The sequence below is a fragment of the Cygnus olor genome, chromosome 2 (assembly GCF_009769625.2).
Source record: "Cygnus olor isolate bCygOlo1 chromosome 2, bCygOlo1.pri.v2, whole genome shotgun sequence".
NCBI lineage: Eukaryota > Metazoa > Chordata > Aves > Anseriformes > Anatidae > Cygnus > Cygnus olor.
This window is the reverse complement of record NC_049170.1, coordinates 121,181,760-121,292,357: the sequence shown is the minus strand read 5'-3', so window position 1 is coordinate 121,292,357 and position 110,598 is coordinate 121,181,760. Positions and strand designations below refer to the sequence as shown.

The 110,598-nt window shown below is 39.5% G+C and overlaps 3 protein-coding genes and 2 long non-coding RNA genes across 10 annotated transcripts; 2 read left to right on the top strand and 3 right to left on the bottom strand.

Moving 5' to 3' along the window:
* Positions 1-30,674: 30,674 nt before the first annotated feature.
* LOC121064342 lies at positions 30,675-34,159 on the bottom strand. Of its 3 annotated transcripts, none has more exons than XR_005816464.1 (5): positions 34,017-34,159; positions 33,627-33,756; positions 33,248-33,332; positions 32,851-32,925; positions 30,675-30,833 (listed from the first exon to the last, which is right to left on the bottom strand). It is a non-coding gene; the product is annotated as an uncharacterized LOC121064342 (long non-coding RNA). The 3 variants fall into 3 exon arrangements; XR_005816465.1 differs by having other exon boundaries at positions 33,248-33,321; XR_005816463.1 differs by lacking the exon at positions 33,248-33,332.
* On the top strand, positions 34,062-72,086 carry NSMAF (neutral sphingomyelinase activation associated factor). Of its 2 annotated transcripts, XM_040545640.1 has the most exons (31): positions 34,062-34,533; positions 44,027-44,116; positions 44,214-44,292; positions 44,385-44,452; positions 44,540-44,576; positions 47,433-47,483; positions 49,893-49,964; positions 50,345-50,392; positions 50,491-50,543; positions 51,038-51,167; positions 52,149-52,220; positions 53,075-53,183; positions 55,055-55,231; positions 56,087-56,166; positions 57,545-57,635; positions 57,729-57,792; positions 57,922-57,973; positions 58,927-59,047; positions 59,341-59,472; positions 60,993-61,035; positions 61,436-61,593; positions 63,078-63,186; positions 64,544-64,602; positions 65,253-65,320; positions 67,022-67,089; positions 67,319-67,442; positions 68,176-68,259; positions 69,350-69,500; positions 69,936-70,038; positions 70,659-70,768; positions 71,740-72,086. In XM_040545640.1, exons 1-31 carry the CDS (start codon positions 34,481-34,483, stop codon positions 71,832-71,834), a joined length of 2,751 nt encoding a protein of 916 aa, XP_040401574.1. In that variant the 5' UTR covers positions 34,062-34,480; the 3' UTR covers positions 71,835-72,086. The 2 variants fall into 2 exon arrangements, 1 of the variants encoding a protein (XP_040401574.1); XR_005816462.1 differs by lacking the exons at positions 69,350-69,500; positions 71,740-72,086 and having other exon boundaries at positions 70,659-70,770.
* Positions 63,197-72,713, bottom strand: LOC121064343. Its single transcript, XR_005816466.1, has 3 exons — positions 72,703-72,713; positions 71,378-71,380; positions 63,197-63,535 (listed from the first exon to the last, which is right to left on the bottom strand). It is a non-coding gene; the product is annotated as an uncharacterized LOC121064343 (long non-coding RNA).
* Positions 72,714-74,911: 2,198 nt separating this feature from the next.
* LOC121064341 (syndecan binding protein) lies at positions 74,912-88,742 on the bottom strand. Of its 3 annotated transcripts, none has more exons than XM_040545641.1 (9): positions 88,364-88,742; positions 84,558-84,623; positions 82,968-83,046; positions 80,358-80,467; positions 79,876-80,034; positions 78,365-78,540; positions 76,984-77,155; positions 76,500-76,591; positions 74,912-75,621 (listed from the first exon to the last, which is right to left on the bottom strand). In XM_040545641.1, exons 2-9 carry the CDS (start codon positions 84,606-84,608, stop codon positions 75,567-75,569), a joined length of 894 nt encoding a protein of 297 aa, XP_040401575.1. In that variant the 5' UTR covers positions 84,609-84,623; positions 88,364-88,742; the 3' UTR covers positions 74,912-75,566. The 3 variants fall into 3 exon arrangements, with proteins under 3 accessions (XP_040401575.1, XP_040401576.1, XP_040401578.1); XM_040545642.1 differs by lacking the exon at positions 88,364-88,742 and adding an exon at positions 87,615-87,780; XM_040545644.1 differs by lacking the exon at positions 88,364-88,742 and adding an exon at positions 86,607-86,669.
* Positions 88,743-102,913: 14,171 nt separating this feature from the next.
* Positions 102,914-109,511, top strand: LOC121065816 (cytochrome P450 7A1). The gene is made up of 6 exons (XM_040548906.1): positions 102,914-103,163; positions 104,424-104,664; positions 105,321-105,931; positions 107,358-107,488; positions 108,382-108,557; positions 109,212-109,511. Exons 1-6 carry the CDS (start codon positions 103,084-103,086, stop codon positions 109,509-109,511), a joined length of 1,539 nt encoding a protein of 512 aa, XP_040404840.1. The 5' UTR covers positions 102,914-103,083.
* The last annotated feature ends 1,087 nt before the right edge of the window (positions 109,512-110,598 follow it).

Below are 110,598 nucleotides of genomic sequence, written 5' to 3'. Positions count from 1 at the left end.
GGCTGCAGAGAAAACAGTAACACAGTGTTGCAGAGACAGTCAGATTCATGCCAAATGAAGAGGAAATATAATTTTCCAACTCTTAAGATCACTGTTTACAGCCCAAGGATCACATCAGCACCAGGGCCCACTGCCACACACTAGGCACTTGTACTGAGCTGAGCTGTTTCTCCACAATTTACTGACTCCCTTTGCATAGAGCGACTAATTCAAGTGACATTACACATGACTGTCTGAAAAAGAAGTTTTGCTTACATTGAGCAGCACATCCCTTCCTCTTCCCCACTCGCCTGTCCCACAGTTTTTGTCATCTGCAAACCTGATCAGAAATGGTAGAAGCACGAAGTGGTTCTAGATCCACTCTCAGTAAAACGAAATACCTCTGCCCAACACTTACCCACGTTTGCAATGACTGGTTATTGAGTTTTCTATGAGCTAGATGTGCCATGTTACTTTTTATCATCCCAACTGCTGTACAGAACCCAACACTTCTAAAAGCCAAGCTCCATTACGTTCATCATCCAGCTTTACTGAAAAATCCCATTGGTTGGCTGGACAGGATCTGTTTTCCATTTGTGCGTGTGAATTGCCTTTAACCTTATTAGTATTATATTAACACTTTAAGGGAACCATAGCGCTGAATTATATTAGCACTTCACTTTGTTTTTTCTGTGTCACCTGTTTATTATTTGAATGGGAAGAGATTGAGAGCCCCATAGTTACCCAACTTTTTCATTTAACCTATTAAAATACAATGGTAACTTAAACAACAAGAAACAAAAGTCTAACAGAATTTCTTTGGTGCTCCAAGACTGACTAAATTTCAGCCTCAATGTTCATTGAGTTCCTTTGCCAGCTCTTTTAAAACTCATGGGTACAGGATGTCCCAATTGCTGACTTTAAAGTATCTGTTTCCACATCTGTTCTGCAACAGATTCTTACAACATTCTGTTACAACTGGGTAGTGCATATTTGACATTGACATATTCTACATTATATACTGTACTCACATACAAATTGAAATGTTTATTGTATGCTTCACTTTTTTTTTTTTTTACAATACTATTGGACTGACATCACATACAATTTTGTATTAATAAACTTCAAAAAATCATACTATTCTCTGTTTTTCTGCCATCGTAAAAATTCTTCTTTATGATTAATATTTATTACTAGCAATTTCCCCTTTCTTCCAGTAAATAAATGGATATTTCTAATACTCTAAGTAAGCTTTGTTTGAGTGAGTTAGGTTTTCCTTTTTTTTTTGCTTGGGAAATGTGGCTTTTGATCTACTTCATACAATGTTTATAAACATTTGGAATTAATCATTCATATTAATCATTCACTACAACTGTTTTTACAAATTTTTGAAAATTACTTAGCTTCATATATCTGGCTTCATAAAAATGCACATTTACACAATTGTGCAATATAAGGAATAGGCACCATGAGTCTATAGGGATTGGGATCGGTTTACTGGAGACCTTAAGATGAAGAGAATTTGGAGGGAGTCATGCAGACAAATAGAAGTATCTTATGTTCAATGTGACAAAACCAACCAACATAAACAAACAAACAGTGGAGCCAGTGCAGCTATGCAAGAGGTATGAATATTTGAAATAGTGTGTCAAGAAAGCAATTTCTGCAGTCTAATTAGCTATTAGTTGATTCGAACTAGCTTCAGTGACAGAAGCTGATGGCCTCTTCAGAACTAAAAATGAGCTTTGGGAAAAATTCTCCAAAACAACTTCTAACCTAGCACAAACACTGACTCTGTCATTACATCACCACACCATTAGTGTAGGAGTCTGTAGAGAACACAATAGGGTTATCTCATCACCTTTTGTGGTGACCAAACGGTAGGATACACACACTATAAGGGATTAAAACTTCTTTGTGCTGTAAACTTTGCTTGATGACTGACACCTGCTCATAGATGTTCCCAGATGCCATATGCTGAACCTGCTTTGATAGGGGCGTTGGACCCGATAATCTCTCAGGGTCCCTTCCAACCCCTACAATTCTGAGATTCCTTTTTTTTTTTTTTTTTTTTTTTTTCTTTAAAGCTCTCAGAACAGCAATTTTTGATCACAGCATTTGTTTGGATTTACAGCTATACTACCATTTTCAGTTTACTGTTGTTCTCTGGTTTACTCAGTCAGTTACTCAGTAAGGCATGATAGTTGCCAAGCTTTATTACCATCATGATGTGTAGAGCAACAGGGGAATAAACAGCCCAAGAATCCAAATGAAGAAGAATTTCTTTGCAACACAATATATATGATAACAGATCTTTTTAAATGATATATTTTGCATTTTAGACGTGAAGAAAAAGGGTTGGCTCAAGATCAAGGTAATCAAGGCACTGCATAAGCAGAATGGATGAAGAGTTTCCCAAACTGGAGTAAGAATTGATCAGTATGGGCAATTCACCAGTTCTCTAATTGTCAGGCTAACATTGTAAGAGCATTTTATATGCAACCAAAATAGGTTCATTGATTTCAGTTGAATGTATACTCTTTCACTTAGCTGGGGATCTGAACCATTGTCCCTGCAAATGGAAGTACTCATGAGCATAATAACAATGACATTATTCATCAATGATATGTTTTATAGCTCTTCTTGTGCTGTTTATTTGACTTTGCTTAGTCCAATTTTAATCATTTAACTTGTGGTTTTCATAGTGGAATGATGTCTATAGGCAAATATTTTTTTTCTAGGTTATATAACTGTCCTGCAATCTGTTTGACATCAAAAGAAGAGTTGTTTTTTTCCTTTGTGCTACTCAAAGCGTAGAAATGAAATTATTTCTATTGCTTGTTACTGTTTTCAATGTTTATTTAGTCTAACATCTGCAGCTGGGCAGATGTTTGTTTTTTCCTGTGTTTTTGTGAAGAAAGGAACGCATTTTCCTTTTTTATTTTAATTTTATTTTTGTTATGAGAGAAAGCAGCAAAATTGTCAATGCTTTTAAGATGTACACAAAGGAACCACCTCTTATGTGCACATATATACATGCATTTGCATATACCTGTGTACTTACATATGCATACACATGAATATGTATATATCATATTTATCACCATATTTATGTATATGCATGTATGTATATAGCACAGAATCACAGAAGGATTGAAGTGGGAAGGGACCTCTGGAAGCCGTCTGTTTCAACCTCCTGCTCAAGCAGGGCCACCCAGAGCAGGTTGCCCAGGACTGTGCCCAAGCAGCTTCTGAGGATCTCCAAGGAGGAGACTCCACAGCCTCTCCGGGCAACCTGTGCCAGTGCTCCATCACCTGCAGAGTGAATATATATGTATTATATATGTATACATTAACATGTGTATGTCTGAATGTGAATATATAACATATACAGTAAATATATAAATGTATATATGTATACTCATCATCCTTACTAATGTGTTAAAACTTTCCATGACAACAAGCAAAGTAACAAGCAGGTTCTTCTTCATATACATACTTTGGGATCTATAGCTGGCACCATGGATTCCATATCCATGTGCAAACACTATATCATATTAAAAGCAGTGATAAAAAATCATAAGTGAAACCTGTAATAAAAATATTTTGTTCATTGGATTCAAGGTTGTTATGCTTTTTAGGACCAGAGGAAGTCATAATTTTGCATCTCAGTGGCCCCTGGCCTATGGACCTTAAATATGATCTCTCTTTCTACAAGATAGGAGAGCATAGCAGAGAGATATTCAGAATCCAACTGGGCACAGTTTTGGACAACCTGCTCTAGCTGACTCTGCTTGATCTTTGGGCTAGATGATTTCCAGCAGTACCTCCCAAATGCAGCTATCTTGTGGTTCTATGGCATCACTTTTTTTGCCTGATTAGAAAAATATATATATATATATATATATATATATATATGTTAGCCAGATTTTAGGGGATTTCTATCAGTGTCGAGCTCCAGACAGCCACCAGGAGGGATGAGACAGAATAGAACTCTGAGTGAATGAAGGTCTAGAAAAGAGTCAGAGAATGAGGAAAAGAAAAAAAAAAAGTATATTAGTTGTTTTTTTTTAAATTTATTTTTAATCTAACATAGACTCCAACTACTAAACATGAGAAGAGCAGACAAGGGAGAAAATACAACATGAAAAACTTGAGGTACTCTTGAAATATAACATAAACTCCTAGCTGTTTGGAGGAGTATTGAACCTTATAAATCTTGATTTATCCTCCAAGATACACTTTTCCAAACAGCTGAAGATCCTTGACCTCCTTTTTCCAAGGACTAGACTTGATGATAAAATTATTACTTGGATTTGTTTTGTTCAAACAATATAGCAAACAGAAAAAATGAACAGCACTATGCTAGCCCAAAATCAAAATGGACAACACAGCAGAGCCTATTTTTTCAGTGCCTAAGATCTGCAGAGTTCTAAACATACTTTCTTTTACACCCAAAGCACTGCTGACTGTTTGCATTGTGCCAGAGATTGCTGATGTATCTGAGCCACGCACTCACAGCAGTCCATCTCCTTATTCTGCATGGGACTGGTGTGTCCTTGCTTTAAAGCTGGACAGCTAAGCTAGGGATATTTAATTTAATTTACTAGTATTGTCATTACTCAGCCATAGGACCAATAGGCTATAGTTTTATTAATTGTCACACGCACTTTTTACTGACATTTAGGCCCAGGCTTACACGGTACAGCTTGAACTTATATTCATGGATGCTCCCATTAACCTCACAGTGGTGCAGGGCTAGATGCCAATGAGACAGGCAAATGAAGAGCACAGAGTGCTGAAGGTCCTATGAAACCTTAAAAATGGGCTGAGGGTTCTGCAAAGAGCACGTGTGAGCTCCATTGACTTTATTCAAAGAGTGGTGGAATGGAAGTACAAACAATCAATCCCAAGAACACTGACGATCACATTTTGGCAATGAGATTTGGTTCACACTGTGAAAGAAATTAGAGGGGAGCACATCAAAGAATGAGGAGACAAGAAGCCTATTTGCTGAGATATGCAAATGCAGGAAAGAAGCTCTGGTAGCTGTTCAGAGCTGTTTAGAGCTGTTCAGAGTGCAGATCAGGCTGGAAAAATGAAGATCATAGGACAACAAACAGTATTCCTCTCTCAGCTTGATGCAGGTGCATTACTCTCTTAATTGCTCATGGAAGGAAAGAGACCCTGCACTGAGCCTTGGGGTGTGGTGGTTTTACCTCTCTGGGCAGCTGAACTCCACCACAACCGCTCTCTCACTCCCCCTCCTTAGAAGAAGAGGGGAAGAAGAAAGTATTCTGGAAAGGAAAAAAAAACAACTCATGGGTTGAGATAAGGATAATTTAATTAAAAGGAAAAGGAAGAAAGGAAGAGGGGAAAGGAAAAAAAAAAAAAAGAAAAAAAAAAAAAAAAGCAAAGGCCGTGCAGAAACACAGAGAGAAGAAAGAATTTACTCTCAACGTCCCATCAATGAGTGATGTTTGGCCACGTCCCTGAAGCAGGGCCTCAATACACGTGGGGGTTGTTCAGGAGGACAGACGTTTTCATAACAAGAGTCCTCCCCTTCCTTTCTCCTTCCCCTTTCCCACCTTTTATTGCTGACTGTGACACCACATGGTATAGAATACCCCTTTGGTCGGTTTAGGTCAGCTGCCCTGGTGATGTCTCCTCCCCACCTCTTTCCCACCCCCAGGCTGCTGGCTCTTGAGCAGGGTTGGAGGGTGTCTTGGTGCTGTGCCAGCAGTGCCAGCAGTAGACACAACACTGGTGTGATACCAATGCTGTTCTAGCTCCAAGTGCAGAACACAGCACTGTATGGGCTGCTGCAGGGAGAGTTAACTCCATCCCAGCCAGACCCAGTACACAGGGTAACAGTAAAATTTCTGAAATGAAAGCTGTAATAATTGTAATGACCTATGGGGATGGACCTGAAGGAGGTGCTGATGGCAGCAGGGAGCCCTGCAAGGAGGAAGGGCTGGTTCAAGCCCACCACCCACCAGAGGCAACAGCATTGTCTGCAACAGTGTGAGAGGAGGACTGTGGTGAAAAAAGTGCCGATTATCCATCAGTGATTACAAAACCTTTTAACAGGCTTGGGGTCCTGGGCCCATGTCTGTGAGACCTGTTTGACAGTTTCAGATTGTGCAGGACTTCCCTATGGTCCCTGTTGCTGAATGGGATTACCATACAGTCCTAAAGTCTGGACTTATCTCTTCAGTATTCATTTACATACTTAACTTCGGATTGATTGCAGACCTGACATATTTTTGAATAGGACTGCTCTTGCATTAATGTAAGGTAGTGGTTCTGATAGTGCTTATAAAGCTTGTTATTTTATACGCTTGTCATCAACTCATTCATTAGGTTTTTATGTATTCTTTTACGGTTTTAACTTACAAAATGAGCACTGAAATGCAGTGGTATTAATATAAAACTATCACATGCACCCACTGTTTCTCTATTCCAAAATATGAGAAGAGGTTATACGGTGTAATTAATGGAAGTTAAATGAAGAACAAATTCAAGGAAATATTATTTCATGCAAACTATGAGATTTACAGCCCCAAGAGACCTTTTGAGTGAACTGGTGAGTTGAGTGATTGGATTTTTTAAAGATCTAAATAATTATGTGACCATTAGCATTTATAATTATGCAAAGATAATTAAGTATAATGAAACCTCATGCTTCTTGGTATAAATGGATTACTTATAGAAGACAGGAAGGAATGTGTTTTAGGAAATCATCATTTCCCAACTGGCCAGGTGTATTTTGGTTTTGTTGTGCAGAATCTCTTCTTTTTTTTTTTTTTTTTTTTAACTTTTCCAATCAGACAACAAACACATCTGTAGGCAGAATGACAGATTGAGTGGGGTAGCCATCTATTTTGCTCTAGAATATGCTATCTCCTTACCAGTTGAAGATAACAAAGTTTCACTGTCTATTTGTGAAACTCTCCATAAGTGTTCAAAATTGACTGTTCAAAATTGTCTATTCAAAATTGGCACTGAGGAAATTCTATTTGGAGATATGTCAGTAACCTTATCTGCGATATCACCTTCTTGTTGCTCTTTCACTACCATGATTTTCATTGATGGACACTGTAGTCTCAGAAGCCAGATATGTTTTTCAAAGGAAATGTCATCGGTCTAATAGAGGGCAGGCTTTTTGGCAGAAGACAAAAAGTTGTTGTATGAATATTTTTAACCTAGACAAGACTTAAAAGGTGGGTTTTATTTTGTTTTGTTTTGTTTTCTAAAAATAATTGTTAATCACATATATGTCACTGTTGTTTACAGAGTCAGGCATCTGTCTTAATGTATTGCACAGCCCGGTTCTTATTTATTCATTCATTTTAAATAAGACAGTTACAACAATTTGGCGGTGAATATCTCTGCTTACAAGCTGTATGCCTGTTTTATATAACCCTGCATCTTGCATAGATGTTTACAGTAGTGCAATGTGAATGTGGTTTGATTGAAATATTAGTCTATTCTGTCTGTGTTTGGCATTTGGTTTCACATTATGGGGTCACAAGGAAAAAATTTGGTGTAGCCAAGGTATTTCTTGCCCATTTTGTCCATTAGGTAATAAGCAATGCTATTTTACACAAGTTGAGGTACACATCTATAGCTATCTGTTGTTCTGAAAGAGTCTGTATTTAAACTACTGAAGATAAGATTAAAAATTAGCTGGAAGTCAATAGACAAAGCATATACTGCTGTTTCAAACAAAGACTTTCTTTGTTACCAAGTTGTGCAATACCTTAGGATGTTGCTTTTCCTAACTTTAAAATAATGATAGCAGCATTCATTTCAATTGGTCTGGAGCTGCAAAGATTTATAATGCTCCTTGAAACCTGGCTATCAAATGCTTAAAGTGTAAAGTTTGGTATTTCAGAACTGTGGACGCTTGTAGAAATGGTTAAAAAAAAAAAAAAAAAAAAAAAAACACCTCATTGTAGTAACAATATAACGCAAATGAACTTTGCTGCAAGATTTGTGTTACTCTATATAAAAATGTTGGGAAACAGTAGAAATGCGGAAGTATTTATTTCTCTGTTTACATTTCTATTAAAAACAAGCATCAGGTAGTAGGATGTCATGATTTTGGCTGGGACAGAGTTAATTTTCTTGATAGAGGCTTGCTTTGGATTTTTGATGAAAATAGTGGTGATAACACACCAATGGTTTTCTTGCAGAGCAGCGCTTACACAGCACCAAGGACTTTTCAGTTTCTTGTGCTGCCCTGACAATGAGTAGGCTAGGGGTGCGCAAGGAGCTGGGAGGGGACACAAACAGACTGACCAAAGACACATCCCATACAATATGACATCATGCTCTGCATTAAAATCTGGGGTAAGGAGGAAGGAAGGAAAGGATGTGAGGAGGGATGGTGTTTCTCTTCCCAAGAAACTGTTATGCCTGATGAGCCCTGCTCCTTGTCTTGGGAATCTGGAGAGGTCCTAGTTGACTCAAAGTTATCAAATGTTGTTCCAATTTTCTAGAAGGGCAAGAAAGAGGACCTTGGTAATTACAGGCCTGTCAGTCTCAATTCAGTGCCTGGTAAAATTATGGAGAAAATTACTCTGGGAGTTATTGAAAAACACCTGAAAGACAATACAGTCATTGGTTACAGCCAACATGGGTTCATGAGGGGATAGTCCTGCGTAATGAACTTAATTTTGTTTTATGATGAGGTCACTCACCTAGTTGACCAAGGGAAGCCAGTTGATGTAATCTTTTTGGATTTCAGAAAATCTTTCAACATTGTTTCTCACAGTATCCTTCTGGACAAAATGTCCAGCATTCAGCTAGATAAATACATAATACAATGGGTGAACAACTGGCTGATGGGCCAGGCTCAAAGGGTTCTAGTAAATGGGGTTACATCAGGCTGGCATCCAGTCACTAGTTGGGTTCTGTAGGCCACCATTTTAGGGCCAGTTCTTTTTAATATTTTCATAAATGACTTGGATGCAGGACTTGAAAGTGTACTAAGTAAGTTTGCAGATGACATTAATCTGGGAGGACCTGCTGACCCCATTGAGGGTAGGGAGTCCTTGCAGACAGATCTTGACAAATTAGGGAGCTTGCAGACCAACTGCATGAAGTTCAACAAGAGCAAGTGCTGGATTCTGCACCTGGGACAGGACAACCCCAGCTATACATACAGACTGGGAGACGAGAGGCTGGAGAACAGCCCTGTGGAAAGAGATCTGGGGGTTCTGGTCAATGATGAGTTTAATAAATTCAAGCCAGCAGTGTGCCCTGGCAGCGAAAAGGGCCATCTGTACCCTGGGATGTATCAGGCATGGCATTGCTAGCCAGTCGAGGGAACAGATTGTCCCGCTCTGCTCTGCACTGGTGCAGCCTCGTCCTGAGTAGTGTGTGCAGTTTTGGGCACCACAGTGTAAGAAGAACATAAAACTATTTAGAGAGCATCCAAAGGAGGGCTTTGAAAATGGTGAAGTGTCTAGAGGGCAAGATGTGAGTAGTGGCTGAGGCCCCTTTGTTTGTTCAGCCCAGAGCAGAGCAGGCTGAGGGGAGGCCTCATGGCGGCCTGCAGCTCCCTCACGAGGGGAGCGGAGGGGCAGGCGCAGAGCTCTGCTCTCTGGGGACAGTGACAGAACCTGAGGGAACGGCATGGAGCTGGGACAGGGGAGGGTCAGGCTGGATATTAGGAAAAGGTTCTGCACCCAGAGGGTGGTCGGGCACTGGGACAGGCTCCCCAGGGCAGGGGTCACAGCACTGAGCTGCTAGAGTTCAAGAAGCGTTTGGACAACGCTCTCAGACATGTGGTCTGATTTTTGGGTGGTCCTGCAGAGTTGGACTTGATGATCCTTGTGGGTTCCTTTCAACTTGGGATATTCTATGATCCCATGATTCTTTCCTGGAAGTGGCTGAAAACCTGCCTGCCATTGGGAAGTAGCAAATTAATTCCTTGTTTTGCTTTGCTTGTGAGCGCAGCTTTTGCTTTAGTTCACAAACTGCCTTTATCTCAACCCATAAATTCTCACACTTTTACCTTCTGATTCTCTCCCCCATCCCACCTGAGGAAACTAAGCCAGCGGCTGTGTGGTAATTAGCTGCCTGGCGGGTTAAAACACAACATGGGAAAAATGAAGAATGTAAGTAGAAAATAAGCGTTTTGTTAACCGCAATCTTTTGGACATCAGTGTAGGATCTACCATCAGGAAGGAGGATGGGAGGTAATATTAGCATCTTCTGTCAGAATGAGACAAGCATCCTTTTTTGGGGACGTGAAAAAAGAAGAAAACCCCACAACCTTCATTCAAAGAGGTAACACATTCCTTCTGTATTTTAGTTTAGAAGTATGCCCTGAGATACGCTATAGTGTAGACAGTTCAATTTGTTTTTTTTCTTTATAATATAAGCTGAATGCAAGTGCTGTCTGCACCTGCAGCCAAGTACAAGAAGCTATAGAATTATAAATATTTATTCAACATTAATTAGAATAAATAAACCTTTCCTATATGAAATTAAAAATTGAAGTTATGGTGAAGTTAAGGTGTGTAAGCAGGTAAGGTTTTGGAAATGATCTAAATTCTATAGGAAACAAAATACTGGCAGTTCTCAAGACGTATGTACCTGTACTGCAAATGCTCTGTCTCCACCAGCCTTCCATATATTCTGGTGACTGTTTCTGCCAATGAACCAAATATCTCCATCCATAGCAATGGAAGATGCACTGTGCAGAAAAGGCGGTCAGATTCTTTTCTGAATGTTCTGTATAACACATCATTATAAAATTCACTAGTTGAAGTTTCTGCTTATTTTTTTTTTCAATCAGAGACTGACATGGAACACATTGTTATACATTGCATATACATGTATATATATGTATGAGCATAACACACTGTTCTAAGAGACGAAAGGAAAAATTACATTATGATGTCAAAAGTCCCTGATATGGACAATCACAGTAGTTTATTCCTCTAATTGGAGCTAAGGTACCAGTAACTGAACAGGCTGCCCATTTCCCTTGCACCAACAGTAGAAAACCATGGCTCAGATTTCACCTTCCACGTGCTCTTCAGGAGCTGCTGTTATCCAGTGAATATCCTGCAGCTCTGTTAGAGTCTCAAGCAAGTGATCCCTTGCCCAGACTGCGGCCTGAAGAAAGGTTCACTGAAATCAAATTGCTGTCATACGCGTAATGATGGCATCAACTTTTGAGGGTCTTGTTTAGGCTCTGAGAACATTCCTATCTTTATCTGTCTGCCTACCCATCTGTCACACTTACACGATTCATATTGCTATAGTACCTATATCTTTGTAACCTGAGAAAACACTCAGCTGTAATTTCTAGGTACTATTGAAGAAAAAAGAATGTGCAGCCATTTCAATAGGTTTCAATAGATCAATGGTGCCAGAGCAGCCGATGGATGAGAACTGATTGAGATGAACTACCCTTATTCCTAAGGAAAAAAAAAATAATCTGTTATTCTGCAGCCATAAATCAGTGTTTTCTGGTTCCCCTAACTTCCCATGGAAGTTTCAGAAATGTAGCATACAACTGAAGTATCAGCACACAGGATCTTTCAAGACTCATTTCTTGTTAAGCTGCCTCAGCTTCAGCCTGCCAACCAAGTCAGCCCAGCTTGGGTTATATTTCATTCACTTTTCCAAAATCCACTACTGCTGAGTCCTGGATTATCCCTGTCTAAAAATTCAGTCCCCTGTGTCTGAAGGTGAAATTTGGTTTAGCAGTGGGAAGGTGTTAACACAACTGCATTGTGGAGATTAAAGTTACAGCAAAGCATCAAAAGAACCAGAAATATCCAGCACATTCAAGATGTCTATTTTTGATGAAATCCTCAAGAAAGTAATAAGAGAATAGAGTTTTACAGTAGGTCAGTTATTAATTTTTCTTGGAACAACAACAAGACCTTGGCATGAAAAAACGTCTGCAATATATATAATTTTTTACTTTTGATTTAATAAGAAGTTGCATATACCAATTAACTTTCTTTGCTCAAACTACATATTTATTGTTTCACCTGTTTTGAACTAGGAACTTTGATCTCATTAATAAAAGGTTAGAAACAGTGTCTAGTTTCATCACAGTTCCCATAAGTATCTCTGTGTAGGTGCTGAAAAATGAGTGTGTGTTAACCTAGCAGCAGTATTCATCATGATTCACAACTCATGCCCCTCCCATGTCAAGAGCTTTATAAGTACCTGTACAAATACTGGAGTGAGAAAGAGTATAGGAGCTCTTGCTTTTCTGAGATCTGGTCTTCAGGGGACACAATTGCCATGTTTGCACCTGTGAGCAGTTGAGATGCTCCTGGTTGTACCTGCCATGGGAGTTAGAGCTGCAGAAGTTGGTAGGACTGGCCTCTTCCTGGCCAGCCCCTCCAAGAGAATGGCAATCATGCCAAAAAACTGTTGTGCCTACCTTGCATGTCTAAAATATGCTGGCTCTTGTGGTGTGACAGCACAGCAATGAGTCCCACAAAGTCCCACAGAGCAAGAGCTCATTTCAGACAAGAGTATAGCTGTCATATCTCATGAACTGTGATCTCTCTTGTTCTGCTAACATGTCCTGCACTGCTACTCAGCTACATCTGCGTCTGCTCAGCCTTCTGCCAATACTAGTTCTCATACAGCTTGCTTATACTTTTACCACGTTAACAACAATGTTAAGCATTTTTAGTACATATTGCTGCTCCCGATGAGCTAGTGTTTATGAAGCCCCACTTTACCAATGGTGATTCTGTAAGCATTTCTGAGGGAGTCTGAAAATCTTTTAAAGAACCGCTGGCTCCATCGCCTTTCTAATCATTTGAAGCAATACCATTTAAAACCCAATTGCTGAAAACAAAAACATCAGAAGAATGTACTGTATGTAAATGGATATAGTGCTGCAAAAAGTAGTGAAAAACTGATAGAAAAGATATGATTTAATAGGGGATTGCCAGCTATGATGCTGTTATGCTAATCTTTAATCCATACAGGTAAAGCAGAACAAAAAGTTCGTATCTACAAACTACAGACTGCTTAGCTCACATTGGCCGCACTTAGGGTAGAAGTTCGTGCTGTGAAATTGCCACCTCCACAATTTAATCTGTCAGATCTACATGAGGTAGATTGGAGAGGCACAGATCATGAATCAACTGCTAGACAACTGCCCAAACAAAAGGCTGTGCAAAGTGAAGTGGACTTGCTCATCTAAGGTTTCAGACACACATTTTGTTGATATCTAAACTTTATCAGTCTATGAACATGCACTCATTTGGTTTGAAAATTTTCCCATCTGACCTCAAAGGTTTCACATTAATGCATCAGTTATTGTAAAAAATCAAAGCAGCAAAGTAAAAAAAACAAAACAAAAAAAAACCAAAACAAAACAAAAAAACTTTTCCCTAGCTTGCTCTCAGAGCTATCGCTGCTGCTTCAGACACAGCAACAAAACAAACTAAGATGTGTTTAGAACCACTGAATTAAAATCTTCAGTATGTGCACTCAAGTATGGGTAGTAGTCATGCATGTGCATAATCATGTTAAAACTGCAAACCCATAAGCCTAAGTTCAGACTCAAATCACAGTTCTCTGAAATGACTCTGACAACACAGGGAAGAGCTTTTCCTGAGTAGCGTCTAGCTACTTTTAGCTTTTCTACATCATATCCTCATATACTGTGTTGGTGGATGAAGAAGAGAAATATGATTAAGGTATTTCAAGCCTGACATGAATATTTTTCCAGTGTAGAAGGTTTTGATAATGTACGCTTGTGAACTGAATTTGGAATTTGCTTTGCTTCTGTAATTGGGCTTCGAATGCCAGCAGAAGAATCAAGGCCTGAGAAGCAAACTAAAAATATATTTCAAGGGAATGCACACATCTGTGGCACAGTAAAACTATTAGGCTACCGAATGCCTGTTTTGAATTATATCAAGTTACCTGAAGACCATATGGCAAATGGAAATTTTTAAAGTTACCATTTACTGCCTTGTACAATATCATGAAAGATTTTTTGTTACTTTAGCTAAACCTATATATGTAAACTCATATGCTTTCAACATTTTGTAATCAATAACTGAAGGCCAAGTGCAACCTGCTACAAATGCATAATCTGCAGAGCATAGAGCCGTCTTCCAGTGGAGAAGCGTGTCTGCATTTTTAAGAAGGGAGTGAATAAAGGAACAGTCCATAGACAGTGTCATTGATTCTTCTCAGATTCATCGGGGGAACCAGGACTAAGAATCTTAAAATTAGAAGCTGAAATGTGGACTCAGTTGTCTAACCTTAGGAACCAATATTTGAAAGCATTGTCCTCTTTGTCCTTCCCTAAAAGGCCAGTGTTTTAACAAGGTGTACTTTCCCTGTGCACTTTCCCATGTACATCCCACGCTGTATGTGGGTTGCAGATGAAGAGAGCAGGCAGCAGTCCTAAGAATGGCTTTCTCGCCATGTGGCAGGTGATATTTGACAAAATGTCAGAAAATATTTTATAATTTTCTGTGTACATTTCCACATATATGGGCATCAATTAGCTAAATTATCACTCAAACCATTTGCTTAGGATAGATAGTGAGCCTTTGCCTTAGTCTTTACGTTGCCAGAATGTGACTGTCTCTGTACTGATATCAACACCATTTCCCAGATTTGCATTGTGGGACAAGACCCATGCCCTCTGGATTCCCAAATCCTAAGAAAATTTTGTCTTTTTAGATTAGTATGCCTATTGCAATAGAAACTAAATTAAAGTTTGCATCATATCTGAAGGCCATTCTGGATATGTGTTTCTCAATGCTGGGATGTTTTGGATTTTTCCTGGGTTTGTTGTATTTTCCAGCTATCCTTGAAGTACTGGTGTATGTTGGTTTTTGTTTGTTTTTGGTTTTGTTTTGTTTTGCTTTTGTTGTGAATCTTGAGCTGTTTGTCTCAAGAACTTTTACTCTCGGTAACTGCACATGAATGTGTTGTTTTAGCACACATATCAGCACTAATACACATTTAAGGCAACAGGAATTGTGTGAGTGTAGCTGAGTAAAGGGTACCTGGACTTAAATATCCTTGTATGCAATGTTTTCTAAAACAGCCACTGAAAGTCCATTGGGAGTTTCAAAAACTCCCACTTGCAAGATGTTTTTCCTGTTTGTCTGTCTTCTACAAGAGAGAAAAAACACCAGTCTCTAAGAGCTACCACTTAGTTTATTATTCATTTTCTACTTCAAACCAGAGAGAAAAGAGAGTCTTCTCTAGATCAAAAAGGTTGCATTATGCATTCTGTCCAATAAAAGATGGGACTTTATTATTGCCGTGTCATGGTTTGTTAGATGTAGTATAGCATATTAATGAGTTGTACCTATCTAAAAATGGAAGACCTTATTTTTTTTCTTTTTTTTTTTTTTTTTTTTTTTTTAAGGACTTTATTGAAAAGAACTCCTTGATGAAAAACACTTGCCAGACTGATTTGTATTTGGATATTTTATTTTTTACATCCTCACATTAATGTGCTTATCTAAAGCATGCATTGGAAAGATAAAGACCTCTTTTATACTTGTACTGGCTACATTGCGAGAGATGGTATTTCAGTTCACAGGAACAAGTTACTCTGCAGCACAACATTTATTATTTGATCCTGCTAGTGTAGCTGCTGGTGAATATGACTATTCTGCTAAATAACACCTGTTCAGGGACCATTATCTGGCCCTGAAGCAAAGTGTCCTGGCTTGGTCCTGTCTACACTACTACAACCACTTGTCCTTTAGGTCTCCTTTAGGTACCCCTGAGGCTCTCAGATATGATTGTTGCTGCATGCATGTGTGCTCAAAATGTTCATAATAATACAAAAGTGCATTCTAGCTTACCAAAACAGTGTTTTTGCAGCTTGAAAATAAAATCATGATTGCATGCCTTGGGTTTGATATGCTGACATGTTTGAGGGTAGAAAGGCTGCTAGTACAGTTTTGGAGGGCAGAGAATGGTGGAGGGAGCCAAGCCTTGTCATTCTTATTCATACTGCCTTTTTGGGAATGGTTGTTAATGCCTCCAAACCTCAAATCTGAATCCAACACTTGTGGCAGCGCATGCTAGTTGGCACAGGACAAAATCATGCCATCAGGCTACTTACTAATTGAGCAGCACGGATGACCACAGTATGAGTTTCCTCCGTGATTCCTGTTATTTAGCAGTGTAGATGCGTGCTGAACACTTCCATGGCTTCCAGTGGTTAAAGAGAGCAGGATTCAGGTGTATATTTATATAAGTATGCATATCCTGTTTGGTTTTCTACCTGACACCATGAAATTTGATTTAACTATTCCTAATTTGCACTGCTGACTGAATAGTCAAAGCTCCCATTTTGTCATGCTTAGCCCAGATAACTGAAAAAAACACCTCTTTTTTTTTTTTTTTTTCGCATTGAGTTATGGGGTTGTGTGTGGCATCATAGACATGTCCAATCTGTGATCCATGGCCTGGCAGGTCAGTTTGTCTTACCTGTATAATGTTTCCAGAAATATACTTGTTAGAGAACCATCACACCTGTTTGCCTTGGCCAGACCCCATGGCCTCTCCTGTGAGTCTGCAGAGGACGGGGCTCCCTTGGCAGACAGAGAAGACGTCAAGACAGAGAGGATTGGCATTGCTGAGGTACTGCAGTCAACACACACAACGCTATTTGTACTTCTTTGGAAAAGACTAAGTCTTTCCCAAATTGCATACATTATTCAGGACTGGAATTAAGAGACTAAAAGAAAGATGAACAGTTAGCAAATGGGAAAAAAGTCATCACTACTGTTACCACACTTAATTTCTGTAGAAAGACGGCTAAATTAAGTCTGACTTCTTGAGCAGCTCTTCATGCATGCAGCTCTTAATTTGGGATGAAGGAATGCACTTTGTGTGAACTCCATAGCCTTCTTTATTTTAATTATTACTTTTTTTTTTTTCTTTTTGACGTTTCTATTAACTTTTCTCCTGAATTCACAACACGCTTCTGTTTCTTTCATGGAACAATGTGAGCACTTTCCAGTGGCCAAAAATAATATGTCTAAATTCCAGTGGATTTCAACAAAAGACTGCACAGACCCATGGATAAAGTGTCTGCCTTAAATTTCAAAGCACAGTGTTCAGATTTTGTAGATGCTTGTAGGTTTTGTGTTGTTTTTTTTTGTTTGTTTGTTTGTTTTTTAACAGGCCTGATTCTCAGTTTGTGTAAATCAGCAGAACTCCACTGATGCTAAGGGACTAACTATGCCAAGTTAGTATTTGGCTTCACAGCTTTTTTTTCTCTTTGTATCGTATTTAGTCTCCAGTATTCACCCACTAATCATTTGAAGTCTAAGACTAAGCACTTTTTTCTTTTATTGTAAGTAAAACTGTAGTTCAAGAATTTGTGAATATGAGTAGGCTCTATGAGGGGAAGGTTGTGGCATAAAGGAATATTAGAGCTGGACTTTCCCCATTTAGACTTCTACTGAAGTCAATTGAAATGTTGAGAGTAGAAAGTGAACAAAAGCATATGGACATATTCACTTTGGTCTCTGTAAAGAAGAAGACACAACAATTTCCTTCCCTCCTTTAAATTCAGACACAAGGCTGTTTGGAATTAGAAGGCAACAGCAATGTGAGTTTTGCCACCAGTCTCAATGTATGTCCCTGAAGAGTAGTCTTGAGACCACATCATACTCCCAGATCTGCCTGTTCCCTATCTATTGACACTCGTGGGTTGCTTTCACTGCTGATCCTTTTTGCCATTCACATGCTTGGACTTAATGATTAAGTAAGTCCTTGTATTTAATGCTTGCATATAATGATCCACAAGCAACCAATTATTATGCGTGGCCCTGTATATTCTGGGGAGCCATTGGTAGGGCCATACTACCAGGTTTGCTGGTTGGGTGAACCACAAAAATAGATCTTGTTAGGGCTGTCCCTCAAGCTTCAGTATAGTCCCATCCAGTGAGGCCAAGGTTTTATCCTTAATTTGATTATGAAGCTCATACATGCACATTCTCCACCTAGGTAGGCCTATAACTAACTTTGTTCACAATGAAGTGTTACTTCAGAAGAAACATCTGCCAGGTGCATAAATCTTAACATATCTGAGTGCACATAATTATGGGAGCAAGAGCTGAAGCCAGCAGAGCTGTATTACCTGCCCTGTTAGGTGGCTAACGGCTGATGAGTGCTGACAAGTAGTGGAGTGAGTGGAGACAAAGAGTCTCCTTAGGAGTCTCCAGGAGTGTTTCTAGTTGAGCTGTCGTCATCTCAGCATTTTATCCATTTATGCATTTCATCTGTAGTCAGGTAGAAATGTAATGCAGATTTTTTTGAGTAAGTATCACAGGGTTCCATGAAGACACAGAGGAGCAGGAAGGGCAGCGGTGCCCGTGACACCTGGGCAGCATATCCACTCAGTCTCTCTATGTCCATCCTCCCAGAAGTCCCTCCAATAGCCCTCTAAGTGAATGTTAGGTTTTTGATTCAAATGTTAATGGATTTATTGATTTTGTGATTGTTTTGAAAACCCTTTAGAAACATAAAAATAAAGAAATGAATAAATTTATGCTGTACAATCAAACAGTTTTAGAAAGTGATCACTGTGCAGAAATATAAAGGAGAGGGTGGTTTCTGAGTTGCCATGAAAAGTTATTCATTCTGGGTACAACCATAATCAAAACTCGACATGTAATTAAAATGGTGATCATTTTTTACCGTGGCTGTAAAAAATTAGGTTTTGTGTTATGTGATTCCAGCACACTTACGGGAAGCATGAGATAAAGATGTGTAACAGTGGAAAACCTATATGACAATGTGTGGTATTGAAAAGAGGATTTCTTGAATTCTCCTCATTTCTCTCCTTTGTTCCTCTGTCAGGGTGGTTGTGAGTTTGAATTTAGTCTTAGTATTCTATTCTTATATTTATCATATAAAACCTAGACCTGCATCTAAAAACTAGAACTGCATCTATTATTTTTGAAAAGATAATCATACATATTTCCATATTTCCATATGTATTTCCAAACACAGTTTGACTGGTACTATATAGAACAGTGTCATTTTTCACATGGCTTATATTAGCTTAGCTCACATTTATCCAACTTCATGAAGAGATTCAGTTTGTTGTAGTTGGATTAAATTTAGTGAGTGCATAATCAAATAGCCATGAAACAAGGTATTTTAAGCCAAGAAATCCAAATTTGTGCTCATTTACCTCCTGTGGAAATCTAGGTGCTTTCATGAATAGAAGAGAGAGCAGAAATTGGCTTTGCATATTGTGGAAATCAGTCCACTGCTTTGGCCAATCCCTTTCCTCTAACTTAACATGGTTAAGGACACATGAGATTATAAATTCAACCAAAATTCTGGCAATGGATTCACTGGCTGGCACCTTGCAAATTACCACTTAACAGAAGCCATGGCAAAGTTCACAACCCCCCAGCAAGCACCATGCTTCTTGATCATTGCAGAATCATTGGGAAAAGGAAAGCGAGAGTATATGACAGTGAAGTCCCTCAGAGCCCTCTCTCTACAGCAGTTGGACAGTGACAACGCAAAAAACCTGCAAATCAATGCTCCAGTGCTCCAGAAGTGGTGGTGAAGTCATGGAGGTTTTTCTCCCCTTGGGATGAGTACCATACAAGTCCCCCATACTGCAAGTGGACACAACAGGTTAATAAAAGAAGAACGGAAACAAGTAAAAAATGCTCTATCTGTAAGTCCAAAAATTATCAAAAGAAAAAAAAAAATCGCCTTTAAATACAATGACCACATTTCCTTCCCCTTAAGCTAGATGCATGTGACGTCATGGGACTTCCCAAATTCAGCTCTATGAAAGCCCCTCTGTACAAGTGCTGCTCAGCCAGTCACTGCTGCTCTTTCAGAAGGGCTGTTGAAAAGGCGGAGGGAGAGTGGTTGCAATCGGCAGCGTCATTTCTAGAGCTGCCTGGGAATTTTATGCCGTGGCTTGTTGTCTTTCATTAAGGCCTATTTATGGGAAAGGATTGAATGTAATCTCCATTTGAAAAAGAAAAAAATCCACCCCCACCCCCACCCCCCACCCCATTTATTTTAACTTGCTGTAATATCCTGCTTTAGATTTCCAAAATAAAAGATTGCCTTTGGAGGTTGTAAAAAGTCTTTCAAAACCTTTGGAGGTTTTGAAATCCAAGTGACTTCCTGTTTAAGTTAAAAACATCCAGAGAAAGAGCATTATCATAACAAACTACTTTCTTTGATCCAACCAAAGCATTTTTGATTCCTGGTCTGTTAAAAATTTTCAAAAATTTTATTTTTTCTCCCTTTGTATGAGAAGAAAATACTTTTAAAGCTTAAAACGTCTATCAATCAAATAAAAATGTTCCCTTACTGCTGTAGTCGCATCCTAAAAAGTCCTGAAAAAGGCTCCATTTAGCTGAGATTTCTCTCAGATTTCTAAGTACAAATAAAGAGAATACAGCCATTGTGCTGGACAGTCCATGAGGAGTTGTCTTTACTGGGAGGCACAGCAGGCTACAATCCCATCTTTAGCCATCAATCACACCAGCAGCTCCCTGTATGAGGACTGAGATCATCCATGCCAAGCTCTCCCCCCTTCACCTCTGCATTCACGCAGTTAACCCTGACATTTAGCCCTGAAATATTAGCCATTTCCCTGTGGACACTGAGATATGTAAAGGGCCAGGACGTCTGTGTGCTCTCTGCCTAATGCAGGTGGCTATAAACAACCTGCTGGCTGTGCGCTCTGGAGGAAACTACTGCTCAAGGTCTACGGATATGTCCATCAGGTTTGATGCTGGAAGGCTTGGTTTGGTCTTCAGTGTGTTATATTGGAAAAGGGACTTTTTTTCTGCTCAGAAATGCTATGTATTCCATTACTTTGTGGTATTTGTAGTATGTCATGAACTTTAGCAAGACAGAAGGAACACAGTAAGCCAGATTTCGCAACTGTTTCTTGGTTTTACGTTTGTTTATTTTTAATCTCTTTTATGTCTGAAATCTGTCCGGAACAAAACAAAGCACTTTCATCAGGCCAAGCCTTAAAAAAAATACACTGGCACAGAAATATTCTTATGCTGTTGGCGATTAATATGTATACTGTGTTCGTTTAGTGCCATCAAGTGACCAAAAATGTGAAACAGCACTTCTGTTTCGTAGGGTGGTGTTTTTTTTTGTTTTGTTTTGTTTTGTTTTTTTATAAGGAAAGCTGACCTGTTCTCCTTTCAATATAGGTACAGGGAATAGTTTCACAAGGTTTTGATGTGTTACTTCTAGGGCTTTTCTCATAAGAATCTAAAAGTTAGCTTCAAAATTTCTTCCATACATTGACATATCAAATCCTCCTCTGTTTTCTCAGTTTAAAAGGTTTGAAGAACTTCTGGCTGAAATCTTTGCTGCATGTACTTCAATAGGAGGTCTCAGCCATTTCAAAAGTCTTGATAATTTTTTATCCCATGGTGATATCCTGAGTTTCTGATACTGGCTTTTTTAATTCACAGAATCACAGAATTGTAGGGGTTGGAAGGGACCTCGAAAGATCATCGGGTCCAACCCCCCTGCCAAAGCAGGTTCCTTAGAGCAGGCTGCCCAGGTGGGCGTCCAGACGGGCCTTGAATATCTCCAGAGAAGAAGACTGCACAACCTCCCTGGGCAGCCTGTTCCAGTGCTCCATCACCCTCACTGTGAAGAAGTTCTTTCGCATGTTGGTGCGGAACTTCCTGTGCTCTATCTTGTGGCCATTACCCCTTGTCCTATCCCCACAAACCACTGAAAAGAGGTTGGCCAAATCCCTCTGTCTCCCACACCTCAGGTATTTATACACATTGATGAGATCTCCTCTCAGTCTTCTTTTCTCCAGGCTGAACAGACCCAGGTCTCGCAGCCTTTCTTCATAGGGAAGATGCTCCAGGCCCCGTATCATCTTTGTGGCCCTCCGCTGGACTCTTTCCAGGAGATCCCTGTCTTTTTTGTACCAGGGAGCCCAGAACTGGACACAGTACTCCAGGTGGGGCCTGACCAGGGCAGAGTAGAGGCGGAGGATCACCTTCCTTGACCTGCTGGCCACGCTTCTTTTAATGCACGCCAGGATCCCATTGGCCTTCTTGGCCACCAGGGCACACTGCTGGCTCATGGTCAAAATTGAGGATATCATAAACTTGGTGTATAAATCCTTATTCTGAAATGCAGTAGCTAGTTCTGTCAGAAACAAGAACCCTAAGTGGATTGAAGTGGATATAGCTAGGAAAATGGTTAGGTTTTAGTATGTCCACTTATTATATGAATGACCATTGCATAAACAAGCATATGTAATGTAAACTTCCAAGAAAACATTTCTACAACTTATTTTTCCAGATTCTATTTATATAAATATACCTGTAAATCAACTTCTTAGTGATCATTAATGTAGTAGTCAAACACAACCTCATTCTGAAGGGCAGAACCGATCCCTCCCGAGCCATTTTCTCCGAGGTGCAGGCACCGACTCTCAAGGACACCGCACTAACTTCTCACCAGCAGACAAAGCTCTCAGTCAGTCAGGTAAACATGAGCCTTACCAAGTGGATGAAGCACCATGGATGTGCAAAAACTACAAAACATGCTTGAGAAGAAGTTGGGAGAGCTGAGGATCTGCAGACAGAACACTAAAATCAAGCATTTTAAAAATCCCAGGTAATGCCCTAGTGAGAAACAGGCTGAGAATACTGGTCTGCCAGAGCCTGGCTGTGGTCAAGAGTAGCACAGAGTGTGACTATTAACCATGCTTGTTACCTGATCAATAGTCCCCTGGTCAGAAATAACACCATAGATGATTTTGTAAAACTCTTTCCTTGACAGTTCACAGCACCTCTGCCTTTACAAATTCCTGTATCATGTGCAGACAGTTAGCACTTGTGGTTATAGCTACTGGTGAAATATAAGGAAGAACAAACCTTTATGGTGTTGCTATTTCACAAGAGCCTGTGGTTTACAGTTGGATCTCTTTTGTGAAAAGCCTGCGAGAATTAAAAACTCAGCACATAGTCCCTACCTTTTACAATGGTTTCATGTTTTCTGGGAGTGTCCTGAATGCACTGTGTAATCAGTACTGAAATATTTACAAGCTATTTACATTCTAAATACATACTTAAATGTATGATAACTTCCTTTTTTTTTTTTTTAACTTCTTCCTGCTTTTTTTCTCACTTTCCTATGAAGCTATAAAAAATTATAATTTAAAAACTATTTGCTTCTTCATAGAATTTGCTTCTTCTTTTTGCTTCTATTAAACTAACAACTGTTTGCTTTTAATTCTCTATGAAAAAAAAAGGTTGTGGAAAACAAATCTAAGTTACATATCTGGAGACCTGTACAGACAACAACACCAAGCTGAGTGGTGCAGCCAATACAACAGAAGGAAGGGATGCCAAACAAAAGGACCTGGACAGGCTGGAGAAGTGGGCCCATGTGAACCTAATGAGGTTCAACAAGTCCAAGTGCAAGGTGCTGCACTTGGGTGAGGGCAATCCCAGATATGAGCACAGACTGGGAGAAGAACTCTCTGAGAGCAGCCCTGCAGAGAAGGACTTGGGGGTTCTGGTGGACGAAAAGCTCGACACAAGCCAGCAGTGTGTGCTTGCAGCCCAGAAGGCCAACTGCATCCTGGGCTGCATCACCAGAGGAGAGGCCAGCAGGGTGAGGGAGGTGATTGTGCCCCTCTGCTCTGCACTCTTGAGGACCCACTTGGAGTGCTGCATCCAGGTCTGGGGCCCGCAGCACAAAAAGGATGTGGGGCTGTAGAGCAGGTCCAGAGGAGGGCCATGAAGATGATCAGAGGGCTGGAACACCTCTCCTATGAAGAAGGGCTGAGAAAGCTGGGGATGTTCAGCCCAAAGAAAAGGCTCCAGGGAGACCTCATTGCTGCCTTTCAATACTTAAAGGGGGCTTATAAAAAAAAAAGGAAAGAGAGTTTTTTGACTCAGGCAGATAACGATAGGACATGGGGGAGTGGTTTTAAACTAAAAGAGGGTTGGTTTAGATTACATATAAGGAGGAAATTCTTTACTATGTGGGTGGTGAGGCACTTAAACAAGTTGCCCAGAGCAGCTGTGGGTGCCCCATCCCTGGAGGTGTTCAAGACCAGGTTGGATGGGGTTTTGAGCAACCTGATCTAGTGGGTGGCATCCCTGCCCATGGCAGGGAGGTTGGAACCATATGGTCTTTAAGGTCCCTTCCAACCCAAGCAATTCTGTGATTCCACAAAGAGCACAGCCAGAAGCTGAGACCAGCCAGAGATACTCATATGCAAGCAGAAATTAAAAATAAAAAATAAAATGAAATTAAGTTAAACATCATCCCTATATCACAAGATTTGAGATTCTGGAGGGGTTCAGATACAGTTGATTGACTGAGAAGCAGTGGTCAGTGTAGAGGAAAAGTTGAATGCCAATCAAATGCTACCAGTAGTTCCCAGGCAGAATTTTACCTTCTAAACACATCTCCCTTCTGCTAATGATATCTGCTTATGGTCTCATAACAATTTATACTTTGTGTGCCTTGCTGCTTTTCTGGACTTTCTTATGGTCCAGTTGTCATCATCATCAAATACTGTAGCTCTGTTGTTGAAATGTATTTAATGTTATGGACAACAATATGCTGCTACATATCACACAAACACAACCAAAAGATGCTCCATTTCCCAAAGAACTTACTGTTTACTTAACATAAAGAGGTTAAAAATGTTTACAGTCCAAGACAGGAAAATAATGAGTCAAAAACATCCAGTTCACATGTACAATTGACTGGAGGAATGCATCCCACTTGTTGGACGCCTGTGGTGATAAACCATACTCTTGGCTTTTTTTTTTTCTTCTGTTCCCCTCTTCTGAAATCAACACCACAACTGCTAAAGTTGTAAACCAGAGTGCTGGATTCTTTTATGCCTGATCAGTAGTGATGCTGAGCACACAAGCTCCTTTGAAGCAATGGATTTCAGGCTCAAAACCTCAGAAAAGGAGTAGGTATCTTCTGCTTTACACTTTTTAAAAATTCTTCTTAGTTACTTAAAGTATGCCATTGCAACAAATGAACCCTTTAATCTCCCCAGAATTAAAAGCCAAACACTGTTTCAATGTCTAAACCATCTTTCAAACATGTTTTTGAAAGAAGGGCTCAGATACCTTGAAGTTAAACAGCTTCTTCATCAATGGTCTTCCCCTTTAAGAATTAAAAATAATAACAATCATAATTTTTGGAAGGAATACAGCACGAAGAGCTGTTCAATTTATTTCCTGCATATTGCGGAGTGATGTAGTCCTAAGTAGTTTCTCACACCTATTCTGTTCCAATTCTTTGAACAGAAGGCCATTGAAGTCAGGCTATTATAATGAGGCAGCAGTATCAAATACTGAATTTTTCTCTTTCAAATCATACCAAGTGGGAACTCTAAATGTGGTACTGTAAAAATTACCATATGCTTATGAGTACCGAGCAGAAGCCCTAGTTTGGTTTTGGAATTTTTTCAGAGCACACAAGAACCTAGAATTTCACCTCTGCTCTTGGATTAAAAGCAGTCCCCGTGAAATATAAAAGACTGCTTCTCCTCTCCTTCTAACCGGTCAGATGCTGGCAGCCCTGTTTCCACTACAACAAATGAAAGCACAGTTTGCAAAGTAGCTGTAAGAACAGTGTGCTTTATGGCCGGTGAACTATCCCTTCACAGTGCTGCCCGGTGGACAGCCTGCCCAGGCACATCTGACCATCAAAATTCAGGAGGTCGTAGTGAATGCAGATCCCATAGGAAGCAAAGCATTCTCCCTAGCGGTGGTGTCTGAGCTAAGAGTGGTGAATCATCTCTCTCCCTATGATCTACAGTAGAAATATGGAAGACTATCTCAGATTACAAGCTCAACTTATATTTATGGCTATATTTAGGGGAGAAAAATCCACCCTTAGTGCCTGCACTACAATTATTTCCTGAAGAAATTCTGTTCTGAACAATGCCCCTGAATAGAAGTGCTGTATCCTTTAGTCACTTCTGCAGCTGCTCTGAAATAAAATATAACTCTGTTGACTGGTGACAGAGGAGACAGAAGTTTCCAGTCAAGAAAAAACCTGGTCTTGCATTCAGAAATACATCCACAGCACATGAGCATTACACATCATATAAAATGTGTCATGTTTTCTGGATGGGAATGCTGTTGAAGGAAGGGCCCTTAAATCTTTGTTTTGTGGTCTTCACTACAGGGTAAGCAGTCTGACTGCTTATTTAGGCTTTGGCTGAGCTGATCTTATACCTCCCCAGTTCATCATACAGTATTAGGTTTTAGACGGAACTTACGTTACCATAGGTTTGCTCTTTATCTTTGCAGAAGTGGGTTCTGATATATGTAAAGCAGGACACAGTCAACCAATAATTTAAAATATATATCGAAGAAATATTACATGCTTGCATGTGTATCTGAAAATTAATCTAAATTATGGATCCATTTTACTTAATTTAAATGGAAGCATGAACGCTATTTCATCACAGCTTCTGCTCCTGCAGCAGGAATGGTGTTGGATACGGAGTAGCAGTAGTCGATTAATAAATGGCCTAACATACCAAGGACTATTAGCTATGGAAAAAAAAAAATATATATATATATATATAGGCACTTAAAATATCCTTAGCCAAGATCTTGGAAAGTTTTCAGCTACAGCCTAACTAATCCAATTACATAGCTTTGCCCTGCATCTCGGTTCTTCTTTTGCTTTCTTTGCCATCCCCTACATCTGAGCAAACCACCCCTGCCTGGGAAGGTGCTTCCGTGCAGAATGTTCAAACTCTTGACCAAAAAAGGGAGACTTAAGACTTTAGCATTCGCAGAGTGGAATTTGAACTTCCCCTTGCCATAGGATTTCATACATAGTATATACACATTCTTAAACGTACTGTCACATGCACTTGCTCACAACAGGAATAAAAACCAGTGTATTCATTTGCAAACTGATGTTCTGCGAAAAAATCAACTTTGCCCATACAAAAAAAACGGTAAAATCCAGCAATATCGTAAATTTCTTTCTAACCTGTAAGTACATTTAAGTGACATATTATGGTGGGGGATACAGTGAAAATCAGACTTTAATCTGAAAGGTTGTATTTTTAAATACTATTTTTGCATAATGTATCTGTCTTGAATAGATGTTCCCCACTCCCCTAGACTTTTTTGGTTGACTCACCATTACTATTCATATTAATTTTCATTTCTGCTATTTGAAATACAGCTCCATTGTCTTGAGGACTGTGTGTATATATCTATATGTTATAAGGTTACTGAAAGACTTAAAATAGAGGTTAAACAGGGAAATGACTCAACCACTCATCTATTTTTCAAACTAACATCTGCGTAAGATATTCAGTATTTCTACATCAGATCAGAGTGACTTCTACAAATCTAATGACATGATTTATGGATGTTGGAGGGGAGCAAAGTCATTGCTTCATGAAGTACCCAGGCACTGAGGTTGTGAGGAGGGATCTTACTTGATGAACATAATCTACATTTTTTCCTGGTATAGTTATCATGTGTTCTAAACCTATTTTAATAGAGTAAATATACTCACGTTAAAGTTTTGCCTTTGATCTTTAAATCTTACATGCCTCTAAAGAAACTTAATTAGTATTGAGTGCTGTATACCCCACCAGTGCAGATGTATAAATGTGTACTGGATTATTTTGGGATAAGCATACACCCTGCACTATTTTACGAGTCCTCTTCAGGACACTTCCATAATGAGACTGTAGGGATCTGCCTGTATGCAGACAGCAGAGGCTGAGCAGCACATGCAAGATGTCCACCTTCATAAGTCTTTAGTAGGTAGAGTTCCATGACCTGCCAACTGGGAACTCAGGATAGGGCCTGAGATTTGGGCATCACTCTTATGCTGTCATACCTTCAGTGCTAGGCAAATAATATGATTAAACAGTAATTCACCTCACTCTGAGACTTCCAGTTTAAGCTTCAGCAGCAAGAAAAGCCAAAATGCCTCTCCAACTTTCACCTCTGACCATAGCAGACATCTGCAACTCAAAGCAATTGAAGACTTCGGTGACAACATACCTCTTGCATTACCTAAAATGCCTCTGCAGGTGTTTCAAGACATGCCTGCACTCTCTGACAACTATCCTCTAATGATACGTGCTTGCCTATAGAGGTGCCATTTCATGTTTGACTACATCAGCCACTTCATAGCCCATAAACAGGCTGAACTGACCAAACCAGAGGCTGAGAATGCAGCCCTGATATTCGCCATGGCTTAAACTGTGATAAAGAGCTCCTAGCAATGTTAGTGAAAGCACACGGAGACCTAAAGGAGACTACCTTTCAGTGAGCACTAAAATCATAGAATCATAGAATGGCTTGGGTTGGAAGGGACCTTAAAGGACATCTAGTTCCAACAGTTGTTTCTCCAGGCAACCTTTCCCAGTGCCTCACTACCCTCTGAATACTTTCTTCCTTATATCTAATCTAAACCTACCCTCATTTTTAGTTTAAAACCATTCCCCCTTGTCCTGTCACTACACCCCCTGAGAAAGAGTCCCTCCCCAACTTTCCTGTGGGCACTCTGTAGGTACTGGAATGCCGCTCTAAGGTCTCCCCGGAGCCTTCCCTTCTCCAGGCTGAACATCCCTAGCTCTCTCAGCCTTTCTTCACAGTACAGGTGCTTCAGCACTCTGATCATCCTCATGGCCCTCCTCTGGACTTGCTCCAATAGGTCCACATCCTTCTTGTGCTGGGGGCCCCAGACCTGGACGCAGCACTCCAGGCGGGGTCTCACAAGAGCAGAGCAGAGGGGGACAATCACTTCCTCTCCCTGCTGATCATGCTTCTTTTGATGCAGCCCAGGATACGGTTGGCTTTGTGGGCTGCAAGCACACATTGCTGACTCATGTTGAGCTTCTCATTAACAAACACCCTCAAGACCTTCTCCTCAGGGCTGTTCTCACTCCATTCTCCCCCCAGCCTGTATTTCTACTTGGGATTCCCCTGACCCAGATGCAGGACCTTGCACTTGGCCTTGTTGAACCTCATGAAGTTTGCACAGGGCCACCTCATCCAGGTCCCTCTGGATGGCATCCCTTCCCTCCAGCGTGTCGACTGCACCTCTCAGCTTGGTGTCACTGGCAAACTTGCTGAGGGTGCACTCAATCCCACTGTCCATGTCACCGACAAAGATGTTAAACACCATTGGTCCCAATACTGACCCCTGAGGAACACCACTCATTATTGATCTCTACCTCGATGTTGATCCATTGACTGCAATTCTTTGAGTGAAACCATCCAGCCAATTCCTTACTTCCACATCTCTCCAATTTAGAGACAAGGATATCATGGGGAACAGTGTAAAATGCTTTGCACAAGTCCAGGTAGAGGATGTCAGTGAAATAAAATCCATTTAGTCAAGTACTCCATTTAATCATTGGTGTCATTAGGAGGGATTTCACTAGAAACATTACTTTTGTATGAAATCATCAATTTAAATTGTTGTGTAAAATACTTGCACAAAATTCTCTCTTCCTTGTCTTCACTTTTTTTTTTTTTTCTTATAGAACAGCTTTAAATGCTGACTCTAAAGATCTGCCTATAGGATTGTTCTGCTACAAGTAAAATGGTAAACTATGCATTTTTTGATTGACAAAATTGGTTTAATTAAAATTGATTTTAAATCACTTAAACACTTGCAAACTTCTTTGTGTACACACTTACAACTAGCTCAAAAAAACTTTGCATAATTTAGTACAAATAAGCCGATTACAAACTAGTTTAAATGTGTTCACACTGGAGCTTGCAATGGTATGATCAGGGCAAATTTTATATGATTATTTTCAAATTAGTGGAATTTCCGCATGTACCTCCAAGTCATCATTCAGATCAGGACAACAGTTAAGCCATGGCACATCTAATTATTGTTGCTGCCGATGTTGTTGATTCTATTATTTTTACTGTGGTAGAAGCAAGATGTACCAGTTAGAGATATATTAGTCTAGGCTGTGAGTACACATACAATGAAAAGAGAGCATATACCACAAAAAACTTTGAGCTAGCATCTGCTTTACAGGATTTAACCTGCCCTAAACTCTTGCTGAAAGTACAAGTATTTGCTTGCACCTTTAAAAAAAAGCTAACTTTACGAAATGGCAAACTTATTTTAAATGTCATTGAAAAACAGTGAGAGGTGACTATGTTTTTTTCCATGAAAAATGCGCTTCTGTTTTCTCACCAGTTCTAACAATAATAGCTAGAGCATTCTCTACAAGTTCCGCTTTTGATTAACATGTCAAGGATTGGCCATTACCATACACTACAGCATAAATATAGTACTGGATGGATCCTTGAAATGCACTCAGGAAGCCTTTTACGATCCCAGTAATTCAGTGGGAATTTCACTGACTTCAACAGATGAGGTTAAGCCTCTCCTGAACATGTCTAAAAACTCTCCATAGAACAGAATGGATTGACATGGAATACTTGAATTTTGTATTTCATGAAGCTTTTTAGGTACTTGAAGGACAAAGTTTTACTGAAGAATACCTTCCAGAAGCCTACTATTGTAGAAACCTTCCCTAATAAAACTGCTGGCACAGTACATATGATACTACACCTAATATATGACTCCCGTACTCACAATGATACTGGCTGATATACATTCATATGTTCTCCCCAGTCACGAAAGAAAAATCCGTGTATGCCTTAAAGTTTGTGCTGATACATGGACGTTGACTAAACTGAGCCCTTTATTTATTTAAAATGGCAGTAATGTTGTGAAAACATAATAGTAGTAGGTCTTGTCATTCTTCTGCTTTCAATTATTTGACCTCCACCAGGTTCTTCAGGAAAAGGAAAATGAGCAGGGATGTTTACCTGAAAAATAGGAGGGTTGACAAGGACATCGTTAGCATGTTGCTGACATGACACAAATATAGAATAGAGAAAGCTACCCAGAATAACAGGATTATAGCAGGACATTGACAGAAGAAAGAAGAAAGTCCTCTATGATGGAGGACTGGGCATTGGCTACTCTGTTACAAATACAGGGGTTAACAGCACAGAATTGTGGATGGTTTGACAGGGGGTCTGAACGACATGACCATGGGGTATTGTTCCTTAAGTATTTTTCTTCCATATTGGGAAGAAATTATGTCAATTCAACAAAGACTGGAAAGAGCATCTGATGTCATTGACTGACATATGCAGGGAGGTGATCTTTTAACAACTTGAGAGAGAGACTTTGAAAAAGAGACTTGCCACAAAGAGCCAGGAGAAGAAATTTTAGAGAGGAAGACAGAAGAAAGAAATGCTTAAGCATTAAGAGAGAAAAGAAAATCATGAAAGACATGTAGGGATATTTGAAGTCAAATGTCAGGGATCTAACGAACCTGTGGAAATAATACGGTTTTAGTATCATCAGAGATACGCTGGCACACTTCAACAATAGCTGTATAAGAATGCACCTTACTAAGGAAAATGGGCAAAGGAAAGCAAGAGAAGGTGCTTCATTTTGTATCAAGTCCAGGAAGAGAGAGATTGTATCTTGGTGAACATGAAAAGGCAGAAGTAGCAGTTTGTCACCACTGGGGTCTACTTTTCATAACAGATTATAGCTCTCTTAAAAAAGAGGAAGTTCATGCTTTTTTTCTGACTTATTCTGAGCAAAAGAGGTATACAAGAAACTCGCCCTTGAGATAACAGTGGATTTCAACTACTTGAAAATGAGAATAATTATGTACCATGGCAAAAAAGGTCCATGAAGTTCTTGTTATGTTTTAGGGATGATCTTTTGCTTCAAGGGACAGAAGTTAAAGAGGCATTACTAACTTGAATTTCATGACAAGTAGGGTAGAATTCATTTTGACTTTAAAGGGAGAAGGTAAACCGGGTGCAAGCAATCATGGCATATTTTTAGCAAAGTAGGCTTCTCTATTCTAAGAAGAGGAAGAAAAAGCATTCTGCCACTGCCAACTACAGATTACATTGTTATGTAGAAATAGCTAAACTAGCTTTAATCAAGCTAATCTGGGTACTAAAAGCAGGTTCATCATAACAGCATGCCATCCTATATGAGTTATTTAACCTCCCTTCTGTACGGTCTAGCCTGTGCTCGGTCATTTAAAGCTAACCTAGATTTTCTACAGAGAACAATAGACTCATTTTTAATTAAACATACAATAGCAAGCTATCTTGATGTGAACAAAAGGAATTGTAGAAAGCTTAGGTATACTGTGTTAAAGTTGCATTAGGAGTCCTTCAAGGATTTGGAAAAAAAAAAAAAAGGCCACAATAAGGGGACATAACTGAAGAGAAATCTAAAAGAATAGGAATAAAATAATAAAATCACAAAGCCTACAGTACCAAATGAGTGACAGGTAAAAAGAGATAGAAAATGCAACAAGGAAATGTGCCCAGATACTTAGTTAAATTTATCTTACAAAGAATTTAGAGATGGAATGGGTTAAAAACTATTTAGATGATATAGGTTTGAGTTAATAGAGCCTGAAGAATTTGGTTTAATAATACAGCAAAAGTAATCTCTGAATTGCTACGACTATGCAGGTTCCAGGAGACAAGAAAAGGATAAAATGTGTCTATCTAAGGTAAGCAGGTCCACAACTATACATGCTAATTTTAATCCTGATATTCCAGAAAAATTGTTTTATAAAGAGGTTAACATGGGTTTGTCAAAAACAAATAATCTCACACTAATCTATTGCCCTCTTTTACAATCAATTTCACTGATTCAGTAGAAAAACAGGTATCATAGACCTTGAGTTTACTGTAATTTGGAGACTGCCCCACAACAGTTTTATTACAACAAAAAGCAAAGGAAACACAGTTTTCATGAAATCAAAACCAACTGGCATGCTGCTTGCAAAAAACAAACCTGAAGAGCATATTCAGGGACATCCTATAAGGGTATGTTGTCATTTCTGTTCTATTCAATATTTCCTTTAATGATCTGCAAGATGTAACAGAATATACATATATATTTAAAAAAAATAAGTAAATGTTTCTCACCAACCTGGGAGCTACAAGGCAGAGTCAGGGTTCAAAACTATTTCTACTACCTGGATAAGTATCTAAAGTTAGAAGGAGGGCTAAGGCAAAACGTTACATCTGAGAAAAACTCAAATGCACAGACTAAAATTGGGAAAATTAGGTGGCAGTACATTAGAAAAGGTTCTCAGCAGAAGTAACACTGTCAGAAGAAAAGCAAGTTATTTCTGCGATGTATTTATAGAAGTTCCTCTTTTGTCTAATACATAGGATGTAATTCTTACACTCTAGTTGGTGTCAGTCCTCAGCCGAACTGCTCTAAGGGGCCTCACACCTTAAGATAAAGGCAAAAAGCATACTGGAAAGAAACTAGAGAAAATCAGTAAGAATAAATCATTTAATGAACGTAGTCTGGGAGGAAAATGAACAAAATTGTGTAGTCTGTGTGAAGATGATATACATATCTACATATACAAACACTTGTATAAATAAATATCTATATATATTTACACACAGATTTATAAAAACATACGTGAACAATATAAAAATATTGTCTGTTTCCATTTTGAGTTTGACAGCAAGGAATGCAGTAAAAGAATAAAGTGGGATACAAGGCAAATACATTTTCATAAACGCAGTTAAATATCGCTGCGATCTACATACCAGAGTTGTAGATTTCCTTCAATAGGTGTCTTTATAAATCAATTACAGAAATATTTCTTATGGATGATATCACTTTTCAGACCATGATCCACAGCCTCCTTAGATTTTGTGAACTACTCCTAAGAGGTCCCTGAAAGACAAATGGCAAAAGCAAATCAATTCTTAGCATATACAGCACTTCTCATATTCATGTTTACAGGTCCACAAATTGAAACTGAGTAACACTGATCAACATATATCTGAATCAGCCTCAGTGCAGAGATTAGATCAGACAGACTCGAGGCCTACAAGCCTATAATTCTTTTTATTCCTACGTGAAAAATCACATTCCCTGCGTGACTCAGCTTTTTTTTTTTATTTATAAAAATGCAAATAACACTGTTTTCCTACCTCACATGAAACCGTGTCAGCGCACACGTTACGGATTGTTCAGATGCAGCTGCAGTGACACGAACTAAAGCATGTGGCATTTTATTTACCTCTTCCTCCCACGGAGGTTTTTTAGGTTTTAAACCCGTGACAGGAGGACGGCACCTCCATTCCTGCTCTGAACGCACCCCGTGAAGAGGGACAACCCCAACCTATTACCTCCGACACCAGTTTGGGCACAGGCCCTGCTGCAGGCCCTGCTGCGAGCTGGGGACGCGGGTTGCTCCTCTGGACCTGCGGCGATAAAAAAACAACACAGCTGAAGTTTTAAGGAAGGAAAGAGAAAGGGAAGGGGAAGAGGAAGGAAGCTTAGGGAAGGCACCCCGGCGACCCGCCGGGCCGGCCCTGCTCTCCCCGCCTCCCTGAGGCGCGGCCTGGCCCGGCCTGCTGCGACAGCGGCGGCGGCGGGGAGGCCGGGCGGCTCCATGGCTTTCATCCGCAGGCGGCGGCTGGAGCGGGAGCTGTACTCCAAGGAGAGGTGAGAGTCCCGGCCCCGGCCCCGGCCCCGGCCCCCTCGGGTGAGAGGGGCCGGGAGTGCAGGCGCCGGAGGGTGAAGGGGCTGCAGGCGCCGTGCCCGCCTGCGCCCTCGTTGCAGTCGGGTCGGTGCTGGGTGCCTGCAGTCAGGGCTGGAAGGGTGCCGGGCAAAGCTGGGGAAACGGAGATAAATTAAGCTCGCTCGGCTTAAACTGCGTGGAAGCAGCGCGTGGGAGCTCCATTTCGGGTGTTTTCAGTTGTGTTGGTGGTGTCGAGGCACAGCGCTGTTTCACTGTAGAGGCTGTTTGTTATTGTTCTGAACATTACGATCGGCGTATCGTCAGTCCTTCAATTACAGACTCTCTGACAGCTCCTTAAAGCTCTAAATGCAATTACCCCCTTCCTGCTCTCTGACTGTATTTTGTGTTCCTATGACTAACTGACCATATGAGAAAGGCTTACCTTGCGCCCGGCCGGAATTTGCTCTCTTATTTTTAGCTTGTGTCACAGTTTCTTTTATGTGGCTTATCTATGCCTGGCTCATCAGAGAGTTTCAAAACCCTTCATAACCGTCATATTGCCATGTAGGAGATCTCTGCAAGGTAAGTGCGTGGCACCGGGGTGCCCCCCAGGTGCCTCCCGTTGCAGGATTTGCAGGGTCTGCAGCCACGGGGGCCCGCGTGGACACCGAGCCGGGCCCGTGTGAGCCCTGTGCAAATTCCTGGTGCTGGTTACACAGTGATGTTTATTGTTGGGGAGAAAAACATGTGACGAAGAGTTTGGCTCACTTTGCCCATATAAATTCTGATTCATAGGTATTCAGCCGATGAAGCTACTACAGCTTTTGAAACGTTTCCAAAGGCCAAACGTATTCTGGATCCCTTTTTGCTTTCTTTTGCTTTCTTCTCCTTGCTGCTTTTGGAGGTTGCTGTGGTTTCAGTTAACTGTGAGGGTCCTGGAGGGGGAATGGACAAGCTTCCTGTGGAGGAGGAGAAGGATTTTTAATTGTGAAGTAAAACATCTTCACTGTAGGAAAAGCTAGAAGTATGACTATAATAGCTCTGTTCAGGTTTTAACGTAACTTGTCTCCACTTTTTTGAGAAGCTGAGGAAGAGGCCACAAACTCATCAGATTTGCTCTAAAGATCCAAGTGGTATAAAAGTCTCTCCTAAAAGCCCTGACAACAAAACCAACTTATCAATGTCTGTCAGCGTTACTGATCTGCAGTTAATGAAAGTTCCTTGGAAACGTTTTAGGATCTTGTATCTTATTGTTTGTAGTTTGAGAACATCATGAAAGATTAATTTTGTTGTCATTTTCACTTGTAGCTTTTCCCATCTAAATATCTGCAAACTCATCTCTCTATTTCTTCCCCTTGCCTAACTTGACATATGTGTAAAATAAGAGTAAATTTGTATATATGAAATCAGGTGTGTGCGTATATATATATATATACATACATATATATATATCGTGTCTCTTCTCCTCTCTCTCTTCCTGTGCCTTTCTGAAGGAAAAAAAAAAAAAAAAAGGAAATCATAAAACATTTCTTAAGCACTTTAAACGATTTTGGCTGTGAAATATCAAATCCTGTCTTTTGTTTTCCTTATCGGCAGTCCTGCCTTAAAACAGCACAAAAGAGATGTTTATTTTGCTTAATAGAAATGACATCCTCTGGAAGCTTTTCTTTTAGCCTTCTTGCTGGGTAATTGGTACAAGAAGAATAGCTCATACTTCTCTTAAGTAATCATGCTGTAGTTATTTCTGACTGAGGTGACCAGGCCTTTCTGAAACTTTGTGGTAATGGTGTTTCATGTGTGGGTTTGTTAGTTTGCTGTTTGTTTGGTTTTGTTTGTTTGTTTTTATATAAAGCAATGAACAAATATGCAAGCTATGAAAGTTCTGGTTGAGAGCACAGGGAAACAGTAGGTAAAAAGTTAATCTTCTTATATAGTTGCTCTGAGGGGGAGGAAGGAAGATCAGTTCTAAGCGATCAGGAAAAAATCCCAAACTAATTACTTGGACTGATTTAATATCTGATTATGTATGTCTACTTTTCTTACTATGTTATTTTCTAGAAGAAAGGAAGATCATTCTAAAACGTCCTGTGTTCATACACTGAGAACAAAGAATGGGGTTTACTTTATATTTTATTAAACAAATCAATCTACCTAATGAGTTGGATTAATTTTGGCAGGATTTTTAACTTCAAATGTACCTGTATTCCTAGACATCTATTTTCACTTTTCCTAGGTGTTCAGAGCGAAGAAAGATATTATGTTCTCTTCTAATTAATACAGTGTTGTGTGCATGATTACTCAATTTAATCCGTAAAAATACTCAATATGCATTAGTAGGAGTCTGTTGGTTTGTGTTTTTTTTTTTATTTATTTTTTTAAATAATTTTAGTTACAAAACTTCAAGTTAAATGATGTGGCATTTTGGTAAGGTTGTTGCTCTCTTTATAAATAGAGTTCCGGGTTCTGCTGGCTGAGTGCCCAAATGTAGGCATATCTAACACTTGATACAGAGACTTTTTATAAATAGTTCTGCTGGTTTGCCTGCTTGGCTTCCTGTTTGAGGAGTTCATCTGTTTTGCTGTTCACATCACTCACGTAAGACGACATACTGGCAGCATGTAGGTCCTGCAGATCGATGATGCTGTGTGATGTCCGCTTGTTTTTTTGTTTCATGATAAGTATGTAGCCTTATCTTAGCCTCTAAGGACAAAATATACGTAAGGAAGACTTTTATTCACACATCAGCTGGCCGATAGATACTTTGCTCTTAAGAGGAGGTTTACTTAGAGCTGGTTTTGTGTAGCTGCGGGCTGCTGCTGAACTGGTTCATCCCTGGCAGTGTACTTCTATTATGAGGACTGTACTTTGGTATCGGGTCAAGTGATTGTCCAAGGTGTGTCTGGTCAACCACTTGAAACTGTTCTGCCCCAGTAGTTTCCCAGCATGTGCAGTGAAGTGGTGGAAATGGTAACAATTCAATCACAGATGAAGAATTTAAAGCAGGATCAATGGGCTGCTGTTTCTTCTGGATGGTGTAAATGGGGTTTTGCTGAGATGCTGGTCCCTGCACGCTCATTCCTGTGCCTGATTTGGTGCTTCAGGTGGTGGGTGACATTGGAACATAAAATAAATTGTGGGTTTGTTGGTTTTTGTTGTTGTCGGGTTGGATTTTGGTTCTCTCCCTGCTGACTATATTGCTGGATCTCGCTTGGATCTTTGCGAATTGAAGTGTGGACGGACGTGCACGTGAAGCAAAATAATACTAAAATTCTCAGGTAGAATGAGCCCAATATAACACACTTTCTACTTGGGGGATATTTTATAGCATCTTGGCAGGACTTACAAACCTCAGGTTGTAGTTGGTAAATCAAGAGTTGTGTGTTTGGCTTCTTTGCTGCATACTTTGAACAATGCTAGGAATGTTTGGGTGCAATTTGGCTTCCCAAACCTTGTGTATAGGAGGTGACATCACATGAGGTTAGGTTTTGCAAGTGTTCTCCTGCTGCTTAGTGTCCTGCTTAGTTTTTGTATGCGTCTAGGGTGTGTTCTTGACTCATAGTCCTCAGCCCTTTTTGGAGTGGCAATTATATTGGAGCTTTTTGAAAAAGGCAAAAAATAAGCAAGACAATACTTTTTTTTTTTTTTTTTTTTTTTTTTCTTTTTTTTTAGAAAAGAGCAACCAGAGTTTCTCACTGCTTTGTTTGTGTACCAGCCTTACCTGCAGTACTCTTTCTTCTTCCTGCTACAGATTAAGTTTTGTTTGTCTTGGCAAGGTGCTTGCCTTCTCTTTTTCCTTTCATCCTTTTTTTCCCTGAAGCTACTTTTTGAACCAATACTGATTCTCATCACGAGGGAACACCTTCCACATCACTTCAATTTGATTTTTTTTCAGATTTTCTTAATGTCACTTTTCAGGGACAACACAAAAACAGGAATATGAAAAAGCCTTCAAGCAAATTTGTATTAGCATGCTTTAATTTACACTTAAGTGTAGGTACTTAGATTTTAAGCAACAGCTATTAAAAGGTTGATCCTCGTGGAATAAAGAGTTAATAGACAAACACCAGTGGATGCGGGTGGGTATCAAAGATGTTCCAACAAAAAAGCTGTTAGGGCCTTCATTAAAGTTTCTTCTTTTTCTCCCTCCTAGCTGCTTCTGCTGTTGATTTCAGATACAGGGTTCGCATTAAATCTGAGCGGTAATAGCTCAAATGCCCTTCCACCCATGTTAAAGCTCGAGGCTTTGCCCTGGTGGCCGTGGAGGCTGCCGATTCATTTCATCCTGGAAGGGGCACTGCTGCCTTCTCACTCTGACAGCAGGGCTGCTGCCCTCTGAGCAGAAAGGTCTTGTTTCTAGCCACGGTGTTCTTGCCCTTGACCCCTTCATGCTGTACAGTCTGTGTTACTTGTTCCCCTCCATGAACTCGTTCAGGTTATTAAACCTGTGCAAAACTATCCTGAGGGAACTCCACAGCTCTGACTGGAAGCTGCTGTTCTTCTCTGTCTGCTAATTTGATGGCTTCTGCAGTTTGAAGTGAGTTGTCTCCTGAACTGTAAGTAGTCTCTGAGGAAGCTGGAAGGCTGGGTTGGACCAGTGAAGCTGTTAAAGCCTTTTTCCTTCAGATTTTGAAATGATCAAATGCATTAACCACATATCATTTTCTGAGAAGCTTTCTTTTACTGTTGGCAAGACTTTATCCAAGGATAAAGACCAGACTGCTAAGAAGCTAAAACATAAGGCATTGAGCATTACACCATACAGATATTTTAATGGCATCTAAGCTTCCTTTGAAAATCTTGTCTATTTTGTTCCTCTCTGTCACTTTCAAATCAATATATCACTTTTTAAAAATAGTTTAATGTGTCAAGTTTAATGTATGAGGAAAAAATAGTAAATTGTGTCTGAAGAAATGCCTGAAGAAATTTCTGAAGAATTGTGGCTTACTGACCTTATCAATCTGTTGTAAGCAATTAAATAGCCTGGTGACCACAAAAATTGTGAACGTAAGCCTGTAAAATGTATCTTTATTAGGAAGCCAGCATAAACACATCATACGATATGCTAGGGTATGAGTTTCATCGCTTGATTTCAAAGGCTATTTGAGTTGGTTTCCACGAATTTTCCAAGAGAAGATAGCTACTTAGAGAAAGGTAATGCTATTTTTAATAAATGCTAATGAACTCACTTGTTTCAAGTGATTCAACTTCAAGGAAGTTTCAAGTAACCATGAGGTTATACATTTCAAAAGTGGATTAAAATGAGCCACTTGCTGATGCTAAGAAAAATACCGCAAACGTGATCCTTTGGTGTTTGCCTGAAACAGTAGTTGCCAGTATTCATTGTTACTGTGCTATAGGAATACAAGGTTTGAGAGCAGCAGCCACACATAGAAGATCCCTTTGCTTTTTATTAAAAAACACAAGTGCTTGCATTAGAACAAAACCTCTTTTTCCAGATACTAGTTCTTAGTGATAATTAAAAAAGAAAAAAAATCTTTTTCATTTTGGATTCGGCAGTGGTGTTGTACGTTTCTCAGTTGATACTTACGGTTTGCTTTTTGGGGAAAAATTAGACATAAATAGATTTTGTTGTTTTTCTTCTGGAGGGGAGGGGTGTGAAACCAATCGTATTATTGAAGCAGTCTGGTTCTTCTCACTGGAAGATGTTGTTTAGATGTTTGCCTGACTAATGGCTGAGGCTGAGTTTTCTTGATGTCTTAGGGTCAGACTTGAGGAAAAAGGAACAGGCTTACCTAGTCTTACGTGACTTGACACTGGGTTTGTGAGCCAGGCTGTTCTCCAGGGCAGCATGGTAAGTCATAGGCTTATGCAGCACAGGGACTAGCACAGCTGCTCGGTGGCTTGAGACCCAGATAGGGTTCTCCACTGCTATGCATTTCATCCGTTTCTTATCTTGGGCATCGTTCCTTTCCTTTGTGTGTGTGTTTGTTTTCTCTTGTCATGCCCAGAAGAATCAAATTACTATTCTAGCTCTGTACCAAACATATGTACAAATTCCTGTCATAGGACTATGTAGCAGCTGATAACATAAATTTTGTGTGTCACTCATCTTGATATCACAAGTGTCTTTCGAATACCTTCTGTAGTTCTTTGGAAGACAATCATCCTGCTGGTTCTTCTGCAGTCCATCTGCTTAGTTGCATGTTGAAGATCCCCACTGCTATAATTGTATAGCTATTGATTTCCTGTTTTTTCAGACCTTCACAACACCATGTTTGCCTGCTGATGCCATGTACCAGAGAGTGATCTGTTCCCCTGATACCTGTAAATACTTGTTAAAACTCCTGGCAAGCCTGAATTGCCATCGTGTGTGGTGAAGGCTCTCACGAGGGACCCCGTTGATACAATTACTCTTAGTGGCTCTACTTATTTACGGAATTTCAGAAATGAGTTCTATCGAACATGATTTACCAGTTGTCACAAAAGATTTATGGGACCTTTAACATCATTGCTGTGAAGCTGATTGTTCCTTGTGTCCATAGTGTCTGTTCCCTGACAAAAAAGTGGAAGATTTTTCAAACAAATCTGTGCGTTACCTTTGTTCTTAAGTATTTTGGCTTGTGGATAATCATCTGAGTGTGTATGCTTATATATACTAGAAAGAAAAACATCCTGATGTTGAACTGGTTTACATATCCTGACACAGCTTTATTAAAAAGTTTTGAATAAAAATATGATAGCACTTGCTAGATCTGAGTTTGCAAAAGCCCAGAAAACTTAAGTTTGTCCTGTGTGACTTCAATTAGGTGACGTGTTGAAAAACGGGATATAATGGTAGCTGTGGGGAAGCTGCTATGGTTTCATACTCCTCTACCCCCTTAGGATGTAGAATGTTCCTAGTGAAGCTTTTTTCTTCAAAATGCAGAGCTAGAGCTTCTATTTTAGCTTCTTGAAGGCGGGTGATGGCACCAAAGCCTCTGAAAGCTGGGAATTCAGTTTACACCTGTTGGTAGGACGTGCTTTCATAGGTTGCAGTAAGTTTGAAAAATAAACTTCTATGAGAAACAGAAGGCAACTGATACCGTGTCTTCTGAGAAATGATATGTGATGGCAAAGCCCCTGAAACTCCATTGGAAACCTGAGATATTCAAGAAACACAGTAATGGTAACTGGGGGAACGGCTGAAGTGACCTTTGTGGATTTGCATTGAATTTTCTTAAGGAGTTTTGTATGGCTTACACTGCTGTAACCTGTATGTTTTCTAACATTTTAACATTAGTGTTTCTTAATGGGATCACAAAACACCTGTTTTCAAGAACGCAGGGGCAAAGATAATGCACTGGACTTTTTGTAGAAGCAGTGGGGTGTTAGGGCAGAGAGTCTTGGACGTGGGGTGTCAGGAGGTGTTGAGCATGTGGATCCACTTGTAAGTACAGCAAACCTTTGTCTTGGTGCATTTAGTGTAACACAGACACAACATGAAACTTACATAAACAGGATGTATTTTCCAGTAATGCTGTTTTTTCTAGTATGAAATATGCTGTCCTAGCAAGCAGACTGTTTAGTATGTAGTTCATTTCTTGAACTCTCAACATGTTTACTGCTTGCTATTTAAACGTGCCATAATGCCCTGGGGACGCTTGGTGCTTATTAGCATTGTCACGAGCATTTCTCGTAAAGCACCTCATGAACACAATGCAGAACTTAGCTCAAAGCGTGGATGTGAATAAATGTTAAGTACTTCTGCAGATCAGGCCGGCTCCACACACAAACAAGCAGTTGTATGTTGAAGGGAAATAAGATGTTGCTGCTCTGCCTGCTGCGCTGATATTCACTGTCATTCCCTGTTGCTGAAATGCATAGGTGACCCTGTGTTCACCCTGTTAGTAGAGCTGATGAGCTTTCATTACTTGCAGCAGTTAATTTGTTAGAGAACGTAGTTTCATGTTATATCAAATCTAACCTATTTGCGTTTACTTTGTGTGAGTGTTGGCATTACCGTGATCCTGCAATGAAATGCTTTAGAAGATGTCTTCAATTTTTGTTGTTGTAGTGGTTTGTTTTCTATTGGATTAGCCCATAAACAGGTTTCCTGTGGGTTTGAACAAACACTGGCACTGGTACAAAATGCCAAAAAGTAGTTGGAGAATGCTTTATTAGAGGGTATCCATAGAGTGGCTCAGCCGTGTTGTAAAAACCATGCCTGTGGTTTGCACTTAACACTTGAAACCAATGTCACTTAGCTTTGCCCTGGAAAGATCTTATCTTCTCCGTTCTGCGCTGTTAGTTCCTGCTCCACCTTTTGTGTCATTGCATATTTTGACTGGCTTACACTGATCCGAGTTAAACGTAGTGTTGTTATTAGCATTATTCCTTAAAGACTAGCTATGCTAGGATAGTTCCCACCTCAGACATATGAACAGACTGAAATATCTAACCTTGACTGTTTTGGAAGAGCATCAGTCAATCATCTTTATGTGTATACAAACCATACAGGTTTGTTCTTTTAAAAAGTTATTTTAAATTAATTCATTCTTGGAGGCTGGGAGGGGGGCAGGGCACACATAGGGTAGGGAGGCCCTGCAGAGGGACCTGGACAGGATGGGTTGATGGGCAGAGGACAGTGGGATGAGGTTCGACATGGCTAAGTGCTGGGTCCTGCACTTTGGCCATAAACAACCCCATGCAGCGCTACAGGCTTGGAGGAGAGTGGCTGGAAAGCTGTGCAGAGGAAAAGGATCTGGGGGTGCTGATTGATGCTCACCTGAACATGAGCTGGCAGTGTGCCCAGGTGGCCAAGAAGGCCAACGGCATCCTGGCTTGTATCAGGAATAGTGTAGCCAGCAGGACCAGGGAGGTGATCGTGCCCCTGTACTCTGCTCTGGTGAGGCCGCACCTCGAGTACTGTGTTCAGCTTTGAGCCCCTCGCTACAAGAAGGACATCGAGGCCCTGGAGCGTGTCCAGAGAAGGGCTACGAAGCTGGTGAAGGGCCTGGAGCACAAGTCCTATGAGGAGCAGCTGAGGGAACTGGGGTTGTTTAGTCTGGAGAAGAGGAGGCTCAGGGCGGACCTTATTGTTCTCTACAGCTACCTGAAAGGAAGGTGTGGGGAGCTGGGGGTCGGCCTCTTCTCACAGGTAATCAGTGATAGGGCTAGAGGGAATGGCCTCAAGTTGTGCCAGGGGAGGTTCAAGTTGGAAATTAGGAGACATTTCTCCTCATAAAGAGCAGTCAGGCATTGGAATGGGTTGCCCAGGGAGGTGGTGGCGTCACCATCCCTGGGGGTGTTCAAGGAAAGGTTGGACGTGGTGCTTAGGGACATGGTTTGTGGGTGACGTTGGTGGTAGGATGATGGTTGGACCGGATGATCTTGAAGGTTTCTTCCAACCTTAGTGATTCTTTGATTCTATATATATTAGTGAAGATTTCTGAAACACTTGATATATTTTATTAAGAACATTGGCTGTTTTGTGGTGTTTTCTTTTTGAAGAAATAATTTTTGTTTATTTATTTGTAGGTTTTCACTGCTGCTTCTTAACCTGGAAGAATATTACTTTGAACAGCACACAGCTAATCATATCATAAATAAAGGTTGCAGGGATGAAAGGTACGAAAGTTTTACATATATTCGTTTACTCTAGTTGTTCTAGTCTCATGTATCTGTAAAACACACACAACTACTACTTGTTTTTTTGTTCCTTTAGAAAAATCAGAGGTTCTCTAAAAATCTGTTCAAAATCAATCATTTTTGAACCTGATGAAAATATCCAACCCATTATCAAGGTAAGCAGTGCAACCTTGCAAGTTCTTGATAAATTAAGATTCCTTTTAAAAACCTTTTAAGAAGGGGTATGTGTTTTTCTTACTTGCTGCAGATACCATTGAGAGACTGCATTAGTATAAAAGCCTCAGAAGACAATGAAGCAAATAATCCTTTCACTCGGTATGTGAATTTGAGTTACTGTATATATGCATTTAACTCTAAAAAGCTGAAATGCCCATCACTTTAAATATCTTATTTACATTTTAGGGAAACATCTGGAGGGATTTCTGTTGTATGTAATCAGGTAAGAGCTGCATATAACAGATTCTTGATGTATAAACATGAAGGGTTACATTCTTTATTGTTGTCGTTCTCAGAGCTGGAATTTTAGGGTGAGGAGTTGACTGGAAACACAACTAATTGGTGTGGAAAAACCTTGGCATTAATATGAGACTATTGATGCTGGAAATTTCAAACTATAAAAGAATTTTTTACACTGCATTTTATAAAAGAGCTTAGGGCAATTTTAGAATTGAATGAAAAAGGCGAATAGACTGATCTCAAAGTGGTTATTAATCATCCTTGTTTTCGTCTTGCTATAGTTATATATAGATTTTTTTCTTTCTGCAGCATGTATTGGTAATGGCAAAGCCATCTTAGTCCTTTCAGTTCAGCTTTATAAAATCATTGGACTCTACTGTATGTCAACCAAGTCATTTTCAGTAGCTATCCTGAAATGTGGGCTCAAGTTTCAGTCATGAGTTGTGATTAGTTTGAACATATGTATACTTAATGTTAACCAACAGAATATACTTCAAGCTTTGCAAAATCGGGGCTGATAAGTGTTCCAATGCTTAAAACAAACAAACAAAGAAACCCCTCATGTTTTCCTTTATGGAAAGAACAGAGATGAGGTGGGAAATACAGATATGCTAGAATGTTTGAGAAGGTAAAATGTTTTTACCAAGAGTTAATATTGAAAGCCTTGTGTTATGTACTCTGGCAGTCAGAGGTACACAAGCATTTAATTTTGTCTATGCTATTTTTTGTATTGAGTATTTTACAGTTGTTGTTTATAGGTATTTTTAATTGTTCCATGCAAGCTTGCAGGTGGTCAAAAAAAAGTGTTGTCTTTTATTTCATTACACTTTTTATTCATCCCATCTACCATACACTGATGTTCTGAAGAACAGATAAGTATAAAAACATTCACGAAGAAAAGAGAATGAACTTTTAAAGTGTCAAATGTTGTTAGTCCTACTACGTGTAGTGTGTCAGTCATCCTTCTGTCACTGGGGAAATGCTCTGAAACATTTTGCTGTGATGATACATATTGGTATTTTATATAAAAGGCATAGGGACTTTCAAGTATAAAGTTCTCACTCAGTAGTTGTACTGATGATAAATCATGATCTAGTTCTGAATATTTTTTTAGTAGAATTTCTGTCTTGTAGGAAACTGTACATATTGAATAATTGGATCATCTTAAACGTGTTCACCTTTTCTTTGGGTTCAAATTTGTTAATGCATAGCTGGATAAGAAGCTTTGCTTTATGTAACAAGAAAACTAAAAAATAATTACTATAAAACAGCAAATATAAATAGTAATTGGAGATTATATTATTTTCCGGTACTTTTTCTTAAGATAGAATTGGAGAAAAGTCCTCCAAAATATGAAATTAATGTAGTATGCTAAATTTTTTGTTCTGCTTCCATATGTTTTTTGATGTGTGCTGTCGACTTTTCCCTCATAGTTTGGAATTTGGGACTTTCAGTGTAGAATAACATTTAGTTATCATACAGAAGTAAGTGCTGAGTATAAAGCAAGTGTCTCTTACTCTGATTTTTATTCTCCTATAGCCTGATTCGGGTCTGTAAAAGCTGATGTCAGATGAAAGGAACTAATTGCCATTATTATTTGATGTAGCACTTAGAGAGGCATGCTGAGCCTTCAAGCTTCTAAGCATGCCACTCAATTTCTGCTGGCTTGCCCGTACTGTGAGTTGTCATGTGGCAAAGGTCGGCTATGTTAGCTTCTGAGCCCTACTGAAGTCCAGGTAGACAATGTCCACTGCTCTACCCTCATCTGTCAGGCCGATAACAGTATTTCTCTTGGTTTTGGTTTTCTTTATCTGCCTTTGAATGCAGACCCACAGGCATGGTGCTCTCTGTAGGAAGCAAACGAAGGCACTGGGTCTGGTGGAGCCATGTGGATGCCTGGTGTGTTGAAAGGCTCTCAGGCCATGGTGTAGAATAATACAGTTGGTAGTGCAGTCTGGTGCCTTTCGTGGAGTTCAGGACTGAGTTAGTCTTAATCAGGCATGAGATTTTAACAAGTTTGAGCCTTTCCTATGGACAGGGCAAAACATGACTTTTCTGGCTTTTGACACCTTTCAGACAGCAGATGATAAGGTGATAAACCAATGTGCCAACAGTTAAGCCTTTGCGTAGGAGATGTGAAGACAAGGATCTGAAGGTTTCATGTGTTTGTTGGCTTTTTTTTGTTTGTTTTTTTTTTCTTTGGGGGGGGAGGTCCTCTCCAGATCTGAGAGTCTGAGAGTAGCATCAGAGAAACAAAAATGTTCAAAAGCGAGCTATTGGATGAGAGAGGAAATCTGAGGTTCGTGGCTGTCGGAACAGGAAGGAAAATGTTTGGCAGTGGAAAGAGCTCATTTGAGGAGGCTCATGGGATTTCATGAGTTTCCCCTGTGGGAAGGGGCATTCCCTTCAGGGCAGAACCCAAGGGACATGAGCTGCCAGACAAAAAGGTGGGGAGGAGTATTCTGTTGAATGGGGCCAGACTGGTGGCTGTGTTTACTGCCTTTAATCTTGCAACTCCTTGAAGGTCATATGATGGGAATAAAAGCTCACTAATTGACTGTATAAGTGAGTAAGCCTCTGAAATGCGTTGGACACTTGTCCCTTTTGTGGTTAGCAGCTACAAAAGGTCATTGTTTTTCTGCAGTTCATGTAGGGTAGTTAAAGCAGGATATTGCAACCCAGTATTCTGTTTGCTTGAACAGTGTTTTTAGCTTTGCCTTTATCAGGATTTATGTTTATTATTGATGTGAGTTTTGGGGGGGGTTTTGGATGGTTTTTTTTTTTTTTTTGGGGGGGGGTGATTTTTTTCAGACTAAAACTAACATTCTTGCTTTTTCAGGCTTTTCTCATTAAAGAAAGAAACATTATTGCACCCTATAAAACGGTCAGAGTAAGTATACATTTTTTCTCTGTTTTTAGTGAACTCATGTTCTGCAAAGACCTATGCTCTCATTTTGGGAAGAGTAAGATGATTATAAGTTGAGGAATATGACAATAAAGCTTAAAAAAACAAATAATTGTGCATATTGGATAAAAAACAGTGTTTGAATTCTACAGTGTATTTGTGTTATTTGTTGGAGGACATACTGCAGATTTGACCCTTGCTGTGCAGCTCTGTGGGCTGAACAGAGCTGTCAGCTGGGCACTAGTATTTAGTGGACACTGCTTCTCCTCAGTTCTAAGCATACCAGAGATGAGAGATTCCTAACTGATATTTCCCAGCTGAATGCGTCACGGTTCAAAGGAATGGCAGATAAGTCTGCTCACAGCAGAAACCAGAGCTTGCTTCTGGTTCCTTTCTGCTGATAGGGTGAGTCTGCTCCAATTCTTGAGCCTGAAGGCCTCAAAGTGCACAAGTAAGGGTTTTTCAGCTGGAATGGGAGATGGGTTAAGATACAAATACAAAATGAAAATTCAGAGTCATTAAAACACTATTTCTGCCCAAAAATTCTTTCCAAAGGCAAGAATTGAAACAGGCTATTATATATTTCTTGCCATATTCATTCAAGTAAAAAATTTCAGGAGTCATGGAGTCCATAAATATGTATTACTGCTATAAGAGACAAGAAGATTGTCTGAATTATTCTCTAAACAACTGGTTTGGGTTGTTTTGTTGATGTCTCTTAAACTATTTTATTTATTTTTTCTTAAATTTCCTTGTTCATTTGCTTTATGCCATTAGTTCTTTGTGCTAAACCTGATTTCTGTTCTGCTCCTTGTATTTTCTGTTTTGCCTCCAAGTGCACAATTTATTAAATATCTTATAACTATCACATTGACAAAACAGTGAAAAGATAAGAGAATTAGTGGTTTTTTTGGGGAAGGTTTTTCGTTTTAGTTTGTCCCAAGTCAAGAGTCATTCATACCTAAATCATTCCTGAAAGTTAACCAATACAGCTTCCTTCACAGAAGTGCAGGTATGTTTCTGTGAATTAAAACAGAAGTCCAGTTAGCCTTCAGTCACTTCAGAATATTGTTTTTTTTATTGCTGCACTTCAGAATATTTTTTTTATTGCTGCTAGGTATCTTACACTTAAATCATTTCCAGTTCCGGATGCTTCACTGAGTGCTGGAATCTGGTAGTACATTTTAGCTTCCATGTCTTCCATTGATTGTTTGAGATCAATTACAAAACACTGCATTGCTATCTTTGCATACATCTGGAGAGCTAGACAGAGAACTGCTCATGAAAGCTTCTACATTGTAGGCTATAAGCAGTCCTTGTAGACCATCCACTAGAATATGAGAGCCATGCTTCCCCTGTTGAAGGAAAATTGTGTACTTGTAAAATGTTACAAAGTTTTTAACCAAATTGCTGCTGCAATTCTAGGTTTTTGTTTTGTTTCCTTAAATTTTAAATTAATCCAATTGTACCCACTGATCAATGTCTTGAAGTAGTTTTACTAATCACTATTTTAAAAGTCTAACCAAAGATAAAACAAAACCCTACAGAAATGTGTTAATACAGTTTTATACTACTTTCCGAGTCTTTCAAGGGATCCTAAACACCTTTGCTGAAGATGAGTTGTGTAAGAGTTGCTATCAGCTGATCCACGCGCATACTTTTAATATACTTAAGTCAAAATGAGAAATGTTAGTGAAATGACACTTGAGAGATCTGGGAAGACTTCGTAGAAGAAAGAAATGAATATACGACACAAGTTGGGTGATGTTCATGAGGTTTTCACAGAATTGTAGGGGTTGGAAGGGACCTCAAGAGATCGTCGGGTCCACCCCCCCTGCCAAAGCAGGTTTCCTAGAGTTTTTATTAATGAGTAGTCGAAACATGAGATTACATTTGGAATCATTCCCGTTTAAAACGATTTATGTAGAGAAGAATAATGACTTTTAAAGCCAGGTCTTTCAAGATTGAATGGGCTGGAATATTTTGTCTAAAAACTATATATAGTAGCTGTCCAAATATATTGTCATTTACTAGTCAGAGCATTTACTAATTCTATATTTACATGTTTGTGATACTAAACTAGTTAGAACGTGTACTAGTTCTACACTTACTGATGTTTTCACTATATTAAATGGAGCACTTCAAAGCTATTATGTTGCATTATATTAAATAACTGACCAATTACTGTGCAAAAAGCTTACTACAGGGAAGATGGATTTGTAAAGAAAAAAAAGTTCGAGTTTAACATAGGTCTTTCAAATGTATACTGCAACCTATGGAAACAATTTGACAAGGTTTTAGTGTATTTTAATTTTAGGTGTTTTTTCTATTTTTTTTTTTTTTCATTGTACTTTATTTTAAACTTACTTGTAGTAAATATCCTTTTGGTTTTAGGGTACCACAGAACACTTATTTCAGCTGGATGTGGCTGGGAAAGTAGGAGATGTTGTGCAAACTCTACATCAGGTACGTGGTTATTTGGTATCACCACACACTTTGTCCGAGTATCTTTTTGGTATTTGATGGGGAGCTTTCTTTAAATATTTTGAGTAACTTATTCTCAAAGTGAAATTATGGGAGTATCTATTTTTTAAAATGCAGCAGTTGAACATAGCATCTAGTTCTGAAAGCTGTTGCAAGCTACTCTCAATAGCTTTTTACTGTGTGGGGTAGTAGTGTATAGACAAATTAATAACAACGACCAAACATGTTCTACTTTAAAAGGAAAGAATTATAACTCTTCTAGTACTCCAGCACTAAGAACGCTAATGCCCTCCCAGTTGCTATTGACTTGTGACTTGTGTGGGAGTTCTGTGCTATTTCACTTAAAGTTCAATGTCCTTTAGCTCTACAGGGCTTCTTGTCTAGATAAGATGGGAGATCAAGCTGCCATGGTAAGTATCTCATTATTTCTATCAGAATATCAATGTTACTAATGAAACTCTAATTGTATTTGGATCATAGACTGTGTTTTCTTTTTTCTTCACATTAGATAACTGCTATACTGCAATCCCGTTTGGCTAGAACTTCATTTGATAAAAACAGGTATTTTTCTAATAACTTTCTACTGGGAAAATATATTTGAATTTCTGGTCAATTAGTCTCCTGCTTCAGTACTTAAGTGCTTCCTTGGGGAAGCACAAGTTCTTTAATTCAGAGAGTTATCTTCTTTACACTCTGAACCACCTGGAATGGAGAATTACAACACAGAATTTGTCAAGGTGAATATGTTACTTCCCCCCATTTCTTTCCTCTTCAAACTGTTCATTTTACCTATTATTTTTTTGCAAATTGGGCATTGGTATATGCAGAATAAAGCTCTGTATAGAAAAGTGAACATAGAAATGGTATACTGCTCTGAGAATGGTGCAGAACACGACTTGGTAAAGTAGAGGTCTCAACAAAGAACTTTCTTCTTTCCTAAAATAGCGAAGTCCCCATTCTGACATCCCATGGTTATAAATTAATCTGAAGAATTTAAGGGTAGCTCTGCGTATGTAAGAACCAGAGGTAAACTTACTCCCTTTCTTCACTTGTAGATTTCAAAGCATTTCTGAAACGCTGAATATGGAATGTAAAGCAGAAATGGTGACACCACTGGTGACTAATCCAGGGCATGTGTGTGTTACTGATGCTAACTTGTACTTCCAGCCTCTTAATGGATATCCTGTAAGTGCCTCATAGATGGTCTTGCATATGGTGTGAGCTCGCTGCTCCTCTAGTGGACAGGTTTTTTTGTATTATTCCTCTTAAATGCACATGCAGCACATCTCCAAAAAACTGTATTTTCAGTTCTCATAAAAAGTTCCTTAGCATTCCTTTAATTTATGCTGCTCTGACTTCATTCAGTATATCTCAGTACTCTGACTCTGTGCTAACTTGCTTAAAACTTACCTCTTACTGACAAAGCACAAAATGTCCTTTGCTCATTCTCCATTAATATTTAGCAATAACTTCTTGTAAAAATTCATTTAAGGTAAAGTTCTAATCTTACTCTGTGGTGCTGTTCCTACCTGGTGAGAGCTTTATATACATTTACTTCGTATTGGAAGATTTTAGCTAGGTTTTCTATTAAACTGAGCATTTATTTCTCTAGGGGAAAATTGACAGCATCTCACTGCTTTGGAACTGTGTCACAGAAATAGCAGCAATAGTCCTAGCAGGCTATTAAAATCCTGAAAATGTGTCCAGACAAGTAAAATGTTTCACATTTTATGACAAAATGCCATTCAATTTTCATCCATTAGATGGCACCATTGGCAAACATTTTGCCTAGCAACCTTATGGTTTCCTTATTGGAAATGGCTTCCTTATTTTTTAATACAGATCTTTGTGTTCTGCGCATCTTTTGCTTGATTATTCTTACTGGCAACAGATTTAGGTGATAATGCATTGTTCTTATTTTATTCTTAAGCTGCTTTGCTACTCAGACAAGGACCAACAGCAAAGACAAACTTCCTTTTTTTAAAGTAACTGCTTAAAACCACTGTTTCACTTCTAAAATGACATGGGTGGATATTGCTTTGATATTGCTAGTATCTCTAGTTCAGAGAAACTTCAGATTGATTGGAAAGGTTAATGTAAAAGAATATAAATCTCCTGGAATATCTCAGTCTTTTTTCCTCACCACCCTACCCATTCCCCCTACAGAAACCAGTAGTACAAATAACACTGCAAAATGTACGTCGCATCTATAAAAGAAGACATGGTCTAATGCCACTGGTAAGCTCAAATATATATATATACATGCTGTGTATATGTTTTGTTAAACTGACCAGCTGAAATTGTGTGCATCATTAGGTAAAATGTATATGTTTTTAAAAACTACGGAATATTTAGTGAACAGCACTCAAAAACTAAACCTAAAACACTAGAAGGTGTTTTAGTTCCCTGTGCTGTCAGAAGGATGGAAACAGGAAAATTGAACTCTGTCAAGGATGAAAAATTTCCTTCATAAGCAGTCGGGGTAGGGGAAGGGAGAAGGGAGTACCTCCAGGGAACAATTCATCCCGTTTATCTCAAACACCTATCTTATGATAGAATGAATTGCCCTCTCATGGTGTATTTTCTCTCTCTGGATTGATTCATGGAGGGAGCCTGATCACTAGTTTAGTTTGAGACTAATGTGGAGTGATGAGCCCTGCTGTACATGACTGAGGGATACCGACAGTGCTATGGTGGAACCTCAGTTGTGTGTTCTCAGTGTTATCACTGAAATTTCAATATTGAACAAAATTCGCATGTCAAAACACCTTTAAACTAAATGGACCTTTAACTCTTTGCCTCACTTCATTCACTTAGGACAAAAAATATATTACCTGTCCTTAAACAAGCTAGATGGAGCCAGTCTATGGACAGCTGTAAATCTGTTTGCTTAGTTGGGTGTAAATTGAATGCTTTTAGGATTGGAAACAGAAAAGATCAAGATGTTAGACTGTATATAGGCAAAACTACTGCCCAGCTTATTAGTCTTAAGCTTTAGATATTAGTAACTGGAATATTTTGTAAAAACATGAATGTTATACCTTGTCAGTAACCGCTTTCAATTTGTTTTTTCTTCCCCTTTAACTTCTAAGGGACTTGAAGTATTTTGCACAGAAAATGATCTATGTTCTGATATCTACTTGAAATTCTACAGCTGTCAAGATCGAGATGAGCTCTATTTCCTTATTGCAACATATCTAGGTTTGCAGTATTTATTTATTAATGTAGTTTGCAGTCTCTTGTGAGGGGAAATTTGTCTGGGTTTGGCTTTCTTGATTTGTAGGGAGAATTGGAAGAATAGGCCCTAAAAATTTTTGGTAGAAGCAAGCAAAGTTCAAAATGAATGTTGCAAAGTGGCATGTTTTTTGTTTGTATTTGAAGAACTGAGTATGAAAGCTGAGATAACATTATTAAAGTGAAACTGATTCCATTAATCTGCAACGTGATATGTAGTGCCCAAAAACCAAAATAATAAAATAGAGCTTCTTCAAAGCAAGGAGTAAGAAAGACCCACTCAGCTAAACTGTGCTTTGCTGGAAGAATATAGACAGGCTTGTTGGTGGATTCCATTCCTACCCCGTGTTAAGTCTGAGTATAAATCGTGTTGAGAAAGCTCCTGTAGTGAATGGATTTTTTGCGCACACAAATATTTGAACTTTCCTCAAGCTCAGCAGCAATGATTGATGAAAATTACCTTTCAAAAACTATTAAATTATCACTTCTGTTAAGTCTTTTATTCATTAATTCCTAGAAAGTGGTGCATATCTTTTGCAGATCATGAACACAAACTTTCTAAAATGCTAGTATGTGCGCTGAGAAAATGAAAGGAAAAGCTAATAGTTATTTTTTCTAGACTGCTACTACAACTGAAACACTGGAACTCCATGTTTACTGCCAATATTGAAAGTGTTTATGTAAATTTTGTACTATGTCATTGTTGTACCGGAACTGTAGTTCTGTTTTAATGAATTTGCCTAAATATCAGTTGACATTTTCCCTACTTCATCAAATCTTAGAGTGTTCACAAAGAAAACTGGAAAATCCACAATGAAATGATCACTTAACTTCAGAATCCTTTTTGTCTTTTATATTTTCCTTTTGAAAAGGAAGTAGAATTTGACATGATTTTCTCCGCTATTAAACTAATTGCGTGCTGTTACCCCACTTCAGACTTTGCTGGATAACTTTCTCCTGTATTTTTTTTCCAAAGACAAAGTTTCCAGGTGCAGGGACTGATGAAGTCAAAGCTTCCAGTTCAGTGGAAATAAATTATTTGTGTCCAACTCTACTTTCCAAAGAGGTCAAAAGATGTACAAGGGGGTGGAGTGGAAAAATCAGTCTTCTCTCTTTTATTCCGCTTCCAGCGCAGTTCTTTGTTCTGTCTTGAAGATTTTGTTGATGTTGAACATTAGGGATAGGGCTCACCCTTTTATAATTTCTAAAGGTGCTTGTAACATCTCAGTGGCTGGATGCTTCAGGTACATACTTGCTACTCTCTTGAGTGGTGGTAAAGTTTTCTCTTCCACTAGTTTCTCTGTTTCAGTTGTCTTGATACTGATCTCCTTTTACATTTGTGTGTGACTCCTTGCAATAAGTTATTGTCAGTGGGCATCCTTAGTTGTCCAGTAGAAAAACGTATTTATTTTTTTCCTTGCTTCCTGGCAGAGCTGCTTCTTGAAACCTGAAATCTTAAAGATTGCCTGTTTGCCATGAAAGCTGTTCATGGTCTGCAAATATTGTTCTATTACTTCATAAACTTTCAGGTTCTTTTCCACCTATTGTGTCCACATTTAGTTTCAAAACTCCTTCTGGGTGATTTTTTTTTTTTTTTTTTTTTGGGGGGGGTGGGGTGGGGACGACACGTAGAATGCACTTCAGGCCTATCTGAACAGGTATTACAAAATATATAAAGAATAATAGCTATTGAAACATAAATTTTCTACTTAATTCTGATTGGTTCTTTTAAACAACTGTGCCCTTAATTATTTTACATTGATTAATATTAATTACAGTATAATTTTGTGGGTGGAATTCCAAACCTCAAAACCCCTTAATGCTATGTTTTATTTTAGAAAATCATATTACAGAGCATACAGCTGAAAGTTACATGTTACAATGGCAGCGAGGACATTTATCGAACTACGAATATCTTCTTCATCTCAACAATCTGGCTGATAGGAGCTGCAATGATCTCTCCCAGTATCCTGTATTTCCCTGGATCATAGCAGACTACTCTAGTTCAGTATTAGGTATGTGTATACAAGAAGGCATGTTAGTGCATCATGCCTAACATCTCTAGGGCAGGTGGGGGGGGATGGGTGTTACACTGCCAAAAGTTCCAGGTACATCAAAATGCACTTGGTGTTAGTGGCCTTGGATGTTTTTGTTTGCACTTACCCTTTTATTCTGGAGTTCAGTGGACAACTGAACTTCCACTTTTTCTGTTAAATATTTCACTTTTCACGTAAAGACTCTTTAGCATCTGCTTGGTCACTGAAAATCAGTGGTATTGAACATTCAATGTGTAAGAATGGATAAAATGGCCTTTCGTGGAACAATCTGGATGTATTGAAATGTATAGGATTCAGGTGTTCTTTCACAGTTCTGAATATTTCAAGTTGAATAGGCTAACAAGGATTGTGCCTAAATAGGCTCATTGGTTAAGGATATTTGTATAATTTGTTTTGGAAGCTTGTTCCTCTAAAACCAGTAGAGTAGAGGAATGTCGTGGTGTTGAGCACCTGCTCAGGTAGTGCAATCTGATTGTTTGGTGGGTTGTAACTGTAGCATGCAGAATAGTTGAGCAGAAAGAAAGCGATACCAGCTGCTTCTGTGTCTAATGTAGAAGACGACGTTAGTTGCAATAACTGTCAAGCATGTATAACTACTAGCTCTTATGCAAGTGGTTTAAGAGCAAGTCTACCAGGAAGGAAGGAGTTGAGTAGCTACTTAGAGCAATAATTTTATTCTTTTGCATCTGGGGAGAAGGAAAAATTACAGGGGTGTTTCTGTGGTGATTGTTGTAGTAGTTGTGGTTTTTACTATTGATCAGAATATATTTCTTCTTAGCAGGAGCAATTCATAGTCTAACTATGTTTTTTTAGATCTAACAAAGCCTGAAACATTCCGTGATCTTAGTAAACCAATTGGTGCCCTGAATAAGGAAAGGCTGGATAGATTATTGGTATGTATATCTTGGATTTTTTATACTGAACATTTTGGGCCTTATACATATTGGAAATAAAAAGAGCTTTGTCAAGCAACCTTTGGGAGTTAATGCACATATATAAAATACTATAAACCTTACGAGAAGCAAACTTGCCTATAAACAGTATTACACTTATTTTCAGTTTGAGTACTGATTTTACTGGTACTAATTTAAAATTATTTAAATCTGCTTCATCTCTCTTACTAACATATCATATGTATTGTACTTTTAAATATTGTGTGTGTTTGGTTTTGTTGTTGTTGTTGGGGTTTTTTTGTTTTTTAATAGTAAGATCAAGTTGTCGCTATTGTAACTGCATTTGTATGGCAGGCACTGAAATACTGTTAACATACATGGAAATATAAAACTTCAAGACCAAAGGATTGAAATACACAATGTAAAATATGTGTATGCATTACACAAGGCAAACTAACAGAAATCTTAAATATTTCCATGTTAGAAAAATGCTGAATTTGAGGGAGAATTTGTTAAGGGGAGGAAATATGGATCCATGGAGATCAGAGTTCCTTGAAATTTCCACATGCAGATAGCAGTGCACAAACTTTTTCCATTTCTCAAAATAGGCATGCTTTCTTTTCATAAGAAGTCAAATACAGAATTACAGTTAGAAGGTCCTGAGTTTTTTTGCTCTTTCTTTGTATTCTTTGTATGAAATTATTTTCTACTATGGTAGGTTGACTATTCCAATATAATTTATGGAAACTGTTTCATGTTTTGGAGTCTTCATTAGTCCTTAATGAAGTATTAGAGAAGAAAATACTGCCAGACTAGCTGCATTTTATTGATAAAAATATTAAGTACTTTAAAATCATAAATGGTTCTTAAGGTTGTAATACTGATGATGTTTGTACTCTCCACCTTTTCAATAACGGCAAATACTTAATGAGCTTTTTATTTAGAGTACAATTGGGTTTGGGGGTGACACATAGGAGCTTAAGGCATGAGGGAATCTGCCAGGCTGAGTTCAATCAATATGTGCCTTTCATAATCTTAGTAAACTTCATGTGAAAAGCAAAAATATTAAGTACTTTGAAGTTGTCACTGCCATGGTGTGTGGAAAGTGAGAGGAGAAAAAAGCCTAAGACCTGATAATTCTAGATGATAAGTTATAAAAAACCTTTGTGCCTTCTTATTGATTTACTGATCTGATTAAAGCAGCATAGTTATTAGTACTTAGAATATGTTTTCTCTTTAGGAAAAAAGATCTGGGAGGTGACCCTCAACTCTCTCTTTTTTTAATAAATAGATAAAGGGACAGTATATGGGTGTTCAATTTTGAAAGAAAGCACGAGTGCTGATATTAAACATAACTTTTCTTCTTCTTATGTTGCAGACACGTTATCAGGAAATGCCAGAACCTAAGTTCATGTATGGGAGCCACTATTCATCTCCGGGTTATGTTTTATTTTATCTTGTTAGAGTTGGTAAGATAGCTTTTTACGTGTTCTCTATGCAGACAGTTGCCTCAGAAGGGGACAAAGTTTGAAGCCATCTGATGACTTTTTCTTTCTCCCCAGCTCCAGAATATATGCTCTGTCTGCAGAACGGAAAGTTTGATCATGCTGACAGAACGTTTAACAGGTTCGTTTATGTTTTGTCTGTAGTAAAGTTGTTTTCATTTTAAAATAGGTATCAAGGGAGCACAAAGCTTTTAACATGGTTTTTGTTTTGTTTTGTTTAACAAATGTGTGATTGATACATGTTGTCTAGTCTTGCAGAAACCTGGAAAAATTGTTTGGATGGTGCAACAGATTTCAAAGAGGTAAATGGCCAGAAAATGTTTCAAGTCCTTCTTAGTGCTTATGCTGAGCTTTCTGTTCTCAGATGTCTTCCGTTGATTTGAATTTATATGTTATTGAGGCTATCGACTGCATTTTATGATTCCTTTAAAGTTTTGAACTTTTCTTCTCTATGATTTTGTTATTCCGTGTTTGTCTTTACTTTCTTTTTAAGACAAATGTCAGTATGAGTGATACTTGAATAAAGGGGAATTATCAAAGTGTATGAAGGGTGAAACATACAGTTTTATGTACTGGATTCACCTGCTGGAATCTCATTAGGATTTGGCTGCATTATAACAGTACATCCGGAGAGATTCAACTACAGAAATTTTATCTTAGGTTTTTGAGCATTTTAGAGACAAAAACTTGTGGAGCATGTTGAATGATTTCCAGATTGTGGGTACTGTTAAATAACGTTTCTTTGATAACAGGGTTAGTGATACTTAAATACTACTGTTATTTTTTTAATAGTTAATAGTGGAATTAAGAATGGTTAGCTGTGGTGTTCTTTAAAGTAAGTGACTTAACCTCTCAAACTGTTCTTGTAATTCTATTTTTATTCTGGATTTTTGTATTGAATCATACCTGATGTCTTAAAAGTAACAAGGCAGCTATGTGATTAGAGTTCTGAAGATACTCTTAGATATTATGGATTCGTATGCCATACATATAATGTTAAAAATATTTATGCTACTCTGAATTTAACTTGGAGAATTACCATGTTGGTAGGCAGGAAGCCTAGTTGGAAGGGTAACAGAAGGAAGTTTCCAATGTTCTCTGACAGAGAGGAAAGCCTGGAGAAATGTCTATCCACCTTTAGAGCTTAATATATGAATTTCAATAACTTTTATTTTTTTATTAACTGTATTGTACTTAAAATGATCAAAGCTAAACTGATCTTAAAACTTTTCTTTTTCTTTTCCTTTTCTACCAGTTGATTCCAGAATTTTATGAAAATGATTCTAGTTTTCTAGTAAACAGTTTGAAGTTGGACTTGGGAAAAAGACAAGGTGGAAAGACAGTTGAAGATGTAGAGCTTCCGCCTTGGGCATCAGGTAGTAATAGTCAAGCTTCTTGTTTTATGAATGAATTAAATTATCATTGTTATTAGGTTCCTGGGATTATTCTTCTCTCAAAAGCTCTTACTCAGTTTTCTTCTGAAGCAACTTTTGCTCTTAAACACTGGTATAATAGTTACATTTAATTTTCATAGCAAATTTGAGTTTGGTGGTTTTTTTTGTTGTTGTAGTTTTACTTGTTTAGAGCTCAGGTTTCTATGTGAAGAACAACATAAATGGATACCAATACTGAGAGGGATATCTTCTTTAATTAACCTTTTTCTTGCCAGGTCCTGATGATTTTCTTCAGAAGAGCCGAGAGGCTTTAGAGAGTCAGTATGTATCAGAACATCTTCATGAATGGATTGACATTGTATTTGGCTACAAGCAGAAGGGAACTGAAGCGGTTGCAGCTCACAATGGTAAGTATACATTTTATTGAATTAGCAAAACCAAAAAAAAGGTAAATTAACAGCCATCTGTAATGCTTGATTTCCTTTGAGCTTTCATAATTATGCTTGGAATTCTTGATCCTTTAAGGAAATACAGTTCTTTACTGGAAATGGTGCCTTATCCAGTAAAATCTATTGGTATCTTTGAAGATGTATTTTAAATGGTAGGCAGGAAGATTCTGCAGCATTGCAGTTATTTGCTTACACAGTGCGGTGTGGCAATGTGGTGTTGAAGTTGTAGTGTTTCCCAGTTAAGAATAGGAGTTCATAGAAGCCTGCACACAAATGTGTATTTAACGTTCCTACACTGTAATTACAGTGTAAGATTTTCAGTTCTAAAATTCCCCCCTCTCCTTTTCTGTGAATTGTCAAGGGAAAGAAGTATCTAATGCGATTCAGCTGTTTAGGAGTGAGAATGGAGGAAAACATACATGGTGACTGAGTTTGTCCTTGTGTAATGTGTATACTTTGTGGAAAGTTTCATTGTTCAGTATATATGCTGAACATGTATGTAGCCATTGTAAATGCTTATAAAAGAGGATGTTATTCTGGGATAGCTGTGTTGGCATGTTTAATTTCTCTAGACCTAATAGGAATACCAACGATCAGTCTATTCAGTGGTCTGATACTTAGCTTAAGTACGTTACTGTTTGATAAGGAAATGTCGTCTTGGTAAAAGAACATTAGCAGATTCGTATTAAAGGGTGAAGATACTCTGTTTATTTCAGAAGCCCTGATCCTTTTGAATGATTACAAGTAAGAGACAATGTGAGATAGCGTGCACTTAACAAGATAGATAAATTTTGTTCTTTTTTTCAGATACTGGGAGGGAAGGAATAAGTGCCTCGTAATTTTGGTTGTCAATGCTTTCTACTTTAAGAGTCAGATGATGTGATTTTAAATATATATATTAATATGCTTTTTCACATGCCTTTAAATCATGATTGGCTGTATGTTAGGCTTGCAGGGTCTGGTTACAATATGGTTGGATGCCGTAAGTGTCAAGTAAAATATGCCAGAGGCTTTGAATGAGGAAAACTGGCATTTAAGTTATGGCATCTGTGTGTTATCTCACAAATAAACTTGTAAAACACAGTGTGCTTCTCTCGTTGCAATGTGGATGAATTTGCAAGACAGTCTTGAGTAGACGAGAGACAGAAGGGTTCTGTGTATGAATGACCTTACATCAAAAGACAAAGTAAGTATTCAGATACAGAAGTCCCAGATTAATTCACTGTATTTGCAGCTGCTACCATTATGAAAGGACTGACTTCTGAAACTTTTTCTGAGTGTCTTAGAAATCCTGGATTTTATTTCAAGTGAGAAACCCAGGATTAAAACACATGATCTCAAACTATCTAGCTCGACGAAATAGCTTGGTTACTAAAATATAACTTAGTTGAGTAAAAGTACAAGTTGTTCGTAGTAGATACATAAAATAAAGAAAATGAACCTTGTATATTTATATTGTATGAATTTATTTTTTCCAGTGTTTCACCCATTAACTTACGAAGGAGGAGTGGATTTAAACAGGTAATTAACAAGAATCAGAATGCATCTGTTAAAGTAGTAAGCTACATTTGCCAGTATCCCTACAGCTTCTCTGCTGTCTGTAAGAATGCTCTGTATGTGAACAGTGTGGCTCTTCCATTTTAGACTCCCAAATACACAGTAAACTGATACAGGGTTGTAAGTTTTAAGAAATGTTGAAAGATTGTAACTTGAATGATTCTTCAGTCTGACTTCTGTGAAATTTTAGTATTATTAAAATAGTGGAGCTGTCATATGGATGTGTGTTGCATCTGTGGTAAATCTGTTCTGTAAGAATTTGTGATTGCTGATAGTGCCATAGTAACTGTATGTGCAGATCCATGCTTCCAGGAAGGAAACAAACAAACAACTTGCCCTAATTAAATATCTTGTTCCTCTGAAGTATTATGGACCCTAATGAAAAAGTAGCTCTGCTGACACAAATCTTGGAGTTTGGACAGACGCCAAAACAGTTGTTTACAATTCCTCATCCCCAACGGATATTATCGAAAAGCTCCTCTCGAACATCTATTCACAGTGTTTCCATAACTGAGTCTCCAGGTAAGTGTATAACAGATAAACTGATGATGTAACTGATTTGGAGTTCTGTATCTTTTTCCCACAGGATCTCATTATATAACTCTCTTGGCCACTTGCCCTTTAAGCAAACTCAAAATAAATACATGAACTAACTGTTAAAGGAAAAACTGACAAGATCAGTTTCAAATTTGAAAATACATGCATTGTCCTGGAGCTCTGGTCCTGCATTTTGCCTTATGTTCCAGCGGTCTCCTCTGGGACTGTTCAGTCTTAGCCCTCCCACAGCTTCAAAAGCAATCTTCCCTGGCCTTTCATGGCACTTCAGAATCAAACTGACATGACAGCAACTTCTTGACTATCTCTGCAGGCACTCTAAATGACATGAAGATTTGTTCAGTTTTTGAACAGGGGTGTCTTTGGGGTGTTTGATTGGCTTGGTCTAAGTGAACCCTAAGAACTTAATTTGAGCATCCGGATATAAACACGTAGTTTGTTGTGTTGTGTTGTTGTTTTTTTTTTCCCCACTCTACCATGACTTCACTGAAAATCTGTAAAGAAATAACTTTGTTTCTACAGTAAGTATGGAAGAAAATGTTGGTTGAGTAACTTCAAGAAAAGGATGTGTAAGGGCAACACAGGCTTCTGTTCATGTGAAACTTTGCCCATTTTTCTGAAATTAAGATGTTATGGCCCTCATCATATGAATAGTAGTCAACTATAAACTGGACTGGATCTTCAGCCCAGGTATAACATGGAAAGACTTCTCTCAGTTGGTTGTCCTTGATTCACTTACCTTTTGATGGCTATCATTTTTAAGCAGAGAAGTAAAGTTGGTTACTACTTAGCATGGCAAACTGAAGCATCCAAATGGCAAGACTGGCCTTGGAAGTTGTGTATGGTTGTAATAATGGTCATGCGTATTAAATATTTATGGTGGTAGACTACCTAATTCTTGCTAGACTTGGCCTTTTTACAGCAATGGATATTTAATTTGTCTCAATTTCTTTGCATTTTTTATCTCTTAACTTTCAGAACACTGCAGTGAAATAAATTTGTAACATTCCTAACTGAATGAAATAAGATGATAAAAGCACGTGCTGTTTTGTAGCAGTAGGTGGCTCTCCTGGTACTTTTCCATTTGGAAAGCTCTTGGCATCTCAAAGGAACACCACAACATCTCTGCAGAAAGTGTTCAGGGTTCTTTTTTCCCTCTGCTTTGGAAATGTATTTTATAAAGTCTCTGGCTTAAAAGCCATAGTTGGGGGGGAAGGGGAGCAGGACAACAACATATTTTTTTACTGTAGTCCTATGTATTCAGGAAAAGGTTTGGAAAAAAAGTTATCTGGTCATTGTCTACAGTAGCCAGAAATTTGTATTCCTGAAACTCTGCATGATTTCTGTACTTTCATATTTATGTTTGCAACTTCAACTACCTAGCTCTTTGAAATTCATCTTTTTGACTTCTGTTTGTGATGAAACTCTTATTGTGGCACATTTTATTGCAGTTTCTCCAAATGAAGAATCGTTTGAAGATTTGACAGAAGAAAGTATAACGCTTGCTTGGAATAATATTGCCAAACTAAAATTAGATGAGCAATATAAAATTCACAAAGAGTAGGTACTACTCTCTGCCTTTCGGTCACAATTGTTATATTTAACGGGGGGATAAGGGTCATCTGTGTGTCAATCTAAATGATGGGTTAGGGCTTATGGTGATTTTTTTTTGAGACATCTGATTGATTTGGCTACAAAAGATGAGTTTGAGTATATGACCGGTTATCAATCTAGAAAAGGTATTTGTCAGCTTAATTTTATTCTTTATACAGATCTACAGCCAAGTTCATTATCATTTTAGTATCTGAAGCAGGTATTGATTACTTTTCTCCAAACTTGTCATAGCAGCAGCTGGATAAATACTTCCATTTATTTGTATATTTGTAAGCCAAGGAGCACCTAACTTCTTCTCATAGCATTTGATTTGAAAGTTTAAGTCAATTAAAAGTTCAGTTGCTGCATACCTGGAGCTGCTCCTGTGTGAGCAGTCTGACAAGTCTCCAGCCATAGGTTGTCAGGTAATCCAGGTACTACACTACTGTTCTGATGGATTCATAGGGAGCCACGAGCCAATAGTACAGTTTCAGGTGAACTTTGAAAACACCTAACAATGAACAAGAGCAAACATTTTCAAAAACAAGTTTTCCTTTGGCCCCATCCCTTTTCCTAGTGGCTAGACTAGTAGGAGGATGTCTCACTGACTGGAACTACCTTCTTTGTGATTATAACCTAATCTAGAAAAGAGGTATTTCCTTGTCCGGAAAACAAGGCAGTATTTGCAGTGAGAAAGGTCCCCCGTTACCAGGTTGTTAGGGGTTAAGAAAATCCTAATCCTGAAAACAAATTTTAATTTTAGCATCTAAACATTATTTTTTTCCAAAAATACTGAGTTAAAAAATAGAAGCAGAACTGTATAAGAGAGTTTTGGCAATACAGAATGCTCTGTGCTTCCTAACAGCTAACTCACCGACTTAAGTTGGTTGGTGGGTAAATATGTAGACAATAGCGACTCTGCCAGTATCAAATTCAAGGAGAAAAAATGTATGAATTCCAAATCCCAATACTCGAGGTACTCAATATCAGCTTGTAGGCAGGTTCCCAACTCTCTTTTTGTAGCTAATGCCAAATTGGGAAGATGAAATCTGAAATCATTAATCCTTTCACATGGGCATGTCCTTTCTGGTGAGGATGAAGTTCTTGCAGAACAATATGGGGGACCTGTACTGGTGTTTCACATATATCAAGGTATATTTTTGTATATAGGCATGTAACACGCCGCTGTGGTGTTCTTAATCTCCTTGAATGTCTTAACTCTTACAGAGATGAAATAACAAATTTCAGCTATAGTCAATTTACCGTATGGTGGTTAAGTTTTAAAACCTATGAAATCACCTATAAGCTTACTTGTATTAAACAGGGCAATTACTGGAATAGCAGTCACAGGCAATGGGTCTTCTGTTTTCACTACATCCCAAGGTGAGTATTATTGCAGAGGTATTTACTAGAACCTGCAGTGTAAATGCTTCAGTAATAGGTTGTAACACCAAATAATGTTTTGTGAATAAAACAGCGTGAAACTTTCAAACGCAGTTAAGATTGAATCCCTTGAATATCTTCACTGAGAGCAAAATGAAGGTAACATTAAATGGGATTTTTCCAGAATCATTGAGTTCCGATTTTTTTACAGTCTTTAAAGGAGCTTTGCCCTAATCTGCTAGATGCAAGATTCTTGTTTTTTCAATTCACACTCAATTACTTCTTATGAATACTGAAACATATCAAGCAATATATAAAGGCTTCTTCTGTTTGCTTCTGGATTGTCACATTTGCAAGTCACTTATTACAGAAATTAATGAACTGAAATATATATATTTCTTGTAATTAAAAAGCTTAAGTACGTGTATTTTAAAGTTTTAGATCTTTAAATCAAAGATTTCAATATTGTTTATATCTAGGCTTGAGAAGTTGGTAATTTCTCACTTTAGATTCTCAGTTCAAAGACTGAGAAATCCGTACCTCCTTTTTATAATAAAATATTTGAATATTCAAACAGGAGCAAAATTACTAGCTTCTATAATATAAAACAGTCCTTTTTATCTTTTGTCTGTTTTGTCCATTATCCTTAGATTCAACTTTGAAGATGTTTTCTAAAGAATCAAAAACACTCCAAAGAAGTGTGTCCTTTTCAAATATGGTAAGTTGCTGTCAAAATTAAAAGGACATCATTAAGAATCTTCTGAAAGCTACTCACAGAAACACCTCTTAGGATACCTCAGTGCTTTTTTCTTTTTTCTTTTTTTTTTTCCTTCCCCTGCCTGCCTCCTCAGTTTTACTGTGTGTGAATAATTTAGTAGAGTGAATTGAGATTCCCTGTCAGGCCTCCAGGGAGAGAGAGCACATTCTGTGAACACAGGAAGGGTGCATTCAAGGCTTGCACTTAACGTCTGTGTTAGTGCTGTTCTGACTTGCTCTGCTGTCCAGGGAAGGGATTGTGGTAGACAAAGATACTCTGGCATAAGCAGAGGTTGACTTCCTGAACAACCTTGAACTGCCATTCAGTATAAGAACAGATTCACAAAGTTTAAATGCCACCCGTGTTCTCATACACACCATTGCCGTACTGCTCCAAAGTGTTTGGAGTCTGAGAGTCAGTCAGCAGAGGAAAGCCAAGGACAGGAAGTGGAATCCATGCTGTGTGAACCCGAGGTATGCTTTCTTCATGAGCAGTGATCTCAGCAGCCTCTGAACATTTTTCCCATGCTTCTAAACCAGAAGTTGGAAAGGAACTCTCTACTTGATTTTCTGTGCTTGAGCACTGTGGCCAGAGCTGGGTCATTGAGATTCCTTCTCTACTGTCACGTTCCGAGCAATTTGTCAAGACAAGATACTAGCATGCATTAGCCCTCCTCTGTACCCTCATCTCTATGGAGGGGGAGAAAAGCCAAATATGTTGCCCAGATAGAAGCCATAGTTATGCTCTAGCGGGTCCCCAAACAAATTTTAGGATCAGGACCCTGGTTGTTGCCTTCTGTGGCACAAACTAGCAGGTGAAATTATATACAAGAATTCCTACTGCTTTAACCACGGCAAACTTAGAAATGCCACTTCTTGACACTATAGGAAGGGAGCTCTGCTGAATCCTAGTCCAAAACTTAATTTCTCGTGAGGAGGCCATGTACACTCTTGTAGTCCTCCCTCTCCGCCACCCCTTGCGTAGTTTCAGTGCGGATCTGTTACAGCAAGGCCAGAAGCAATAGTCTTTTAACACTCTAGCTGCCTACCTGTTTTTTAGAACAGTTTACTGTTCATGTTTTAGATGATACTAGTAGAAGCACTGGGCTGGTTTTTTTTTTGTTTGGTTGGTTTTTTTTTTTCTTCTGCTTCCATTAATGGCAATGTAACTGAGCACCTGTCTGTAAAGAATGTTGCTGAGAATAATAGAAATCAGGTATCTGTTGTTTAAAAGAGCTGAGCAGATAAGTTGCTGTCTTGGAGAACAAGCATCAAAAGAAACCTATGTTTTTTGGTTTCTTCTTGCATTTAGAATTGACAGTAGCTTGCAAGATGAAAAGCTGACCCAGTTTCTCCTGAGTGTGGAATCACATCCAATGTACTCGGAAAAACAGCATTTTGAAAAAGGAGATCATCAGTTCTACATGTGTTTCTGAACTTTAGAGTTAATTTTCTGTTTACCTGACATTCAGTGTTCCTCCTTTAAAGGATGGTCAGTGTCTAACTTATAAGGTTTTACTTAAGTAATGTTCATGTAACACCTGTATGATGTTTTTAAGAAAGAAGTTACAATGCTTCTTGTTCTCCAGAAGCATGCTAATGTACTTCTCTTTGACTCAGGGTAAAAAATACAACACTGTTTTCTTTTTCCTTTTCCCTACAGGCCTTGTCATCTTGTCTAATCTTACCAGGAGATACCACTGTCATAAGTTCTTCATGGGACAATCATATGTGTGTATTTACTTCCTAGTGACTCTATTGAATTACATTGAGTACCTTGGTAATTATATTTATGGTTATAGATACAGAAGTTCACTGTTAATATGCAGTATATGTACTTCTATGTTTTTTTCAATGGATTCCTGTTAGAAACCATAAAAGCAAAGTTATTTTAATAAATTCAAAGAAAACTGTTGAAATTTTCTGAAGACATAATGCTATTATAACCCCTTCCTACTAGATATTTTTATTCAATTGCATTTGGAAGACGTCAAGACATCTTAATGGGACATGATGATGCTGTCAGTAAGATTTGTTGGCGTGATGGGCGTTTATATTCTGCGTCTTGGGATTCCACTGTGAAGGTTTGTGTACAAATTTCTAATATTTCAATAACTATTTATTGCTAACATTTCATTATGCAGCCAGACAAATACATTGGAGTGGATGCACCTGTTGTAGTAGAATAAATACTTATTAAAGAAATAATCTTACTGTAATACAAGCTCATTAGCTTTACCTCAGCTGTGTTTCAGAGCTGAAGTGTTACTTTGAAGGAACTTCATTCATTCTAATTTACTATAAATTGGCTCTTTTGGGGGTGAACTGCTTTTGTTGAAGGAATGTGAATGTTTTGTGACCTTGACTGACAATTGTTTGCTGACTGGAATAGGCTTCTAAAGTGTCTAATAGTTCTGTAGCTTATTTCTTCAGCCAAGTGGACCAGGAACTTGCTAATCAAAAGAATATGCCTACAGTTAGATTGAAAGATAATTTAAAATTAAAAGTTACAGACAGGAAAAAATTTCCCAAAGTCTTCTATAAATGGTTTTTGATAAGTATACATTCAGTGCAGTGATACACAGTCACTTAGGTAGGCTTCTGTAACCTACTTGGAGTTGTAATGATCATGTTTAATATGTTGCTCTGCTTAGTGTAAATGATTTATGGTGCAATTTGTTGTTGCTGTATTGTGCCACACAGACAAGGCCCACAGTTACACAAGCAGCCCTTTTAATACGAGAATTCAGTAATGGAGAAATTAATTCAGAGTTTTACTAATGCTGTCTTGCGCAAACTGAAATGTCTGTGTTACAGGTGTGGCACTGTGTTCCTGGAGAGACCTTGAGCAATAAAAAACACCACTTTGAACTCCTTGCAGAGTTAGAACATGATGTTAGTGTAAGTATGCAGATAGAGATACAGTATCTGAGAACGAAAGTCAAGATAATGTGTTAAAGTACAAGGATTGTCTTAGGGGATTGTTTTGTTTAGTTGTGAGGTTTTAGCTTTTTGGTGTTTTTTTGTTGTTGTTTGTTTTGAGTGTTGTTTTTTTTTTGGTTTACTAGGGTCTTTTGTTGTTTATTTATTTATTTTTGTTTGTTTTAATCTGAACTGCTCTCCAATTTTCCCTGCTTCCTTGGATGAAAGGTCCACTCCTGGGGACTGAAGCAACAGTGTGAAGAGTTTTGTTTTGTGATTTTTTTTTTCATTTCTTTATTTTAATTTGCCTTGCTCAGCTTGTATGCACAGTTTTCATCAGGGGGGTGGGGGGAGAGAAGTTGTTTTAAGTAGTTTGGGGTGATTTTGTTTGCTTTTGAAAACAAACAAATGCGTTTTTAAGTATTTTCATAGTTATTGCTTCCTTTCAATGTATCTTTTCCAAAGGCAAGCTAATAAAGAGTTCTGAATTGTTCACCATGCTATAAAATATATCACTGAATTTCACTGTAAACACATTCTGTGCACCTAATGACACTTAAATCTAAATGATGTGTAATGTGCACTTTTACTTACAGCATCTGATGTCACTCTAGAAGGATATTTAAGTATTGCAAGCCTACTTGATAGTTTTTTTTAACAGGGCACAAGATAAACAAGTATTGAAACAGTTTTCATAACATTTAAGAACAGTACCCAAGAGTATTGGAAACAACTGATGGCTAGGAAGTTCTTTAGGAATAAAGGAGAATATTACCCATTAGGGTAAAGTCATGCATTTAGGTGGAGGGTATGGGTACAAAGAGTCTGAAATGTCAATTTGCATTTCTTACTCTGTGAAGAAAAAGTATTTTAAAATATCATCAAAGGGACCTATTTTTCACTTTTTCTAGGTAATAATTGTACTTAATTAAGGATGTTGCAGAATTAAATGTAAAAGCTTTTGTAAACAAAATGGCATGTGAAGATTTTTTTCTGTGTATGTTTAAAACCTGTCTCAAGATGGCTTACATGAAAGAACAGGAAAATCATGGGATGTTTAACTTCCTAGGTAAATACAATCGACCTTAATGCTGCAAATACTGTACTGGCATCTGGAACCAAAGAGGGTACCATTAGTATTTGGGATGTTACTACAGCAACAATGTTGCACCAGTTGCCATGTCATTCTGGGACTGTGTTTGATGCTGCTTTTAGTCCCGGTATGTTGGATTTTGGTTTTTAATGTGCACTGTTGGGAGTTTCAAAGGGAATCTTATTCCTGATTTCATGTAATACACTCTTGTTATTGAAATTACTAGTCTAATGGGAATGGTGGAAAGTGTCCCTGCACATGGCAGTGGGGTAGGAACTAGATGATCTTTAAGGTCCCTTCCAACCCAAACCATTCTGTGATTCTCCACTGTAAAGAATTTATTAAGTCTACACAAGGCCGTACTAGACTGTAAACCAGTGGTCTAGACTAATGTTTATCATTGCATGCTTGAAGACAATTTACAGTAAATTTTGTATAAATAAGCAGGTCAGGCCTGTCACAGCAAACATGCTGTACTGTAGACTAATTTGATAACTAGAGCTGCATGTTTAAACATGCTCTTTTTTGTTGTGTTTTTTGTTTTGTTTGCTCTTTTGCACAGACAGCAGACATCTACTCAGTGCAGGAGAAGACTGTTGTTTTAAAGTGATTGATGTGCAGACTGGAATGCTCATATCTTCTGTAACTGCTGATGAGCCACAGAGGTAATCCTGAGAACACAGGCTATGAAGCTGCGTGGCCAGCTTAGTTAACTGTGGAGATGCTTAATGGTTGGCAATAGCAGAATGGAAAGGGTAATAATATTGAAGGTTGTTTTACTGAATTAAATCAAATACTTAATTTGCACTTAAGTGCAAATGCTGACGTTCTAGTAAGTTGTGTGCATTATGGTCAAGCTTTCCAAACTGGAATGAAAACAAACAGGTATCTAAGCAAATAACTCCTGCTTTTTCAGCACCAACTTCTTCAGTTATTACCCTGAAAGGCGTCTTTGCACTTCAGAAACATGAAGTGATGGAAGTGAAAGTGGTGGTTCATGGGAGCACTTGGGTGTACCACACACGTGACTGGGTCCTCTTGTGCTGTGGGAATACACTTCATCCCTCTGGCAGGGAAAGAAGCTGGGTCTAGGGCAGTCAGAAAAGAAAGTTTGGGTCATGACCTTTTAAAATGGATGTGGAATAACCTTTCCAGAAAGACTTGTAAATGATAAATTTCCTTCAGTTTCATACCTCAATTTTCAATTATTTTTGGCTTTGTTTGGAGTTGTTCAGCTCTTTTTACACAAAAGTTTAAAGTGAACTGATTAGAGTTAACTTTGCAGGTGTTTCAAATGGGATGGAAATACCATCTTATCAGGAAGTCAGTCTGGTGAATTACTGATTTGGGACCTTCTTGGTGGAAAAGTTACTGAAAGAATCAGAGGACATACAGGTATACCTGAACTACTCTTGTTCTCGAATTGAATGAAAGTTTCCAATTTTCTGTTTGTGTTGGTATTGACAAGTTTGAGAGTCATCTGCTCTGCTTTTGAGTGGTTTCTGATGTTACCTGGAGCACCAGAACACCAGAAGGAGGTACACATGAGCCTCCTAGGAAATGTAACAGGAGCGAACGGTACTGCTCTTTACAGGACTGAAGAGAGGCAGATGAGTTGGGATTTTCTAATTCATATAGCATCAAAAATATATTTTCTTGTACTTCATAGTACAAATAAAGTATAGTACAGACTACTTTATATCAAAGTCTGTCCAGACTGTAAATCTAACAACAATTAAGTTAAGTTTGCTAAAGAAATTTGTTTTGGTTAGAGATTTACAAACATCTTACGTGTATGTGCATAGTCTTCAATACATGAGAAATGTACGAAGGAGGAATAACTATCTCAGTTTTATTCAGTTTGCTTTTAAGGCTGCTTTCATGAAGTTATTTCAAACTGCCCTTCTGTAAACTTGTCTATACAGCTCAAGTTCCAGAGTACATCAAGCTACATCTAGAGAATCTTTAAAAGTGGGCCTCTAGGCACATGCTATAAGATGCTACATACTTTTAATATGAGAAGTCTAGATGATGTAGGAAAATTCTTTCTGGAGACGCTTCTCCCCTTATCCCAATGAATCCTTTTGCCACTGTGTTGTCGGCCTTGTACACTGGAACTTACATTCCACTTCCAATTCCAAAAATCAGCTGAGGCAGTATAGTATGAGATTATTACTGTGAATAAGAACAGCCACCTTGCAGCCTAATCTTCTTCTTTGCATTACATTCACACTATATAAGTATATAGTATATAGACACTAAGTATATACTGATGTACTAAGTATATAATGATGATGCTAAACTATTTTTAAAAGATATGTTCCATTCTCATGAGTACCACTTGTATTTTATTTCCGCCCCCCCAGGTGGTGTAATGTCCATGTGGATGAATGAACAATGCAACAGTATTATTACAGGAGGGGAAGACAAACAAATCATGTTCTGGAAACTGCAATACTAAGTGCCTTTCCCTCCAGACATTTAAACGAACTCTTTATTTTAAACCAAACCTTTTAAAGGAACTTAACTGTGTGCAATGATGGCTGCTGAAGTTCGACCAGATAGGAAGCTCTGTTCAACTACAACTTTCTAGATTATGGCGACTTCACTGAGAGCTCTTAACTTCCACAGTGTATGCATTTATTTTTCATGGACTATCATTGAAAATGCTTGTCTAAAGTGATATGAGATAACATTAAAGACCTATTTTTCTGTAATTAAAGATCTCTTAACTGGCAGTCATTGTTTGATTTACATAGACTGTATCCATGGCATGTTGTCTGAACTGGTTTAAAAGAAGACTCTTTTGCATTCTCAAGTCTTTTAAGGATGCTTGCACCTCTGTGTTATGTCTCATGACATAATGTACGTACCTCGTGTAGGAAACCTCTTCCTAGTGAAGATGCATACAAAGGTAAGGTAAATACTACTTTCAACACTTACTGCTAAGACAGCTGTTGGGCTGAGCAGTGGTCAGTTTAGTGCTGTCTAGTTTCCAACTGTCATCTGCAAAGGCACAGAAGAATAAGAACAAGTTTTATATTGTTTTTTCCTGTTATTAAAAAGAAAATGGGGGGAAGGATACACCTAAAACCACACCCTATTGTAGTAGCCTGAAAGGAAGCCAAGTATAAAACTGGTCCCCCAGCAGAGAAGTAATACATACACGTAATGTGTTGATATAAATCTTCCCTAATAATTGGGTTTTATTACTGCTGCCTTTCATCACTTCTGTTACTATCCTTTTCTTATTCATCTTCACCTTTTCTATATGCTGTTTCTATATGCTTCTTTCAACTCAAATAGTCTTTGGGATGGCATTTCAATACAACTTTCAAATAGAGCTACAACTTCTGGCTTTATGTGCTCCTTTCTGTCTTAGGGTCAAAGTGGTGTTGTATTGGGCTTATTTTCCCTGTAGGACTTAAGACTGTTTCCCTGCAAGGAACTATTCTGAGGGTAAAGACTTCAGGTAATAGCCTTTAAGTGGCATATTTAAAAAATAGTCACCTGCAGCTGTGATATTTCATCAGTGTGACCCATGATTATTATTTCTCTGATGGTATTCTCTATGGCTAATGCTAAGAAGCTTTGCTAATGTGTCCAGGGCAAACATTCCTCTAAATTACACTGTCAGTCCTTTGAGTCTTAGGACATAATGCCTTGGTTTTGAAACTTAATAGCTATGTCAAGAGGCAGCTGTTTCTTTAGTTAGCACTGTAAAATAATTGTTTTATGGTCAGTGGCATTATTTATTTAGCCATTTTTTTTTATGATGGGATTTAAACCTTCTCAGTGTTCTAATGGTATAGAGTTAAAGCAAACTTCATCTACATTGCTCATTTGGATTAATTGAACTTTATGTAATCAATTATTGTGTGGTGAAGGCACATGTAGCAAAAAAATTAAGCCATATCACATGCACTTTGTTACCAGACTTGATCTTGCAGGAGAATGGTTGGTGTTTACTCTGTTTCTTTGCTTTTCATTTTATGTATTTCCCACAGAGCTGTATGTAGTCAAGAAACGTGGAAATCAAATTCTACAACTGCCTGGAGAGGTCTCAGTGCATTTTGCAGCATGTTAAAAGTTTTAATTGTGCCTGTCATTGTTCATCTACCTCCACCCTACTGTATTTCATCCCTGGCCCCAAGGGTTAGGCTTTCTGCATACAATACTACTGTGAGTTTAAGATTTGCACTGCAATTCATTTTCCATTTTAGCAGGAACTGAGTAAGAGGTACTAACCTGCAATTTTTGTTTGAACTATACTCTAATGTGCTTGAAAAATCAGAAAGAGCTACCCTTTCCTTTTCACACACCTTTTTTCATGTTGTCTTATTCAAGTTTCAGACAGGCATGCTCCTTTCACATCCTATGCGGCATGTTTTTTTTGCTTGTCTGTGTGTTCCTCTTTTTTTAACTGTTTAAATTTTATATATATATACATAATATAAGCATAACAACTTATCCACTTACACTCAGTAGGGAATTGAAGGGATTTAGTCAGTGAAAAGCTGGTCAAACTAGTGTTTACAGGTTTGAAAAGGTTTACTTAAATGAGGGGTTTTAAAGTTTGAAGGGGTGTAGAATTGTCCCCTGCTAAATAGTCTGCTCCTAAGGAGAAGTTGGTTAGAGACAGAGACCATACATTCTTTGGGCTACAGGGGTTTCATAGCTAAGTAAGCTACTGTGCTAGAGTTCCTTAAGGTTACTGCTACAGGTCACAGGTTCAACTCCCATGCTTCTGAACCATTCCAAGGCTGCATGAAGTCAGCTACTGCCAGTAAGTGCTTACCCCACTAGTTTTTAGAGACAATCCAATTAAAGTGGCTCCCAGGAAGAATTTGATCACCACTGCAACCTGAAGTAAGGTTTTGTTACTGTGAGAGAAAACCAGTGAACTTCATTTGAGAAGCCAGAAATGGCTGAACTTGAAGTGCTAAATTTGGCAGTGTTCCCAGGAAGAAAAGTATGTCTGTGCATTCCCAACTCTACCCCCCCAGTGCATTTCCTACAAGCTGGAAAAGCTACAGCTAGCTACACATGCTAGTAAGGGATTGGCAACCTGGGACTATACTTATTGCAGGGTCAAGCTATGAACTGTTTTATTAATTGCACTTGCACTCACCTTTTGAAATGTTTTTTTCAGTTAGATGGACAAGCAAGTAAGTCAGGTACCATCTTCCCTAACCAATTTTGGATCCTGGTTCATTTAGAAAAGGAAATCTAAATTGATTTCCTGCACCCATTAATACCTATACTAAACTAAAATTACTCGCATTGGGCTACTGCAACATATGAGAAAGACAACTTCACAGCTAGAAGCTAGAATAGAACATGAAAAAAGAAACTGCTCACCACCTGGCATTTAGCTTCAGGTCACTTAACTTAAAACATGCCTTGAACATGCCTAGGACCTTTGTTAGAAAGCTATTTAAAACTTTATTTCCTACCTTGTCTTTCTTGCCAGCTGAAAGTGACCTTAAGGAAGAAACCTGTCTCAGCTCATCTCAAGAAGAACGTGCACACACCATCTAAAGTTTCAGTCATTTATTTGGTTACTTCTGAATCTTGGTTAAGGCGAGAGATAAGCGTATCAGTTACAATTTGTATAACAAGTAATAAAAAGATTTGGTTATCTGTACACTACCTTATTTAATATACTTACTGAATGATGCCTTCAGCTATATTCAGCTTAGCTGGCATACTTGCGTAAACAGAATTTACTAGAACAAGAAATAAACTAGTACTAGCCATACTTCTAAATAGGCTATTTCATATCTACGCTTGCAAACAGAAAGCAGTAAAAATACTTGTTTCTCTTAAACATACAAAGCACAGCATTGCCCTAGGTAACAACACATAATTTTGCAAGTGATATCTGGTTCCTTTAGTTGCAATGGCTTATAGGAGTAGTAAACTAAGGAAGAGATCTACAAAAAGTCATAACACAATTGGAATTTCACATTCGTCAAGCATATAAGGCTACAAGTTCTACAGTTTGTGAATAAACAAGATAGGTTGAACTGTAACATTCCCAGCCATTATAGATGCAAATGCTTGATGCAGCATATCTTCTCTTGGCCTCCAGAAAGGCTCATGTGCAGAAGAAAGAAATCACTGAGTATAATAGCCCAAGTTTAGTGGAATTCTCATCATATGTACGTACAGACATGTACATGATGCATGTTTAGACTTCAGGAATAGAGTGATCCATCAGGCTTTTCATAATGCTAGTTGCCATCCTATAGAAAAGGAAAAGTCATTCAGTTTTTTAAGACAGACGTGGAAGCCTGTTAAAAGCTTCTGTTCAGTGTATCTTTGTCCTTGCTAGCCCTTTAATTCAATTTAAAAATTGGTCTCCCACTCCACCATTTTAACAAATACATTGCTATAGAAAAGCTACACTAAACTGCATAAGTAAGAGATGCCCCAATACCCAACATTTTGTTAGCAGCTGGGTCGTGACACAAACATCTTTCAAGATGCAGACATTTGTGCAGAGCAGTATCACAAGCAGGAGGGAAGAAAAAGGCTGGAGGGGAAGGGAATATGGCTGTTCTGGAAACAATTTTGTAGGAAGAGCGTACAATGGGGGTGGGGAGGAACACTTAATTATACTTTAAGCATTCAAAGTGTTACAATTAATTCCTAGCAGCTCTAAGACTTTTTTTTTCCAGGAGAGATTTAGCTGTAGAAAGCTAGGGCTGCCAAAGGATTAGAGAAACCCAACTATATCCTGCCAAGAATCATGTTCACATCACCAGAACTAGCTGCACTAGAAACATTTTAGTTGCAAGGTAACAAAGACTTGTATTATCCATGTACTTCAAAGTACTCAGATTCAAATTTAGTCGAGTTATGTTTAGAAGAGGGCTTTTCACAAAAAATAAAAGTCAGAGGAGCATCACTAACCTATCAACCGTTTAAAAACAGAACCAAATCACGTTAGTCTGATTAAAACCACTGGATTATGTACATTTTCAGACTTCACTACCTTAACTAGTCCTTCTATCAGGTTTGTTCTCATCGCAAGACCTAATTACATTTTATTTAACCTGCAAAATAATTGTCAGCTTTGATATAATTAACACCATGGCTGCTTTATTTGATTGTTACCTACCTCTTTATTATATACTCATAAATACTGGAAGGCATGATGGTAATTGTCACTGTGTTTCCAGCTGTTGCCAAGATGTCTGCTATCTGGGGGTCCTGTTATTGAACAAGAAATCATATGAGCAACATCACTTGAAATAACTAATAAAGCAGCAGTTCAGGAACTTAAGGTGCATGAATGTGTCTAGATTAACAGCCCCACAACTCCTTTCTTACAGTATTTAACCTTCAGGGCAAATCACTAAGCTGCAGTGCTAATGAACTTCCTACGGAGTCACCCCTTACAGTTTCCTTACAGGAACTCACTGGAGTAGGGATACAGACATCCTACTATAATTTGACACAGGCTGGCAGGGGGAAACTTACTCTGCAGTTGGCAAAACATAACTTAAAAACTGAGAACCAACTATAAAAGGTAGAGGTAGAGAGGAAGAGAATGAGTTGCCTTGCCTATAGAAAGGAAACCACAGAGAAGCCTCGAAACGTACCTTCAGTCCAATGACATTCTGGCCATTGATTTCACAGATGTTATGCTCTGTAAGAAGTCCATTTCTCGCAGCAGAACTGTCTTTCACTATTGAGGTTATTTTTCCATTCTTGAATATGAAGCCAACATGCCCTGTGCTGTCTTTGTGCATTGTAATAATTCGTTCAAAAGGCCTGTAAGAAACAGAAGAATCTTAAAATGCAAAAACATGTTTTCAGTCTACCAAACCACAGAGAGAACCACACACTATTTCAGTACCTTTGATTTGCAAAAAGTTGATGTAGTTGATGTATGAGTCTCTAAAGAGTACAATGAAAAGTGGTAGGGGTTTAACTTCATTTTGGGAATACTTGCTATTTTAATCTCTTCTTTCTAGGCTGAAGTCACTCTACAGGTATTCCACCCTCTGGATAATAAACCACCCACCCCCCAACAACCAACCACAGAAATGGCCATTCAAACTTAAGTTTTGCCTAACAAATGTTAGCAGGTAGCTAAAATACTGCAGGCCATTTTGACAACTGTAGGTGACTGCAAGATTCTGGAGATTAAAGGCTTCTCCAACAACTTTTCCACTGTGTTATAGACAATGAACCTTTAAAGTTGTCTTAACTTCTTAAGAAATCCAGCAAGAGGGCAGAAGTTGGGCACAGAAATGGTAGACAGTAGGGAATCTACCACCACAGTATTTTGATTTAATACAGTAGAAGTCATACGCCCCCCACTGGGGTCAAACTTGATTCTTAAACACAAAAGAACATTGAAAAAGTTTCTGAAGACATGTACTTAGTCACATCATGCATCATCTGTCTTCTCAGCCTAGAGACCATGCTGCATCTGTCCCATTATTACTACATACAATAAATATCCAATATTGATTAAAAACATACTGGTTTATCAAGCATACTTTTAGTGAGCCTGGCATGAACTCATATGTAAGCAATGAAGTTCACAAAAAGAGTACCATGCTAAATAAAAATGGAAGTGAAAAATTTAAGCTCATTAGTACAGTGACTATTTTGATACTGTCTTTATTGGTATTTCAATAAGTAGAAGCTTCAATAAGTACAAGCAAAAGTCATGTCAGAAAAAGCACAGAACTCTTGAACTCAGAATTTATGCTATCACTCATTAGTTTATCTTGAAGATGTCAGGCCTCATCATGCCCAAGCAAGAGGTGTGCAATGGCACTTCGAGTTAGTGACCATTTTGAGTATTATTTTGGCTATTCCTCATAAAAAGGAACATTTCTAATGATCTTTAATAGTAAAGTATACAGACAAACAAATATTTTGTATGCCTGGCATGCTTCTCAAGTGAGGGAGACCCAACTTCACAAAGTATCCATCTCTCCAACAGTCTGTATCTGTAGCCAGCCTTACCTGTCCCGAATGATCATTGAAATCCTCTCTCCAGAAGCCTGCTTCAGAACTTTGTGTGCTTTATCAGAACTCCATCCTGCACAGTTTTCACCGTTGATCTGCAGAACTTGGTCCCCAAACCGCAGACCAGCTAGAGATGCTGGAGAGTTTGCTTGGACTAACTGGACAAATATACCCTACAAAAGAATGGGGCATTGTAGAAACAGGATGTTCTTCCTTAAACGTGAAAGCCAATCACAGAATACACAGCCCTTTGGTTTTCTATTCGTGTGTAATACCAAGCAAGTTGACAAAAGGAGAGACAGTCAACAAGTGCTTAAGATGCATTTTTGAAATTTCTGTCAGTTTATAGATGTCTTTAAGAGAGTGACAGATTTTCACATTAAAATAAAGTTAGGAAACAGGCAAGTCTGTTCTGTTTAGATTTCTTGAAATCAAGAGACACAAGCTTCACAGTAACACCTTCCTTGAAGGAGTAAATGCTGTTGTTTTAACAAGAAATCTGAAAAACTAGATCATACAGACTGGTACTAAATTTGCATGTCTGCCTGTGTATTTGACCACAAATTCCTGTGCAAGACAGTCTATATATAGCTCGAGAAATAGATCAGCAATACTAAGAACTCTATAGAAGGAAAAATCTGCTTTCTCAACCCATTAGTTTTCAACTTTTTACTGACTGCTAGCACCTCAAGTAAAAAAAAAAGTGTTAAAAACCAGAAACTATTACCAGTCAAAGTACCCCCAAAACCAAATAAATGAGGTCAACACAGAAGGTAGATAAACCCTCCCATGGGGCGAGGGCAGGCAGCAGAGAGGAATTCACACTACTTTCTAGGAAAAGTCCAGTATTTCCTGGGTTAGAACTACAGAATCATTTTAATCCTATGTGAAACCTTGAGTAAATAAATGACCTGGCCAAAACACCCCCCCAAAAAAAAAAAAAAGACAACCAAAAGTGTCATTTTTCACACTGAGAATCAGAAAATATCTAAACAGGGAAGCTCTAGAGCAGACAACCTCCTGGATCTTTTGGCAGCTACACTCATGTTAAAGGAAACTAGAGAAGAGATTCTGAAATTACTCCTTGTATGTAGGTAATACCCTCACTATCCTAACTTTTCTCATGAGTAGCATATTGCAAGAGCTTATAAAAGGAGAGGTATTTTTACACCACACACTTTTCTCTGCCTACTGTTGAGAACTTCAAGACTTCTATCTCTACCTTTGTGGAAACTCTGGGAAGTACTTAAACTGCTAACTAGAGTCACAGCAGCTCTGCAAGAACATTTTATACTCTGAAGAGATACTACAAGTATTCTCCAGGTGTTATATGAAAATAAATTGCTGCTATAAGATTAGATCTTAGTCTATGCCCTAGTTTCAGATCTAACAGAGGGTTTTCAAATTCTAGTAACAGACAAGCAAGTCCCATGACCATACACTAATTCAACTACTAACTTAATCCAGCAGCAGGATCTGTAAAGGCAAAAACAAACTTCTATACTTACGTTGTCAACAGACTTAAGGCGAAGTCCTATTTTTCCATCTTGATCTTTACACAAAATTGCTTCACGGATGCCTTGCTTAATTTCTGCTCTGCGAATTCCAATATCATTTCCAGTCACTGGAGCTACCATGTAATTAGTAGAAGGTCGTGTTACCAGTTGCTGATTAAGACAAAATAGCCAGACAACTTAATTTCAACTTTTTAAAATACCTGTATGTCAGTTTATATGAAGTGATTAAAAAAAGAGAAAAGAAGCAAAAATAAAATGCAAGTCACGACACCAGTTCTTCCCCTCCTCCCCCCCAAAACTGGAAGTATACTGCTCAGTTTAAAGCTGTAGAAAAATAGGCTCTGTTACTTAAAAAAAAATCATTTACCAGTTAGGTGAGGTACATACTATAAATAAGTCTACTATCTGGAATCATAGATATACATTTAGTCTTTATACTTTCAGTTTCCAAAGCATGCTTGACTGATACCTACCCCTTGTGGCTGAGCAGCTGCTGCCACTGGTAAGTTTCTCTGCACCTCTTCTTCATTGAGGCTCAGGCCCATGTACTGAGAAAGTTCTGGATATAATCTGGGGTATAAACCTATATGAACGAGAAAAAACCGTTAATGTGTGTTCATTTAACAGAACAGTATATTGTTATCACACATACAACAACTTAAACAAGTCTTGCAGTATCATAATATATGTAACTTGAGAATTACAGCGGAAGATCCACCTGAATCAGGACTGTTATTCTAGCCCAGCTGAGAAAAGCAACTACAGGAGCAGTGCTTTTGAGACAACTAAAAGTTCTCCATGTTCTTTAAGTAATTCCATTCATTCCTTTCCTTTATGGCACAAGCAATATTAGATATATGGCGATGAGTTCCAAAACCAATGTTGTGCTCCAGTCCACAATGACAAGCCCTTCTTTCCTCCAAAGTTTACAGGCAATTAGTTGGGAACTACTTACTCTCCCTCCCACCCCCACATCAGGCTAGCTGGAGAACACAGGATACATTAGAAAACAGTGTGTGAGGGAATGGCATTGACAGAAGTGAGCGTGCAGTACAAGAGGAATTCACGGAACCAACAGCTACTGAATGTGTAGCATCTGATAGTCTTAAAAAAAAAAAAAGAAACCCCAGAAGCCCATACAAAGAAGCAACACACAGAGCAAACATGACTATAATATTCTTCATGAGAAAGTAGCTGTCATTTTCCCATAGCTTCAAATTGAAGTCTGTTTTAGATACAGTCCTCATACCAACAGAAAAAGAACAGTGGACCTTAAAATATCCAGCAGGACATTCCTCTACTCTGAGGAGGAGCAGGTGGCTGGGAATGGGAGAAAAGTCAGATTTGGCGGACCTTGAGTCAAACCACTCTGGAAAGAAGCTTGATGCTGCTCTTGACATTCCACAGATAATTAAGTGATGCTATTTAACAAGAAGCAGTTACCAGAACACATGCCCTTTTGACCAAATCAGCGGAGACAGAAAAGGCTGCTCAGAGAGCCAAGTGGTACAAGGGGCAGCCTTGAAAGCACGCAGGCTCCCTGATCCACACAGATGATGTTTTTAGTGTTCATTTATGGGTATATGTATAAGAACAGCTATTATAAGAATCCACACTTGACCAGAAACTGAAAGCTACTTTTCCGGGAAGGAACTCAAAGGCCATTACAAGGAATTCTAATCCCATCGAGAAACTTTTTTTGCCCCTTAATACTTTCAGCTGTCATGTGAGCATCCTGTTTCATATGAGAACTGTCCAATCTTATTTCCAAAGTGGTTTCACTGACACAGATTAGTAAGCCTCTAATGAGTACTTCTGTGGCTGTCTTCTGCTTGCCTTTCAAGCCCCTATGATTACACACAATTAAAGCTTCCCAAGACTTTTGCAGTGACTTGATTTTTCTCCTTCATTCTTCATAAAAGACAACAACGTAGAATGAATCTTGCTATTACATTCTCATTCAAACGAGTCTCCAAAACAGCAGAAATCATCACCAAGAGCTGTCAGATGTATATTCTCCTGCCTTTACCAAGACAGAGATCCCCCATGGGCTTGGCATGTCCTAGAGATTGTTAATAACATATCCCAGGGGAAAGGTGATCTAAGTGATAAGCAGTCTTCAGCCACACACAGCTCCTGAGCAACTTGCAGACAAGCTGATGTCAAAATGTCATTTGGCCAGCAGTACAGTAGACACAGAATTTGCAGGAGAATTCAAACTCCAGACAGTCGAAAAAAAATGCTGCCAGGGAGAAGGACTGCTGAAACAAACTTACTCTAATGAGGTTAGGTCAGGTAAGAACGTAGATCCTTCCTGGATTTAAGGTGAGCTGTATAAAATCCATCCTTAAAGTGATCTTAGATGCATCAACTCCAAGAGCAGAACTGGAGACAAAGGTACACCTACCATGCTTTAGTATCTGATCCACCAACATTCCTGATGGCTATTCCAGCACTGCAGCTGGTCATGCTGGTTAGAGATTTTAGGTCCTTTAGACCAAACATAACTTAATAGCCCAGAATTCAAACATACCCATGCGTATTTGTGGATGTATACGAGCATGGGGTAAACAGGAAGAGGTATCAGTCAATACAACTTTAGGTCTGATGGATTTCCCAACAGACATTTGACCCCAAAATCTGCAGGAAGCTTTATGTTGCTAGCATGACAATACTGAAGTTCCACTTCTCTATTGACAGAGATTTGAGCTTGTTTGTTCCCCAGCAAGCTCATATGCTGGGGGTGGGGAAGACATTCAGACTCAGGCTGCTCTCTGAAGTTTACAAACACGTGATAAGTACATACTTAAGTGTTTAAGGTAAGCATTATTGAGAGATCAAACAGTACCAGCAACAGATCTTGTTATGTTAGGCTCACTTTAAAAAACAGGCTTCTTAAAGCTACAAAAACAGTTCGTATTTGCCACTTTTTTTTGTCTGCGCTTGGGCAAGCGTTTCCGAAGAGGCATGGCCTCACCCTCAGCAAATAGTTGCATGTTTATAGGTATTTGACTGTACTTTAACTATAGAGTTTCATAACTGCTTTCCAAAACGTCAGGATACCACACAGTATATGACCTTACCTCCATCTTGGGGAATAGGAGCAGAAGCTTCAGACAAGATTGCTGGATTAGCTGGATTTGAAGAAAAGGCAGTCTGAGCCTAAGAGCAAGGAAACTCATATATGTTATCTTGTAAAAGAAAAGTTACGAAATCTTTACTATGCAGCCAGGAGACTATGCATTATTTTATCCATTGTTACCATTATCTTGAAGCTCTGAAGTCAGCTGTTTTCTTTGAAACAAATAGTTTGATAATACTGCAGCATATTGTATTAAGTTACGTCAACAGAAACTTGTACTGTCCTCAGAGGTAGCTGCACAAATAACACAGAATAGCTGCACCAATAACATCAACCTCAGTTCCAGTTTTGTTATTAAGCAAGTTAAAGAGCCTAGGATCTCTCTGAAAGACATTAAACTTGGCCGACAAACTTTAAAACTTAAAATTATAGAAGAAGGTCCTTTGCAGAGTGTTTTGTAATTATTATTTTTTTTCAGCTGAATGGCAGCAACTCTACATTTTCACTGCTTACAGGTATTAGTCATGAGTTCTGCCATAGTCACTTGCAGGTTGCAATTCACGTTCCACACAATTCGACGCTACTCGTTTAACACCTTCTGAAAGAAATGGACCTCCTAAGAGTTTTCTACAGGAGGTCCCAAATGCACAACTTATCCTACAGTGATAACACTAAGTTTAGTTTCTATATTGCTGACTGACTTGCAAATAGAAGAGACAGTATTAAAGTAAGCCAATTCCCTTCCTTCTCACAGTATCTCAGCTCCTTGTTTTTCACTGATCATGAATACATGAGGCCAAAATAACAGGCCTCTGTATGGTAACCTAAGTATGACAGAACAGCTATCCCAGTATCTCTAAGACAGAGCTAAAGGTGGGGAAAAGTTTCGGCACAATGAAAACTATGCTGTACAGGACACATGAATCACTTAATTCAACAAGACAATTGAATTACTTAATGTTTTCTATGGAAATAATGTTTAAAAATAGAAGATTCCGTAGTCCTCTTCAGGAAGTTGTGTTTAGAGAGAAGTTTCAGAGCAAGAGTGACTCATTATTTATCAAACATATTTAGAAGAACTGTCTCCAACTCAAATGCTAGACAGAAAGAACAAGTTAGAATATTTAGTGCAAGAAGTTTACGTTTAAACCAGCAGCCATTTTAATCTCACTGATTTGCTGTGGACACAGATTTTGTCTTTCAGTACTCAACACAGAGATACCCTACTTCCACTTCCTCACTGCTTCATTCAGTGGTCACAAAAGATAAATTGTAAAGAGATCACGCTTAGCATTTAGATCACAAACTGTAGCAGTTGATCTGTAGCTCCAGGCAGGGTGGGTTTGTTTGTTTGGGGGGTAAATTTAGTGTTACCCAATTGTATCTTCACATAAGAAGCACATGGGACATGCCAGACGGAACAAAGAAATCCCAACTACAATCCTAACCTACAACTTCAAGGGTCCAATGATCCTTAGAAGTGCAATGGTAAAACATTTTATCACAACTTCAATAAAAGTGCTCCCTTCCCTGTACTAAATACCAACACATCTATTACTGTCACCAACACTATTTTCAAAGCCTACCATACCTGAATAACTTTGTCCACCTTCAGATCTTCCAGGGAAGGATAGAGAGACATTTTGATGCAGTCTCACTGGGTTGCAGGAAGACACAGAACGGGGAAAGCAAACAACACAGGGTTAGACATCAGGTATTTACCTAGCATTACAACTTAAAAAACAAAAGAGAAAACAGACAAAGCATTAAATAACTTCAGCTGTGACCTGCAAGTCTCAGCGTGACAGATACCCAGCACTAAAGACAAATTCCATTAAGGCTATCTATTTAATCTATTATCAATAATAGCCTTTGTATAATAGGCTTTATTTACTGTACTTAGTGATGCCAAAGTTTAGGTCTCAGCTATGAGAAATCCTACACAGAGAGAACTGTTCCGCAGTAAGTATCACAAAGAAAGAGCATAGGAGGCAATGATGCAACAATGAGGAGGACTGAAAGAAAAGTCTAATCATATTCCTCCACACAAGTACAACAGTAATTTATATACAACTGCGTAAGCTTTCACACTATTCCCCAAAGTATCTAAACACTCTGATAACTTCTGACGTTCCTATAAAGGAGTCACTCAACAGAGCTGGCTTCCCATGTCCACTTGTACCACATTAATTGTAGCAAGAGACCCTGAGCCAGCCAGATTCGGTCAGTGGCGAGTTTCAAAATCCACAGGGACTTCAGCCTGCCTCTCATGTGATGTTGGGAAAGCTCTGTGACAACATTAACAGGAAGTAATAAAAAACACTTCACATGATCCTGTAATGCACCATACTGACACTCAGCTCTGCTACAGCTGGGCACCAGAGGCTTTAGGAAATGCCATTTTCAGGAGATCCTTCACTCAAGTTCTCGCCAAGGTCAACAGAGCTTTTCAAGAGAGTAATAAGACATTTCACCCCAAATTATATGAACATTTTAACTGAGAGGAGGAAGGGTAGAAGAGGAACAGAAGCAGAAGACAACAAAATAAGAAAGTCTTTCAAGTTACATATGGCTCAGAGAACACAGTTAACTGGGCAACACTACTAAAAGCTTCTGGTTTGGGGATTAATTTCTCATCCAAATACTTTAGAGGTCCTCGTTTGTGTAACAAATTAACTATAATTCCAGACTAAAAGCGACGAGTATATAAATCCTTGAGCTACTACTTCTTCACATGCAGATGCTGAATTGATTAAAAAAAAATCTGATGCCTAACATGACATTGCGGGAACACAATAGATGTCTCCTTGCATTACATCAAGGTCACTAACAGCTTTTCTTTTTGTTCAGCAGAGTGCCCAGGAGCTCAAGTATCATGTCAGACTGCAATTAAAACTTCAAAAGAGCCCAAAATGTGGCAGGGATCTGAACTGTCCTGACATAACTGGCCACACGTTTGTAATTACATGCAACTGACAATTTTGTCAAGTTGTTGCAGCTAAACCAAACATAGCTAAGACCTGGAAGCCTTAAAAATTAAACACATTTAAAGTGAGTTTAAAATTCCATTTTAAGGCAGCATTGACCTGAAAGCAATTAAAGCTTTTGCTCAACCAAAATGGTAACAGCAAATGCAAACCCAAGCCCAGCAAAACCCTTGCTCGGGTACGCATGGGCACTGCACTCTGCTGCTAATACCAACAAGGATATACACGCATCAGACTGGCCATCTCCTTCCAAGCTACATCGGTCATGGTGATTTCAGCTGCAGCACACATTCAAAGTCAGCAGTCAGCACCCCACGGAACAGTGGTCCCATCATAGGGCAACGAGGGGAGCAGAAGCCCACCGTGAGCTCCAACATCTGCACGGTAGCACAGAAAGCACCCAGGGTCTGCTGGGTCTCTGGTCCCAGCGACCATTTCCACATGGGCAAGCTTCCACCTGGACCAGCTTTGGTTTTCCTCCACAGACCACTCTCATCCTGCCCTGCGATCTCTGGTCACACTTGCCACAGACTGCCATCTGAAACTTCTTCTACTTTATTATGAGGAACATGGAGCTTTCTGTAGAAGAGTACTAGCAAAACTAAACATATATTAGCTCCCCAAACACTTAAGAAAGCACTCCAGCAGCTTACCCCGCCGCTTTGGCACCGCCGCCCAGGCCACCTCCCTTCCCCAGCTGGAAGCTTCCAAATCCAACCGTCTGTCACGGCCACCAAGGAGCTGCCCTACCAGCTCCCTCCTTAAAATCTCACTGGTTACTATTTCTGGTTTTTCAATAAATAGCCAGAATAACGGTCACCCCTGTCACTGCATTCAGTGAGCCTGTCTCTCTGCATACCAGCTTTGTTGCTTTTACATCAGCAAGGAGCTTTTTCAATTTCCGTGCAGGCAGTTGTAACACTGAAGTACACGTCTAACCACTCATTAGGTAAAGTGAGATGCCCCCAAAATACCCTATTTAGTTTAAAATATGACTGTTTAGCAACAATCATCACTGTCGGGGACTGCCAGTAATCTCAGGAAGAATCCGTCCATGACTCACAACAAAAACAGATTTGAACACGAAGTTTGAACAGCCATGGCTTTCTGCAGGATCTGGGGAGTGGTAACCACAAAGCGGAGAGGAAGGGAGATGGGCAACTCTCCAGTCTACACCAACACGGAACTATTTGCCCTGATTGTTTACAGGCTCCTACATCCTGGGGAGAACACATATAGTAGTAACCTGAAGCTTTCAGGAAAACAAAAATGAAAGCAAAAGGAGAAAATGCTAGTTTCTGAGTACGCTCAAGCTCAGAAACCCAGCTGCCAGCCCCGTCAGCAGGTTGTCTCACCGAGAGGATCCTATTTACCAAGGGAAGTGCCTGACCACTGGGCAGAGACCATAGAGAGGCGGCACTCGTGACAATCTTGGGCTATCAGCAGGAAGTTTTGTATGTAGGACCTGGCTCTTACTACACACAGTGGTTCGACTGGAAGATGACGGGCTTCCTGACATTAGTTGGGTCGGAAACAACAGAGCTGAATGCAGGCTAAGAGCCAACTGAAGTCTGACCTGTCCGTGGCAACCGCTGTCTCTGAAAGCAGCAGCAGACGGTATTTGGAGGGGGTAAAAGGGAAGGAATAAAAGCATTTTATACCTGTAGAGAGGTTACACCAGGCCACAAAACCAGCACCTATAGCAAAGTATTGGTTTTGGCTTCCCGAACAGCTAGAAAGCCATGAGATGAAGTTTTGTCTTTAAAGGACAAAACCTCCCGAAGGTCGAGCTGAGACAGCAGGAACACGGGAACTGTTTTGCAAGAGGTGTCCTCCAATAAAAGAGAAAAAAAAAAAAGTGTTTTTCTTCTGATACTATCTAATCGGCCTCTGAGCATTTGCTCTTGCTATGCACTTTGCTCAGAAGTCTGCTGCCTCCATTTCAGGCCTGAAGAAGGGCTCACTCTCCCCAAAAGGCGCAACACACCCACACCAGCTCCGCAACATTATGCGGCCCTAAAAAGAAGGCAGTACAGACCCCAAACCCCCTCTCCTCCCAATCCCAAAACACCGAGAGGACGCCAGCGCACACAGACTTTATTTATTCGCTCTTTTCCTTCCACGGCGGCCAGCGGAGCCCGGTGCGGGAGGCAGCCCCGTGAGGGAGGGAGGGACGGAGCCGGCCGCCCCCCGGCACCGGGCGCGCCGCGGCCCCACGAAATGGCTGCTCGGCGGCTCCTCCGCGCCGGGCACGGAGCGACGGCCGCGCAGTCTCTGCGGGCGAAGCCCTTCCTTCCCTCCTTCCCCCGATACCGCCGCGCCCCTTCCCTCTCTTCCTCCCCCCTTACGCTCCCCACAAGCCGCCCCGTGCCCAAGTACAAAGGGGAGCGAAGACCCCCGACCCCCTTACCTCCGGCCCGGGCGGCTGCCCTCGGTCGCGGCCCTCAGCGCAGGGACGAGCGGCGGCACCAGCGGCTCCGGCAGCTCCCGGCGGCGCCGCTATGAGGGGAGCGGGGGCGGCGGCGAAGCTGGCCCGGCCCCGCGCATGCTCCGGCGGCGGAGAGAAGGGGCAGGGCCCCGGCCGCCGGGGGGCGGCGGTGGTCGGAGCAGGGGAGCCCGGGGCTGGGGAGCCCGGGGCTGGGGAGCCCGGGGTGGGGGTGGCCCGGCCCCCCACGGGGAAGGGGTGGTGGCCCTCGGTGCTTCGCCCTTGTCCCTCGTTACATGCGGTGCCTTGCCCGCGGCGTGTTGCACATCTTACTGCCTTCTCATCGCTTGGTTGCCTGAGGAAAGGCTCGCTTTCATTTTATATCCATTGTCCTTTTTAAAATCAAATTCTTCCTGCTGCGTCGTTTCGGTTACTGATTTATTTATTTTTAATCTCGTCTTGTTTTCCCTTCCGTCGTCATGCATTCGTAAATCCTGACGTCGCAGAGCCTGCCGTGACCACATCACCTGGCCTGCGGCTCACCACCCCACGCAGGGCTTCCCACAGCTCGTCTGGAGAAACTCCCCTAGAGAAACTATCACATATAGAACATCCAAAACAGAGAAATTTTATACAGCTTTTATACTTAATTATCATAATTCTTACGCGTTTGCCATGCTTCTAGTATTAACTCAGCTACCATCAATTCTTGGTCTTTAAAATCTTTCTTCACTAGACTGCCCAATGGCAAAGTTTGTTCATCATATAGATAGTTAAATATGCTGAGTGCCCTAAAGATTCCCTTAAACTAAATAAACTTGAGCATTCAACAATGGTGTTTAACAGCTCACCAGCCCCAAGGGAGATCTGCTCCCACCTCCAGTCCCTTTCTCCTGCCCTGTAGCTGCTGGCTGGTCCTCAGCCAGTCCCAGCAATTGTCAGGCTCTTCTGTGGGACAGCTTAAACTCACTGCTCCAGCACAACTCTAATCCACCCAGAAAAAAACACATGTATATTTTTCTACTGGGCTGGTGTGCTAAACTAGCAACAACAGGATTTCGTGAGCACCAGCGCCAGCCAGAGCAAGGGAAGGGAGGGTGTGGCTAGGAACAGGGGAAAGGAGGAGGAGGAAGAAATGGGATTGAGAGGGAAGGGATTCCCTTCCTTCTGGCACTAACAGGCTATTTCGTCATTTGACCTACCTGTGCAATTAAAACCTTAATTAACGCTAAACGGAGATTTTTGTCGCAATGTGTGTTTTCCAGTCCTCATAAGTGAAGTGAAAAGTTTACAAGATTTATACCTCAAAAAGGGGTTCAATTCTTCATCCTGCAATGAGCCACGTGCAGTGAAGCCCTGTACCCACCCTGGAGAATCCATACCAGGGTAGTGCCCTTATAGCATGGAGATGGCGGATATACCACTGACTGCTGTCCAGGTGGTACAGTTCTGCTGGTTATTGGTTCTGACCATGGAAGGGCAATATTTTGTTTTGGTCTCTCTCATTGCAGAGACACTGTTCTTACCTTGTTACTTGCTGTTTTCTGCATTACTTAATCCCTTGTTGTTATCTTTTGAGACGTCCTACTATCAAGGTAGCAGTGCTTGTCAGTGGATGTCAGACCTACACTGTCAATGCACATTTACCCTAGAGGCTGCAAAGGACATTCGTTCTTTATGATGATGTCCTAGCCAAAACACTCATCTCTGTATAGTCTATTATTTGTTTGATGAACGTTGTGTCCAAGTCCAAGTTACAGGTAGTAGCTTCAGTACCACATCCACCTGGGGGAATGAAAAGCGCTATTAGCAAAAATTAATCTCATCTTCATCTCCAAATGCATCATGAAACACAACTCCTTTAAAGATTCTGAAGAACAGTATGAAAATGCTTAAGATGTTCTTGCTTAAGAACAGGTTTTCGAACAGAGAAAGATTAACCTTGTTATAATGAAAGGCTTTCTCAAAATTATTGCTCATTTAAATATAGGAACAAAATGTAGTAAAATAGAAAAATAACAATTTGAAAATATCTATGTCTAATCTGTGCAACCAGTGCAGTTTAACATGTCTCAGGGTCTTTATGCTTTGAACCTGTAGACCAAAGGCAATTCCAACTACATTGCTAGCCAAACCCACATCTCTGAGTTTCCTTTCCAGGGAAACCAAAGCGTGGGAGGGGATGACATGTGCCTCAGTCTCTGTGATGTCAAGGGAGAATCTGGGACTAGGGAGTTACTTCTGCACCCCAGAGTTCAGAGGTGGGCAGCAGAAGGGCCTGGCTCCTCTACCTTTCCAAGAACACCTCTGAGACTGGAGAGCTTGAAGGAGTCGGATGTGAAACACCCAAATAAATGGCTCTTGATAAGTTCCCGAGCTATTTGCAAAAAGGATTCCAAGATTATCTATTGCTTGAGAGCTGCGGAACAAATGGTAAAAGTTACCAAAATTAGAACACCCATGGGCAATCTCATGGTAATTTTCCATTGTCAATATATTTCCTCTCCACCTCCCGAGTCTTGTGCCAACTTTCAAGGAATAATAGAGGCCACCTACTGATTGGTATCAGTCACAGCAGCTGCAAAAATCATCATAAAATAATACATGGTAGTTATTTTAAAAGTCGCATTTCTCCTTTGAACCTGGGAATAAACTGTGCTTTTGTTTGCTAGGAAACTCTCCACCCATTCAACAATGAGATGTTACAAACAGTCACAGAAAGCATGTACAAGTTGTGCAAGACAGCACCCTGTCAGTACTGGAAGGAGAATAATTGCAGTGGAGCAGTTCTGAACCTGGGGCAGTTGTGAGTGAGTTACCTGGCCATGCTCCAAGCCAGGTGCAAGGAGTATCCTGACATGTTGTTTGTGTTTCTGGAACAAACCAGCCCCAAACCAACATGCGGAACTGCTGCATTGCACTGAGCTCTACCAGCTTACCTCTAGACTTCTTAAACAAGAATTTTTGGAATTTGCATATAGAAATAAGAATTTCAGTGTAAAAACCTACTTTGTAGAAGAAATTACATCATGGGAGCTTCACCAAGTTAAAGTACGTAATGTTAGAAACTATAGGAGTGAAAATAGCCTAGGTAACATTATTTCTGACTCACTGTTCACATACATTTCATCCTGCCTTCGAAGTACAATCTAACATATTACTCCCATTGTCCCCCACCAGCCAGCAGAATGGATGATGCTTGGGGAATTTATGATTTTCCACTCTTCAGTTGCAGTTTCATGCCCAATTTCCTGCCTGCTATTCAAACTCTGCTGTGAAGATGGAAATGCTAATGTTGTCACAGTCTTTTCCAAGTAACGCTCTAGTGTCTGAGTGCTGTGCAAACACTTGCTAATTTATTTTCTGTCCTGACTCCCAAGGTACAGGCAGGGAGTCGAGGCACTTCACTGGAGTGTGCTCACAGTGCATTATTTTGAGCTTTCTGTTCTATGACATTTTACTTCACTTTGGTGAGGATACAGAAGATTGTTTGTTAAATGACCACCTTCCTGAGCTCACTCTGGGCTGCGTGTGCCCAACACTTCTCCAAACGAGCCTCCAGGGCCTCCTGTGGGGCAACGGGAGAGCGAGGGAAACACAGCAGCTGCTTGTGGAGAGCCTGGCGAGAGCATTTGTTTATCACCTCTGCGTGAGCAGGGAGCAGCACCCACCCCGGGGCGGCACCCCCAAAACATCCCTCTCTCTCTCCGTGGTCCTCCTCCCTACTCCTCAGACCCCTCTTGGCCCCTGTGGCAGTGGTCCCACAGTCTGCGGGCTCCTTCATGAAGGGGGGAGGCTGAAGGAGGGAGGCCAGAGGGTGCCCTGAGGAAGTGGGTGGATACGAGCTGCAGGCCGCACGCAGGAGGGCCGCCTGCGCTTTTCCTGTGCCCGGGACACAGACAGGACTTCACTGGAAGGGACTGAAATAAAGCCAGCAACTCTCCTCTGGCATCTGCATTTCCACGTCCTTTGTTTTAATGTCATAAAGACAGAACAGAAGCCAGGCATAGCAGAAATAAGGCATGTAGTTCACAGTAACAGCAACTTAACTGTTAGCACTGCTTCCTCAGGAATGCAGTGGTTGTTTTTTTCTTTTTCCTTTCTCCCAGTGACTCTAAATGAACGTTTATACATTCACATTAGATACGGTCTAGCTCAGGCAGAGGCCCTGGTCTCTGAGTTAGGCACCACTGGTGAAATTCTGTGGTCTCGATGAAGCGTGACACCAGACTAGAGGACTACAAACACGTCTCTCTGCCCTGGCTGACCATATACCTCTGTGTGCTGCCTTTACTGGGTCACAGCAATACTCGAGTCTGCTGAAAAGCAAAACACAGCAGGAATTTAGATAGGTTTGAACGCAGCTACCCAAGAAGTAACACTGCGATGGTTAGGCAAAACTCGCTGTGGGGAAGACACCATGGCTGCTCTCCTTCACGCTCTGCTAACATGGCACAAGTGCTTGCGGCAAGAGGGGCCTGAAGAAACAGGAGTGTGGGTGCCTGGATGGGAGGCTGACGTTTTGTCTTAAAACACATCTGAGAATAAATTTAACCGGACACTGACCTCTGAGCTGGGGTGGCTGAGATGGAGTTGGGCACTCTCCTTTCACTACAGGGACGGTGACCGCGGGCAGAAGAGGCGAAGAAGAGCTGAAACCATCAGTGACACCGATTCCTTCAGCAAGGTTCACCCGTCACAACGGGAAGTCTTTGCACCTCCTGAGCTAACCTGACAGTTTTGGAGAAAACTGCCCTGGGAAGTGGAATTGCCTGAAGCAGCCAGACATTCGCTGCACGGGTCTCATCCAAAGGGATGCTGTGCTGGTGGCACAGTGCCCTTGCTTTTCTGGGGAGCTGTCTCCACGCTGACTCAGTAAGTCAAATGCTTTCTGTAGCACGAGTGCTTTTTGGAAGTTTGCCACCACATGTCACACTACACAAAACCTGCTTAACTTACAAGATCAGAGTTTTGAGCCATATGGCTACTGGAGCATCCATGTTTGTTAATTTGTTAAGAAAAGCAAAAATCTGTTCCAACTTGTAAACTTTACAGATGTTTCAGTGCTTCTGTCTTTTACCTTGTGTTTTGTGTTTATTGTCCTCACCTCCTGTTCTCTGTTACACCTACCTGTCATCCCTCATCCATCACTTTTTTCTTTCTGTATTACCATGTCATTTCATGTATTTCTTTTTCATTTTTGCTTTTCTATTTATGCTTTAAGTTTTTTTATTAGCAAAGTGAAGCCATAATAGATCAATCTCTGGGTTTTGCCTGTATACATTAAAAATACATAAAAAACATATAAACAGAGATGGGTAAAATACGGTATCACAGCAATTCTGGTAGTGGAAAATCAGAATTACTTGTTAAACTTGTGCACAGATAGATAGTTTTTCAAATTAGCCATCTGTATTCAGTTGCAATTCAATTTTCTCAGGCCAGAAGGCTGATTCACATTTAAAGCTAGTCGGATGTGCTTTAGACAGCTTGTTTATGTAGTCCTGTATTCATCTCTTTTTGATCTGATCTGGATGGTTGGGCAGCCTCACACTTTCAACATGCTTTCATATTATGTCTATTACAACAACATGCCTTACTTTTCCTTTCTGCTGCACAATGAAGACATTGTTCACTTCCACAGCTTCCTTTAGCCAAAAAAAAAAAAAAAGAGAAAGAGAGAGAGGAAAAAAATGAGGACAAAAAAGAAAAAACTTTGCCCATATATAAATATGATCACAAAGAGAAATATATCACAAAAAAGGATCTGCCATGGCTGGCAGATTTCTGCGGCAATATACAAAGGAACTCACTGTTCAATTCTTCTCTCATATCTTCCAACAAATACTCTAAAGAGTAGTACATAGAGATGGGGAAAATATATTCAAGCAGTTCTAGTATGAGAAGGACATGTATTTTCCATTGGAAGAGTAAAATGTGGATCAATCACAGAGCTGTGTGCCCCACACTTCGTCTAATTCTTCACATTTTGCACAGTCCACATTAAAGGTCCACATTAAAGGTCAGATTTATGTACAGTTACTCTAGGCAAAATTTCTCATACCTAGGCAACAGGCTAGCAGCAACCCACAAAGGACGCTCTCAGAAAATAAGCCCTGTGCTTGTTTATAGATCTGTAGGAAAAATGATAGAGGCTCCTGAAACAGAAGAGCAACTGTCCAAAGAAAGATGTGATAATGTTTCTCTGCCCATCAGGCAGCCCTCAGCCTTCCCAGGCTGCGGAGCCTTTCCAGTTGGTGTTGTTAATGCAGCTTATTCATTCCCTGTACTGTTGGAAGATTTCAGTCCCAAAGTGGCCATGTGAGCCCACATCAAGGGGAACTCACTGATGGCTTCCAACTATCAATTCCCTGCTGGCCCATCTTCCCTCAGATCAGCAGCTACAGCCCTATGGAAGATACCCCACTTTGGCCAGAAGTCCCAGGCTGGCTCCCAGCTCTGAAATGGTGTTCCAGTAAGGTGGAAGATCCACTTGCGTTAGCTGACATGATCCTGGATGGCTGGGGATCTTCCAGCATCCCAATCTCTATGACTCCTAAATGGGGACATAAAAATGAGTTGTGAGTATGACGGTGTAGGAAACATGAATTAAGAGCTACGCTTCACAGGTGGCTAATTTAGGGAGATTAGCAACTAGAGCAGCTACTGAGCCACGATAAAACATGAGATACAGGAAGACTGTGTATTTGTTTTAGGGAAAAAAAAAAAAAAAGAAAAAAAAAAAGATGATAACAGACTATAACCAAGGGAAGCAGGAGAAAAGGTGCTGTTACATTCCCTGCTCCATCTGCTGGGGCAGCCCAGAATAACTTGGCACATTCTTCCAGAGTTTGCACTGCAGTCATTTTCTATTGGTTTGTTACCTGTTTACCTTTCTCCAAATCTTTGGTATTAGGAAGCTGTATCATTTTTGTAATCACATCTGAGCTTTGATTTCTCCCAGTTCAGTGTCTGAGTGCCTGCAATTAGGCTTTTAAGTGTAATAGGATAGTATAGAAGCTGCTGTTCTATATCAAATAATACCAATCAACTGAAGAGTTTGAAAAAAAATTGCTTTAGGAAGATGCAGTTTGCTGCACTGAGTGAGTAGTAGTACGCCCTGTAGTAGCAGTAAGTAGTAATAAGCTCCTCATGGCTTATTTTGCATCCAGTATCCATGTCCTTTCCCTGCTTGCGCCACTTTCATAACTGCCCTCTTTCTTTTCAGTTTCTTCTCTGTGATACCTAGAAAAAAGTAATTTACTTAAATCTTAATATTCTCAGTTTTTACCAACAAACAGAAGTTTAATAGTACTAGTAGTAGTTTTTCTACTTTTTTAAGGAAAACTGCCTAGCCAAATTGCAGCATATTATTAAAATATTATCATTCAAATGAAATAAATTACTGTATTTGTTAATAAGATTTAGTTTAAGATGGTTGATATTCAAGGAAAGATAGTGGCATAGCAAGATCCAGTTTTTGATGGAAAGGTTACATAACTGTGAACTGACATTCCCAAAGAACAAAGAAAATTCCAGAGGGAAAACGAACTGATATGGTGTAAGCAAGCGAAGTTCATTATTTGATATACGAGCACATTCAGAGGATGCTCTGAGATAAATATGTAAACATTAACTTGTTCATTCAAGGGAACATCTGTCCATATTGCTATTGAAATGTCTGGGGGCAATTGTCCTTAAACAGGATGTAAATAAGCCCAGTTTCCATGCCTGTCCAACTTTATAATCTGCCAATGTTGATTAACTTAATGCAAATACAATGCATTGTATACACAGAGTGCTTCATAATGAAAAAAGAATTGACAGGTTCAAAGATATCATAAAGGTATCATTACTAAAGAGTTGTACGTACATTCAAACAATCACAGGGGAGAGGGAGAGAGAGTAAAGGAAATCTGAGTACAGTACTTTCTTGGAGCCAGATAACTCAAAAATTTTGCAGCAGGCAGATTACCATGAAGACAACATCTGCCCCTTGAACAACTGTGACATTTGCTAAAATAGAGCTGTAGTGTTATACTGTAGTAGCATGAAATTATGACAGATTATGTAGATCATTAAGTGCTTAAACAGTCTGGTGTTATTCCCCAGCAGCATATTCAATATCATTTTACTCCAATTCTTTTAGACAACCTATTCTTGCTTAGGTAAACAAGACTTCCACCACTTCCACTGATCTAAGAAAACCATGAAAAGGTGAATTCAGCTTGGGAGCTGCTGTATTTACTTCCGGGATTACAGTCTCTTGCAGAAGACAGTACATTTCTGGCATGATCTATTGATAACAGCAGCTAGCTTATGCTCTTACAACAGAGCTCTAAAATGGTGGAGAAAATAAGATGGGATCAAGAAGCACCATAATTCCATTTCCTAGTACTAATTTTTCCTCAAGGGGAAGCACAGAAAATCTGGAGTGCAATGGAGATGAGGCTTAAGACTTAATGGCTTGTCTGCCATTAACTGCTGCCCGCAGGGGCAGTTCTTTGCCAAAGCACATCCAAGAACAGGTGCTGACCTCTGTGAAACTGCAGTGAAGGCAGGCTGGGTGATGGCGTGCTGCAGTGGGAGGCCAGGTCTAGCTGTTGGTAGTGGACGTGGCAGCCAGCGTTGTCCCTTCAGTGCCTTGGAGCATCACCGATGCTTTCTGAAGTGTGAGACAGAGCGCTGCGGAGGAGGTGCTGGTAAATTGAATTAGTTTCTAGACATATGCTGGCTGTGTCAGGTCAACACTGATGCTGGACCTTCTTTTCCCAGATTCACCCCTCGATATAGGATCTGTGTGATGGTAGCTCTCATTCCTCTCTAAAAACAGCTGCTTCTTGTGTCTGGAGAACAGTAAAACCCTGATTCTGCTGAAGTCAATGGCAAAATTCCCAGGGACCCCAGAAAAGCCAAGTTTTCACCTCACTACCTTGGGAACCTCAATGATGTTACCCATCATGTCAGCACAGGCAGCAGTCCACTACCTACAGAATATCCATGCTCTGAACAAATCTAAATCTCTCTTCCTCGTAAAACAGCTTTCCTACATTCTATAATTATATGTAAATGCAAAGACAAATACATAGGCATGTAGAATAAATACCATTTTTGTTTTGTAGATATAGGAAAGAAATACTCGCTAGCAAAGTTCAGTGACTGCTGTAGAATACAACATACAAGTGTTAGTTGAGAAGGATTACCAGTAGGTGGTGATATACAATTATTTATTAGTATTTTTCTGTCTGCAACAAGTTCTGAGCTACAACCAGTTATCTGTGGAACTTCTAAACTTTTCCTTTCATATTGCTGCAGCTTTCTGAGATATCCTTTATATGTTTCACAGCTGCAGAAATGTTTCATAGCTGTGATGGCATCTCCGGGCTGTAGCGTGTCAGCCTGCACCACTCTGCAAACTACAGTTGTCTTCCTGATGCAGTGTTGCATTTTGTAAAGTTTTTGTATTTTTTATCTGCTGGTGAAAAATATTAACCCAGTTCTCACAACAAAATCAAGGGAAAAAAGTCAACCTTTTTTTTTTTTTTCCTAGGGTCTCTCTCTTATTGCCTTCTACTGAATAAGCAGGTTTTATAGTTTGCTGCATGCAAAATTTATATTTACAGGAAAGTGCACTCAAGTTCTGAAGCCATCAGTAACCCTGGAGAAAAATAATTCACCTCAGTTTGTCCTATTAATTATTGGCTGTTTAAACACCATGGGTGGGTGATGACTAAGAAAGACGTAGAGCTGCAACATAAGAGATTGAGCCGGGGTTTAGGTGGATAGTGAGTTGTTTCTAAGCAGCTGCAGGTAGTAAGCCAGGAGGCTCCCTCAGGCTTCAGGAGTTGCAGCTGTCCCTCTCCAGAAGTGAAGCTGGGGCTGTTTGCTTCATGGGAACAGCATTGGCTCCATGGAGGCCACGACCAAAAATAGTTCACGGACGGGAGCAGAGGTGAGTGCTCCTGGCAGCCTCTGTGCACTGCCACTTGGCAGTTGTTAAAATGCGTCCCATTTGTCTTTGACTACCACCAAATGCACTGCTGAGTTTCTCCACTATTCATAAGGGACGAATGCCCAAAACAGGTATAAGTGCTGCTTTACTGCTGCGGGTGTCATTGGCCTGCGGGGAGTGTTGAGCCCAAGTCATGTCAGTTCTTTTCACTAATCTTCTTACCATTTATGCCAGGAGTCTGCTTCACAAAGCCAGGGCAAAACCAGTCAGTATGGGCCAGTCATGGGCAAACTTTTTTTCTGACTGCATGGGCATGGGTTTTCCTTTCAGGCTGGGGCAAGAAATAGCCAGCCTTGTACCGAACACACAATGTGCTGCAGAAAATAAAGTATCTGTCTATGAGAGTGGGACATCACAGTGTGTTCAATCCCTGCTGTGCAGATTGGAAGGCAACTGCCTGGGCTTTGGCAGTGGGAAGTGGGACCCAGTGTCCAGCCAGATGACATGTCTCTGTCTGTCTGAAACTGAGGAGCACCAAAATACCATATCCAGAACTTCAGGGTGCCTTACTGGTGCTGGTGAAAAATCAGGAAAGCCTCATGTCCACTGGTATAAGTGAAAGGAGAATCAAATTTCTCATCTGCTGAATTATGGGGAGTATCTGTGGCAGGCAAGGCTCCTGCTTAGATTTATCAGAAGGACATTTTGATGCTGTTATATGTGTGCAAATCAAAATGAGAAATATGGGCAGTTTCAGAGAAATTACTCCAGTGTGGCAGCCTGATGCCATTTGTAAATGACTTTACCATCACACTGCAACACAGCTGCGCAAATCATGTAGGAAAAAGACAAATGTGACTGGCAGCTCTACCTGGTGCTACACATAGGGTGAGAGGAGCCACAAGTATCTGTTGCTGGACAAACAGTATTGTGGGTGTTAGACACAAAACTGACAGAAACTTCCAACTTTCTTGTGGAGTGCTGTTTGGACATAGAAAGGCTGAGACCTACACATGCAATAAAAATTAGACACAGACATAAAATGGTAATACTTGTTTAGGATGAGGAAATGACGGTATGTAGTCAAAGATGTTTCCATAACAGGAACAAGCAGGAAATGGGAAAGCATGAATTTTATAAAGTGGTTCTGTCATAACAGGCTAAATAGACTATTTTCAGCTGATGGAAAAAAGCAGTTTTTGTAGCAAAATGTAAGAACATCTGTGCTTAAATGGAAATGGGGTGGGATACCGGATCCTCAGCTGACATGCAAAAGGGGGTGGCTTTTAGATTAAGTGAGGGCAAACCTCAATGATGTAAAAAGTGTTGCTCTTTTCTTTTATTTAGAAAATTAAAAATTGCCTCCAATGTGATGGAATTTGCACAGAATTACCCCATGCTTCACTGCCTGCCTTGGTTTGAAGCCAGGGCAATGCTTCCACCTACCAGACCTGCAGCTCTGTGCCTTCAGCGCCGTGCTCGATGTGGCAGACCTTGGCAAAAGGTCCAAATCCTTGCTGTTTTATCACACAGCTGTAGTGACCTCAGCAAAACTGGTACAAAAGTGAGCCCAAAAAATGACTAAACCCCAGCAGTTTCTCTCTTAGAAACATACTAGGCTCTGAGTGATTAATGAGACATTGCTATATGCTTCCTGAGTTACCTCCTAGATGGCTCAGTGCCAGGTGCTAGGGGCAAGCCAAAGTTTGAACTCTCACTGGATACCGACAGAAAGGGAAAAAAGTTTAATCTTAAATGATTAAAATAGTATCATGATAGAAATAACCATGCTGTCTTTTCCAATGTTGTGTGACCCAACAACCCTCAGTATGCAGGTTAGTTATTGTACTTACTGATTTCAGTTAAGAAGCAGCATAGCTCTCATGACTTTTTCCTTAAATTTTTTTGAAGACTTTAGTCCAAACACATGGCCTCAAGTTGAGCCAAGGGAGGTTTAGGTTGGAAATGAGGAGACATTTCTTCTCAGAAGGAGCAGTCAGGCACTGGAATGGGTTGCCCAGGAAAGTGGTGGTGTCACCATCCCTGGGGGTGTTTAAGGAAAGGTTGGACATGGTACTTAGGGACATGGTTTAGTGGGTGACATTGGTGGTAGGGTGATGGTTGGACCAGGTGATCTTGGAGGGCTTTTCCAACCTTAACGATTCTGTGATTCTGTGATTCTATGATTCTATTTAATGATTACTAAATTCATCTCAGATGATCCTTTTACCCCTTTTGAGCACAAAAGTGCTGTCCTACTCCCTGCAGCTTAGCCTTGAGGGAAGCCACGTATTCGCTACCAAATAGGAGCATATCCAGGAGCACTCCGAGCGCTGACCTTTGGGCAGCTGGTGTGTCTCCAGCAGTTACTTCACACCTGGATTACCTCCAGCCCAGAGCTAGCAGGCTTCTTGCTCTAATCTCACTCTTGGCCCTTTGCAGTAGGTCCTCCACTTAACCCAGTCCTCTTTCTTACCTGGGTCTTTTTGTCTCCTTCCTTTCTTTTCCCACCTAGGTCATTTCTATCCTGAATTAGCAGCATTTCTCTCTCGTGTTGTTCTCCTGGACCCTCTGCATCAGTTATTCTTGAAGTGGTTCCTCTTCAGGGTGAGGAATATGCTTACAGAGCGTGTGGCAGAATGGGGATCTCTTCTTGGGGGTTGTCCTTACTGATAGTAATTCTGAAGAATGAATAGCCAAGAAATGATCATGGCCAGTGTGAGTCCTCATCCATATTTCATTGCATGTTGTACACGTACACTTCATGTTCCTGCTCAAACACATTCTGCTCCTTGCTGCTGCTCTACAGCAATCTGACCTAATAGCAATGCAATGCATGTAGTTGTTCTCCAAGCAAGTCAGTTTGTCAGGATCTTCTCCCAGATCTCTCTGTTCCAAGCCTTTGACTCCACTTCCCCCACTTAAAAGTCAGTCATACCTCACAGAGAATTTAGTCAGTTCTTCCATGGAAATTCCTGTCACTTGGGAAGGGCCTGTTGGCAAGGTGTTGGAGACTGGCATGGTTATTGCTTAGACATAGAGGATGCATCTTGGTTTGTAATCTCTTGTGTTCATAGTGATAGAGGTAGGCAAGGGAAAGGCTTGAAGCTTGTGAGTTAAGAAATTGAAAGGATTTTGAGTTTTAAAACAGAAAAGTGTGGAATCAGAGGAGTGAGGAAAGTGCAATTAGAATTCAGAGCACTGCATGAGATAAGTAGAGGAAGTTTGTGGGCAATTTCTATTAATACAGTAGTGGGACAATGCCAGGATTTGTGGTACCTGATTAAAGCAAATGTCAGAGCAAAAGTGTCTGGTTAGACGGAGAATTAGAAACGTCTTAGCAATGTATGGACAGGGTATCACAGAATCACAGAACAGCTGAGGCTGGAAGGGACCTCTGGAGGCCATCTGCTCAAGCAGGGACACCCAGAGTAGGCTGCTCAGGACCATGCCCAGGCAGCTTCTGAAGATCTCCAAGGAGAAGACTCCACAACCTCTCTGCGCAACCTGTGCTTAGTCACAGCATAGTATAGAAGTGCTGCCTGATGTTCAGAGGGAGCCTCCTGTGTGCCAGTTTGTGCCCATGGCCTCTTGTCCTGGCACTGGGCACCACTGAACAGAGCCTGGCTCCATCCTCTTTGCACCTCCCTTCAGGTGTTTACAGATATTGGTGAGATCCCCCCTGAGCCTTCTTCAGTCTGAGCAGTCCTGGCTCTCTCAGCCTCTCCTCATGGGAGAGGTGATGGAATATCTTGATCTATGGCAGAACTCAATGTGAATGATCAGAGAAAATGAGTACATAGGGATATATTTAAGAAGAAAGGAGTCAATCAGAAAGAAAACAAAAAAAAAAGGGGGGTGGGGTGGAGGATTTGTCCTCTGGGTGCTCAAAATTCAATACATTTTTCAGAGCTTCTGGGAGATAGGACCAGAGACCATATTCCTAGGCTATAAAATTAGCTGAATTGGTGCTGTGCTGCACAGCATGAGTCAAAGATAGAAAACAGAATAATTAAATGGAAAAGTAAAGGGTGAATTGGAGATCCAAGAAGGGCATTGAGGGGAAAACAAAAAAAACAGTATGATCATACAAATCTGTTTTCTTTTCTCTTGCTCTGCATTATAGAAAACCCATGTCTCCCTTTCTGCTAGAGAAACTTTGTTAGAGGGAGCAAGTCCATCCTTTTACCCACAGCCAAACCTCTCCCTGTCACTCTTGCAGCAGCACACCAGAGCCAGGTCAGTCCACACAAAGGAGAAGAGAAGGGATGGACAGGCTGGCTGCCAAAGGACAACACGATCTGCAGCCATCATTTAGCCCAGTCTGAATCCACTGGACACCTGTCAGCAGCCATTTGACTTATTGCTAAATTTGAACTATAGACTGTAATTGGTAAATCTGCAGGATAGATCAAAACACACCTGAGAGGCCTTCAAATTATCAACTATTACAGCTGTTTGATTACTTTGGAACCACTACTGATACCTGATATCAGCTCAAGGCCATGTCTGCAACTGTCTGCATCAATCCAGTGAAGTGGTCTGCAGAAAGATGTCAGAACAGAGACAAAGTGGGCTATGTCCAGAAAAGGTTAATCAATAGCTTGCAAGGTTGACTGAGTGCCATTAAATACAGTCGTGCACCTACTGTATATAAGATGTGACCTGTTGTCTGTATCATTCTCAGTCACCATTTCTGCCATACTGGTAGTTACCAGGTTGTCCACCTGGAAGATTTTGTGTACAGCCAGAAATGTTCATATCATCATGGATCTGGGGAATAGTAATAATACTCTGTTGCACTTTTTGGTTTCTTCTAGGGAGGAGGAGGAGGTAAGGAATCTGTTTGTAAATGTACCTCAGTATACCAAGTCTTTACTTCTGACAAACATGCTGTGTATGTGCCTAAAATTAGCATAATCTTAAGTTTATCAAGTGGATAAATGCAGGTAGATAAATGCAGGATAACATGGGCAACAAGGTACTTTGGTCTTTTGAGAGGTTTATGTTACAACAGAACTTGTCCATACGGGCTTTTAATAACAGTGAGTTAATGCCTAGGCATGTGTTGATACTAATCTATGCATAAATGAGGAAATTAAAATATTAATATACATGTTCTGATTTCCTAAAGTACTGGGCTATAGCTTTACCTGCATTCTAATTGCAGCTAATACCTACTTCTATCTAATTATAGTTTAATACCAACTTACAAAAATTTTCATATTATCAATCTATCCTAACTAGTTATTCAGAAAAAGTTATTTGCTTATCTGTTGTAATTTTATATTTTTCATCAGCCCTTTTCTTGTTTTATTATAAAAAGTTTAATAAAAAGGTGAAAATATTTAAGTTCATATAATAATAACCACCAGCAACATAGTAGAAGAACTAAACTATTATCTGAAAGTTATTTTAGCAGCCACAGTGACTGTATGCAGGGGAGTAGTTTTCTGACTGTCGGAATAAAAAATATCATTTAAGCATATGCTTCATTTTAAGCGTATGCTTAACATAAAGCATGTTCTTAATGACGCTTTGCTCGAAAGACTAAATCTTATGCTTACTGAAGATCATGGCCAAATTCCCACTGTTTTCAGCAGGACCTGGTCCAAATGGGATATGCCAATAATAACAACCTTTCTACACTCAAAAGGCTATTCTCTTTGGTGTTCAAATTGATTTGTGAATACCATTGCCAAAAATGTTTCAGACAATGTTAGTGGGAAAGATTATTTATTTATGGGGCAATTAAGTATCTGTGCATGTTAGCTAGTGGCAATAATGCTGCATTTAAGTAGATGAAAAATAAACGCATGATCTAGGGAAAAGAAATGTGACAAAGTCAAACTGTGTTTTGTTTTGCTTATCATAATACAGACTGTTAAAGTTATTCTTTTTTGTATACAATAGACATCACAATAGGATTACTCTTTAAAGGCAAAGAAATTACTTATCAACAGCAGCAGAAATCAACTATTACAAAAAGCTTCACATCATTGTTTTACTTACCTTTACTTACCTTTGCTTACTCTCCTGGAGGAGAGATCTTGATACGTACTTCTAAACTCAGCTTTTGTTTGTGTTTTGCAGGCAAAAAGGAGAGCCACCACTTGAAAACGGGTTCCTTCCATACCTGGGCTGTGCCTTGCAGTTCGGTGCCAACCCCCTTGAATTCCTCAGAGAAAAGCAAAAGAAGCATGGCCACATTTTCACTTGCCGAGTAGCGGGGAAATACATTCATTTCCTCACTGACCCTTTTTCATATCATTCATTGATACGCCACGGAAAACACTTGGACTGGAAAAAGTTCCATTTTGCTACTTCTGCCAAGGTACCATGTTAAAAGTGGCTTCAATATCTAACATGTAAATTATCTGCTGGCAGGACAGACAGTACCTAGTTAATCCCTGTAGCATAACCGTGCCTTTGAAATATAATTGACTTCACATTTCTGCACTTTTATTGGTTTAAAACATTGGGGTCTTTTTTCCCCCTTTCCTTAACAGAAAGGAAATTTACAGTAATTTGGATTGTAAAAGAAGGACATTTAGTCAGGTAGTATTCCTAATTGCTGAAGTAGAAACACAGTTAGCACCTTTTTACAAAATGATATATAGCTTGCTGAAGCTGAAAACTTCTTCAGGAGGTTCTCATCGCTATGGAAGATTAACTCCCAATGCCTTAAAAAATGATGCAACACAGCAGAAGCTCAATCAAACTCTTACTGAAGTAAGCAAAAAGGGTCCTTTTGATGTCAGTGGGAGTTGAATGGGGCTCTAGGTAGCCACATCTATTGTAAGCATGCTTGATTTTATTTTCATTTGCATTCTTAACTGCTATGAGAAAGTATCAGTTCTAGTATTCACAGTCCTTATACTTTCCTTTAGTAAGATATGCAGTTATACTTTGGCTTTAATTTCTGTTAGACTTTATCATCAAGGTTATGACAGGTCTTATTTATCATGCATGCAATTTATTTTGTGACAGGCTTTTGGGCATGGTAGCATTGACCCAGCGGAGGGAAACACCACTGAAAATTTTCATCAGACTTTCATTAGAACCCTTCAAGGTAACGCCCTGGATGACCTCATCAAAGCAATGATGGAAAATCTACAAGACGTCATGCTGCAGTCAAGAACATCTAAACTTCAGTTTAATGCCTGGATAACAGAAGGACTTTATACATTCTGTTGCCAGGTGATGTTTGAGTCAGGCTTTTTAACACTTTTTGGTAAAGAATTTAATTCAAATCATGACAAAAATCTATCAAAGCAGGAAACTGAGAGAGCACATATTCTAAATGCCCTTGAAAATTTCAAGGAATTTGATAGGATCTTTCCGGCTCTTGTGGCGGGGCTTCCTATCCATCTATTCAAGAGTGCCCACAGTGCACGTGAGAAGCTGGGGGAAGCACTGCTCCACAAGAACCTCCTAAAAAGGAACAACCTCTCTGAGCTTGTCACCCTCCGCATGTTCCTGAATGACACTCTGTCAACCTTTGATGACATGGAAAAAGCGAAGACCCATGTGGCAGTACTCTGGGCCTCGCAAGCCAACACCATTCCTGCCACATTTTGGAGCTTGTTCTATCTTCTTAAGTAAGTCCCGACATTTCTTGCTTCCAAATGAGAAAAATAATGTTTATTGTCTTTCAGAAACCAGTCCACTGCTATGGGCAAATTCCACTGCTTGATACTTCTTCAGTATCAAGAAGCTTACTGATTACAACACAAGTGGCGTGCTGTTGTGGACTTCTGCAGAAACCACCCTCACTTGTCTCAGACCAAGTAGAGGTACCACAGAGCAATGCCAGAGAAAATTTTCAAAAAAAAAAAAAAAAATCCAGGGCAATGCCTTGAATCCTAGCATTAAAAAGTAGCATGTGATAGACTTTGTAAAGACAAATTTACCAACATGGCAGCTCCCTGCTGCTTTCTTCACCCAGACTGCAGCAGAGCTCTTGCACTTGGATAAAGCTGTTGTGGCAGCATGAAGAGTGAGACAAAATCCTGAACTATTCATATATGTTTTAGGCCAGTGATTTGAGATTCACTTGAGGTATATGTCCAAATTCCTCAAGAGAAGGAAGGACATTCAAAGCCTTAAGTGGGTTAAGATTCCTGTACATAATTTCCTAAATTTCCAGAGTAGACTTTCCTATATAGTATTTTCCTAACTTTAGATATCTGCGGTATAAACTGGAGCTGCTGAGCTTGTTACTCATGAGAGGAGAGCATAGTTCAGATAAAACTAATAATTGTCCATTTTAGAGCGAGTATACTCCATGGGATATAAACTACCCCAGCTCTTAAGTATGTATCTAAATCTCTGATGTTTTTATTTAGCCAGTGGCTTGTAACCTCATACCTACCAGCCAGTGCCAATAATTGAGGTTATTTGGTACTTTTCATTCTAAGAAGGCATTGCCTTAAAGCGTCCTGGCTGATCATGCCTTCATAATGACAACAATATTGAATCCTGCATTATTATCTATACGTATCGCACCATATATAGTTCATATATTCCATTTCTGTAAGAAAGTCTAAATAGTAAAGGATATTCTCTGGACTTTTAGCATTTGGAAGATTCTTTACAGCTAAACAGAATATTGTTACATAATAGGACATCATCCAGGATAAGTGATGTTATAAAACTGATTTATGATCCCCTTCCCAAATCTTCTACCTGCAATGGAGCTCTTTCCTAATATACAATTGATTGTTTCATTTCTTATTCTTGGCATTGCTTTTTAGTGACATCACTATTTATTACCTGTGTTACACACTTTAGTTCTGTCCCATTTGTCATTGGAGACAGATCAAATACTTGGGGTTCTTATCTTTGCCAAAACGTGAAAAAGTCTAATTGCATAAGTAGATTTTGCTGCAACATTTTCATTTTGGAAGGTTGTACTTGTCAGCTAACAAACTAAATTTTAGTTAGGGAGAAAATGAATGGCACAAACCCTTTTTAAACCATTCTTAAGCATAACATTATGTCATACTTCTGCACTTTTGATTTTAGGAATCCAGAAGCAATGAGAGCTGCTACCAAAGAAGTGCAAAGTATTTTGGAAAGTGCTGGAGAGAAGATCAGCTTAGATGGCAAACATATTTCCTTGAACCGAAAACAGCTGGATAACATGCCAGTACTAGGTATGACGGTTTTATGCAGGAGTGCCAGAAGTCACCCCACAATTTTCACAATCTTCTATTTGTTGCCATATAAGCACTTGCTATGGAATTACTATTAACCTGCGAACACCAGAACAAAAACCTGTATGTTCCCTGGCAATGGCCAACACAATCAGTCTTCCCAGTATCAGAGGTGGTTCTGATATCAATTCACATGAATAGCATTTTTTTTCCATGGGTAATGGCATGTCTGAATACTGCTGCACAACTATTCAGTGTTGGACACCCATGGATAATTCAGAACAATATTTTGTTTGGTAATGACTTTAGATCAAATAAAAGGGTGTTGCCAAATTGTATGCCAGCTGTTATTATGTGAAGCAAGATCTTCTAGTACCATTACTGGAATTTCTTCTTAATGTTTTTCAAATTACAGGCATATATTTCAAGTGTCCAATGTAAAAGGAAGAGTTTTGAAAATGTCACTGTTTGACTACTGCTGATTTTTTAATCAGTTAATATGGAAATCAAACAAAAAACAGGGTGCTCCTGTGCACCAGCACTAAAAGTTTCAGAAAATCCTGATCACTGCACTGTTTCTTTTTCTTGTTATGTTTTCAGTTTTTACTTTACTTCAGCTTAAAAGTGTGTCTCACTTTCAAATATTCTGTTGCATCAGCTATGAGTAATTTTCTAGGGGAAAGCAGATTATGTTCTCAGTGTTATCTGCAGAAGGGATAATAATGCTAACAAGAAATGAGAAAGATACTTTCTTAGGCATTTATAAAGTTATTGTTAAATTATTTCTTTTAATAGGCTTTAATAGTGGGTTTGAATTAGCTCAAAATATGTCCTCTCCCAAGGACATACACATACTATTTATGTGGTAATCATTCCTTTTCCTCTCTCTATAGATAGCATCATCAAGGAGGCAATGAGGTTATCGAGTGCATCCATGACTTTCCGAGTTGCTAAAGAGGATTTCACTTTGCACTTAGAGAATGATTTTTACAATATTCGCAAGGATGATATTGTAGCTCTTTATCCTCAACTTTTGCATTTTGATCCAGAAATCTATGCTGATCCTTTGGTAAGTATTTATCATAGTGCATTAAATTCTGAGCTCTAGCAGAAGCTAACATGTATTTTAACAGAGCACTTACCAAGAATGCTCCACAGCTGTTTCTCTGTTGTGCTCCAGACAGTCTGTTCTTATGCCTGGAGTCTCAAGGAAAGGCAAGCACTACCCGCAAAACATGTTTTGGTGTAACCAAAAGGTGTGCTGGAAACCCAGGAGACCTTCTTAGTTTTTGCCTTCCTCAATAAGGAAAGATCACCACTTGTGTGGGAGGAGGGGGAAGGGATCAAGAGAGGACAAGGATAAGGATAATATTTTCTCAACGACACAAAATGAGAAACCTTCCAGTTCTGATGCATGAACAAGAATGCAAGTTGTAATGCTTATTTTAAAAGGTCAGAAAAGAAGTTATCGAAAGGATTCCCTAGCTCGACTCTAGCAAAGATCCTGAGGTGATATTGTCCCACATGCCAGAACTTCTCAGGGGCTACCCTTTGCAGAAAGCACCTTAGGGCCTGGTACGACCATGAAGCACAAAAACTGTCCTGTACAGTGTTTACTGACAGAGGCTCTTCCCTCCCAGCCTGCATTCTGTGTCTTAATACCATTATCCAGTCCTCGGAGGTATTCAGATATCAACTAACTCTTTTGTGGGTTTTATTACAGACATTCAAATATGATCGCTATCTCAATGAGAATGGAGAAGAAAAGACTGACTTCTACCGCAACGGTCGCAAGTTGAAGTATTATTATATGCCATTTGGGACAGGAATAGCAAAATGCCCTGGCAGATTATTTGCTGTCCATGAAATTAAACAATTTTTGGTTTTGGTATTTTCATACTTTGAGATTGAACTTGTGGACAATAACGTACAATGTCCTTCTTTAGATCAATCCCGTGCAGGACTGGGGATTTTGCAACCATCCAATGACATTGATTTCAGGTATAGACTGAAATGTCTATGAATATATATATATATTATTATATCTATAAACTGTGTACAGTATAAATACACTATATAACATATACTTTGTATATATATTATGTATGTATGCAAATGAAACATTGCAAGTCTCAGGGGAAAATCTATAGGAAGATGCTACTTCATCAACCTAATAGAGAATACATAATACTATTACAGTACCAGACAATGGGTTTAATGCATGGTGTTGATACAAAAGTTACTCCTTTTACCAACCATTCTAAAATGCAAGTTATGACTTTGAATTGTGTGTGTACAATAGTTCATTTTTTTCTGCCAGCAAATACCTTCCCAGAGTAATATAGTTAAAATTTCATCAGGTAGTTCAAATTAATTATAAAAATTCAACAGGAGTTAAAACATACTCTTTTTTTATAACTGAAATGTTGGAGGTGGAGGGTTCTCACCATGGGTGAAAAAAAATTTTTTATAGTATAAAGGCAGACTGGGGGAGGGGAGAATTTCCTGGGGAAGTACCTTTATGTTTTTATTAAAAACTAGAAAAGACTTGAATAAAATCTACAAAATCTTTCACGTTCTAGTGAAACTGCAAAACTTGTATTATATTCATTGTAATATATATTTCTGTGCAGAAAGTTTTAAATGTATTACAATAAATGATATTGTCTGCATTAAATGCCTCTCTAGACTGTTGGTTGTTTTAATGTCTTAACATTCTCAAAGGTTTATGCACTCATCCCAAGCCACCTGAGCCACCTTTAAACTAGCCAGCTCAAACATCGTAGAATATCCCGGCTTGGAAGGGGCCCACAAGGATCATGGAATCCAACTCCTGGCTCCACAAAGGACCACCCAAAAATCAGACCATGTGTCTGAGAGCGTTGTGCAAACACTTTTTGAATTCTGGCAGGCTTGGTGCCATCACCACTACTCTGAGGAGCCTGTTCCAGTGCGGGACCACCCTCTGGGTGCAGAACCTTTCCCTAATGCCCAGCCTGACCCTCCCCTGTCCCAGCTCCATGCCGTTCCCTCGGGTCCTGTCGCTGTCCCCAGAGAGCAGAGCTCAGCGCCTGCCCCTCCGCTCCCCTTGTGAGGAAGTCGCAGGCTGC

Excerpts from the sequence above, each read along its gene's own strand:
- NSMAF (XM_040545640.1), top strand. The coding sequence starts at position 34,481 with ATGGCTTTCATCCGCAGGCGGCGGCTGGAGCGGGAGCTGTACTCCAAG. Across the intron at positions 56,167-57,544 it reads AAAGGCTGGATAGATTATTG|ACACGTTATCAGGAAATGCC; the intron begins GTATGTATATCT and ends CTTATGTTGCAG. Across the intron at positions 57,636-57,728 it reads ATTTTATCTTGTTAGAGTTG|CTCCAGAATATATGCTCTGT; the intron begins GTAAGATAGCTT and ends CTTTCTCCCCAG.
- LOC121065816 (XM_040548906.1), top strand. The coding sequence starts at position 103,084 with ATGTTCATATCATCATGGATCTGGGGAATAGTAATAATACTCTGTTGC. Across the intron at positions 104,665-105,320 it reads ATTTTGCTACTTCTGCCAAG|GCTTTTGGGCATGGTAGCAT; the intron begins GTACCATGTTAA and ends ATTTTGTGACAG. Across the intron at positions 108,558-109,211 it reads AAATCTATGCTGATCCTTTG|ACATTCAAATATGATCGCTA; the intron begins GTAAGTATTTAT and ends GTTTTATTACAG.
- LOC121064341 (XM_040545641.1), bottom strand. The coding sequence starts at position 84,608 with ATGTCTCTCTATCCTTCCCTGGAAGATCTGAAGGTGGACAAAGTTATT. Across the intron at positions 83,047-84,557 it reads AGGTGGACAAAGTTATTCAG|GCTCAGACTGCCTTTTCTTC; the intron begins GTATGGTAGGCT and ends CCTTGCTCTTAG. Across the intron at positions 75,622-76,499 it reads TATGAGTATATAATAAAGAG|GATGGCAACTAGCATTATGA; the intron begins GTAGGTAACAAT and ends CCTTTTCTATAG.